General features: G+C 41.0%; 9 protein-coding genes across 19 annotated transcripts in view; 5 read left to right on the top strand and 4 right to left on the bottom strand.

Moving 5' to 3' along the window:
• Window positions 1–2,309, bottom strand: part of tfec (transcription factor EC) — a 49,753-nt gene extending 47,444 nt beyond the window's left edge. For both annotated transcript variants that reach the window (XM_061029751.1, XM_061029752.1), the window contains exon 1: window positions 2,185–2,309. The gene's annotated coding sequence lies outside the window, so the exon portion shown is untranslated. The remainder of the gene's footprint in view (window positions 1–2,184) is intronic.
• A 5,875-nt stretch (window positions 2,310–8,184) lies between these two features.
• On the top strand, window positions 8,185–12,685 carry LOC132956357 (aldo-keto reductase family 1 member B1-like). Its single transcript, XM_061029759.1, has 10 exons — window positions 8,185–8,345; window positions 9,108–9,275; window positions 9,370–9,486; window positions 9,654–9,731; window positions 9,877–9,999; window positions 10,748–10,854; window positions 11,294–11,375; window positions 11,568–11,651; window positions 11,779–11,861; window positions 11,946–12,685. The coding sequence occupies exons 1-10, from the start codon at window positions 8,280–8,282 to the stop codon at window positions 11,986–11,988; spliced, it is 951 nt and encodes a 316-aa protein (XP_060885742.1). The 5' UTR covers window positions 8,185–8,279; the 3' UTR covers window positions 11,989–12,685.
• A 928-nt stretch (window positions 12,686–13,613) lies between these two features.
• LOC132956610 (aldo-keto reductase family 1 member B1-like) lies at window positions 13,614–18,925 on the bottom strand. Its single transcript, XM_061030153.1, has 10 exons — window positions 18,765–18,925; window positions 18,274–18,441; window positions 16,489–16,605; window positions 16,164–16,241; window positions 15,304–15,426; window positions 15,112–15,218; window positions 14,571–14,652; window positions 14,226–14,309; window positions 13,895–13,977; window positions 13,614–13,761 (listed from the first exon to the last, which is right to left on the bottom strand). Exons 1-10 carry the CDS (start codon window positions 18,828–18,830, stop codon window positions 13,719–13,721), a joined length of 951 nt encoding a protein of 316 aa, XP_060886136.1. The 5' UTR covers window positions 18,831–18,925; the 3' UTR covers window positions 13,614–13,718.
• A 1,713-nt stretch (window positions 18,926–20,638) lies between these two features.
• On the bottom strand, window positions 20,639–22,474 carry LOC132956359 (dnaJ homolog subfamily B member 9-like). Its single transcript, XM_061029762.1, has 2 exons — window positions 22,211–22,474; window positions 20,639–21,979 (listed from the first exon to the last, which is right to left on the bottom strand). The coding sequence occupies exons 1-2, from the start codon at window positions 22,425–22,427 to the stop codon at window positions 21,486–21,488; spliced, it is 711 nt and encodes a 236-aa protein (XP_060885745.1). The 5' UTR covers window positions 22,428–22,474; the 3' UTR covers window positions 20,639–21,485.
• Window positions 22,475–23,133: 659 nt separating this feature from the next.
• LOC132956356 (THAP domain-containing protein 5-like) lies at window positions 23,134–25,447 on the top strand. Its single transcript, XM_061029757.1, has 3 exons — window positions 23,134–23,452; window positions 23,767–23,953; window positions 24,553–25,447. Exons 1-3 carry the CDS (start codon window positions 23,367–23,369, stop codon window positions 25,309–25,311), a joined length of 1,032 nt encoding a protein of 343 aa, XP_060885740.1. The 5' UTR covers window positions 23,134–23,366; the 3' UTR covers window positions 25,312–25,447.
• Window positions 25,448–27,748: 2,301 nt separating this feature from the next.
• avpr2l (arginine vasopressin receptor 2, like) lies at window positions 27,749–29,336 on the bottom strand. The gene is made up of 2 exons (XM_061030424.1): window positions 28,517–29,336; window positions 27,749–28,394 (listed from the first exon to the last, which is right to left on the bottom strand). Exons 1-2 carry the CDS (start codon window positions 29,334–29,336, stop codon window positions 28,315–28,317), a joined length of 900 nt encoding a protein of 299 aa, XP_060886407.1. The 3' UTR covers window positions 27,749–28,314.
• Window positions 29,337–33,497: 4,161 nt separating this feature from the next.
• Window positions 33,498–41,283, top strand: pnpla8 (patatin-like phospholipase domain containing 8). Its single transcript, XM_061029750.1, has 9 exons — window positions 33,498–34,502; window positions 34,644–34,793; window positions 34,876–35,027; window positions 35,983–36,077; window positions 36,166–36,337; window positions 36,456–36,513; window positions 36,712–36,906; window positions 39,718–39,913; window positions 40,031–41,283. Exons 1-9 carry the CDS (start codon window positions 33,549–33,551, stop codon window positions 40,303–40,305), a joined length of 2,247 nt encoding a protein of 748 aa, XP_060885733.1. The 5' UTR covers window positions 33,498–33,548; the 3' UTR covers window positions 40,306–41,283.
• Window positions 41,284–47,557: 6,274 nt separating this feature from the next.
• On the top strand, window positions 47,558–104,589 carry nrcama (neuronal cell adhesion molecule a). Of its 10 annotated transcripts, XM_061029423.1 has the most exons (33): window positions 47,559–47,759; window positions 72,816–72,866; window positions 86,308–86,488; window positions 87,038–87,055; window positions 87,457–87,562; window positions 88,048–88,241; window positions 88,471–88,593; window positions 88,843–89,013; window positions 89,480–89,536; window positions 90,335–90,446; window positions 90,568–90,752; window positions 90,896–91,027; window positions 91,266–91,409; window positions 91,547–91,658; window positions 91,779–91,945; window positions 92,080–92,227; window positions 92,333–92,457; window positions 93,316–93,345; window positions 94,052–94,153; window positions 94,354–94,551; window positions 94,637–94,707; window positions 94,816–95,041; window positions 95,426–95,541; window positions 96,309–96,519; window positions 96,956–97,078; window positions 97,205–97,381; window positions 97,547–97,579; window positions 98,157–98,222; window positions 98,745–98,867; window positions 98,971–99,126; window positions 99,589–99,720; window positions 99,811–99,889; window positions 101,859–104,589. In XM_061029423.1, exons 3-33 carry the CDS (start codon window positions 86,395–86,397, stop codon window positions 102,091–102,093), a joined length of 3,966 nt encoding a protein of 1,321 aa, XP_060885406.1. In that variant the 5' UTR covers window positions 47,559–47,759; window positions 72,816–72,866; window positions 86,308–86,394; the 3' UTR covers window positions 102,094–104,589. The 10 variants fall into 10 exon arrangements, with proteins under 10 accessions (XP_060885412.1, XP_060885416.1, XP_060885413.1 ...); XM_061029425.1 differs by lacking the exon at window positions 89,480–89,536; XM_061029424.1 differs by lacking the exon at window positions 93,316–93,345.
• A 5,314-nt stretch (window positions 104,590–109,903) lies between these two features.
• cntn1b (contactin 1b) lies at window positions 109,904–118,722 on the top strand. The gene is made up of 23 exons (XM_061030038.1): window positions 109,904–110,073; window positions 110,739–110,774; window positions 110,878–111,004; window positions 111,097–111,278; window positions 111,752–111,847; window positions 112,120–112,332; window positions 112,498–112,597; window positions 112,681–112,865; window positions 113,053–113,177; window positions 113,297–113,414; window positions 113,613–113,763; window positions 113,878–114,005; window positions 114,114–114,286; window positions 114,434–114,557; window positions 114,722–114,889; window positions 114,981–115,130; window positions 115,223–115,293; window positions 115,393–115,645; window positions 115,759–115,880; window positions 116,873–117,062; window positions 117,169–117,290; window positions 117,385–117,541; window positions 117,633–118,722. The coding sequence occupies exons 1-23, from the start codon at window positions 110,019–110,021 to the stop codon at window positions 117,713–117,715; spliced, it is 3,129 nt and encodes a 1,042-aa protein (XP_060886021.1). The 5' UTR covers window positions 109,904–110,018; the 3' UTR covers window positions 117,716–118,722.
• The last annotated feature ends 24,150 nt before the right edge of the window (window positions 118,723–142,872 follow it).

Here is a 142,872-nt window from a genome sequence, read left to right as displayed (position 1 = left end):
TAATGACTCACACAAGAGTGACTGCTCCCATTGCAAAACTCTCCGAGTACCCTGTGCAGAAGTCATACTGTCGGAGTGAAACACTGCACACACTTCCAGTCAAAGTTTGCAGCCCGTCCTCTGGCTTGTGCACACATCCCTGTGATTGCACACGCTTCACAGCTACACACCACCTACACAAATTGTTTCACCTGAACTCATCTTTGATCAAATATACAAAGCGCTGAATTCTATGCTTGATGTTTTTTTTTTTTAAAACTTTGAAGTTCTTTATCTTGAAATGAATCCTCTATCTGTAATTTTCATCATTTGTGACAGAGATTTTGTTCAAAAGGGAAGAAAAAAAACTTCTCCTCAGTCATGTTGATTGTGACTCATCGTCCCATGAGGCCTCTACACACATCCTGCCCTCTTGTATATCTGTCCTCACTGTTTTCCCCCTCATTAGACCTGAATCTGCACACACACACACACACACACACACACACACTGCTAGGAAAACAACATTGACCGTGACGCAAGATTCTATTGAGACGTTTTCTGGATGGGGGATTTCTTCATAAATTGTAAATAATATCAGGTGACTCAAAAGGAGGAAGTGTCCTATGAGGAACTTTAAAGATTTTCCCGCTGTGTCACTGTGATCTCTTAAAGCTGCTCACAGACAGAAGTGAAACTAGGGCAGCCTTTAAACAATGTTTTTTTTTTTTTTTACAAAGACAGCTTCATTAAGTCATAATGGTATTGTGTTTATTTTCATCAGAACAAATCTGTAAACACAGCTCACTGAAAACTACAAAATATCCTGTGGCCAAAAATAATGTAGCAAAATGTTGGAATTCCCAAAAAATGAGATCCTTCTGAATCTGTATGTTAAATTTGTTTTATTATTATTTAATCTTAAATATAACCAGGCACCGGTTATTATAATAAATTATCCCTGTCGTCTCTATATAAACTTTTTCCACATATTTAAGGTTTAATAAATCCTTTGTTGGAAAAATCAGCAGTATTGCCAACTGATGGAATCCTCTAAAAACTGCTTTTTTAATCACATCAGCTGTTTATCTCACATTTAGAGCTGACACAATTTTTTTGTATTCATTTTTAATTCATTTTTGATCTAAAGTTAATCAATGAATGGTTTAGTTTAGAACATGTAAACGTATAGGCAGAAATGCTCCTCTCTAATAGAAATATCAAATTGTTTCTTTTGTCTAACCAATAGAAAAAAAAAGTTATTTCTGTACTGTATAAAAGAAAAAAGACCAATAAAAGCAGCAAATACACACCTGTAGGGAGCCAGAGTCCATGGACGAAAAAGAACCTCAAATGATTCATGTTTCATCAGCTGGAAAATTAGCTTTCTATTTGCTAATTGATGAATCATCTAAATGTTGCAGCTTGATTTATTTTTTAACAGGGACACGTTCAATAAACATTGCTCCGTAAAATACAAAGTAGATGCCCTCTATACAGGTTTCTAGACGAGGCTAAGTTGCATCCCTCAGGATTCAAACAGAAGCATTAAAATAAAGAAAATACAGAAATAGATTTTCTCAACAGATACAGACATTATAAACTACAATACAAATAAGAGACTAAAATAAGAACAAACAGTAAAATAAGGATGATTAGAGGAAAGTGCTCACAGACTTGCTACAGTTTCAGTCGCTGTTTGTCGTAAAAACCTTGAATTCAGTCAGTTTTTACATGTGTGATGGTGATGTGTTCACACAGGTGTGTTCCTCGAACAGAGAAAGATGACTGACCACATGTAGATCTACGTTTTGATGTTCAGTGAAACCGATGTAGCCCTTGTTCTGATTTCAGTGTTCGCTTTCTTTACCTGCTGACAGATCGTTTGTGGAGCGAGGTTTTTTTTTTTTTTTACACATTTAAAATGTTAATTTTACTTCAAGTGAAATGATTTACATCTTTAAAATTATTTTAAAATGTTTTAAAATATCTTTGAACGAGAAATCTAAACATACACACACACACACACACACACACACACACACACACACACACACACACACACACACACGTATTTTAAATATCAGCCAAAGCAGCCTTCATAACACATTTGGCTCACATTACAGCACACACTTCATATTACATGTAAATATTATTTGCATTTCATTGAATTTTGCAAAGAATATATCTCTCATTCTCAGTTACCTTCAGCTGGAAGGATAAGGAGGACTGATCCTGTTGGTACAATGTTTGTCTGATGTTCTACTTCACCATCCACCTTGAATTAATCCAGATTGACTTGCTTGTTGGTCTTCCTCTTATTGTTGGCCAATCATCCCATGAAGCATGGACGAGTGAAATTGCCCCAGATTTAAACCAAGTCGTGTTTCCTCTTTTTGGTCACAGGGGAGCGGGGTGCAAAGGGAAGCTTTTACGTAAACCGTCCTTTAAAATCGGAGACCGACAAAATCACAGATTTTTTGGCAAGTCATTGTGTTACATCACCACAGATCCCCCGTGAATGAATCATATAGATTTAAACGCCCTCCAAAATAAAAGTGGCTTAAATAAAAGCTTATAGTGCTGTGTGGTATGAATCACTTGTTCTGAGGTTGAACTGGAAATTCTCAACACAATCATGGTACTTACCTGGTAAATTACAGCGGACACTTCAGCTGATAACACAGCACACACACTCTGATATTGTTGTCAAGGTCGGAGCTAAAAATAAAGGCTTGACTTTCAAGTTTAGACTGAATGCTGCTAATTTCAGATTCTTGAGACGGTTTGTCCATAACTGATCAGCACTAGTGGACTCGTAAGAAGAACAAAAACACACAAGTGTTTTTGGTCAGCTTTAAGAAACCGGCCTGAAAAGAGCTCCCATATTGCATTCACGGTCGCACTGTAATCTGCATAATGACAACGATGAACAAGCCATCAGAGAATAAGAAAAAGCCTCCAAATCCCCCTTCAGATGCATGTTGATTGTGTTTATTCATGGCAGTTAGGTTGATGAGGGTGCAATATGGAGGAGGCTGGATGGACACTTGTTACGCGTTACCGTTAAAATAGCAGACATCTCTCGAGGAAGAACAAACAGCGGCGGCAGGCTGAAATCAAGGCGTCTGTGAAAGCTCTCAGGAATGCAAATTCAAAAGCACTTCATTACTTGCTTTTTCCCTGCAATCTTGTGTCTGAGAGAGCGAACTAAGTGCTTAATCAAGCCAGAAACCAAAGCGTGTCTGAGGGGCCGGAGAGGAGACACCTTTACTGAGGCGAAGGCCGCTGTGTGCAGTGTTCACTGTATGTATGTGAGTGTATGTGGAAGATCATTATACTGTTGTGTTTTAGTTCCTTACCCGGTCAGAAAGATCTAGATAGCTAGATTATTAGAATGATTTGAAATTTTGATAATAGCACTACATCTGACCCCCGACCTTAACCATGATAAACATACGTTTGGACCATATTCTGAAATGTTCATTTAAATTAACTCATTGGGAAGGAACCAAAAAAATAGTCTCTTGCAATGCTATGGTCTAGCAATGTGGAGCACCAGTAGCCTAGTGGTTAGTGAGCATGCCCCATGAACGGAGGCCATAGTCCTCTAAGAGGGCGACCCAGGTTCAAATCCGACCTGTGGTTTGGAAGTATTATTCTAAAAGACTAATAAAAGCCTTGAGGCGATGATGTCACCAGGTGAAAAGGGAAGGGAGTTGATAATAAGAACTTGGACGTCTGTCCCTAATTTCAATGCACTCCCTCCAATCGCTGTTAAAAATGTTAAACCAAAAACGCAAATGTGAACGTCATGGTGTTGCTAGATGGAGGAGTAAGTAAGGTCAAGAGGATTCACCCTCAGGGGAACTTCAGACAAGAACAATGGTGCATTTTGTACAAAACATGTGACAGAACAAAGGAACGGAACCAGAAAAACATGCTTTAAAAGCGCCTCACAGACTTTATGACGCTTTGTGATGGGCTACTGTGCGCCGCAACACGTGCTGAAAACGAACAAACTTGCAGTATCTCGGTCTGTCTCTCATCCATACCTCATGCGTCCAGCATTCATTTCCAGCCGACACATCATACTCTGAGAAAAATGGAATACTCCCTTTGTGCACAAATCTCATCCCGGGCCACAACGATATAAATGAAATATCCTAAAATGAATGTTTACTTGCAAAACAATAGAAAAAAAAACTTTTACATGATTGAAATTGTGATCGTTGTAGCAAAACACACATGTAGCAATAAGCTACATGTGTGTTTTGGATGTCTGGGGTCTAAAGAGTTTTGAAAGTCTAAGTGGGGTCACAAGCAAACAAAGGTTGGGAACCAATGATTTAAGAAGCTCTCTGTGATTTTGAGACACTTCTGTCTGTCACATGCAGTTCAACTGAAACAGACAAACAAAAAAGCAGATACTAGTAATAAGAATTTACACGCATCATATTTACCGCCTTCCTCATTTAAAAGGCGTAGCTGAAAGAAGAAAGAAACACAAATACTAGATGCTGTAAGACGTGAATGTCATCCGAAAATGTTCCGACATTAAGGGAATCCAGAGAGCAACAACTCCAAACATGCTGAGCTCCATCGGCTCAGTGTGGCACTTCTTTCATACATTCCGTTACATTAACCGGATAAATCGCCTTAACTATTCTGGGAGAGGCAGCAGCTTCTCCCGACCACTTAACAGAGGCCTTAACACGTTTTTTTATCGCTGTGTGACCGCCCACTCAAAAAGACACCAACGCTGAAGTCCTAATGTTGCCTTTAGTTTGATGCATTTAAAGTCAGAGCGCGGCGTTGCTGTGCGTTCTTGTAATTGCGACGCTTTTCCACACACACAATATGCCGTCACATTTCATTAAATGATTTAATGCCTTCGGAACATAAGACTCATTTTCACACATACAGCCAATGGCCACAGTAAATGGACTTGAGCTTATAGTCTAGTCTTCTGACTACTCACACCGCATGTCACACCTACCCATTCTCACCCTGATGGCAGAGGTTGCTACATAGTGAGACCATCAGAAGTAACTAATCCCATTCATACACATTCATACGCCGCTGACGAAGCAACTAAGGGTCAAGTGTCTTGCCTAAGGACACATCGGACAAGTTGCTGCAGGACATGGGGATCGAACCCTCGACCTTCCGGTTGAGAGACGACCAACTCTACCAACTGAGCCAAAAACTGTCCAATGAATCCCACAAATTTGTGGAAGTCTGTCTGCCGTTTGTTACTGCAATTTTTGAACATGGGCAAGGTTGTTCATTAAGAAGAAATAAGAAAATTATAATTTAATTCATTCTTTTTGTCCCCATCTTTTTGCTTGAATTAGAATCATGATGACTCATGAATCACAAACCTCTAGGTGTGTGAAATGTTACCATATATCCTAAAAAAAACATGGCCTGCCCTCTCAGCACACGAGGTAACATTTTAAAACAGCAACTTTGTTCGGCCAACAAATGGACAAGCCAGAGAAAATGATTTGAGGGGTTGGAACCAGTCCGTTTGACGTCATATTTGCTTCAAGAAATTATTCAAACAATTTGCTCCTTGTCAAAGTTGCTGTACATTTAATTTGATAGTGATTTGCTTGTCATGTAATCGACAAGTTGTGTCAGCTAGACTGTCCACCTAATCCAGACTTTAATGGGATTATTGTCAATTTCAAAGCATTATTCTCCACGCTGTCTGCAGGCCTCGAATCAGCCACAATAATCTCCAGTGTATCCAGTGACATGTATGCGCACTTGGCAAATGGCCGTGATCGACTCATGACGTGTGGAGATTTCTCTCCCTGATCTTGTTGTTGTGCGATAGCGGGAATGAGCGGAATGCGAGTGTGTGAGTGAACTCGGCAGGAGCTGACACTCGACATTAGATTTATGGGTGGAGATTATGACCCAGGGCGCCCCGGCAGAAACAGAGAAGAAGGTGGAAAAGCAAAGCCAAGTCCAAGGGAAGAGAGAGAGAGAGAGAGAGAGAGAGAGAGAGAGGTGGAGGGGTGTGTTTGATCTCCCCAGGACAGGTCAGGTGTTACAGGTAGAGTGTCTGATCTGATGTGGAGGACATGAAAGAGTCCACCAGCTGCACAGAGCCGTCGCTATTGCTTCACATAATATAAAATAATTCATTGTATGGTCAGTATAGCCATATTAGCCATATTTGTACTGTCGGCTCGGCAATCCTTTGTTGAAAACTGTTGTTTTCTTTGTCTCTCCTTCCATCACACTTTCGCTGTTTGATTGACTGTTCTCCAATAAGTCTGGTTCTGCTCCAGGTTTCGACCTGTTAAAAGGAAGTTTTCACTTGCAACTGTTGCCAAGTGCTTTCTCATAGGTGGATTAATTTCCCACTATTTCAGCAGGCATTGGTTGTACAAAGGGAAACAAAAAAACGGTCCGTATTAAAAGTGGACAAATGCAAACTGTGATTTAACACCGGGACCCATTGGCAGTCATCCGATCATGATTTAGCCTAAATGAATGTCCATGAACAGTTGTCGTCCCTCAGCTCGTTGCTCTTCAGACTGTAAACAATACAGAAAACTAAAAAAGGAAATCAAAGCTACACGATGAGCCCCAGAAACGTCGGGCCGTCGTTCCCTGAGACCACAACACCTTCCCATGATAGCAGAGAGGACAGTGGTAAAAGTTCTCTGTCTTCCCGTCCAACAAGTGTCTGAAGAAATCTTTGCTCTTTAAATTCTTTGAGAAGCACTCTCTCTAGATCTACACTCTTTGTCTGAAAGTTTCCTTGAGAGGCCCTTTGGTTTGACTCGTGGCCTCGTTTGTATCTTCAAATGCTGTTTTTTTTTTTCTCTCTCTCTCTCTTCTCTTATTCTAATCGTTGCACTCCAAGCGGGGAAATGTATCTATCTGCCCGCAGATGCCGAATAACAGCCTCTGAAATGAAAACTTTCCCCCCTCTTTTAGACCACATTGTATGTACCTGTGTCTTCGTCTGGTTTACCTGTGGTTCTTTGATCATGACAGCATGCGACGGTGTTTGATTCCTGGGCTACTTTGACAGATTTTCAGGCTGGCAAAGGCCCCTTCAGTGTCTGAAGTTAGATCAGAGGAGACAGGGGCCTGAAAAGCAGACGTCCAGCTGGGAGAAGATCAGAAGAGACACAAACTTTAGCGAGAGCCATTGTGAGGTACACAGTGGCTGCCAGCTCCCATAACTTTTTTTTCCCTTTGTGTGTTTTTTTTTTTTTTTTTTTTTTTTTACATCGCTTCTATTCTCTGTCTCTTATCTGCTGCTCAGAGTGTTGAATGGCTCAGTTAAAGGTCTGTGAGGTTTTATCTGATTCTGACAAAGAAAAAGACACCTTGTATTTGTTCCCCCCCTTTCAGCTTTCTCTTGGGGTTTAAAGCTAGTCTGTGTGTGTGTGTGTGTGTGTCTGTGTGTGTGTGTGTGTGTGTGTGTGTGTGTGTGTGTGTGTGTGTGTGTGTGTGCACATTCAGGATGGTGCATACTGCCATGAGGTAGTAGTAGTAGTAGTAGTAATAAAAATAATAGAGGGTAATTAAAAAGAACATTATTTCATACAATATATGACACATGCTGGACAATTAATATACCCAAGGCTTGTTTTAAGACCATATATTATCCGGATTTATTTAAATTCAAGATTGGATTTGTGCCTTAAGTTAAATGAAAAGCACTGATCAATCATTTTGGTCACTGTTATTATTACTGGACATATTAGCTAATGTATGGAAGATTATTTTTTACTCCGGAGCCTCAGATGAGTGATTGGCAGAGAAGGGTCCGCGTGCTTGGTAAGTGTGGTGATGCTGCCCTCTAGTGGCGAAAAGGCAACACAATTTTTCTTTATGTTGTAAAATGTAAACGGCATGTCATGTCATGGTCCATCCAGTTCTACCTAAAGTTAGGCACAATTAGATGCACTAACTATTATTTAACTTAAGTACGACTTTGAATGCAGGAGTTGAATAAATCATATACTTTGACAATGCAGTTAAACGTCATTCAGAATCTGACTTTGATATTGTTAATATCCACAAATAGAAGTGTGTGCCTAGGACTGTTGCAGCCTGAAACTGTGTCGATGAGTTTGGAAAGAATAGACGCTGCCAAATAAAACCAGATTGACGGGAGTGTGTGTGTGTGTGTGTGTGTGTGTGTGTGTGTGTGGCCTCAGTAGACTCAGATGAATTAATAGGCATCATTAATCGATCGACGATCCCAGCGCTCTCTTCACTGTGGCTCTGCTCTCTGCTCGACTCGACGTCTTTTGGGGAAAAAAATGGCAACAACAGTGAAGCTCAACACCGGTGCCCAATGTCCCATTGTGGGACTGGGGACATGGAAGGTGAGTTTATTGCCATTCCTTACGTCGTCCTATGCAGTTAATAGTTAACTTGTTAGGTAAGCTACAGTTTGCTGAGCGTGCCAGCAGAAAGCCTACGTAGACTGTTACGTAAACGAAACATGTGATAAGTTCACGATTTGAAGAACACTGTTATTTTCTGCGGAGTGTTATGAAAGGCCACAGTGTACATTAGTAAACTTCGACCAAGTAATTCGATTTTACATACACTAACTCGTGTAGTAATGCTAAAATATAATAATATATAATCTGAGATTGTGGTTTTAAGTTAATCCATGCTAAACGTGTCAGCCTGTACATGGAGTGTCTCGGTCTGTACACATACTATTGTAGTATGATGATCATTTTTGACTGGAAAAAACAACAACATTTGTTGTAATTATAGCGAGGTGAAGTGAAGTGAAGTTACCCATGTTATGTACGACACCTGGGATGGGCAACTTTGGTCACAGCAAGGAGCCACATTCATTTAGTTCTCACTGTCAGAGGGGCCAAATTGTAGTGTACAAAAACAATTACGGTCAATTATGTCTCAAATTTATCTTAACATACACCAGTTGTCAAATATTATTATGTACATATTTCAGATTTTCATGATTTCATGGCAGATTTCGTCGTGTTTTCTTCATGTTTCCAATTAATTGATGTGTCAAAATTGACCTGAGGGCCAAAGTTTAGGGTTGATGGGGGGGCCGCCGGTTGCCCACCCCTGTACTACACTAACCTACCACCACTGTGTGTCAGTCGACCGAAGGGAAGGTCACAGAGGCCGTGAAAGCCGCCATCTCAGCCGGCTACAGGCACATTGATGGAGCGTTCGTCTACCAGAACGAGACAGAGGTTGGAGAGGGGGTCCAAGCCATGGTCAAGGATGGCGTGGTCAAGAGGGAAGATCTTTTCATGGTTAGCAAGGTGAGTTGAGGGTAAAACATGCAAGCCCTTGTCATTATTTCTTGACATATTGGAGTTTGAACTGATTATCCCCCCCCCCTCCCTTCTGTCGTAGCTGTGGTGCACTTTTCATGGAAAATCCCTGGTGAGACAAGCCTGCGAGAAGACCCTAAGTGATCTTAAACTGGACTATCTAGACCTCTATCTAGTGCACTGGCCCATGGGATTCAAGGTGGGCACACCCTTTTCTTGTCTGCAGTGTGTCAAAGGTGCATACAGTTGAGATGGTATCTGTCTGTGTGTACGTGAGACGATGTGTATGATATTTTTATGATCACACAGTAGTCAGCCTCCACACTGTTATGTACTGTAATGTGTTTAAACTGTGTTATGTTGTAGGCTGGCAGTGAGCAGTTCCCTCTGGATAGCGCAGGAGAGACAATCAGTGATGAGACTTCCTTCCTGGAGACATGGGAGGTGAGTCAATGTGAACCAGCGGAGGCATTGTGACAGGAGAAGTTAAACTAAAATATGATGACCTGACTTTAATGGCATGGGGGTTAAGTTGTGGTGTTTTGTTTGTTGTCGTTTGTTTTGATTTTCTTTCTGTCTATTTTTTCAGGGAATGGAGGAGCTGGTGGATGCAGGTTTGGTCAAAGCTATCGGGGTGTCCAACTTCAACAAGGCACAGATTGAAACTATCCTCAACAAGCCAGGGCTCAAATACAAACCTGCCAACAACCAGGTACGCTCTAAGACTCTATTTAACAAAGAGAAGTTGCCTCACAGTCAGTCGATACTTCATACACATTCATACAACAAACAGATTTCCCGGATGACAATTGGAGCCAGCTGCTGTTTCAACATACATACATGATGCTGCTGCTGTGTATGTTGAAACGCAGCATTTTCAGCCGAGGCTACTGAGCAGCAGGAAAACAGAGCCACTTGCAGTTACTGAAGGGCAAGAGGCCTTAAAAGCATTATGTGTCTCCTCCCATCAGGTCCCAGAAATAAATGTCTTTATTAAATCAACATGGGCCACATGAGTTCCCCCCTCAGGCCAGACCAATAAGAGGAGGTGACCTTCTGTTTTTGCTGTTTGTCAGAACAATTGTTCCTCATCAGTGTCTGATTTAGTTGGGTCTACTCGATTACAGCAGCATTATCCTTTACTTCTTTGTCACCACACACACCAAACGCAGACAAAGGATCCTGATTTATTGAGGACGACTGAAAAATGTTCCTTAAAAATTATTATCTGCCTATTTTTTTATTTATTTTTGTCCGATCAAACAAAGAAAAACGTAAAATTTGCTGAAGTCGGCAATTTTTTTTTTTTTTTACATTAACGCAAGATACATATCAAATAAGTTATTTTAGTACAAACTTCAAAATCTGTATAGTTAAATGAGCGAAGTACAATCACCGTGTATTGTTCAACACATCCCTGGTTTCTGCATCTCAAGAGTGTTGTTTGCTCGTCCCGTCAGGTCGAGTGTCATCCATACCTGACCCAAGAGAAGCTGATCGACTTCTGCCACTCTCAGGGCATCTCGGTGACGGCTTACAGCCCCCTGGGCTCCCCTGACAGACCCTGGTCAGTTGATTTCACATAACATGGGAAAGGATGTTTTGTGTACTCTAAAGTGGGTCATATTTTGTTGAATGCTGATTCAGTGTTACCTAACATGATTATATATGTCTTCAACTTTTTGGGTTAGTTTCAACTTGTGACTGCTGTTCCTCTTTATCTATGTAGTGTGTCTGTGACTTGATATGATAGTCATTGAGTCATCACTTTTTCTGTTTGGTTCGGTTGTCATTTTTCAATGATGGTGTCTTCTGAGTCTGATTATTACAAATCGACACTTATAGATGTTGCCACAGCAACGCCCGATTGTGGTTAAGTTAGCTTTGTTGTTCCTCTCCTGAAGCATTCCTGTGATCGTGTTTACCTTTGACTGTCAGCAAACTAATGCAATATCAGTATGAGTGTCTTAATATAAATCCTACTGGATGGTGCAATTGAATTTCAGGGCTAAACCTGAAGACCCCTCACTGCTGGAAGATCCCAACATCAAAGCCATTGCTGAGACGCACAAGAAGACACCTGCTCAGGTAAAGCTCCCACACAGGCTGGGACCTTAATGTGTACATAAAAACATGGCCGTGTCTCTTTTTTTTTTCTCGTAATATAGTAGGCATCAAACAGTGGATGATTGGAATACCACTGGCTTACTGCTGACTGTTATTCCACTCTGTGTCATGACCTCTGGTGATGCTCACATGTTGTTCTCTTTTCTCTGCCAGGTCCTGATCCGCTTCCACGTCCAGAGAAACGTGATCGTGATCCCCAAGTCGGTCACACCTCACCGCATTCAGGAGAATTTCCAGGTAATGAGCTGAGAAATAGTTCGCATATTTTCAAGGATTTAGCCCTCAACCCTGCCTCACTCACGCACACTATTTTGCTCGTTCATGAAAACCTTTATTTTACTTCTCCTTTCTTAAATCAATGCAGGTGTTTGACTTTAAACTATCTGAGGAGGAAATGAAGACCATATTAGGATTTAACAGGAACTGGAGAGTCTGTCCCATGCAATGGTGAGTTAGTTTGTTGTTCAACCGATTTCTCAGATTGTTCGACAACTTTGTTCCTGAAATGTCCTTCTTTTCTTTCCACTGCAGGAGCACAAAGCACAAGGACTACCCGTTTAATGCTGAGTTCTGAAGTGGAGAAATGCAGATTTTCCACAGGATCACCATTCAGGAGTTCGCCTCTCCAACTTCTCTAAGAGTCGCTTTGCTCTTCTTTTGAGTGGTTTGCAAAAGAAGTGTAGCCTTGTGGCTGACTTTCAATGACCTGTTACTTGTTTAACTTACCAATACTTCCTCCAAACACACCAAAATGAGTTTTACATCAAATAAGAGACGCTCACTGATCCAATCTAAGGCCATTATGTATTATTAAGTGAGTAATCATTCAGGGTTGATTCTTAGCATACAATCACTCCATTTTTATATTTTATTTGAGGTTTGACTTGAAAACTGACAAAAGTACGTACAGTACATTCTGATGTATCCAAACTGAAGATTTCATCAGCGCTTGTTTTACATGCATTTGCCTTAAGATACATCATAAGAGCTCTTCTCATGTAGCTTTATGTTATTCCTACACTTTCACTTGGTAACCTGGTTTCCATTTGTCTCTTGACTGCAAAAACTGCAAAATAAAAAGCACTAAATCATCTCTGTTACAAAAACATGTTGCCTCGACAACGATGACTTAAAGCACTTCCCTGTGTTACTTGTGAGTCACATGTGACACTTTAAAATCATGTGTGTTTAGACTCTTACAAAATCCCTCCTTTCACTTCCTGGTTGGGCTGTTTTTCCAAACACTGAAATAAAGTCTTGTGGGGAAATTACATCTCTTTGCGTCTTTGTGCAAGCCTCCCAGAAATGTGTTAAAGTGAACAAAAACAAGTCGAGTTTTGAAGAAAATCTAATAAAGAACGAGCTGCAGCAGCGTTCATATGGGCCAATGTGACATATGCACACACTTGAGTATAAAGGTCAAGTTTATTATTATTATTATTATACTGCGTTGTGTTTTAATTGTAATTAGGGGAATAAAGTTGAGCTTTTGAATATCCCTGTTAGGGTGTAAAAGGTAGGTTAAATGGTGAGATCAAACAGTTACTGTATATTGTAGAGCACTTTGCAATACTGTATTTAACTACATGGTTACCATAAGGGCTGGCTATTTTCAAGAATTTTGCAATTCGATTTTGATAACTTAGGTCATGATTCAATCTCAAGGCTGCACGGTGGTGCAGTGGTTAGCGCTGTTGCCGCACAGTGAGAAAGTTCCTGGTTCAAATCCCTGTCGGACAGCAGTCTCTCTGTGTGGAAGTTGTGTGTTCTCTCCTGGTGCTCCGGCTCCCTCCCACAATCCAAAGACATGCACGTTAGGTAAATTGGTGACTCTGAAATTGCTCGTAGGTGTGAATGTGAGTGTGGCTGGTTGTCTGTCTCTGTATGTCAGCCCTGTGATTGACTGGTGAACAGTTCAGGTTGTTGTCCGCCTCTCACCCAATGACAGCTGGAATTGCCTTCATTACAACGGAAATAATTGATTTCAGGATTTTCTGAATCGATATTGAAATGGGGAAAAATATATTGCAATGCAGTGAAGAATGTTTTTTTTTCCTCAGCCCTAGTTATCATAGATTGTGTTGATAACTGAGGCAGTTCAATGTGCTTTATAATAACATTTTATTTGTATAGCACTTTTCAATACAGGTTAAAAAAAAAAAAAAGTGCTTCACAGTGTGCAATCATTTATTGAAAACATACAGAAATGCATCCTGTTTGCTGAGTTAGACAGTACCATTACCATTATCTGAAAATGTTACAGTACAAGCTTAGTGTCATTGATGCAGCATGTTGTCTGATGAGTTAGTATTCTGTATTCAGGGGGTAGTCTTTGTGTTCTGAAGCCCTGTTAGAAACAGAAGAGGAGACAATCATTACTTAAGTTTAGATCTTAAAGGAAACAGCTTCAGTAATGCTGCCTGTACGAAGTGTAAAGTTGTCCCCCCCCCCACCCCCCCTTTGTCTTCCTGTGTACTCACGTCTCAATTCTGAATCCTCTCCAGTTCCTGTTCAAGCTCAACATGCTGTTCATGTCGTCTTCGCTCAGCTCAAAGTCAAACAGCTGAAAGGAAGAGAACAGCAAGTGAGAGCTTAAGGAACACCACACAATCTGCCTTGAGGGCTCTGGACAGAAACCCAACTAATCAGATTCTTACAAAGGATAACTGATGTAGCAATGGAAACATAAAGCATGTAGTCAGAACTCCTTGATATAAAACAGACTCAAGCTTGTAAGAGCTTAGCCATCCCTTGAAAATGTGTTCTACACATCAAAACCAATCAGGTTGTTCAGCTTAATGATTACTATACCTGTATGTTTTCCTTGATTCGATGGGGCGTCACTGACTTAGCAATGACGATCACGTTCCTCTGAATGTGAAACCTGATGAGAACCTGAAAACAAATCTTGAGTTCAAACTAAGCATTAAGGCATTCTTTCAAATAGTTTTACTTTTCCTTTTCCGACTTTTCAAGTTCTAAGAGTGGATAACTCTGAACTGACTACTATTTTAAAGGTTCTTGCGAGTGTGCGACTACCTGGACTAGCAATCAAATTCCCTAACGGCCTTTCCCCGAGTAGCTTTATGCCTTATTTTTCAAAGATGAAGGATAAGGCAAAGATAAACATTAGGTCAATGTCATTTTCTCTCTTACCTGTGCTGGGGACTTGTTGTATTTCTTGGCGATGGCCTTGATCTCAGGTTCCTCCAGCAGGATGGGATCATCAGAGGAAGCCCTTTTTTGTATAAGCACAATAGAATGATGACATAGAATCACTGAACCACATTCAAGGGAACCCCCCCCCCCCCACCCTGCAGGACCTGGTAACACCCCGTTAAAAGACTGTGCTGCCCAGCTCGCACCTGTCCTCACAGACATCTTCATCATCTCTCTCAAGCAAAGCTGTCGCAGCAACTGTCAACTATATCCTTTCTGAACAACTATTGTCCAGTGGATCTGACATCTGTCATCCTAAAATGCTTTAAGAGATGATTCAGGGATCCTGTCAAAACCAGCCTCCTACCCTCTCTGGACCCTTGTAAGGTGACATAGTGTGCAAACCGATCCACAGACGATGCCATCTCACTGGCCCTACACACTATTCTGTCTCACCTGGATAAAAGGCACAGCTAGGCCTGGATATTGTTCATTGATTTGAGTTTGGACTTTTTTTTTAAATGGCCTCGCCCCTTACCAGGGTCTGTCAGGTGAGCCCAGCGGGCTGTATGCTGTCACTGAGATGCCTTTTGAGTGACAGTAGTTGATCAGCTTGTCTTGAGTCAGGTATGGATGGCATTCAACCTGAAGGGGAAAACAATCAAAATGCTTTAGCTTTTATTCTCCTCTTTCTACATTAGTTTGTCGTGATGACAATCTTGTTGTATACCTGGTTGGTGGCGGGCTTGTACTTGAGACCTGGCTTATTGAGTATGGCTTCAATCTGGTCTTTGTTGAAGTTGGAGACGCCGATGGCCTTAACTAATCCAGCATCTACCAACTTTTCCATAGCCTTTGAAACACATTATCACTGTTAGTGATTCATACTGTTTACATACAAATGATATGTTCCTACTGCGTTCAATAAAAAATCCAGGCAACTCGCTTTGCTTTGTAGATTATAAGTGCACTCTTTATTTTCCTTCCTGATAACGCGTTCATTTTCATAAACATACTTTGTATTGGCAGATATAAAGTATCTATATTTATTTATTTTATATTTCCCTCTGATACTAATGCTACATAAAAATATACACATTATCATTTCAACAGCTGAACAATTCCAACCCTGTATTAACATGTTGTGGTTGCTATAATTGTGGCATTGCCTGGCTCAGAACACTGAAGGAATCCAAACCTAGAAGCAATGTAAGCAGATAAAAAAGAAGCTAAGCAAACGTTAGCTGCAGCTCGGCTAGCAGCCCCTCCTGAAATGCTGTCAGCCAAAAAGTTTTGTGGAAATCCTGGTTTTTTTTTTTTTTTTTTTTACAAGAACCCCTATTTTTATTTTGTTATTTTGTCTTTAACCAAAAATGTAAAAGGTAAAGCTCTAAGAAGTGAGTTAGAAAAACTGTTTTGTAGACTTTTTGTTAGCCTTGGCCGCATGAAGTTCTCTGATAGCACTTCACCGTGGTTGTTTCCTAATGTGAAAGGTAAATGTACTATCGTGCTCTGGATACACAATGCTTTTGAGGCTGTACAGGATCGATCTTGAAAATTGATATTGGTATCAGAACAACTTTAAATTACCTCCCAAGTGTCCAAGAAGTCGCTGTCATCAGAAATGACCTTGTTGTTCTCGTCCAATGGGAAAAGTTCCTCCCCTGGCTGAAATGGCAAAGATAAAAAGAATCATTAGCGTATCATATGTGTAACAGTAAAAACACTTTTGCTGATTAAATGACACCGCTTAAAGGCCATGCTTGTTACTGTTGCATAAATCTCTAATGTCAAGTTGTGTGTGGCAGTTTGCTAAAGGTTGAGCCTGACCACAGTTCTTGATGCTGTTGGTTAATAAATAACAGGCAGGATGTTTTTTTTTTTTAAAGCCAGGACAGAACAGTGATATCCAAACCTTCATTCCTATCGGGGAATGCATGAGGTACAGGTCCAAGTAGTCCAGTTTCAGGTCACTGAGCGTCTTCTCACAGGCTCCCTTCACCAGAGAGGGAATATGGAAGGTGCACCACAACTATGTGAAAGAAACAGGGACATGTGTGATACATTGAACGTGTCTATTATTTATCTGGGTCCAATCCTGGGAATACTAGTATTCTGAGTTGGAATCTGTAGCAGTAGTATGTCAAACGATACATTCTCACCTAGATCAACTTAGCCATGTATGTGCTTGTTGAATGGAAAAAGTAGTAGTATGCTGTTGGGTTGGGAATCTTTGGGTGTCTTACGATTGAAATCGGTTTTAATTCTTGGGGTCACGATTCGAATCAGAATCTACTTTCTGTTCAAAACAATTCTGGATTCATGGACCCATCTATTTTTGAATTAGTACATACTTCATGATCTACTCCAGTCATCTGTGAGACTTGCTGGATTTCTTGCTGCTTCATTTGACATTCTACTGAGTTAAAGAGCTACCACTTAGCAGGGAGTGAAGATAAGAATCTCTATTTTCACATAAAATACTGTTTTTTTCCCACCTCTAATGTCTTTGTAAAAGGACACTTTACTTCCAGGCATGTGCGATGAATTCACTCTGTCATCTTCCTGATCAGCTGACAAAAAGACGTTAAAAATGTAAAGCTGTCCCAGAGCACATTTCTGTCTTGTAGAAACTAATTTCTGTTGTTTTAAACTGAGTTATTCAGCCTTGGTTCTGTCACTTTTAGTTTTAAGGTTGGTCCTAGGAATAGTAAGTAATGACCAACCAGAGGATCTCAGGTGTCATGGAGGCTCGTAGGGGGGTCAGGAGTTCAGCAATATAATCTGGAGCCGACCCACAAGCTTTAAAAGTGATCACAAGAGTTTTTAAAATCAATTCTAAAACAGACTGGGAGAAAAGGGAAGTGATTTTAAAACCGGTGTGATGTGTGCTGTATTGTTGGACCTGGTTAAGAATCTGGATGTGGCATTTTGGATCAGCTGGAGTTTGTTCTTGTGTAAAACCAGAGTACAGTGAATTTCAGAAATCTAACTGGGATTAAATAAATGCAGGAATTCCTGTTTCCAAATTACTAACAGATCAAAATGACCGGATTTTTGTGAGTTTTCTTCGTAGTAGTAATCTTCCATGGAGCCCACTGTCTCCCCTGCTAAACCGTAGGATCTCATCGATATATGTTGATGTTTAGGCTGGGAGGAAGGTGCACATTGCTCTCGCTCATATATCAATGTTAATGTCAAAATATGCTTGAATAAATTTGGATAAACCTATTGATGAATTAAACTTTTTTTTTAGTTTAAAGTTAAAGAGAAGAGAAAGTTTTTACGTTTATGTATGCTGGCAGTATGAGTCAGTATTTTCCTTTGTTCAATCATGCTTGCGTCTCATTCGCTCCGTGGGAGGTGAGATTGATGTAACCTGAAGTCAATGTGGCACTGATTACAGAGCTCCTCTCTGATTGGCCCATGAGGACAGGTAACAGGGTTTTATAAAAGGTGGTTGATTTGCCTCACTACAGAGGAGAAGGCTGTGAGAAGAGTTGGGTTTTTCCTCTGTGTCGGCTAACGTCTCCTGGTTTTTTTTTTTTTGTCTTCAGAGGACGTTTGATAATGGCTTGAAGGATTTATTTGTCGTTAAGTTATTGTTATTTTGAGTGTGCGTGTGTGGCCGGCCTGCACTCAGAGGTGTATCAGTATGGAAGCATCTCTGATCGCCTGTGAGCTTTGCTGTGAACTGTACCTTGCTGACGATGAACAGATCCTCCCGTTTTACAACTCCTTGGTCAATCATGGCAGAAAGTCCAGCTGCAACCTCTCCTTCATTCTGGTAAATGTAAGCACCATCAAAGTGCCGGTAACCTTCACTTATTGCCACCTGAACAGCCTCTGAGACCTTTCCTGGCCCAGCCTATGAAGAGAGAGGGACACAAACATAAGGACGTTGCAGATACAAATAAGCATCAACATCAACGAATAGTATCATTCTTCGAAAACTACTACAAAAATGTTGCTTTTCAGTCAAATGAGAAGCTTTACAAGGGTAATGTTTACGCTTCTGATGTGTACAAATATTTTAGTTACTCTATTTTGCAGGTCCGGAAACCTCATAACATGAAAAACTTGTAACTTCTAATGATATTAGTTACAAAAAAAATGGGAACCACATGTTTGTAAAAACATACCAACAGAAAATGTCAATACTTTCATCAAGAAGGAAATGTTCAGCCTTACCCTCCATGTTCCCAGACCCACAATGGGCATCTTGTCTCCATTATTGAGAGTAACTGTAGGGATCATGTTGGGTCTTGTGTTGCAGTTCTTGCAGGATCAACAAGCGGTTGTAAGAGCGGACAGACTGAGGTAGAGGTGGCCGCCTCTCATTTGAAGTGAGTGAGGGAGGGAGGTGGGGTTGCTGCAGGGGCAGAGAGCAAATGTGCCTGGGTTTGATTAGTCATGTCTGACTCTCACAAAACATTACTCTGTTGACAGACACAAGAGGCTGCTGAGGAGGCATGACTCAGCAAAAACATTGTGACTGAATCGAATGCCAAATGTGACGCCCAATAGCGTGAAATCTTCGCATAGGGTTTGTAAAAAAAAAAAAAACAGTTGAAGTTCCTGACGCAAGATTGACTTAAGATAATGTGCTGTAGCTACAGCCTAACAACCATTTGCAGAAAATGTTTTGGTCAAGGGCCTTTTAAATATGTATTTTATATAAGTTTTGATGAAAATCTTGTGATTGGCATGCAAAGAAACAGGTTTGCATCCGCAGACCTGAGTGTGCGGGTGAAGGATCTCAGACAGGTTGGGGGGAGCCAGGTTGTGAAGGGCTTTGTATTGTAGGATGAGGAGTTTAAAGTTGATACGCTGGGGGATGGGGAGCCAGTGGAGGTTATGAAGGACGGGGGTGATGTGGTGTCTGGTGCAGGAGTGTGTGAGGAGGCGAGCAGCAGAGTTCTGTGTTGAAGTTTCTTCAGTGAATTTGATGGTGGTCCGTAGAGGAGACTGTTGCAGTAGTCTAGTCTGGAGGTGATGAATGCGTGGGTGAGGGTCTCGGCAGCTGAAAATGAGAGTAGTGATTGTGTGAACCTTTCCCTCGGATAACTAATTTATCAGGATATCCCCTCAAGTTGAGAAGAAAATACTTTTAGGACAAAAGTGGGAATCACTTAATCATTGTCTTATCTTGTGTAGAACAAGATTGATTAGGCCTGTCGTCCTCGTGTATTTATATCACTGCACCATTTCACCATGTACAGTGATGGGCTAATTGCAGATTAACTTAAATGCTCGTGGGTTCACATCCTCGAGACAAAAATAAGTTGTAGCTGTTTACAAGTTGGCTATATTTTTTTAAGAGCAGTTGAGACGAATATTAGACATTTATAAAACAGTTACCTCTCTAGTTACTTTTCTATTCCAACGTGTAGAAGTCAACCACTCAACATGTTCAGTGTTTCAGATTGTGAAGCTGAGAGGAAAAAAAAAAAAAGTAGGGTGTTATCAGATCACATTTATTCTATAGATTAATCTGAAGACAGTATGAAGCACGTAGCTTCCTAATAACTTTCTCTTTTTTACTATTTAGAAGAAGCAGATGACTTTCTGGCACAACCTCACCAACTACCAAGGAGCATGAAGGGTGACAGAACAGGTCAAAAAGCTCCAGCAAAACTAGCCTTTTTTTTTTTTTTTTTTTACTGTTTTTAAATATAAGATATAACAGTTCTCTCGTTGAGATATAACACATTTTTAATGTTTTTACCGGACAATGACTTCAGTTACTGCCCTTTTCATCACCACCTCTATACATAAATCCGATGCTCAACCCTGCCCTGCCTCTCTAGCTTGTGAAAAGGGCGCCCTCTACTGGAATAACAGTGGGCTGTATTGTAAAGGTGAGAACATTTGCGAACATGAGGGTCAGATACTTCTCAGAAACATATGCTGTGATTCACCCGAACAAAAGCTTAACACCATCTTTTAAAAAAAAAAAAAAAAAGGAGCATTTAAGGGTTCAAAGTAGTCTTTTTTTTTTTTTTTGATTGTACGTTGCAGCGTTTTTTGGCATACTGTCCAGGTAAGACAGAAAAGTAGAAATGTGCGCTTCATAGTTTTTATTCATTTTCAAAACATTTTTTCAATCAGTCAACATTCAGGCCACTAAGGGCGCGCACACACACACACACACACACACACACACACACAATACAAAGTGCAGATATTAGACAATGACATAAATACAACACTGTCTATGAAAGAAGGCAACATGAAGAGCACAGGTGCTGAATATTGCACTTTAAAATCAGTTCAGGAAACTTCTGCTTTGGCTGGCAGTTCACACATGTTCTTCGTTTTGCCGTCAAAACAAAACTTAGCCAGCCTTTGTCATGAGAAAGATGTCAATGCGTCCAACTGCAGGAAGAGACTTTAAATGAGGTAACAGTTGATAATTGCCAACTTGCACAACTTTTTGCTAATCTTTAAGCTTATTTCTAAAACAAGAGGGAGAATATGCAGTTACAGAGTAAACTATGCCAAGCAAAAGGGAATGGTTGATCCTGTAGAGAGCACGAGTATGGCCTAACTACAGAATGAATGTTTCACATCTGTGGTGTGTTTAATAAATCATATTGCCTTGTCTGATATCGTAAGGCCATACCTGAGTCTTATAGATTGTACCAATTTAAAAAATGAACCTGGAAAACGACATGACAAAGAGGTATATAATATATTGTGCTATTAGCAATGATGCGTGTGTTATTGCTTGGAAGCGGCCATTAAACAGGCCCGCTTGGACATTTGTTCTGAGAGGAGATTACATAAACAATACAACAAAAGCCACGCAAAACAATTCTCTATTCCACCGAGTGATAAATTAGCATTCAATTCCAAAACCACGACTTAAAACCCAGCAGTGTCCCGAGAGCATCGCGTTTTCTGTCCGCCTCAGGAGCAGTCGGTGAAGGTGGTCACCATGTTTCCCCTGCGCTGAGTCACTGTCCTGCAGTGCTGCTTCCCCGTGCTCTGAAATCTACTCTCGGCGCGCGAACTGTGCGCGTTAAAGGTGAACATCTTCTCCAGGTCCTCGAACATGTCGTCAAATACTCCACCGCCAAATGCCCCCTGCTGGAACTGCCTCTTGTGTTTGTTCATGGCCTCTTCATGGGCCTGGAAGGGGCTGTCGAAGTGTTTCTTTTGGTGGGCTTGGTTTGGGGATTGGGAGTGAAAGTGGTGTTGGTGGTGTCTATGTTGGTGACCAAAATGGTCAAAGTCTTTGAAGATGTCGTCGAAGTTGAAGGTCTGGTAGTGCTGTTTGAAGTTGTAGTCGCTGCCGCCGCTGCCTGCTCCTCCTCCTCCTCCGCGGCCCTCCCCTGGTGACGGGCCGTGGCCGAACTGGTCGTACTCTCGCCTCCTCTTATCATCTGATAACGTCTCATAAGCTGGTGGAGAAAGACACATTACATCACTGTGTGCTGGTTGCTATGGTGCGAGCACTCAGACGCCTTGAGAAATGTGCTGATATAGTGACTAATAATTGCAAAACATGTAGATGTTTAAATTTGTGTCATGCTGAAAATAACCCAGGGTTTGTTTGAAATACCACAGACTAGTCTGTAGGTATGTCTATGGTTACAAGAGCATTACCTAACATCATGCAATGACTCACTCACCTTCTGCTATTTCCCTAAACTTTGCCTCTGCGTCTGGGTCCTTGTTTCTGTCAGGGTGGTACTTCAGAGCCAGCTTATGGAAGGCCTTCTTCACCTGGCGCTCTGTGGCGTCTCTCGGCACTCCCAGCAGCTCGTAGTAGTCCCTCTTGGCGAGGATGAACTCGGAGATCAGCAGGATGTTAACCGCAAGCAGCAACATGGACTGAGCCGTGGCCATACTGTTGGTTTTCACACCTCTGAGTGCTGTGAAGAGAGCAAGGTTGACAGCTCAGTTTACGACGTTTCACACACGTCTGAAACTCAGGAAGTATTTTAAATTCAAGATTCAGGTCTTCTCTTAAGAAAGAACAACTAGAATGAAAGGTTAAACGATACTAACTAGCTTGTTTCTACACAGAAGAAAGAAAATGACAACTCACTGTTTTGGTCTTACAAGGGAGTCACTTACATTAGCTTAACCTTTTAAAGCTGGTAAAGAAACCTCGGTATTTGCTCTCGGTTGCAGATAATCACTCAAGACAAATATAGTTAATTCGTATAAGAAAGTTGCCATTACCTGGAGATGGGTGGACAAACAGCCTGAGGATACTTCTATCAGCCGCCAACAGTTCCAGCTGACGCGAAGCGAAAGCTAGCAGTTGTTGATGAGCTGCATTCCTGAGCTGTAACACCACGACTCGCAATCCTATTGGTCCGCTTCGCAACACAGTGACGCAGTTCGTCCTGATTGGTCGTAACACTGCGCACGTGGAGACATTTGGCGAGTCCGAAGATGATACAAGCTGAGCGAGATGAAAACCTCTTGTACGTCCGTTATCGTACTCGTGTCCTTAAAAATGTTATAAATCATGAAAATCCATTTTTTTTTTGCCTTTCCCACATTACTATTGGGAAATTGTGACATAGATATCACACGAATACTGTCAGAACACATGTACGTAATCTCCTTCGTGTAATTTCCTTCACAGTTTTGTAAATCACTTAATAGTCAAAATGGTACGTGAACGATCTTGATAAGTATTGAGGTTGAACGTCATCTCGGCCATGATATTACAACCCGGAAGTGACAATTTACGAGCTGGGGCTGTGTTTTGAAAAATGTTAGCCTCAAACTTGTGTCTTTAAAATCGATTTCATGTGATTTTTATCTTCAACTATGCCCCGATACTGCGCTGTGAAATTATGCAGAAACCGAGGCGGAGCTGCATCTAAACAAGAAGACAAGAGGATAAGCTTCTATCCGTATGTTTTCTTTTTTTTTCTCCTTGTGCTGTATCTGAATATGCTTAGTTTAACTGCATGTGCTATTTTGTAGTTTTCCTTGGTATCTTGTGTTAAAGAAAGCAGTAGTTAAAAGGGTAGGAAGAAATCCCACATTAGGGCATGTCAGTTTTTAAGATGCATGTCATGGGGAGGCTGAAAGACAGTTTATAAGAGGGTGGAGTAGTGATAATAACTTTATAAATAATGCAACTCACAAGTGACAGTGATACTCCACAATTGTGATCTAGATCTGTCTCAATTTCAGTTACATTTCCATCTTTTAAAATCCAAAGGTTTCCCTTGCAAGACAAGCCCAGGCTTCAGAAATGGGTCCACAACATGAAGAGGGAGGAATGGACCCCGAGTCGACATCAGTACCTTTGCAGCGAGCATTTCACAGAGGACTGCTTCGACATTAGATGGGGCATCCGCTACCTGAAGAACACGGCCATCCCGACAACATTTCCCTCCACTGAGGATGTAAGTATCCGTCTTATTTAATCTCTCTACTCCCCTTACAGTTCCAACATCATGTACAGCTGGGGGGGGGGGGGGGGATAATCAAAATAATAATCAAATACACATTAAGGCAGGGGTTCCCAAACTTTTCAGCTTGCGACCCCCGTTATGACGGTGATAGATACTTGGGACCCCACATTTGACGCACTAGGTCAAAACACTGGCATTAAAACAGCAAACAATAACCCAAACACCATCATATTATTTTTGTAATTTATTGTAAGAAACTACTTTTTTTTTACCTACTGTATTTTCAAATGAATGGGTGAAATATCCAATTTTAAACCATTTTCCATTTTTATATGTTTTTGAAAGGAATCTCACGACCCCCCTAACAGTGTTCCGCGACCCCCACTTTGGGAACCACTGCATTAAGGCACATTATCAGGGATTCTGATAACAGACGGAGCTGACACAGTATGATATAAAAACAGATTACAGTGTGATAGTCTTAATCAAGTAACAAACAAATCCAACAACTCGTCTTTATGTTGTGTTATCTTAACGTTTTCTGCAAATCCGAATTTAATAAATACGTTTTTTTTCTTCTTGTATCTAAGGAAGAGGAGAAGAGATGCATCACTTTTAAAAGAAGCCCCACACCGAAACCCAGGACTTTAGACATCGAGGCAACAGGTTTTGACTCTCCTGTCAGCAAGAGGCCGCTCATTTTAAGCAGAACTTCCAAAAAGGTCCGGCCGAGTACGACAAACAACCTTCTTGGCAAACACACAGAGTCAATAAATGAACGTCCTCCGGTACCAGACACCGGTACATCGTGTACTTCAAATCTCTCGGAGGTACAGGCCGCTGTTTGTCTGATTCCAAATGATGGTGGAAATTCAACAGTGTCTTGCCTGGCAGTGTCCCTTTGCAACGAGTCCCATTTTGAACATCAGACTGACTCAACCGTGACTGTGTTGTGCTGTGAGACATTAGGCCCTCTCCCAAACGGAGAGGCAAACATGGACACCGCCGCCCTCCAAGCAGCGCTGGGTCAAACTTTTAGTTTTGTTCCTGTGGAAATGGTCAAAGAAGAACCGGCTGAGTGCCTTTCAGAAGAGAGGGGACCCGTCGAGGGGGAGCACGTCTCCCTATACGAGCACGCGTACTGCAGACCGGACACGGACAAAGATCAGCTCTGGAGTAGAATCATGAGTTTGAACGCAAAGATTTTAGAGCTGGATCGCAGGGAGGCGAGCACCGTGGACAAAATCCGAGCTCTGGAGACGGAGATCGCGCTCCTGAAGAAAGATGGCGCAGTTTTTAAAGAGAGGCAGAACGTTTTGGAAGATTACATATCATCTGTGTTGATCTGAATCTAAAAATAGTTGCAAAATGAGAACTTTAAAAGAGATTTTGTATTTGAATTGTGGAGTCGATTGAGTCACTCGGTCGTTGATGTTGTACAGGAAACTAAACATTGTGTCTTATTAAACTCTAAATGGTACTGCATTATGATTTGTCCGTACCAGAATTTATACCATGGTTGGCACTGTAGGACTGTTGTGGTGTTGGACACGTCGGAAAAACGAGTTTCTGAGTTGTAAAATGCAAATGAACATGCATCATGCAATGCTCAAGTCGGAACAACAACTCGGAAAAGAATGAGGTGCCCGACTTCTCGCCTTGACGTCAGAATCCTCATCAGAGGGTATCAGATCATTTCATATGTCACATTTGATAATTAATTAATATATTGATGATTGTATCCATTTGTTTTTCATTATTTCTGCCCTAATCTACATTGGATGAGCATCAAAGCTCATTTTAATGACACACGTTGCTGATAAAGAGAAGCAGCAAGAGTGCTTTGCTGCCTGTCATCGTGGACTGCATGAGTCATGGCCGTAGTCTTGCTTGTTTTTCATACTGCACTTGTACTTTTCAGTGACACCACAGGGTCTCTTACCCCCTGAACACCCTGCTGTGAAAGTGCTGCCCCTACTCCAGATGGATCTTTTTCAACTAATATCTTAATACAACTGGTATAATTATTTTCTTCTGAGGTTTTTAATTAAGAGTCGAGCAATTTTAGAGCCTGACAATCCTATAGCATATTACCTTGTTACCTAGGGGAAATATGGAATAAACCTTAGGGCAATAAAGGGGTGTTCTCTCCAGGAAGGACTGACATGCTGTAGATATCATTCCTACCAAATACATCAACATAGAATAACACTCATCATTCTGATTTAGGACCACATGACGTCCTCTCCACCATGGAGACAGTTTGGAGATCAACACTAACAGCAGGGGTACATGTGTTAGTGCACACCAAATCAATGCCACTGATCAAAACACCATTCACACACGTCTGCATCCTGGAATCGCTGAAGCAATCACGTCCATGTGAGCAGAGGCTTGTGCGCTTGATTGAAAGCACCAGCATGACTTCAAAATGTTCTGCTTTGTAGAAAATTCTGCGATGGGTTTATTTTGAAGTGCTCTGTGGAAATGTTTCTCTGATATGTGTTCTCCTCCAAAGGCTATATGTCGGTGAGTCTTCTTCAGCTCTGCTGACTGTTTTAAATCAGCAGAGCTGTTGTCTGACAACAGCATGAACATGAACCAGCAGCAGGATTTATCTCCCACTTCTCTACCCTTGGGCCCTGAATTAGTGATCATAGTATTTTGGCTAAATGAGAGACCTAATCCTATTTGAAGCAGCCTTTCCAGAATGAAATGTGCCATAGGCTGTCTCTGCACTGTAGCAGGCCTGGTCACACAATTCCTATTTGATTGTTGCCTTGTTAAGATATTGTATTTTTAACCCACAGATTTGCTAAAATGGGAATGTGTCATCAACAAAATTAACTTTCAAACCAGCATGTCAATGCTCAGGAAGAGAGAAACACCTGCTGAGCTTTACATTAAGCACTGCATGATGTCACTGTGTTACATAAAGACACTAATAAGGCTCAGAGGCTGTATACATTTATGGTGTTGGCATAAGGGGCTTCCTGCTTTCAGTGGCAAACCTGACTTCTAATTTGACATCTTTTAGTTTTCGTGTGTGTGTGTGTGTGTGTGTGTGTGTGTGTGTGTGTGTGTGTGTGTGTGTGTGTGTGTGTGTGTGTGTGTGTGTGTGTGTGTGTGTGTGTGTGTGTGTGTGTGTGTGTGTGTGTGTGTGTGTGTGTGTGTGTGTGTGTGTGTGTGTGGGGTGGGGGGGGGGGGGGGGTGGGGGGGGGGGGGGGGGGGGGCAGGAGTGACATATTCTTTTTTAAAAGTAATTACAGATTGAATGCACATGTGGAAAGATTGTGAAGTGCAATTTCAGGTGAGTCCAGGTTGTTGCTTAACATGGTCGCAAGGTTACGAAATGACACTTTTCCCTGGGAGAAAAAGACCTCATTGAGGCTCTGTAGTATTAGAAAGGTTTATTAGAATTGATTCTTGAAATGAGTATTGAATTGGGATTGTATGATTTAATCGTGGCAAATAAAACATACCCAGAGTGGATTAGAGGACTAATACACTGTGAGACCTTGTGGGAGAAGAGAAGGAATTATACTCGTTGCAGTTTTGGAATGTGTAAAAATAACTGAAACAACAGTCAGGGAAATGTTATTGAGTTATAAAAAAATCGAAATAATCTATGATAGAAGTTCATTTAGAAAGCATTATGGAAAAAGAACATGAATTGCAGGTATTTTTAATCAGTGGAGTGACATTTTGCAACAGGTTCATTACATGTATGCATAACAAATTGCAGGTAAATTAAGAGGCTGACACCTGTTCTGTAAATAGCAGCATTTATTTAGGAAACATTTAAGAAACATTTATCATACAGGTAAAGCAAAGTAATATAATCCAAATCAGTTAAAGCAAACAAAACTCTTGTATTCAATATACATTAGAGCAGAAATTCACATTCATCAAGTTAAATGTGTACTTGATTGAAAATAGGCCATTATAGAAAAAGTCTGCCACAGTATTGAATGAAGGAGAGTATTGTTCCATGTAGAATAGTTAGGGAAAAAGGGACTTCTGCTGGTATTTCTCAGTTAATAGATATTTGTCTGAAAACGGAAACATAGGCATTAAACCCACAAAATACTCTAAAAACAAATTTTGTTAAATACAGAAGTGTTGACAATAGATAGTTATCATAGAGGATACAATAAATCACATTTTTACAAATGTACAATATTATAAAGGAGCTTTTCCATCGCACTCTGTGCTTTGATTCATACTGAACCCATCGTTTGGTTTGGTTACTGGATGCCAAATATCCTTTTCTTTTCCAGGATTGTATCTTGAGTTGCATATTGATGTGACACATCTGCAGTAGGTTCGGTTGATATGCTCCGCCATATGGTTCAGCTGTAGTAGAGATAAATCCAAGGGTTGGTGCAGCTGTTGAGACCTGCTAGCAGCATAATGATGGCAAACACAGGGCCTGCGGGGGAGAGAGAGAGAGACACACACACACACAGAGAATTTTGTAAATTACATGTTCTCCAATATATGACACAACACAAGCAGATTAAACATCGAAGGCATCTGTCATTTTGGACAGACCTTGGGTAGGCGCACTCGATGGGCTCCAGGCAGACCACAACTGGACAACAAAAAACGGGCTCCAACAAACTGTGTATGCCAGTATAATCACAAAGGTCATTTTCACAGTCTTCAGCATGGCACTGGACACCCCCTTCGTGCCAGCGCGCCCTGCCTGCAGCGCCTTCCTCTTCATGTTGAAGTAAATGGTGGTGCAGATCCCCACTTGGCAGTGGAGCAGAATGACAGCAGGCAGGGCGAACACGGACAGTGTGATCCAGCTGATGTAGATTCGGCTCCCCCACGGTTCGATAAATGTCGCCCAGCAGTCGAACTGGTTCTCCTCCACCTCCCGGAGAGAGAAGATGAAGAGCTGAGGAGAGCTAAAGGCGAGGGAGATGAGCCACGCTGCGCCTATGGACAAATATCTCCTAAATGGGCTCTTTAAGAATGAAACCATCGGCTTACACACCGCGTGGTACCTGTCTATGGTCATGGCTACTATCATGTACGTGGAGGCGAACATCCCAACCACCTGTAGGTACTTTACGGACCGGCACAGAAAGTCTGTGCCGCGGAACCTGTGCGTAATTTCAATCAAAAACTGCGGTAACACTTGGAAAAACGCCACCACCAGATCCGCCAAGCACAGGTGTAACAGAAACAACTGCGTCCTCGTGTTTCTTTTTCTCTTCCTCCAAAGTGTTGTCAAGAAGAAAACATTCCCACATGTTGCGAGCACAAAAACCAAACCTAGAATCCCGGCTCTGATGAGCGCAAACCGTTCATACACTTCATCTCCATGTGTTGCTTTGTCAGGGCTGTTTCTGCTAGAACCCATTGAAGCAACGATACTCTGTGTCTCCTGTATATTTTTAGCGATTCAAATATTCAATTTCCATCCATATTCTAGGAGCAGTGTTGCAGCGTTGGCGCATGGACGTGTCTCTGCATTCTGCTCCTGTGCGCGCGTGTTGCAAGTGACTCGTGTGTTCGAGGAGGTGTGTCAGTGTATGCATACTGTCAGTGTACTCTGTGATGACTGACTTTCTAAGTCAGACCTCAAGTAAATACAAATAAACATATAGCCTAGAATTAGACTGGAAATTACAAAAAGTACCAACACATATAAGTATGTAATACGGAAATCCATAAACTCAAACTACATACCCAATAGTATTATTGAGAAGAAAGTATTAATACAGGTCTGTCTCTTGTTTTCAATCGAGAGAATTATAAACTTGTGCTGTGTTTCAGTTCATGTTCAAACATTTCCTGCTGTATGCTTGCTCTCTCCCTGAAAGCTCTGTCTGAACCAAGGTGTTCCTCATGGATCTGTTCTTGGCCCCAACAACCTGCTTGCACAATTTCTATGCTACATCTCTTCATTTAAGGGTTTACAATGTAGTTCAGCTGAGTTCAGAAGTACTACTCAAATGAAAAAAAAAAAAAATGACAAAGTAGCACTCGATTGTAAGTGCACCATGCGGTGTTGCCATTAAAGATCTGACATTGAAATTGCAGAGGCAGAGAAAGCAGTTCCAGTAACTGAACTTTTGGAAACAAATGATTTCACATGAACAGAACTAGAAGATACCACTCTTCATAGGACAGGGGTTTGATAGTTGAACCTTGATGTCTTGTTCTTGTTAAAATAAATGTTGTTATACTTATCAACCCTAAATCCCAGTTGATATTTCCGACCTCAGATCTCGTCTTTACAATATGAATCATCATTTCACACAGCAGTTATACAGTTTGAATATATTGAAAACTATGTGTCAAAACACTTTTACAAAGTCAATTTAACATAACAATACCACAATTTTGTATTATGGACCCATTTAAGATCTTTTCAGAACGCTCTGAGTTACTTTTTAAATTGTATGCTTGTTAGAACAGCTGTTTTTCAGACAGTCAAATATGGTTTTAAATCATATGTAAGGATGTTTTTATATGATGTGAAATATGCCACTGCATGAGAGTTGAATTAGGTTGAGAACACTAATGTTTCTGCACTCTCTGAAGAGGTCAAATCCCCATCAGGTCTCATATTAAAAGCACAACTTTACAGCAGAATAAAAGTGTTTACCACTCAAAACAAAAGATAGTTTTAATTCTCTTTAGATTATTTTTTAACCATGACAACCAGAGTTGTTTCCATTTTTTATATAACTGACCTGTTTAAATATGTTTAGGAGAAAAGTTTTGCATAACTGAGGACATGTCACTTTAAATGACAGATGGGAGCTGCTAGCTGACTCCCAGAAGTCATATTAGCGAATTCAGTCACCAACCTGTGACTAATTAAATACAGTATTTGGTCAAGTCAGTGCAATTCTACTACTTACACTACAAAGGAAAGCTCCACTGTGTCAAAGTGCAATTATAGTCCCTTTATCACACATTTTTAAATAATGCTTTACAATGCAGCATAATAGAGATGCTTTTCACAGAACATGTAAAGACAAGTGACTAACAGTACAGTACAATCCCCCCAACAAAGAGAGGATATATAGAGGTTACACCAACTCACCCATAAACTAAACATAATATATAATCCCTAGGTGGAGTGGGCATAGAGAGAAAAGATGATGCCTGATGTAAGCGGCAAGTGAACTGAAGCGTTTGTCTTTAGACAGTTTTTGAAAACAATGGCAAAAGATGGAATGGTTCATGCTTTCTACCTTTTTGTTCCAATGTGCATTTCCATTATATACGTAAATATAAAATTACACTATGCAAATCCCTTTGGAAATGATTACACCCTACTGTGATAATGTTTGAAAAAAAAGTCAGACCTCTTCAGAGATCCAGTTTAAGAATGTGAAGCTATCGAGTTTCTTTTCAAAGGAAGTGTTTTTTTCAAATGGATTTCTCAACACAGTTAGGGTTTTCATTTCTCACAAAGTAAATGGGGTCATTTTCTACAGGAGACTCCACATGTGTTAAGCTTTGCCAGGGCAGCCCCCTGCCTGCCTAGATCGGCTCCGTGTGAAACGTATTAATATCGTGTCTAGCAGACCATCCATCGACACATACAGCAAAACAACCTGTGGCTCTCCAAGCACTGACATGTCATGAAAATCAGACCCAAGCTACAGTAGGTAGTGTTTCATCTTGGCTTTTATCGACTCCATTAACTCCCAATATGTTTCCCTTCAAAAGGGCAATTGTGAGTTGACATGCTTCAAACCACTAGACAATTGTCTTCTCCTACTTTGAAGTCTGACTCTGTTGAATAATTGGTTACTTCACTTCAAGGACCTGTAGACGTGGTGAACTCAGGCACATCACTACTAGCCTACAGTAATAATCTTGAAAAGGTGACATTTAATTGAACCTGCTTGAGATGTCAAAGATTCAATTAAATGTCACCTTTTCAAGATACAAATGGCTGTAGGGATAGTTTAAAAATTGCCTGATTTATAATGTCATTTGTGTTACCACTGAATTCCTTTCGCTCTGAAAAGTGGATTTACCTAAATATTGCTCTCCATGGTGCTGAAATACTAAACATATTACTGTAGACGTGGTGAACTCAGGCACATCACTACTAGCCTACAATAATAATAATGTTGAAATCCAGCAAACCACACATTATTAGTGCATTAAACCCTTTATTGAATCCTTCATATTGAGGTAGTGTGGATTATTGATCTGTGTTCGCCTCCTCAAATGCTAAATGTGTGTTAATGAAATGTATGTTGTTGACATCTGGTGGTCAATATTGATCATTGCACTGCAGTCTGTAAATCACTCCGCTGTCGTGACTACGTCACTTCCTCTTTTCTTCCTGTTTATTGTCTCTAACGCGCCCAGCAGCTATACATTTATTGCACCAGCAGCAGCAGCAGCAGCAGCACAGTGAATGAAACATATGGCAGCAAATTCAACGTTTTTATAACATGGTAAGAATTAGATATATGTGTTGATAATGCGAATGTTTTTTATCTGAGACAAACTGGCAATACAGTGCTGCTGACGGAAATCTACTTTGGAGCTAACTTGGCTAATGCGTCGTTTTTAAGTCCATCCAGAGGAGTTTAATGCTTATATAAGTGTTTTAAAAGAAGGGTCAGAGTGAAATATTCTCTTTCCGTGTGATGTGTTTTGAGGGGGGGGGTTGAACTGGTTCAAAGGTCCATGGCTCTTCGGAGCAAAGTCTTGCTCTCAATAACATCCGCCAGCCACTTCTCTCTGAACCGGCTCCTCCCCGGTGTGTGTACGAGCCGGGTTGACTCCACAGTGAACAGCACCTCCACGGGAAGAGTCCGTGGCTTGACTTTAGAAGTGCCCACGACAAAGTAGACGCCAGCTGTCCCCTGAATGGGTTTCCGCGGGCTGGGTGTGCTGAAGCGGGCCCGGTAGTGGTAGAAGGTGTCGTGGTCCTCCTCCGTGGACTGGAGGAAATCCAGACTGTAGATCCAACAGGGCTGCAACCCCCAGCTTCGGATGCACCTGCTAATCAGACTCTTACCCGCTTCTGCGGTGAAGTCTTTGCTCGCCGTCCAGTTTACATTCCCGAGGTCACTGTGTGGAGAGCTACCCACCTGCTCTTTCGTGTCACTGCGGTGTTTCTCCTTCAGATGTTCGACAAGTTGAGCAGACTCTGCTGAGATCTTCAGGTCGACCTCCATCACGTCTTTTTGCTGTCGAGGAACAGCAAACAGTGCAATGTGGGAGTCGCAGGCTGTGAACGCTGTTGCCAGCATTCGTTTTTGTTTGGGATATGGTTTCCATGCCAACCAGAATTGATAGGGTGTCACATGGGGCCCTCTGTTGGATCACTTTCAAATGCAGTGTAGTGTGATTACTCTTATAAGAATGCCATTTGCTTTGTGTGTCTTGAGCTAATTTTCATTTCATCCTTTTTTATTCCAGGAGCAAAATTCCAACACTCCCAATTTCACCCCAAAATGGAATTTCTTCTAAAACAATTGTAGCTGATGGCAAGTAGTCCACAAGAATGCTACTTTATTTTAAGCCTCATTCATTTCCCTGAAGAGCTTTCAAAATTCTCAACTGCGCTTTCAAGTGAGCGAGCAGACGCATGTCGCGTATCAGGACCACCCTCGACAGCGTCACCAAGGCAGTCGGAAGCGCCGACCTCATGTCCAAGTTCTCCCGCCTCAAGCCCGGCAGCACCGCAGTCGACAGCGCTCAGTCGGAAAAGGCCCTTGCCAAAGCTGAGAGCGTGGCCTCCAACAACACGGCCGCGGCCCCACCGTCCGCAACCGCCATGGAAGAAGAAGAGGAAAGGGAGAGAGTTACAGCAGAGGAAGAGCACGTTGCGGAAAACCCTTTTGTCGTCACGATGAAGTCGCCATCTAGTCTAGCTTCAGCGGCGACCGCGTCTGCAACAAGCGCTTCCTCTACTGTGGCAAAACAAACTATGCAGCTGTTTCACCCGGCAGCTCTGTCCACCAACATGGATGAGACCTACAGAACTCTGGCTCTGCATATCAATAACTACTTTGGCACGAGTTCACCAGTTGAAGAAGAAGAAGAAGAAGAAGACAACAGGCCACCAATACATCAGGACAGAGGAGCTGATGATCCAGAGTCTGAGTCCATTCTTAGCTGCATTCCTAAAAAGACTGGGGACCACATTCCTATTTTGTCTCCAGTGGCAGAGGCCAAAAGTATTGACGCACCCGCCACATCTCCTCCTCCTTCAGAAAAGCAAAGTTCTCCAACGGACACCTCTGCGTCTGAAAGTGCACCGCAGTCCATCCCCATCCCCGCACCCGCTGCCTCCCCTAAAAAAGGCTTCAGCCATTATCTCTCCTACCCTCGCCCCAGTGTTCAGGCGTTTGTCGGCAGCTACATCACGCCCCTGGTCCCCAAATTCCGAAGTGAATCCAAAAGCGCGGCGGCTGAAAAAGAAAAGTCGTTGGCAGTGACTGAGGAGGAGTCCGCCACGGAAAAGGAAAGAAACAAGACGGACATTGAAGAGGAGGAAGCGAAAAAAGCAAAGCAACAGCTCTTGAGTCAAAGAGAGAAGGTAAGGTGGTTGGGGGGGAACTCTAATGAATTGCTCTTAGTGCTTTAGAAAGTAAAAAATTACAAGTTTCAAATAAGATAAAACAAAGAAAAAACATTACAAAGGAAAGCCAGTTGTGATAGATATGTTTTTCTCTTGCAGATAATAGCCAGGGTGAGTGTAGACAACAGGACGAGAGCTCTGGTGAAAGGCCTGCAGAGAGTCACCGAAGTCAAACTCCTCATCAGTCGAGTGGAGGAGCTCAGCTGTCACCTTACGGAGTTCCCTGAGACACGAGGTGTCGCAATCAAGGTTTGTGTGTTTCAACTGCGGTGCCATGTCATTTAAGATGCGCTGTCAAAGGTGCATTCTCACAGTAAAGTGTGTGTTTTAGGAGAGTGTGTTGCCCTCCCTGCTGCGTTTGCGCCAAGCCAAAGACCTCCCTCTCCAGTCAGCGGTGAGAGAGGCGCTGGCCCTGGTTGGCTACAATGAGCCAGTGAAAGGCCGAGGGATTCGGGTACTCGCTATTGATGGAGGCGGAACAAGGTAATGTGATTAATGGGAAACAAACGTAGAAGTATCTGTGGCATCTAACGACTGTTAAACAATAATATGTTCATTATAAATAGATAGAGACTTTATTTATCTCGAGGAAAACACAAAGCATCCAGTAGCAGCTTACAAACAGTATGTGTATTAACCCGAATGAAGATTTAAAGAAACCCCTAAATTGATCAAAATGAAACCTGTACAATTTAAAAAATGAGACATATACAGAGAAAATTTACACAACCAGTGCTGCTATAAGAATATAACCTATGTACAATTTAAAAACACTGGCAAAATTAGACCTGTACATGACAGAGTAGATTGCATGTGATAGCAGCGTCTGAAAAGAGGTAGTGCAATTCTTTAAAAGAGTCGGTGCGATTTGGCTGTTATGCTATTTATGCATTAAAGTGTCAAACTAGAGGCTGTCTCTTTAAGTGCTAAAAATGCTCTAGTCCCCCTGCCATTACTGAGGTGTTGTACAAATGTATGGCCAGCGGGACGAAAGAGGTCTTAAGTCTGTCTGTGGAGCAGGATTGTGACAGCAGTCTGCCTCTGAACACGGGGGGGGGGGTGTTGTCCAGGATGGAGAGCACCTTGTCCAGAGTCCTTCTCTCTGCCAACGTCACCAGAGGGTCCAGCTCGGTGCCCACCACAGAGCCAATATATTTATACATTTCAGATTCAACCTCTATTAATGTTGTCCCTCATGAGCAAAAGGAAATAGTACCAGCTACAGAATTTAAAATGCACCAACAGTAAATCGAGAGGAAAAAAAGAACTGCCTTGTTTGAATAAGGATTGAACTGATTGAAATGACGGCCACATATGTAGCAGCTATTACTCCAGATCCAGTGTAAAAGAACACCACAGCATGTTAGTAGCAGTAGATCAAATAAAATGGCTACAGTTTTGACAGTTTAGGTTTACAAGCTCTGTCACTTTGTAACAGGGGACTACTGGCCCTGCAAACGCTGCAAAAACTGCAGAACATGACGGGCAAACCAGTCCACCAGCTGTTCGACTACATCTGTGGAGTCAGCACAGGTAAGATGTCACCACATCGCGCGTGTCGTTTATCTGACGTCTAAATGTATGTAAACTCCTGATACTACAGATGCCATCTCTGCTTCAGGTGCCATTTTGGCCTTCATGCTGGGAATCTATCAGATCCCCTTAGAGGAGTGTCAGGAGATGTACAGGAAGCTGGGTGCAGACGTCTTCAAACAAAATGTCATCGTTGGAACCGTTAAAATGGGCTGGAGTCACGCCTTTTATGACAGTGAAATATGGGAAAACATCCTCAAGTAAGCCAGCAGGAATCTGTCATGCTTGGCGTCTTTCAAATCCGTCCCAGCCGTCTTTCATGGTTCAGATCTTTTCCTAATTTTCCGTGATTTATTTAATTATGTTTCGTTCCTTTAGGGAAAGGATGGGTGAGGGGATTATGATTGAGAGTGCCAGGGACCCAAACTGTCCTAAAGTAAGTCACATATCAACTCTACACTGTTAGGATCAACGCTTGTACCATTTTCTGCTTTCATAAATTAGATTTTAGACAAGATGTACATTTCCCTGGATATTTAACAGGATAAATACAGCAATGAACACTTTACAGAATGGTACAAACCAGCTTGTTGAGGCCCTCTTAAAATACATCTGCTCCCTTTTTGTCCACTAGGTGTCAGCAGTGAGTGCCATTGTGAACAGGGGTTTACCGCTGAAGGGCTACGTGTTTAGGAACTACAGACTCATGCCAGGAGTGAGATCCCACTACCTTGGAGACTGCAAACACAAAATGTGGCAGGCTATCAGGGCCTCGTCTGCCGCCCCGGGATACTTCCAGGAATTTGTGCTGGGAAAAGATCTCCATCAGGTACGACACTGAAATGAGACAAGTGGACGATGTCTCAGCTCAGCAAGTTCGATTAAGGCCAGCCTAGGTATCTTAAAATGAAAAAAGAGACACAAAATATAGACGAATAAAAACTGATGCTGCCCACAGTGAGCCCTCCTGAACTGGCAGGGGATCTGCGCCTTGCTCAAGGGCACCTCTGCAACCTTCCCGCTCCCTACAGACTTAGCTCAGCGAGCGCTCCTGGCCTGGGGGAAGAGAGAGAAAGTGAAGGGAATGAGAACGAAGGGTTGTGTGAGAGAGAGAGAGAGAGTCCTTGGACACCGTCTGCTCCTTCATTAACATCAAAGGCCTCGTCCTCTTTTGACCTAAGCTCGCCATCCTGCAGAAAAATGAAAAGCTTCTGATTTGATTCCCTATGAAAGCAGATGTCTAACAGCGCTCCTGTGTGCCTGACAGGCTTTTTCAGGTGTAGCAGTGTGTGATTTTGTGGTTTTTCTATGTAATGGCCTTCCCAACCCTCCTTTGCAATCTCACACTTAAAAATGACAAAGTATGGATCTTAGTTTCTCTTCATTTGAGTCACAAAGGCTGCTAGAAAGGAGGAGAACGGACGCATTCTGTCCAGGATAAAGGCTGTGAAAGCATCTGATTGGACTGTTATTAGTTTAATTTAGTTTTGAACCATTGATGTGGCCAAACGTGGCCTTTAATGTGTGTTTTTATGCAGTTTGATTATTAGGTCAGATATCTTTAGATGGTCTTTGTGGGCAGCAATCACATTCAAGGCTCGCTTTAATTTTCATAACCTACTTAAGCAAATTAACCTTGTCCCTTTTTCTAACAAGTGCTTCCCTCTGCTCCTAATGTAAGAGTCCCTGTACAGTGTTTTAGTCACTAACAAAAAGCTAATCTCTGCTCCCACGCTGCATGTTTACTGACCTAAGCCTTTTTTTCGCAGAGACTTTTAGTATTAAAATGAATGGCTGATTAGCTCTTAGCTAAATAAGCGGTAAAAAAAAAAAAAAAAGTCTGGACTGAGAAATACAAAAAGCACTTTTCTGCGACCTCTGCCCCTGAAAAAACATTTCTAATGCATTAAAAAAAACAGATAACACCTCATAGCCTGTAACTAGCATGCTAAATAGCTAGTTGATGATATCGCCCTCCAGCTTCATCTTTAATGAGATGGAGGTAAGAGGTGACACACGGAGCCATGAGTGTGTTTTAGGTCCATTCATTTCAGTGGATTTGTTTTGAGTTGTTTCTCATGGACTCTGGGACGACAGCGGGGACGGAAAGATGGGAGAGCGAATGAGTTGTGCACGTTGTTCCCCTACATTCCTCACGTCGTTTCATCGACAGTTTGAGCTGCCATCGCCACCCACCTCTCTCACTCATGCTCTACTTTTCAGCACTAGCAGCGGTATTTCTCAGGAGAATACTGCGGTTGCAGGGCATCAGAAAATACATATATACGCATAAACACAGGGAGGAAAGAATCGCTCTCAGACCCGATGTAGAGGTAGAAGTGAGATATTTCTCCTTGTAGAGTTTGTTCTTTATATGAGCAAGCAATCACATCAAACCGTGTGAGTGAGAAGATTGCAATTTAGCAGCATTTTGTTTGTGTTTTGATTGCATGAAGGCTGGGTGTCATGAAGGCTGGGTGTCATGAAGGCTGGGTGTCATGAAGGCTGGGTTATCCCTCAGGGTGAGAGGTCGAGGGTCAGAGCTGAGGAGCAGCCGGGTAATTAACCTGCTATCTGTAGCGTGCAAACTGTGTCCTAATGTTTGAAGAGTTTACACCAGAGGGTAAACAGCTTTATGATCACGCTTACGGGGGTTTCAGGAAGAAGTTCAGTAATGATATGAGAGCAGTGGAGTGGACATATTTACCCCCACTCTCCAACGCTCCAACGCATGGAAATGACCTTTACCCCTGCTCTGCTGGGGTAGGATCAGACCTCCAGCGCGTCACGCTCTCCCACACTATTAATCCAAGACAAAAGGCACTACAGCGGCTGGATGGGGTCCAGAACTGGACGTGTTGGGGGAAAGCCTGAGAGAGAGAGGGAGAGAGAGGGAGAGAGAGGGAGGGAGAGAGAGGGAGAGAGAGAGAGAGAGAGAGAGAGATCAGCTCTAAAATCAGCCTAGTCATCCATTCAGCTTGATTGTTCTCGTTCAGTTATTGCTGGCATTATTCACATCAGCATCTCCTCTAATGCTCACAGCCAAATGATCTAGTCAAAGGAGGCAGAACAAGCAAAACATTTGCATCCGACTTCAGTCGAGATGAAATGCAAAATGCTCTCAAATGAGCTGAATTTAAAAATAATGCAGCATTAGCACTGTTTACATCGCTCAAGTACAGACACGATGACTTAAAAATAACTTAGAAGAGCTGCTATGAAGACAGCTTTTTTTGTTCTTGTTGACTTCTAAGTAAGCAGGGCTCTTTGCCAGCACAGCACATCTCCAGCCAGGGAGCTTCATTTCCTCTGGACTGCAGCTACGCTCTTGGACGGCTTTGTTGTTCACATCACCTCGTTCGACCCCTGCAGAATGTCACAATAAATATATTAAACCCTGAGGCATGTTGATACATTCCAAGTGTCCCTTCTTGTGCATTAACCTTGGTTTGTAAGTTGATTAGATAAATGAAATGCTAAAGGTGACTTTACAGCGTAGGGTAAGATGTAAAGAAGCCTCTGACACATGAACATGCTCATGGTAGACATTTCAAATTTGATTAAGCTCTGACCTAGATTTCATTAAAGAATACATGATTGTCTAGTCTTCACTTCCATTGTCATTCGTCCTCTACTTCAGGATGGAGGACTCTTAATAAACAACCCCACAGCGTTGGCCATCCATGAGTGTAAGTGTCTGTGGCCCAACACCCCGCTGCAGTGTGTGTTGTCTCTGGGCACTGGGCGGTACGAGACGGCCGGCAAGAACGGCACCACTTACACCAGTCTCAAGGCCAAGCTCACCAACGTCATCAGCAGCGCCACAGACACAGAAGGTAAGACAACAGACATATCTGTATCACTATTTTAAAACCACAGATTTGAGATGAATTGTTGCAGCTTCCTACAACTAGCTCTTCAGAGGCTCCACCCCCTTTCTGTCCTCCTTTCAGAGGTGCACACCATGCTAGACGCCCTGCTGCCCCCGGACACCTACTTCCGCTTCAACCCCTACATGTCCGAGGACATCCCGTTGAACGAGAACCGCCCGGAGAAGCTGAACTTCCTCAAGAGCGAGGGCGAGCGCTACCTCGAGCGCAACGAGGCCAAGCTGAGGAAGGCGGCCAGCGTGCTCGGGCAGCAGAAGAGCACCATCCAGAGGGTGGCAGAGTGGGCCAAGCTCAAGGCCGACATGTACGAGGGGCTGCCCTTCGTATCCAAGCTGTAGGTGATGCAGTGGCAGCACATGAGTGACCACAAGGGAAGTGGTTTTTTTTTTAAGGTAAGAAGACATGGAGTGAAAAATCTGATGGGTTAAGTGCTGAAAGGGGATTAAACTGGACACTTGTTTTAAGAATCTCGTGAGGTAACTTTGAAAGAAATTCTTTGTTCTCACAGTTTCATTATCATCTACCGAAAACTGAAAAGACTTAAAAAGATTTAGTTGTGTTTAAAAAAAGATGTTTATATAAAGTAAGTAAGAGGGTCAATGAATGACGGAGACAGAATGATTTACTTTGAGAAGAATTCAGAAGGTTTGAACAGAGTTTGATTAACAGAAAGACAAAGTATGTTGTCATAAATATATGTATTTTAAGCTGGTTATGGAACGCACAAGAAGAAGTGTAGCACTGATGCATGACTTTACAAAAAAAAAAGATATAGAAGAAAAACTAGAAGTAGAAGCGACGCTGCTGTTCCTTTACATTTCACTAACTTGAATCCATGACGATTGCACAGGAAGAGGAGAAACTGCCTGATTTTTAACACTGTACAGAAGACTGACCTCATGCACTTTGTAAAGCAGGACTCTTAAACAAGGAAATGTAAATAATATTTGAAGTAATTTATTGGAGTGTTGGAGATTAATTGAAGAACATGATGAAATCAGTATTTCACTGACATATACTGACATGAACTGTGCAACCACACTGACATCTCTTTTCATACTCAATATGAAAGTATCAGGATGTGCTGCTTGTTGTCCATGTGGTGAAAAGCATGTGTTTTTTTTTTTATTGTGCCCATGATATGAAGCTTACAAAGCTTTTGCCTTTAACTTTGCTCAAGCCTGAACTCCTCAGCCTGGATACTCTTTTTCATTTTGAGAATCCCCGTTGTCCTTATTCCTCCCACTCTGTTGCTTCATGGATTGCAAACGAAAGGAAATTTCATGAAACAATAAAATCTTGTTTTTTTAAACATTGATAGAAACTCTCTTTTTCTTTAGACCTCTGTCTGATTCTGCTCTAAGAGAAAGAATATGTTAGGACTGAATGTCATACTTACCCCACACACACACACACACACACACACACACACAAAGACACACACACAATAGATATGTCACAAAGGAATGCAAAGTGTCTCCCTGTGATGAATTGCTTTTTTGATTCCAGTTGCACACGTTGATTTTTCTGCTTTATTGTTTTGATCCCATTGAAAGATCCACTGAAATTCCTCTGTGTCATTCCTCCCAGTCACTCTGATGTTTCCCCAATCAACACAAACAAAGCGCCGCAAGCAGGCCGAACCCCACAAAGCTCCTCGAGGATGACACATGTCAGAAAGTTAGGGAATCATATGCCAAGAAATTCACTTCACTTGCTCCTGGTTTCAAACTGTCAGCGGTGTAGCAGACTTGACTGATAGATTGATGTCCCTTTTCTTTTTTGTTCTTTTTTTAAATGCCAGCTTGAGCTTCACCCAGAGACAAGTTCTTCTTTAGGCAGAGTTCTCTGGGCCTTCCTCCAGAAGGGTCTGCAGGGAAATTGATGATTTGAATCTCCTACCATGACTGAGAACGGAACAAGAAGAGAGTAGATAGTCCTGACAAGTTAAGGAGCTTCAATCAGCACTGAAAAACATTCAACTGTTTTCATTGAGACATTAACACTCAAAATATGCAGCAGAAGAAGAAGGAGAGAAAAGAAATGAAGGCAAACAATAGAATGTAGAAAATGAATATTTAATATTTATTCTAAATAGCCCTGCTCTTGTGAAGCAAATGCACATGCGAGTGATCCTCAGCGTGCACCAACACATACATGTTTTATATTTAGTGTTTTGACTATTGCCTACCTTTGAGACCATTATTCCCTCAAACATTTCAAGTTCTAACTTTTTTAGATTTAATAAATTACACCACTCAACAGAACTTCTAAAAAATATATCTAAAACAAAACAAAAATCCAATTCCAGGGAGTGCCGGATAGCGTAGTGGTTATGTCGCTCACCCCATGTACAGAGGCCTTGCTGCAGCGGCTGTGGGTTTGAATCCGACCTCGGCCCTATGCTGCATGTCATCCCCCCCCATCTGTCATACGTACATGCTGTTTGTTTGGAGCACTTTGGAAATAAAAATCAATTATGAACTAAGATTGGATCTTTGCATCTGAAACATTTTTAGCAGTATCATTTCAAACAATGCCACTTTCATTGTTTGTCCTTCTTACACAGCTGGCATTGACTTTCAGAGAAATCCGTCGAGATTTATACTGCAGCATTACCTCACACACCTCTCCTGATCTGAAACAAACTTTGAAAACAGAGGCTTATTTGTTGCTGTAAACTAAATTCCTCTTGTCAAACCCAGCAGCATTAATATTATTTAAAGCTCGTGTTGGGCCGTGTGCAGCAGACTGAGCGTCTCCGACAGACACAGTGGAGGCAGACAAATGAGGTGAACATGAGATTAACGCTCTCTGGCGATGATCATCCTCTTGCCAATTTCCTTTTTGCATGAGAGGCCAAAGTGCCAAGGTAAAGTGAAGTCTACCCGGCTGTGTTTACATGGAGAAGTGTGAAATTTATATATAGCTCATACCACTGCACTATGACTGGCTTGCTGTGGCAGGAGCTTGTCTTCCTCCTCTTCCTCCTCCTCCTCTTGCAGAATCGGATCGTCTGGTCTTATGGTGTTCCCTAGCAACTGGTATAGTTCCCTCCTCGTTTACAATCATCTCAATGTATGTGTGCCCACGTCTGCCTAAAATTTCCCTGATCTAGCTTGAATGTGTTATACAATTGACCTCTTTTATGATTTTGCTGCTGCAGGTAGGTAAATAAAAAAACAAAAAGGAGTTATTTGGCCCTTTTTAAGTTTACTTTTTGTTTGGAACGCTTCATTAATTGGCACATGCTGTTTATTAGTTCAGCGCCTCCTTAGTTTGTTTCGTCTCCTTTTGCAAACAACAGTGCGGCATGTTTGGAGAAGTTGGTACAAGTTGTGTCAAACTGTTTGGCCCCAGCTCTGCTTTGTTTTTGAACGCACCGCAACACCGCAACCTCACCCAATAGGGCTGTAATTGCAAGTTCAGAAAAGGCAGTTGAGCGTGTGATCGTAATCTATGAATCTACAGAGGCTTCAGTGATGTAAATAACACAACAAACAACATCCCTGAGGACTGTTTGGAGTGTGTGTGTGTGTGAAGCCTAAACAGGAATAGAAATGAGGTAGAAGAAGGGATGTATCCAATATGTCACTGCAGAGGAATAAATATTAGACATGGAAATGATCCGATCTAATATCGCTATCGGGTCCGATATTGACATAATTTATGTATCGGATATCGACAGTGCCGATCCACTTAACTGATCAAGAAAGATGGTTGGGCGGTCCGCTTTGAAGATATTCAGATTGAACTGCAATCAAAAGTAGACCACTCTACCACTCTCAAACTTCAGTTTAAAAGATTTCATTTGAAAACCTGACAGTTGTTGCTGCTTCCTGTTCGTATGTGAAGCCCGCGCAATGCAATGTCGGGTTTACTACAGCTTTGTGTAGCCTCGCACATAATACCAACGACAACAACATCATTAGTTCTGATCATAAAAATATCAGAATCAGTATCGGTACACATATATCGGATTCGGATCGCAAACTGAAAAAAAAAAAAAAGTGGATCGTGCATCTCTAAAAAAATATCAGCAGAAGCACTAAGGAGGATGAATTGTTATGAAACTACTTCTGTATATCTCCTCTAAGATGGGTCATGTCACTATGGGTGACAAATGGAAGATCCTAACAGTGTGAGGGAAAACCCCAGCTGTTTCACATCATTGACATAGCTTTTTAAATCAAGCTGCTACGTAAACAATAACAGTACCTGTTAGCTGTCAAAGGGACATTGTCCTGCTATATTATATCCTGGCCTGTGTAAACCTGTTTTAAAGTACACAATGAGTAGCTTTGAAGTAGATCCTAAGTTGTACAATGACACTTAACATGCAAAAATAATTTCAGGTGAATGAAATGAGCTGTGGTTCAGCAGAAATATAAACAATTGTGTTTTAAAGCTCCTGGGAGTATTTCACAATCTGCAGCGGTATGTCTATAAAAAATAAAAAAAAACACATCTGCCCATCGTCATGTCTCCTCCAAGAGAAACCGTTTACACAGTGCTGTGGTTCTCCGCAGATCCCTGCCAGTCGGTTAGTGTGGCGACACACCTGCGCACACAAAAACACAAGCGCTCACTCACACACACGAACACACACATCCTATTTGTCCAACAGCTCTGCATGAATGTCAAACAACACTGTCTGTGCCCACCACTTTAACGTCTGCACGGTGTGTGAACCCAGTCTCTAAGGTCAACAGAGAAGAGATCATCTTGCTGTTTTTCTAAGTTACACCCATGGGCAGTAATGATGCATTTAAAAGCAATGAGCCGAAGCATGTCTTAACTCTGCACTGCACATACATGCACGGACGGGACACATTTCTATCTCATGTTAGATCATGTTTGTGTGAGAAGAGCCAAACTGCTTAAACTGCGCTTTGTTTTTGTCCCAGACTTACCTCAGGACAAGTCGCCACTACCAGACACGACATGACTCACTTGTGATTGCCCCTTGGCCTTTAATGAGTGTTACATGCATTTATCATGTGACAAAACTGTACATGTATACCCCCCCCCCCCCCCCCAACTATATTTTACTAATGACTATAACATGCCTTAAGGTGAGCAGGGCATGAATAAGCCGTTGACCATAATCACACAGCAGCCCTCATGCTCAGGGTGGGAGACACAGTGGTGCTAATGTTTATTAAGTGTGTGTAGAACAATTTAGAATCTTATTTCACTTAAACAATACCAAAGAGAAGGAGCAGATTTGTGGCTAATGTGAGACAGAATTGTTTGTAAGCTTGGACTACCTCCTAGTTTAAATGTAAGCTGTGAAGTGTAGGAATGCTAGCGTTAGCTGCTCTCTAAAAATAGCTAACAGCTAACCAAACATGTTATCTTGTCATATATGGCTGGACGTCCCTCCAGATTTACACGATCAATTTTCTTCTCAGTTTCCATTTCCTTGAGGGTAGAATGATAATGATTAAAGCTACTTTGTTGTGACTTTAAAACCAGAACATACAGCTTAACATTATTGAAGCATTTTAGCTTCTTCTAGAGCATGACACCAGAGACTTGTCTGCCCTGTACAAGGTCAACCTACTGTTTACATTCTTTACTGTGATACTCAAACTGATGCAAAGATTCATCACCGCTCACTTTTAAACAAGGAGAGGGAGGGAGAAACAGTTTGGACTTGGTCTTGATAGATGCTGTGCACATTGGAATGAAGCGGTGTTCAATGGGGGAGTCATGTTCCCACACTGCTGTTATGTGACCTCCACAGTTTCAAATAGGAGGTGCTGGTTGGACGGCCTGTAATGATAATGTGAAGTGCGGTGAGTCGTTTGACACCAAGCCATGTCTGTATGCATTAAGCACCTGTTCTCGAGTGATGCCAGAGCAACACCTGTGTCTCCTGTTACTGTGGAAAATGTAGAACCCTGATGTATTTTGGGGTTTTTCAGCCATCCCACTGTGCATAGAAGTAAAAGTTGCACATTCAAAACTTAAGCTAAGTGCTTAAAACAAGGTGCTAATCTGAAAACATGTTCATTTTTTTTGTAAAAGCGTAATACTTAGTACTTGTGGGGACAATTGGAGTCATTTACTATACTACATAACTGAAATATGTATTTAGCGTCAAACGAGATTGTGATATCCTGCTCATAACATAACCAAATGTATCATCTACAGTTCAGGTAAGCAGTCTATGATCTTTGGATCTTAACATTGCAATCAGGAAAAATAAATAAAACATAGGAGCAGACATCATCTTTTCTGTCTCGTCAATTTTGTTTCAGAATATGTTTGTCAACATAAAATATTTTTTTTATTGCAGAAAGGAAAATGTCTTCCACAAGCCGATTTCTGTCAGTGGTTTCACTTGATAATGATCAAGACCCCATGTTGGATTGTTCCGAGCTTCATTCTTCAATTGAAAGGTGTAGCCTACATATCACCTCACATTCAGCAAAAAAACACCCAGACTTTGTTCTAGTTTGATCTGAACACTGCGGTTGCCAGCCTGCGTCCTAAACAACTTAAAGACACCGAGGTCTCTCCAGAAAAGTTCATTGAAAAAGCAGCCTGACACACTTTTGTTATTTTGTGCTCTGCATGATGCTTCTACATTTGAGCCAGATACTCCAATTTAGATAACAGTTCATAAAGATAGAGGAGTCAATGTTAAATTAGTTTATTCAGAACAATTTAGAATCTTGCAATGCAATTCTAAATATAAGAAGTAAAATGAACCTGGAAGATATGGAAATCATATTCTTATTATACTCATGCAATACGTGAAATAAATATACATCGAAAACAGGACTACGGGTAAAAGTGTTGTAAACAAGCAGCATTTGACAGTTATAATATTATTCTGAAGGGTTGTGTTCCTGTCTGCAGGTCTGTCTCCTGCCGCTCATTAAAACGGGGTCGCTGCTGTTGCTATTTTCTCTTTTCTTTCTTTCTTTCTTTTTCTGCACCAGATTGGCAACAATCGACAGATAGTAGGAACATGCAGAGGTCTCACTCTGATGTTTTATTCATGTACCAGAAATATAATCGCTTGGATATTTGAGTCCTCTCATTTTTCTCAAATGTTTCTTGGACAATAATACATTATTCAGTGAATGACCGACAATCCTCTCTATCTAAAAAAAACAGCCAACTGTTTACCGATGCACATGCAGTAACGTAATTTGGACCAATAGCTATTTTTTGGAGGATTGCTATTTGCTTATAAATATACAGTAAGTTTTTTATTTATTTATTTAGTTACTTAATACATGTAAGTGTATAGAAAGTATAAAGAACATCCCTGCATTGTGTTAACATAGAGCAAGACTCAACATTTACAGAATAGGCCTTATTGACATAAGCTATCTGTTTCCACATAGGCTAGTAGCCTATGTAATGTTGCTGAACTGTAACGTGACTATAAATTCATAATATTTTGACACCAAAGAGCCCTCTAAATAGGCCAACACGTGTATGAATAGTAAGGAAAGACCCATGTGAAGTTTCGCTCTAAGAAGGCCGTCCTGGTTTTTCGTCGACGAGTGTGTCATCTCTCACTTGCATAGACGATCTTTGTCGCTGCTGGTTTTGACAGCGGCGGGGGAGCTGGTGAGGAGAGCGGAGGATCCGTGTGGACCACAGCTTGCTGCTGCAGCGGCTGAGTGAGGGACAGACGCACTGGCCGGGCACAGTCCCCTTCTCTCTCTCACACACACACACATACACACACACATACCTCATCCTTTTCTACAGCATCAGCACACACTGAGTGGCGGGGGAGGAATCGCGAGCCGGTTTGCAGCAAACAGTGAGTTTTTGGAGCCTGCTTTTCTATATTTCTTATGATGATGATGGTGATTGCTTTGTGTTTTCTTGTCGTTGCTTTCAGTATCACAATGACAATAATGGTGCAGTGGATGTGTAAGGTCGGTCTATTTTTATCCGCCACAGCATCCCGGTGATGTTGCTTGAATAGGGCGACCAGGTGCAAGTAATCCAGCAAATATGGAGGCGCCTGACGCTGATTGTCGTGTTTTTTTTAAAAAAAAATCCGGATTCTGCAGAGCATCAAAGGAAAGACCATTGCACCCACTGCACTGTCTGCACGCGCTGCATCTAGAGCTGCAACCATCGAAGCAACATAAGGGAGGGAAAAAAAATGTGCCGATCGGCTGTTGTGTTGAATGAAGCGTTGGTTTGTGCGTATTGTTGCTGCCGGCCGGTGCGGACAGCAGGCCCCGCAGCGCAGAGCGGATTATTTGATGTCTGCAAGAGATGCTGCCAGATGTAGCTCAGCTCCTGGAGCTGTCAAGACAGGTCTGCTTACTTCAAGGCAGCAAAACCCAAGGCCCTGTTTTAGGATGTAACATATGAGTATGAATCATAGCAGGTGTCTACTGATGAGTGAGGTGACCGGGGTTGGTCTTAAAAAAAAAAAAAAAATCATTGATTCTTCCATGAAATAAATGAAAGGATTCCATGAAGGATTTTGGCGTTTCCCCCTTCATGATGCTGTCCTGCACACGAGTCTTTGTTTTTCACATGAGGGAAAGATATCTTTGTTTTTCCTGATTCGAAAGGAGTGGCTTCTTTCAAAAATGTGTGCTTTAATTGCTTACTTAACTCAAACCAAATTCAAATAAACGAATTCATCTGGACTCCTATGAATTGATTTGTAATGATACATTTATAACGGAAATAAGAAAAAAAAAAAAAAAAAAGCATGCATGCTGACATGTATGTAAATTAGAGTAAACAGAGCAGCATGGTGTTTGCTAGTTTAGTTGAGTTTGTTTCAGCACAACACAGCTGTTGGGCCAGAGTTAACTATAGAGCTAAAGTGTGGTCCCTGTGAAGGAATATAGGCTATCATTAAAAAAAATACATTCCATTTAAAAAGTGAAATAGATACATCACAAACAGGGTCTCACATAAATATGACATCATGCTGTAGTGGAATAAGGGCTGTCTTTGTGTTTGTTTGTGTGTGGAAATATAAACTGTACAGGTGTTAGTTAAATGTGCTCACTCACTGGTTTGATAGGTGACATGTAACAGATGCTTGGTTATATTGATTTCAGTAAACAGCATGTGACCAATAGGTTTGACAGAATAGGAAGAATCACAGTGATGGTAAGAACCCCCTGCATGATCATAGAAGGGAAAGTGTGTTATTATGCAGATGCATGTGTTAATATATGCGGTAACGTCTTCTGTATTTAGCTTGAACACTATTTTATTCATTAGGATGTGTTGAAGGAGTGTCCCAGCGCTTTGTGCAAATAATTCTCTTAACCTATATCGTGAAGTCCTCCTGTCCTCATTTCTCGATAATGTTGAAGAATTATGCAGGATTTGTAGTTCTGCTGTGTCGGTGCAAACGTGGAGTTGTGCTACAACGCTGGTATCAGACTGGTAACCTACATTTAGAACGTTCCAGTCAGCATTTCGTACTGTGTTCTCGTTTACAAGAACAAGCGTGGATGCATCAATGTCTCCCTTTTTTTTTTGTTGGTCAATCTAGAAAAACAAACCTTTCACCTTTTGATTGAGGCTCTCTGCAGTTCTGACCTTCTTTCATTCTAATAGCTGAGGAAACCATGAGAATAAGAACAAGGCTTGCAGGGGCGCTGGTGGCGCAGTGGTTAGTGCGCGCGCCCCACGTACGGAGGCTGTGGTCCTCCAAGCGGGCGGCCCAGGCTCGAATCCGACCCTTCCCGCATGTCATTCCCCACTCTCTCTCTCTCTCGCCCTGATTTCGGACTCCTTCCACTGTCCTATCTCTCCAATAAAGTCAAAAAAAAAATTAAATAAAATAAGATTTGAAGTGGTAACCACATGTTTCCAATAAAAACTAAAAGTAAGATTAACCCATTGTGTACATTTCCAATTAGAGCCGTGCAACAATAGAAGTGATTCCCTGATTACAACACGTCACTGCAGGAAAAGCACAGGTGTAATGAATCACAGTAATTATTGGGTTATTCCATTAAGCAACATGAATAGAGCTGAGTCATCGTTAGTGATATTAGTAACACCTGTGATCTACTACAAGTCAAAATACCTCCAGTGAATGCGTCTTTTCATTCATAGTGGCTATTATTAAATATATGTATTTGTCCTTATACATCACATAGTGCCGTTTCCCGGTATGGCAGGTGTGTGTTGGCACCACCAATGCTGCGGGCAAGCGAGGCCCCGGCTTGAGACGCGTCCCCTGACTGTCAGCGTCGCAGCCAGCACGGAGCCATTACTCACTCCAGATGCAGTGTCATCGTCACTCTACCGCTTCTCGCCCGTTTCTCCACGGCCCATTAGACATGAGTCAGGTGATGGAGCTCATACTACAGGGAGAGAGAGGGAGGGGGGAGGAGGGGGGAGGGGGGGGGGGGGAGCTTAAGGTGCATTCTCATTCTGCTCAACTGCCACCTTAAGTGATGACACAATTTACAGAGCAGGGAGATGCATAACGTTGCTTTTCAGGCTGTTTGAGGATCAGAGGTGAACTTGTTTCAGCCATGCGAGATTGCAAACCGTAGCATGTGACAATTTAGTAACTTTAAGCTGCTTATCCTATCTCTATATATGACATCTTGTTTGAGGAGTTGATTCTCTTCCTAAAACATGCAGATACATTACCATACTGTTGCATCAGTCTTTAAAACGTTTAAAAGGCAGCATTGATATCAGTCAAATATTATACTTGGTTATAAATGACTGAGCTCTTGGCAGTTTTGGGCCATGTTTTTAAGATGCATGTTCAATGGTTTATGCAGTTTCCTGACAAATTCTGTCACCATTTTGGCCTGAAAACATCTTCAGGTACTGTCTCAGTGTCTGTCTTTGTTCATTGAAAGTGGGTTGGTTTGTAAAAGAGTGGAAACGGTTTGTCGGGTCCTTCAGAGAACTTCTTTTGTCCAACAAACAGTAGAAAATCTAATTAAATCCACTTCACAATCGGAGAAAGAAACTGTGCAAATTTTCTCATCTAGGAAGCTGAAACTAAGGACAATTGTTCTGCCTGTTTAATTTCATGACAAATCAGTGAACTGTTTCATCACAGTGTCTTGTTCTCGATACATTTTACAATCTTGGAAATGTCAGAAATACTGAAAAATACCAGGTCATGTTTGTAAGATTTACACTTTGTCCCTTAGTCCATGCCATCCTTGAAATACGAGGCTAAGCTGTCGGTCATTTTCCGGATGCACAATTGTCTTCCTGCCTTGTGTTTTTGTTACAATGAATGCTTTTCTGCAGTCATGGCTTTGATTGTTAGTCCCTGTGCTGCTGCAGGCGTCGCCACAACACGGAAACATTGCATCTTTTTAATTTTTTTTATTCATCCCCAGAGGTTGTTAAGCTCATTACCAACATAAGAAACCAACATTGAAGTATGCAGGTGCACATGTTAATGAAGTCGTAATAGGAACTTCATGGGGTTTTTTCTTCTGCTGGGTTATATCTATGAGAGCTGCAGCCAATTAGCATCATGGATTCTTCTTGTGTATGCTTTGGGTTAATAACATGAGCTCCCTGTGGTGATGATTGGGGCATACGCTCCCCCCCCCCCCCCCCAGCTGTACCCCTACACCCTCAGCCTACAGCTGGACATGTTTGGGTGGCTGTTTCATTAAGGGATCGGGACACTTTAAATTAGATGGCTAAAGATTGATGAATTGGAAAATAAGGGGCAGATTAAAGCCGGGCCTGGAGAGCGACACTCTGCTGCGGGGGAGATTCCTGAGAGAGCAGATGCTGTTCTTCTCCATGCCATCCATACAAAGCAGATGGTTTTTTTGTTGTCGTTTTTTTTTCCCCCCTTTCCTATTTTGGAAGATGATGTTATGTCTGGGAGATGGGAGAGACTCAGTTCTGCACACAATGAAGAGCTAAGTGTAAGCCAGGCATGATTCTTGCATGAGAGTTAAATGTCAGGTTTGATGTGAGGTTCTGGATTCCTGAGGATAAACAGCCCTGGATTCTGACAATTTTATAGACACAATGAACAGATGCAGGCAATTAATGTCATACAAATGGATAATGAAATCAAATTAATTTGCAGTAATACATGGAAAACTATCGTACCACGTCAGTACAACAGTAAAAACAGTTTCCAGTCATTAGTTTTACTTGTTTAGGCTCACTTATTTTGATGATTTGATCAGGAGAGGAGATAAGAGAAGGCAAAGTAGGGAAGGAAGGGGGTAACAAATAAGGGAGAGGATGGAGAAATTGAAGGGAGGAAAAAAAAGAGTAGAGACATTGAAAATGTAGGACAGAAAAGTAAAGGGAGGAAAGGTAAAGAAGACAGTGGAAAAAAAGTAAAGGAAATAAAATGAGTGAGGGGTTAGGGGAAGATTGAAGAAGAGGAAAGGAGAGCAAATAAAAAAGGAATGTTGAGGAGGGACATAGGACACAGGAAGAAAGGTAATAGAAGGTGAGAATGATGAAAGGAAAGAGGGATAGGAGTAGACAAAGGATAGAAAAGAAAATGAGAGAGGAGGAAGGGGAAATCTTTAAAGAGAAAGACAAGGAAAGGTAGGAAGGAGGAAGAGGATAAAGTTAAAGAAAAAGGAAAAGCAACAGAGAAACCCAAAAGTCAAATGTACTGTAAGGAGGAAAAGAAGAGTGAGGAGTAGGGACAGAAGAAGAGATTAGGGAGGGAAGAAGAGGTGAGGAAACAAAGGAAAGGGGAGAAGGTCTGGAGGAGAGAGTAAATAAAGGAGGACTTAACAGAGAGAACAGTGAGCAGTGGAATAACGATAGAAGAGATAAACGAGAGCTGCAGTGTAGCGGAGAAGAGTAGAAGAAGAATGGAGATCGTGCTGCTCCAATCACCAGCTGTGCCGGGCCACATCTGAAGTAGAGCAAGAAACTGGATATTAATAATAGTGGACGTAGCATGCTGTTCCTGTTCTGCAGACACACACATGTGCCGACACACTCATGCTAACAGACTTTTATGTACACGCAAACGTGATATACGAGCTTAAAAGGTCAATCATTCAGCTTCTTCTTCACCTCGTCGTGTCCTATCATGCCGCTCGCTGGCGTCAAACACGATGTCATCAGTTCGGTCTGAGTCTGCTTGTGGGCCGCAGATGAGTTGTTTGTGTGGATCAGGTGGGCGACAGATGGGGCGAGTGGGTGAGAGCTAGAGAAGATGCCAGACTGGTAGTAGCTTTTACTTTGCCGAGCTTAAAAAAAAAAAGAAATATCAGCAGATTTTGTCTGAACAGGCTGATTTAATTTTACATACTGAGCCATATGCAGGCAGAGATGATTTGTTTTCGCTCTGTGGTTTTATTTTAGCGACCATGACTGTGATTGTTAAGGGTGTTAAATCCATGAAAACACAGAACTCTTGTTGAGTTTTTGAAGCGGATATTTGCAGATGATGTGCTGTTGGAGCCTTGCTACGATACAGAGACGATCAAGAGCTGATTGTAATCCAGATTTGACAAGACGTAGGTGGTTTTGGCTCTTTGTTCGGAAAAACTATCAACCCCAGACTAGAATCAAAGGCATGTGGTCTTATAGAGTACAGCATTGAGGGAAACAAAGCAGCAGCATGCTCAAATCCCATTGGTGGCTGGCTTAATTCATTGTACAGTATAAGGCTTAAAAATATCAACCCCCAACCAAGCAATCTTTGTCACAGCTGTAAAATGATTAGTGAGGATTTGGGTCAAAGAAAGCCATTAAAAGCGCTGCTCTTATCACACCAAACATCCAATTGGTTCTAGCGACCAGCATCACATGACTGGTTTGAACCAACCAGCCGTAACACTTATCTTAAAAGATGGGCATAATTGAATCGGGCTTCTTTTCTCATAGGTAAAAATCGTCCCCCCCCCCCCCCCCCCCCCCCCCAGCTAAGCGGTTACTTTGATGGGAAATACATCTTAGAGCCTTCACACATGGTTCGTAGTGTGTGTAATTATGTATTGCTTTATTCAGTTGGCCTGAAGCTGAAATGTCCCGACACCAACACAGGATCCGAATGCTTCCTGTCGCCATACTGGTGTCATTTTAGATTCCATGTCCTATACCTTGTATAGACAGTAAATTGTCTTTTGGCAAAGGTTGTCACTGGTATTGATAAATGTCTATGCACTGTGTAGCAAAAGTTGTGCTTGGGGGGCAAATGGAGGTTTGGAGGTCTTGTAGTGTATTTGGGGTTCATGTTTACTGTGCTGTTTGATGTTGGCCGAATGACATTACGGAACAGTTGGTTGATTTCCAGTTAATGTGTCTGAATAATTCCATGTGGGATGGGTTGTGTAAATGCCCAGACACGGGCTCATTTAAGGGAACTCCTACTAGTAGGAGGCAACTCAAGCAGTAGCTATTCAGATGACCCATTTCATTTGGCATCTGCTAATCGTAAATATACTGTATGTTAGGTTGCGGGAAACCGCGGCTTCTAGTCTAATGGAGCCTGCATGTGTCCTCAGTCCTATTCATCTGACCCTTGAGAGATGGTCTTTCTGAAGGCCAGGCCGCCCTCAGTAAGAGCCCTCTTATTTCACTAAAAGAACGCCTTTGTCGAAAAGATGAACTGCCCAGCGAGCAGATGAGGAAGATGGAAAACAGAAGCAGATCTCAGTGTGGAAAAGTCATCCATCATTTTAAGATGGGACTGTTAACTGATAAACCAATTAAAGGCAGACAGATCCTCATGTTTATGGGCCTTGAAGAGAGTGAGTGTCATACAGTATCTGTCCTGTGAAAGTGCTTTGTTTATTACAACTTTTATTCCTACTCTATGAACTACATGACCACGTTGGGAACTGTAGTGTAAATGTAAAGCCCCATTTCACACAGATTTAAATAAAGGCTGACAGATCCAGGAATCATGTTGAACCCATTTTATTGGACATAAGGCATGACCCGATACAGTCCCGGCTATGAGTACTATGACTTATCGTAAGAGGAAGTCATATCATGTTTGTTCTTGCTCAGCATCATTTGATGCTTTTGGATGCTGGCCCATAAATGTCAATGGCGTTTCACATCAGTGATGAAGCCCCACCCTGCCACTCTGTCCTCTCTGTCTCTTTCACCTCTAAACCTGCTGAGCTGGCTCTTTTTTGGGCTGCTACATCCTCTGCATTGTCCTATCAGAGCCAGGCTGCTTTAGTCACCTTCCCTTTTTGCTCCCTGATGTAATGCCTTCATGGCTGCTGGCTTAGCACTTTAGCTTATTACATTTATGAGATATGACCGAAATACACTTCAGTTGGAGACGGACATGTCGAGGGAGGTGTGAACTTAAGACAAATAAAGCTCATTATATAATAGTTTTCATAATTCTTCTCAAGTTATTTCCTCTAAGTTATAGTTATTCAGATCGGCTTTGCAGGAAACAGAGTTCCAATGATCCTCTCCCTGAAACTCTGCGGCTGGCGGTGATCAAACGAAAGGACAGATTGTGATCAGGACATTTTCTACCAAATTAGCTTCTACCTCTGCGCTTCTGAAGTCTGCTCTGTCAGGAACAGATAACCCTGATGTCCCCACTCAGATCGCTACCACACACACAGTGGTGATACTCGCAGAGCTAGATTGAAATCAGACCCACTATCTGCAAAAGAGGAGAGCAGACAGGTAGGGCAACTAGAATATGTAATATCTAACATTTGCAGTAGGATATAACCTTCAAAATAGATCTTCAAAAGAGGTGAATACATTCTGCGAGGGCTGCAAGGTGGTGTAGTGGTTAGAGCTGTAACCTCACAGCAAGAAGGTTCCTTCCTGGTTATTCCTGGTTTGAATCCCTGTCGGACATGGTCTTTCTGTGGAGTTTGCCCCCGTGCATGCATGGGTTCCCTCCCCCAGACCAAAGACTGATTGTTTGGTTAATCGGTGACTCTAAAATAGGTGTGCATGTGAGTGTGCCTGGTTGTTTGTCTCAGTATGTTTGCCCTGTGGTTGACTATATTGACCTTGCCTTTGCCCCAATGGCAGCTAGGATCGGCTCCAGCTTCCTAAACAGGATAAGTGGTGGCCTACAGATGGATAGATATTCTGCGTGATCATGGGAAACATTACCACAACTAGCTAGTTACCTATTTCCTGCCACCATGCAAGCAGGAAATTTAAGGCACCCCTTTGTAATGCAAAATGAACAGCCTAGCTTAGAAGAATATACTGAATCTGTCTGTTTATGCACATCTTCCTGTGCTAGTACACAGATAATGAACAGTTTTAATGACTTGGCCTTTATCCATACTAGTTGTGTCGATACAGCCACGTGCTAACTAATGAATGCCTGTGAAGTCTGTTGTCCCTAGCTGTTTGTGTAAGGGCATAGCAAGGTTGGAAATTGTCTTTAGTAGAGACTTGTTTTAACACATATCTTTCTTGATGTATCATATTAAGAAAATCTCATGCCAAGAAAATTGCCTTAACCCTACAATAATTCATTAATTTGGCCACTTTGGTACAAGGGCAACATGCTATGAAAACAATCAGACATATTAGCATCTGATGAAGTTGAAGTGACTAACAGCTTAGCAAAAAGTGGCTTATGTCCAGCAGATATGTAGCAGCATTTGATCGGAGTCCCGTTCCTGGAAACCTGCAAAAAATTCTATCCAATATTCAGTCTTAACCCTTTGCTCTGTTTTGGTTCAGCTACAGATAAATTGGTGTCGTTATATAGCAGCTAAATGCTCCATGCTAGCAGCTAAGTGTGTTTGGCATGTTGTGCTGGGCTTGTAGTGTAAAATGTATTATGCTCAATAGTTTTTTTATTTTGCTTAGTATTCCTGCCTGATAAAAAAAAAGACACTGAATAGAGTGAATGGAACTGAGGTTGGTGAAGGAATCAACTCAGTGCAGAGTCAGGTGTGTTTATTGTTGATTGGCTTTGATTAAGAGCAAGTGTGGGGAGCTTATATGTTCTGCTGTGCTTTGTGCTGACTCATTGTCTTCCCTTTGGAGGTAGCGAGAGGATCGTCCAGTGTTTTCTCTTAGTGTGTCGCCCGTGTCAATCTGCATGAACACCAACAAAAACTTTTTGTGTGTTCGCTCACTCTTGCAAGTCTCAGAGTGTATCTTGTGATGCTGGGGAGTTTGTTTCTACACCAGCATTTTGTGTTCTCTTTTAGGCCTCCCAGGCAGCCATTGTGTTTTTGTTAGGGTTTTTGTAAAATCCAGTTTCATGTCTGCTATGATTAAGTCATTATTAGTTTAGGATGCTCAATACTATTTTTGTTTCCCCTCTTCCATGTAATTGCTTGGGATTTTCTTGTGGTTATCCCACTTGGATAACTTTGAGACACCCCCAGGTCCGCACATGCATCCCACTTCAACCTTTCTTAATATGCAGGGGCGTAGTAGAGTTTTTTTTGTCTCGACCCCCAGCTCCCGCAATTACATTGCGGTGTGTTACTGGGCAAGACACTTAACCCGCAGTTGCACATTTTCCATAGCAGCCTCTGCCATCAGTGTGTGTTTGAGGTGTGACCTGCGGTTTAAAAGCACTTTGAGTACTCAGAAGACTAGAAAAGCGCTATACAAGCTCAAGTCCATTTACAATTTACATGCATTTAGCTTAATATGTTGACGGCTCCTGCTGCCTTGGTCAATGATTCTGACTCTGCTCTGTTTGTCATCAAGGTTTCATGTAATCGTTCATATTGTTTCTTAATCTATGCTAATAAAAGGTTCAATGGAGTAGTTTTCAAAACACAAATAATATGTTTTTTCTCTCTCTATCTGATACAATTCTAAACCTATATATATATATATATATCGATGACTTTTAATCAGTTCTTCAAGTGTACAAGTGTATTGGTTTTTTGGGTGGAAAAGCAAAGGACACATTTTTTTCCATAGAAATAACAAAAGCAAATATTCAATTTCACATGCACATTCTTTAAATTGTAATAACTTTCATGCAAAGAAGGACAGGCTGTACATGGCTCTGCACTGTTTGCACCCCCTCCCCCTCCCCCCTCCCTATGTCTTTCCCACATTTTCCCACCATATGCACTTTGCTGGTATTGACCCTCAACCCACTCTGTCTCTCCTCCACTCGCTGCTCTGATCCATGACTCACAAAGCTCATTTAACCTTTGCCAGTGAAATGCAACCAGCTCATCCGTTCCACCCACTACATGATGCAGTCCATGACTTGCATCTTAAAACCTAAAATAAGATGCTCTGCTAGAACATGCAATGTACAGAGTGAAGAAGAAGAAGAAGAAGAAGAAGAGAAAACTGGGGTATTGGTGTGATATGTATCAGTGTCTGTTCAAGAGTAAAAGGAAACCTCTTCACTTTAAGCCACTCATCCATTACAGCTTTGTGATATATTATTACCTGCAAGAAATCTAAGCTACAAAAGGCCCATTAATAGCTGGAAGAGCAGCTACTTTTCTAAAATAGGTATCACATACTTTTCCCACGATGGTTTTCTCCGTTTACACTCGCACACACAAGGTAACCCCAGATATCAGGTGTCCAGGGAGTGTCCTGTAACTGTTGGATCACATGGACTGTTAGCTGTTTCTTCAGTAGGGATACAGTTTACTCTGTTTATCAGTCTGTAAACACATTAGTACTTGACTTTTACAGCCTCTCGCACCTTTTATGATATATTAATAGTGTTAAAAATAGAAACACTTTGATGCCGGCCTAATGCATTTTATGTCTCCCAAACTATGAATTATTTCATATCCATACATTATTCTTTACACTCAACTCCTCAGAGGTCCATGTAGTGCATCTGCCTTACATTTGAATATATAGAGTACAATACATCAATGATCTTTTCTTTGTGTTAAAGAGGCTGGCTATAATTTTAAACTTTCCAGATGTTGTAGCAGTGACCAGCCTGCTCTCAAAAACATGTATGATAAAATTTGTATCTATGAACATCTTTTCCAAGAGTCACAGCTTGCATCAGCATAGGTCCATAATTTCCAATAATTTTTTGGGTTTCAAGTTCACAAATAAGATTTATTCATGGTTTTCTTTGGTGTTAATTAGAGTTTTGGGGCTGTGAGTCAGAAAGAAAGCATGATCAATGTGTCAGCTTTAGCTTTAATGTTGCTTTAAAAAAAAAAAAAAAAACTACTACTCTTCTTTCATAATGCAGTTCTCCTGCTTTGCGCATGCTGCAAGATATTTTGGAATTTTCATCTTGCCTCATGACGATATTTTGCAATACTGGGAAATGGATTAAACGGATTTAATCAGGTAGCATTTACTACGAAGCCAACTACTTTACACAATGCTATTTTCCTGAATTAACACCTGCGAACATCTGAAAGTGTCTGAAAAACAATCACTTTGGGCTTACTGATTGTTTGGGCTGGGTCCCTCTAGCAATGAGAGAGGGGTAGTATTTGAATAATTGATAGCCTCTCAAATATAAATGCAAAAAAACATGTCTCTTATCTCCTTGCTTAGAAGTGCTGCCACTGCTTTGGTATATCAAAGCCTGGCCAAAAAATACTATACTGCACGATGAATTATTGAATGCTTCGCCCCGTCTTGTCACTTGCACTCAAGATCTTCTGTGGAGCAGGGTTGAATTGGGGATGATTTGGGATGGGCTGTGCTCGTTTTTGTCTGAGAAATTGGGTTGGCATATGGTCTCAAAATCAGGATGATGGTTGGTCTGTGGTTATATTTCTTTAAAGTGAAATTCCTTTTCCGCTTTCCCCCTTTCTCAATGGAATTCTGAACGATCATTGGCTTTTCTCGCCCTATTCAAACTATCAAGCAGCCACATTAACACACACTGATTTTTGCTGTGGGTCAGGTATCACAAATCCATAAGCGCCAGGACGTGAGCTTGTGTTGACACCCTTTTTATTGATCCCAGGATTAAGCTAGGGGGACCCTGAGGGCATCAAAAGGAAGCCCCCCTGTTTTTAGCCAGCTATGTGATCCTTCACAAGCTTATTAACGAAGGCTGGACGGAATCGAGCGGGTTAACTCCGTTTATCTTGTTTAGTTAAAATCCCAGCAGTCAGATGGGCATTTTGTCAGACAGAACCTCCTTAAAGAAAAGGGGGATTCAGTTCCAATTATAGCCAAATTATTTTCAAGAGACACAGAGCTACTATCCAACTCAATACATCCTTTCTTTTTGGCTAAATCTGGCTCCTCCTTGAATTTGTTTTTTGGCTAAGAGAGAAGAGAGATTTGTATGAACTGAAAACAACTTGTGCCAATTGTGACAGAGAGGAATTCGCTTAACCTGGATGCAAAAGGAAATAGAGGTAAACATTTCTCAAACAAGACAGATGCTCTAATAGACTAGTTAGTATAAAAGAAGACACAAATCACAGATGGAGTTGAGGACTGTCCCAATGTAAACCCAGAGCTGCTTTGCTGCGGGGTACACTCATTAGCTCAGACAGCATCTGTTTTTAGAGTACCAAAGTGCTGAGTGGAGCCTTTGTATAGAGAAAGCTACAGCCTCTCTTATAAAGCTGGCTCTTTGCTGTGTGGCCCGCCACGAGCTCGGCACCAACAGCCCACAAGGCTGCAGAGCCCCGTGGGCCGCACTGAATAGCGTTAACTAGTGTGTGTTTGTGTGCAGTGAAGAGGTTGAGTGATTGCAGACTGTAAGGGTCGGCTATCTTTGGTAGCATGGCGTAGCTTAACATGCATATGCAGACACACAGTGTTATTCATCTTGGATCAGATATTTCAATTACTTTGAAAAGATCCACCACCAAGCAAGCGCTTATTTAGGCTCGAACTGCACTCTTACAGTTGACGATATTTTCGTTAAGTTGCAGAAGAAACACATGCCAATATAGACAGTTTGTTATATGCAGGTCGCATTGTCAATCTAGGGAGGTTTTGGTGACTATTTTTTTGTATTGGTCGTCATAAATTAGTTTTAACTCTGAAGCCACACTTGTTATGCATTTCCAGGCCTGGCTAGCAATTATGTAAAAAGCTAGAGAGATAAACCTGACGGTATCCTGATGGTAATATACACTCTTGCCATTTACTGCAATAGAATTCTTTGCTTATTTTAGCTAAATGCTACGCTATGTACACCAGCTAGTTGCTAGCTAGGTCCGTACATTTTTTGGTATGCAGTAACAAAATAATACTGATGTGCTAACATTGAACAAAACTGTTAATTTGGGGCCTATAAAAGCAAATATCTTTGAGCCACAAGATTCTAATTGGCACCATAGAGCGGAGGGAAACTGTGAAGTCGGTTGATAACGCATCAGGGATTCATCTTTTTACCTTGAAACACTATCCATGTTGAATGGTGGTGTTTGACTCCTTTAAGCATCTTTTACAAGCTCTAGTTCAAGTCACTTATACTCTGTGATTTAACTGATTTAAGAGATGAACCAGTAGGTAAGGTAGTGCCTGGTCTAGGGAATGAAGGACGAGGTGTTTATTAAAGTAATTTGAGGACTGGTCAGTGATGGGCAGGTGTGAAAGAAAAAGCACTCAAAATATTGATTTTTGTCTGTTCCAAAAGCCATCTAAGGGTATCAGAGGATTGGATAGATTTAGTAAGTCCTCCTCAGGGCTCAGATTTGTGTCAGATAATGAGGTTATTGGAACACGCACACAGAGTCTTTGTCTATCTACGGTGTCACAAATGTATCAAATTAATTAGCATACGAAGAGACATTTTTATCCATAGGGTTTTAATAGTAAGGTTATTATATTAGCCTTTAGACTCTCTGAGCCGTTTAGACTGGCATGGCCCATTCCGTGGTTTGTTTTGTTCCCTGCATTTGACTGCAGGTTGATGTTGTGTCATTGTGAATTTGGATTATGAAAATCAGGGCAAAGGTGGGGAAGCAAATAAGGCTCTGGGTTCCATGTATGTATGTGTGTGTACCAGTGAATCCATGGGAAGGAATTGCAATATATGGATGCACGTGTCCAATTCACGCTTCTGTGATTCTTCCACAACAAGGAAGCAACGACATCCATGCCTTACTGAACCGTGACAGCATCCAAATAAGTCCAACAACGCTGCTTCATTCTGCTGCAGAGGTGTGGTCGTGAATCACGGCGGTCATGTAATTCAAAGAGGGGCCTCAGGAAGATTTGCACGTGGCTTCTGTTGCTTTATGTGTCTTCTTTTGTTAGCCCGCAATAGGTAGCCGTGTTAGAAAGGTTGAAAGCTACAGAAGTGAAAGCCAAGCGATGGGCTATTGTGTGTTGATGACCTTAAGTGCCATATACAAATAAAAAAAAGCAAAGCAGCGATCACGCGAGCCCTGGCTTCTGCTTAATGCTGCCGTTTTGATAGTGCTCTGTTTTGTCTGCCTTTTAGCCCCGGGTCCTTTTTTTTCAGAAGCGAACTGTTAACGTCAAGTCACACTAGTATGGTGAAGTGTATGTTTTTAGAGCTCTCACGTTCAACCTTGTGTCAACGCTGTTTGTGGCACAGATCATCACTTCTAATTCCAGTTACGCACATGCTACTTCCTAACATTTCTTTGTTCTCCATTGTAGCCTGATGATGCCAAAACTGTTCACATCTTTTTGTTGAATACTTCTTGGAGGAAGTTAAGTTGCCTGCATAATCTTCATCATCATCATCAACATTTATTGCATTCATGAAAGTAACTTGTAATACATTTATATAGACCTTAATTTAATATAGGTTTGATTCTCTGCCTGTTTTTTTTCCACATTTGCCATCAAGCTGTTGGACATACATTTAAAACATTCCTGCATCAAGGCAGCATTGTTTTCCAAATAGTCTTAACCAAGTGCAAGAAGTTGCTTGAACATAACTTTACTAATGTAAAATCATGCTTATTTGAGGTGGATAATGTAAATAATCCATTTCTTTTAGTATGTTGTGGACTTGAGTGTCACTGTGGATCTTCTGTGGGAGGAAGTGTTGTAAAAGAATGACACAGCTGTGTTTTACCTCCATCCTGACCAAAGTAGTTTACCTTCAGTTATTATTGTTGACTTTCACACATGTAAGAGGCCTTTTGAAAGCTCCTGTGGACAATATGGTACCCTTTATGTTTTTGCTGATTTTTATCTTTTATTTTTTTTACATAATTAATCCTGAGGGGAAATTCTGGTTTACACTCTGTTATTGCTTCTCACTCACTTAGGCCAGAATCACACACATGCACAAACAGGACCTGTGAACATGCATTAATGGAGATGTTAGAGTGAGGCTGCTAAACACTGCTACGCAGGGGGAGCGCACCAGAGCTGTTGAGGGTTCGTGCCTTGCTCAAGGGCATCTTGACAGTACTCAGGAGGTTACCTGGCATCTCTCCAGCCAACCTACCAACTTCCAGACTTTGGACTTGAACCAGTGACCCTCTGGTTTTCCAGCCCAAGTCCCTACAGACTGAGTTACTGCCACGTTTGAAGTGTTTTCTGACTAAAAATCTCATCATGCCCTCGTCTTCACAGTGAAACGTATCACTTGCTGTAAATCTTAGCCGTGTAAATGTCAAAGGCTGGTTTGGTGTGCTGTTAATCAACTCTAGTGACGCCAACCCGGGGGGCAGTGTTAACAGGTATTAAATATAACGTTATGGAAATCATCAATCTTCTTGCTGAAGGTCTGGCTTGCTTTTGTGGATCAAAGACACATCACTATTGATTTCTATCTGTTTCATAACCAGCTACAAACTCCTCAAAGGAGCTTAAATACTCAAGATACTTAAAAAGAAAAAGTAAATCACATATTTGAACTCCATGACCGTTTGAACTTTCATCATTGAGATAAAACCGTTTTCATAATCTTCTTATAAGACTCGTCAATGCTTTGAATAAAAGTACGGTCTTACTGGTCTATTTAACTTCCTTCTTATATTGGTTTAGGAATAGGGATCAAAAAGCTAAACCAGAGTTACTTCCTGCAGGACCCAGGGACCCATGAAAACCATTACCCATCAAATATTTCCTGACACAGACGCTGCAACATGTTTCTTCCACAGATCACAACAAAGAATAGATGGATATTTTGAGTTTCGTACAGTAATACTAACTGCTGTAAATCAGCTATGTGACATTTTTAAATCAGGGCCAACATTAGCATGCTAACAAGCTAAAATGCTAGCATCCTAAAATGTTTGAATCAGCATGGCTGATGGGAATGTCAGTGCTTGAAGCATGTCAGGAACACATCATAAACTATATGTATTGGAAGGATAATATGGAAGGAAGTGGGAAAAAAGGAAAAAAGGAATATCATGATCTTTTGACAGAAACCTGACTTTGCAATAAATTACAAACAGACTTAGAGGCCCAAGGTACAATCAACCCTGAGGCCAGAGTCCAATAGTTGTCTGGTAATCCATTCATGTTGAGTACAGATTTTGTGTGGAAAACATTGCAGAAAATAGAAAGTGGTGTAATTTCATCCTCGGTCATGTTTGATGCCATCTCCGTCTAAATCTTGAACTGTAACTGACGTCACATAAAAATATCATGTATGACAGTCTTTCACCAGGACATAGCCTGATCCACATCCACATTTACATGCGAACAGACGCCCCTGAGCGAGGCATAAGCCAGATGAAAAAAAAAAAACTGTCCTCTTAGTGTTTTTCCTTGATGTTTTCTAAAAATAACTCTCAGTAGCGTCATCTCCTGCCGTCGCTCATCTCTACTTTTGATCTTCCCTCAGAGTGTCTCTGTAGTCGTGATTGCTGCAGGATATACCGACTCCACAGCTGTAAGGGGCTTTGTTCATGTTGTGCAAGACGAGCAGAGAAGTGAGAAGTGTGTGTGTGTCATCTTTTTCAGTTTGATAAAGCTACAATATGGCACTACTTTCTGTTCGGTTGCTTGTTGAAACAATTAAAAAAAAAAAAAAAAAAAAAGGAAATACCCCATTAAAAAGAGTCCCACTAGATGAAAAGCATAATGTAGCAAGTGTGATATGTGTTAGCTTTTGTGGTGTGTTTTAGCAGCTTTTGTGTTAGCTTGTAGCTTCTTCATCACAGCTTTAGGACAATTTTTTTTACAGAGGAGTCCTAAATTAATGAGATCACAGAGAAATCCCTCTCCAGTGCTGTTACTAATATTAGGAGGCCTCAATCCTTTCGTTCTTCTTTTTCTCCTCTTTGTGTTAGGTGGAAGTTATGCAGTCAATATTAGACGTCTCCCTGGCATCCTATAGGTCTATACCCTCCACTGTTTGCCCTCCCTTGTCAACAGCCCCCCCTTTTGTTCTTCCCGCTCTCATTTCCACGTTTCCATTTCTCATTTCCACTCTGCGTCTGTCTCCATCTTTGTCTTTCCCTCGTCTCCCCCTTTTGTGTGCTTCCTCTGGGTGCTGGCTGCAGGGGCATTTTTCTCAACGTTTCTGACCTGTCATGTCAACGATGGCCAAGCTTTGTCCTGGGGGGGGGTTATTCTGCTTGACTCTCTCCATGGTAACAGGAGTTACAGTCTCAGCTCTTGGTGGATCTAGTTTCCTTGGCAATATTGCCCAACATCAGGCTTAAAAAAAAAGAAGAAAAACTAAATTATTATCGGGTGCTGTTTAGATATTTTGAGAGCTTCATATCTTCTGTACAAATCTCCTCCTTCTCCTTTTAATAATCTACTTGCTGTTGAAAATGTAAAGTGTTAGAGCCCTAAGTAGCATGCATCTTTACATTTTATCTGCTCAGTTTTCCTTTGATGAGAGTCATTTTCGGTTGTTTTGGAGATCTTTGGAGATGCTTTTCATTACATTCATTTTCACATCCTCACGTCCTCTCTCCTCAATGGACCTGGACATTGTTCTCCCACAGCCATTATAAAGGATCTTCCAATTGCTTCAATGAAACCGAGATGAGACGAGGATGGAGGAGAGAGGAGGCTTCTGGAGGAGCACAGAGCGAGGACATGTCCGCCGCATGATTGGTGTGCAGAAATTGAACCTATCAGGCCACACCTGAGTAATTAAGAGTTCTGCAGCAGGCCGTGCTCACTCCTTATGTTTGCTGCAGCACGCTGAGCTGCATGACAGGGTGCAGACGACTCGTTGGGTTGACTGTATCAGGTGCACTGTTTGACTCGAAACCACCTAATTGCTAGGTTCATCACTAAAGGTGGAAGGTCATCAGTACCTGACAACGTAGTGAAGATTTCTAATTTGGCAAATTCCTCTCCTCCCTCCTTGTCTCTCTTCCTTGCGTATCTCTTTCAATTCCTCGTTGGGAGGTGCTGAGAAATGAGGAAACATTTGTGAATAGACCCCTTGAATTATTTATCTCGTATATAGCCCCAGAATTAAAAAAGCAGTAAATAATAGAAATAGACCTAATTCTCCATAAGTGTAGCAAATAGCAATAAGGCATGTCATTGACTGGCCTATGGCCTTCTTAGTATAAGACAATTCTCAAAGACAATAACCAGAAACTACTCATTGTCATTGTCTCAAATGTATGGATGCTTGTCTGTTTAGGGCTTCTATAATAAAAGCTCTTTTTATCTTCATGATGTAAATCACTACAGCAGAATACAACCTCGGGGCAGTGGCAAAACGGCATTTAAAATAGCAGACAATCTTTAAGCTGGTCAGAACTTGAGAATGTTACACAACCGTCGCAGTAGGTTTAAGGATTACACTTTTCATTTGAAGTGTCCCACCAGGCCAGTGAGCCGCTGTTGTGTAAGATTGGTATGTTGGATTTTTATCTCCTGCATAGTAAGCCCAAACACAATGCGTCTTTGCATGGGGCTTCTTGATAAAGGCCGAGAAGTCTTTCTTAAATCCATGTTTCTGAGTGCTTCTTTGTACTAAATGAGGTTTTCAAATCCCTGCAGTATAGCCTCAGACTCCTGCATTAACATAGAAATCTAACTCTCAGGCAGGCGTCTCGCTCGCTGTGACTGACTTAATGGAGCCGAGCGTCATATGGCGAGTTTTTTCATCTGCATCAATGTTGGCCAAAACTGCCCGTCGAATCAACTCCCCCCCCCCCCCCCCCCCAGTCTGTTTCGTCTTCTGTTGCTCTGGACCTCCCACTCTCATCGACTCATCCCTGTCGCTCTCATGTTTCCTTCCCTCTCTCTCTCCTCACTCTCGCTTTCATACACTCCCCCAGTCTGCTGGGGCCGCACAATGGGTCTGATGATTGGATCCAATCCCCAGAGAGAGCTGATACCTGGACAATTCAACAATACACTCCCTCTCCGTCAGCTGCCGAAAGCTTAACAGAGGAATGCGACTTCCTACTGTTTCTTCATCTGGATTTATCGCCCTTGCTCTTACCGTCTCTGCGTGCATGTGTGACATTCATGAGGACTTCATCGTCTGCACTGTGTGGAGTCGAGAGGTAACAGTTGCAGTGGGAGAACTGTCCCTTTCACCTCTGCAGAGAGGAGAAAAAAAAACTTCCAGGAGGCTGTAAATCTCTTTGATTAAACCAAGCTCCCTCTGACTGCTCTTTCTGTGCAGGACTGGACTGTGTGTGTGTGTGTGTGTGTGTGTGTGTGTGTTACCTGTCATCTGAAGGATGCACACAGCCTGTTCAAATGAGAAAACCTTCAAATAGCCATGGTAACCAGTCTCCCATCTCAGTGTCTGTGTCCAACACCCATAACATAGGAATGTATGGGCTGGAACTCTTCAGTGGAGACTTCAAGAGAAGCTGTAAAGGTCATTCAGACACGAGCGTGTGGGATTTTTCTCTCCAGCAATGCCTCATAGCATAATGATATATTTTTCCTGTTTTTAACTTTCCATTGCTACTGGTGTTGATACCATGATCTGTTTTTAACAAACAGAGGAGGCTGAAAACGAACCTTTATATAAAAGTGCAAAAGGCCCCTGAAGAAAAATCTGATCTTCACATATTTTGGTCATTATTTTCAAAAGCTGTTTCCACCAAAAGAACCCAGGACTAAAAGGTTCCTCCCATTGTTGATCAGTTATCCATCACCCCCCCACGGTCAGGTCAGCAACTGTGGGAAGTGAAGTAATTGTAAAGTCGGCTATTTGACAGTCATCACACCTCTTCACTCTACAACTAACTTCACCACAATTCTAAACATGCTGCTTAATTCAACTGTACCGGTGTGCACCGCTTTCTGTCTGTTCCACTCTCCGTTAATGCTTGTGTTTTGATCAACCCAGACAGGAAGTCAGACTGCGGGCAGAATGCGGCAAACGTGGTTGCAATGACACCTGCGTGTTTGAGCAACGTTTGAGATGCGCTGTAGAAATGTTTAAGTAATGTTGAGCAAGTTATGCATGGACTTGCAAACAAAAAGAGAAGTTAATTGTTGATATTTTAATGTATATCATCTACTTTGTATCATATAAAACACATGCTTACTGTGTCTGTATTTAATTTAATTTAAAGTATCAGCTGGTGGTTGGTTGTGACAACATTCTGTAGCTCATCATTGGCCCCTTTCTCTCGTAATATCATAAATAACCTTTTTTTTTTTTTTTATCAAATCTGAAAATCGATCCATCTGTTACTCAAAACCCTGAGATGATCTGAATCATGAGTTTTGTGATCCATTTGCATCCTTTTTGTTTCCAGCAAGTCTAAAGACCGGTAAAGACTAAGGTGAGACATCACGCTGACGTGTGAAAGATTATTTTAAATGCTACGACTATTGAACCAATCAAAAATGTTGATGACTGCACGTCCCACCCCAAAGTCCCTTTTTTTTTTTTTTTAGAGAAGTACTACACCCCCTTTAAGAGAACATTTGGGACTTTATTTCAACCTTGTTCTCTAAAGTGTATTCTCAAAGAGTACGTCCTTAAGTCACTGGGGGAAATCACTAAAGTTGAATCAGAGCTTTTTTACTTATTCACAGGAGGAAATGCAATAATAATCTAAGTCAATGTTTTTGTGATTGGATTTTGGAACATTGTATCTACAGTATTTGACACAAAAACATGGTGCACTTAACGCAATAGGGCGACAATCTAAATGAGGTCGTTTGTCATTTTCTGTGACAAAAGGTGCATGTAAGCAGATGTGCATGGACAGAGAACACACACAGGCAGAGCAATAAATAACCCTCAGGCCTCCACTGGAATCACACACAGATGGTATGTCTGATAACAGGAGGAAGAGCCTTCAGGCTGCAGACAAACAGTCGTCGCTGCCCAGGTGCTTCTCTGCCGAGTCAGTCGGGATACACGTCTCACAATCATCATGTATTTTGCATTGCTGCTTTTTTTTCCCCCTCCTCATCTTGAATCTGAAAAGGACACATGTACATGCCTTCATCCTCTTTCCTGTGTTGGTGTGCTGCCGACATTGAAAGACACAAGTGTTGCTTTTGTGTTTTCTGCTGTTTGCGATGGACAGCTCCAGGGCAACTCGCTGTGTGGAAATGAAACGTGTTCCGAAGAGTGAAAAAACAGTCTGTCTGTTTTCTTGGCAGCCTGAGCACTGAGCTGTAAGCAATACAGATTATATGCTACACTGTTTATTTCAAGTTCCATTTTATTACATGACTGCAACTGTACTGGTGACATATGGACCACATGGCTTTTTCAAAGCAACTTCCCTGAAAGACAGCTAAGAAATTTAAAAAGCTGGGTATGCACTGATTTAATGCTTAGAATCTAATTTGAAAGGAAGTTAAATATTGAGATGAGATAATGTAGTTTTAGTGTACCAAATGATACACCGTAGCTGCCTCTCTTTAATATTCAGGTCTGATTTTTTATAAATAACATTTTCAGTTTAAATTAAGCAATTCAAAGTCACATTTCTGTCTTAATATTCATTTCCCCTCACATTTAAAGTTATCTCTGCTTGCAGGCATTTGATGATGTGAGTTATTAACCCTTTAATAGGGAGGAGCCTTAGGGGTTGTTTTAATTCACCAGGTTGTGTGTCAATATTGTGTAGGAAACAGATGAAGGCAGAAAGAGGCGTTCAGGGCCATGGAGTAATAATGGTGTCTATGTGTTTTTTTTTGCGGCAGCTGCTACTGTGGCTGATTGCTAAGGTCCCTCAGTCTAGGGGGGGATTACAGCGCACACACACACAGACACACAAGTGCACCCACCTTTCTATTCATGCCTGGGGTCAGTTATTCTATCACAGGCTGAAGCCCCCCCCCCCCCCCCCCCCCCCCAATACCGCAAACACATCAAATCATTCATTGACATGCAGCGTATTGGTTCCCAGTGGATCCATAAAGTCAGTCAGCTAATTGAAAGAGCAGATAGTAAATCAGAGTGGAACTGCACCAGGCAGTTTGGACACTTGGCTTTAGTGATCAGGCAGGAATTGGACCAAAGGACAGTCTTAGAAACGTTGGCCTTAACTCCAGGGATTGTTTTAGTATTCAGAGAGCTTACATTTCACATTCACAGTGTTGTCAAAGAGATATTTTAGTTCCCTTCTAAAGATTTGGACATTTCAGATCTATTTTTGCTCCATGATTTCTTCTGAAGACTCAGACCGATTAAAAAACAATTGCTCTATAGAGCATGCTTTTAAGGTGTCTTCTTGTCTTGTTTTGGTTAGAAAATACTGCAAGATGATTTATAGGAATCTATAGGCTTTAATAATACATTTGTATTATAATGCATGGTTTGGCTAGCTGGTAAATGTATCTTCTTTGCATTTAACTTAAGGAATATGCTGTGTTTCATAATATTTTACATGTTGCAATGAGTGTGTTTAGTGCACATCTTGTTGTGATTATTGTTCCTGCAATTTTTCAAACATGTTACTTGCAAGCTATTAAGGGAGTAACATCAAAGCGTTGTATTCCAGGCCCCTTTCATACCCTTATTTTAAATGACAGATAATATTTGGAAGAGAAAATGTTGCTTGAATTTATGTCACCATCAGCGAAAAACAGAGACCAAAGTGATGACTTGAAATAGGCTTATCCTCACAATAGTTAGCGATGTAGCCTTATTGATTTAATCAAAGTATATAGTTGTACATTTTGAAAAAATATACTTTTTTGCTTTCTTGCCAATAGTTTGATAGTAGAATAAATACTATTGGCATGTCTTTGTCAAAGATAAAGCTACACCCAGTAGCTAGCTCCTGCGCCTTGCTTTGATTAGAAAATAGTAAACAGTTAGCTTACCTCTGTCTAAAAGAAACTCAATTGTCATACTAGCGTCTTTGTAGCTCATTCATTAGCCTATAAAAAACTCTCAGTGAAAATAACACCATTTTTTGTTTTGACATTTCCCCTGGAGTGTAGACAACACCATTAGCTTGCTAGCAACTAGCATGGCTCTTTGAAGTTACAGCTGCGGGCCAAGAAATAATTAAGCACATAATCACCCAAAAAGCTCATTTGCATTTTATTTATTTATTTGCAGTTTCATAGATGAACATGAGATAAGTGGTATACGATATGCCCGATTTTATGTTCATGGGCTTTGTGTAAAACTAAGCTGGCTGTTTCTCCCCTTTTTAATTAAGGGCTTTATTTAAGGCTAAGCTAACAAAGTTATTTTTGTAATTTAAAGAGTGAATTTGAATTGTCTTTGTAAAAAAGCAACTCAGCATATTTTACAAAAAACTACAATGAACTATTGCTTATAAAGAGAAAACATCTCTGTTTTTTGTTGTCTGTTTTTATCTCTATGTTAACGGATGGAGCTCGGGGTTAGCTCTGCTAGCTTCTCTTCTGCCAACACCTAGCCCTTCCTTCTCTGTCTCTGTACATCTCTCTACCCCCCTCACATGCACTCTGATGATGAAGCGCTTTTAGATTTGCCTGTTAATAATGCATGCTTCTGATTCCCACTCGCCCTTCATTTTTTTCATGCTTTCTCTCTCACTCTCAAAACACTCTTTTTCCCATCAACCTCGCTTTGCCTCTCCCGCTCTGGGTTTTCTCATGTCCTTGAGCGTTGCTGTCACTATTTATTAACATCAGCTCTCTCATTTTATCCCAGTTTAGTGTACAGTTCTGCTTATTTCAGTTGCTGAATAATAAATTAAATATTCAAATTTCCAGATTCCATCTTTCAAATAATACTCCTTCAGCTGAACTAACTTCGATTCAGATCAATTTTCACATGCTTAAATGAGATATTAAATAATATTCTCACCTCTTTCTTTCTTCATCCGTCTGTTTCCATGGTAACGAATCACAGCTTGGGGTTGGGTCTGTTTGCTGGCAGTCCTCCCATCCCTTTTTCTTTCTACCTCTCTCTGAACTGCCTGTGATGACATGGATGAGATACTGCTGCCACAAAGACTCCTTCCTCATCTTTTTACATCATCCGTCAAGTTCAAACAGCTCGACCTCGGCTTATTAATGTATACTCACATAATCCACTGTCTCTCTCCTCTGAGCTAACTACAATTTGAATGGCTCCATGTCTAAATGCACTCACGTTCTTTGTCTGTCGCATTTGTTTTGCTAATGTGAGATGAATGGAGGGTCTCTCTGGAGATTATGATAATGCATTCATGGTCACGTTTGGGAAGCCTATTTGCACGAGGTGGGGGGGCATCTAAGTGTGTACATGTACGGCCGGGTAAACCTTCATTTGTGTCCCCTGCTGGAGGTGAAAGTAATAAAAACGACTGGAGACATTTTGGTTATTGATTGAAGGCCTGGTGTTCAGCGAGACAGTAATTTACTGGGAATTCCCCTGGGAGCCTTGAGGATGTGTTCATGTATTCACGCCGCGCAGCGTGTGACAGGGGCGTTTATTGATGAATGAATTGAAGTCTGCTTGCTTTGTCTCGATTATATTTTCTTCACTGGTTTCATTCATCAGAGGTACTCTTTTTAAAATAAGAAACCCATTTTTTATTTCAACAACACAGAACTTCTGGAGGGTCTGGTTCACCTTTAATTTCTTCTCTCATGTTCCATTTTACCTCATTGGTCATGTGTGGAAGTTGATTGGAGTTTGCCTGAATTTAAGCTGTGCAGGACTAACATCTAATCTCCTTTCTTTTTGTTGCAGGTCTGAACCACTTCCCAAAGACAAACAGTGGCTTGGATTAAATCCTCACAGGTAAGTCAAAAACCGCAAATTAATTCATCTTCTTTCTTCACTATCGTATCCATAATTTGGCTGTTGTTCAACCTGGTGTGCACCAATCAGGTTAAATCACAACAACTAACTGTATTTATGATTTGCATTAATTTCCTGCTTGCTCCTATATGCTACACTCATAGCATTCTTTTAAGACCCCCACGTCACACTGTTCTAGCTTTTGATCAAAATGTTGCTGATGGTATGTCTGGCCTTGTGCATTTGATGTTCAGTGATATGGGCTATTTTGCTGTGTGCTGTCTCACTCTTGTTGTTGTTGCACCATTATGCATTTATGCTGGTGATTTGCGTGGGCATCACATAGTTGGGGCTGTAACTGACAGCAGAACATCATTGTGTTTGGAGATGCAGTGCCGGATTAAAAATTGTCGAGTGTTGAGGCACGTCTCACAACTGGCAGTGACTGATGATACCCTCTGCAGTTTGTACACTCACTAAGTCATTCTTGGAGGTATTTGTTGTTGAAGTTGGTTTTGTTGCTATGTGGATGGTAAAAAGTACAATAAGACTGATGCAGAAGCTAACTCATTGGAGAAGTATGAGAATGCAAGCGAGTCAGTGAGCAGAAATCCCTGCATGAGCTGCAGTGTGCTGTTGATATGCATGTTTTGGAGTGCAATGAAATATAAGCATGCTCAAGCATTTGCCTCAAAAACATGAAAAATGACAATATGTCAACACCAAGAGAGGTGACAGGAGAGTATGGAAGCCCAGCATGTGTTAAAGATGAGGCCAACGATAAGAGCCACATGTCCAGGCACCACCTGCTGCTGCACTCATGTGCATAAAACTGAGAGGTTCATACTGCACAGATGCTTTTTATAACACACTGAATAAACCATGCAGGAAAGTCTGCAGATATGCTCTTCCAATTTCAAGAAAATATATACTGCAATTTTCTAGTTATTTTTAAATTCTGAATGAGTTTATGTTCTCAAATGTCACAGGAAGGTGCATAAAACAGATTCAAACAGAGTAGACCGCTCGATATACAGACAATTATAACTTCAGGGAGAGGTTTCCATGGCAGTTCGGGAAGATTCATATTTCTGTCATTATTGGGCAGAAGCAAAAGAAAAAGTCAACGTTAAATGGATGCATCCTTTGTGGAGTATTACACCTCTCGTTCTACTATATGGACCTTTGCATTACAAGTAGGTTGTTTCTTTTTTACCCGGGTGTCTCTCACACATGTCAACCTGGTTCATTATTCCAATCGTTACCAGGAGGAAGTAATACACTGAGATATAACATACAAAGACAGGAAGGAAGTATTCTAATAAGTTAGAATTGAAATACTTAAAAAAAAAAAAGGTTTTTGTGGGCAAATTGTCACTTGCCCAAGAAACACAACACATTGGTGTGAACAAAACTGATTTAAAAAATGATGACAGACAGCAGGCCAGTGGTGCACAGCATGATGAATGCACTTTGTTAAAAAAATGACCTATAAAACACATATGTCAGATGGGAGCAATGTCTTAATAATCAGAGCAGGCGCTGCAGCTGAGTATTACATAACACACCGCTACAATGTTTCTTATATCTCATTGCAATCTGTGCTACCTGAATAGCCCCCCTGAGAGCACTCAACTATATAACACCGATCCATAATTTCAACAGTGAGTCATTATCCCAGCGGTTCATTTGACTGGAAAAGATATCGTGGAAAAGTGATTTGAATTCAGGTATTGTAGGTTTTAATGATGGATCTCCTCCTCTGCCAGACTTTGCCCTCCCACCGTTTCCTCTCTCCTCCTCAATCTCTCTACAAATGAGTAATCCTAATGGAACAGATGGATGGAGGAGGGAAAAAAAAGGGGGCATGGCAGCTTGTTGCACTGCCACAACACCGTCAATCAGTCCCATCCCCCACTCTCACCTCCTGCCCTGTCCTTTTACATCATTCTACTGTCATTATTTCAACCAAACATAGCTCATTTTGACACTACACAAGAAAATATACCTTATTGTGTAACTCAAATAATATCATCCTGATGTTTATGAAAGGTGGAATGAACCTAGCCCAATAAAGGTCTCAATGATAGATAAGCGCTATGGAAACAATTTGTACGAACCCTAACCATAAAGACATAACTGTCTTTCCCTGAAGGACACACAAACCAAACACGCTCATACAAATCCCTCAGGGACAGCCACTGTAACTCATGTCAGAGAGTCACGTACCAAGGCCACGTGCATCTATCAGCTCATCAATACCTTTTACCTAGCAATAGCATCCAGGAATACCAATGAGACCTGGCTCGTTCACAGGCTGGATTTATGTGGTCTGTGACCAATGGTACCATTTGTTCGAATGAGACTAAATATTGATTTTAGGTCTTTTCATCCAACGTACATGCTTCTTCTGTAAAACTCACTTTTAAGTTGACTAGGATATTTCTGCTTTATTTAAACACCCTTAATGTAGACTTTTTCATTGGTCATTCTGGATTTTTTTTTCTTCTTTGGTAGTAATGGGAGCAGCCAACTGATAATGATACACTACAAAGGAAGGAAGGAAGGGAGAAAAGAAAGACATCCAGACTGATTGGTGGAAAGTACCTGAGGAATGGGACACACGCTGATTGAATGACTTGTGTGTTAGATATAGGACTTTTGTTTTTTGCTGAAGTCAGAGTTATTCACTCTATTTTTCTACAGCAGATGTATGCAGTTGAACCCCGAAAAAAATGCGTCATTAAACAAAAAAGGCCTTACACCCACACCAGTTTTCACTTCCCACAAGAAGGAATGTATTGCTGTTGGTGAGTCATTTTCTGGACAACAGATTTACTTGTCTCATGTCATGATATATATTTGGTTATGTTGTAAATATCTCTGTATCTTCTTATACACAGAAATGTCTACAGAGACACACATAAACAACCACCAACAAACACACCGAAACTCAAAACTCATCTGCTAGCATCCGCGAAAGATGGCCAACTTTTTGGGGCTCCTCGTGTAAACAGCGGATAGCAGTAAGGCAACTCTGGCTATGACTTGTTGTCAATACACTGCATTGTTTACAGTCCGATTAGCTACCTGAGAGGAAAGAATGGAGTTGGTGTTGAGAAACACTGTCCAAGAGCAGATTGCTGAATTGCCTTTCGATGACTGTTAATGGGTTGGTTGGATTGTGTTCCGTCTCTTTTGCTGTCTGAACAGACAATTTGCTTTCATACAGCAGCCCATGCAGCTAAAGCAAGAGTGGAGTATAATGCAAGTACAATATCATAATACAAATTACCAATACCAAAATCTTGTCCCAAAACATTTTTATGCACAATTTGTAAGAGAGTAACACACATAAACAGCATGGCCCTCTGCTCTAGCTGAGCCCACGGCTTTGATAAGATGACCTGAGACAGGCGAGACATGTGCCTGCACCCACATGCATGTTGGCACATGTGCCAACACTCAAGTCACATGGGCACATGTCCAAAGCCCAACCAGGCTGCCTGCAGCCAACAAACTGGTCTATACGCCTGGCAAAAATGTGTGCAATTGCCCACACATCACACTGCTATAATTGGATGTCAGATGAATGGAGTTTTAATGGCAGCTACCAGTTCTAGCTCTTTATGTGTAACACATGGGCAAGTCCAGTGCTTTATTTAGAGCAATTATTGTTTTTATGGTTATACCAGTTAAACCCCTTGGTTTAACTAGACCTGTGTGTGAATGTGTAAGTGTGGCCCGTGGTGTGAAACGTGTTTTGAGTGGTGAGACTAGAGAAGCGCTATACAAGCTCAAGTCCGTTTACCATTTAAACCTCAATTTACATTTTTTAGAAGTGGCTGAGGCCTCTATAGATTTTTTTTGTTGGGACTTGGGGGGTTGCCTCCATATAGATAAGACAGTGGGTAGGAACATGCGGGAAAGGAGCCGCAGGTCTGACTTGAACCCGGACCTCCCACTTAGAGGACCAAAGCCTCTATACATGAGGTACGACCTTACCACTAGGCCATGAGTACCTTCCTAAAGGCCTATTTTACGTACATCTGATCTTGTTTTACAGAACAAATTTGAATCCCTTTGCTTTGTGGAAAACCTTTTTTTGTTCCATTTTGTCAAAGCAGTTGAAAATGTCTTTTCTCTGGCAGTGGGTGTGACACCTTTTACCTTCTGAGCAGGATCACCTGACCTTAGCCTGAAGCAAAGCTGTTAAGATTCAGTTCATGGAAAGGCAGGGCTGCTCATATTCTCTGAATGGGAAAGAGAAAAGTGCATTAAGAAATTACATTAAGATACTCTTTTTTTGTCTTGGTTATGTCTCTTCATATCACGCTTAGGAAATTGGGAAATTACTGCAGCAGTATAAATTTTTTTAGGTTTGTCACGTGAGGAGGGGTCAGGAGACCTTCACTTTCACTACTTCCCTTTGTTGTATCTGTACACTTTATCTTTCCAGTCTTAAAATGTCAATAAAACGATGTCAGTCTGAAGAGACAAAGACCTCCTTCATGGTTTGCCAAGTGGAGACATTTTAAGCCAGAGCATGATTCAAATGTTTCTTTTTTTGTACATCACCTTGCATAAGAATGTGGCTAAATGTCAAGTTGGCCTAATGTAGATCTAATGGTTAGGAATAAAACCTTAAACAATTTGCATTTTTGTTTTGACATCATACATCCCAACATTCAATATACTACGCGCATGTTTCAAGTATTCAATATCATATATCACTGTATGCAGATGACACTATCTTTTTCCTGTATATGTTTTGTTTAACACAGCAAAACTGGTAATTAATCTATTTTTAATTACATATTGCACTTTTTCAGTGTATGTGCACATTTCCTTTTCCATTTTTACTGTACACTCTGTAATGAAGCAGAAAACTAATGGTTCAACTGTCGCCACATCTTTTATTGCCTGAGGTTTTCCCTACAAAACCCAATGCAGTTTCAGCGTTATCCCAGTGGTAAACAACATTAAGGACAATAGCCCCCGTGGGGTGGGTTGTAGAGGTGTGGATTGTTGGGGGGCAGGGGTGGATATGGACTGGCACATGCTGACCATCAGCACTTCACAAAGCCTCAGAGAAAAGCAGGCGCTGGGGGATTCTGCGGATGGTGCTAGAAAAACTGACCCCAAAAAAGGGAAGCCTCTCCTATACGTGGTTGTGTGTTTGTGTATTTGTATGTGTGTTTGGGTGTCTGTGTGTACGTGTGTATGTGTAACCACGTGCAAGAAAAAGGCCGAGATTGTTTGTTCTGATAATGTGGCTGGCTGTGTGTGATCCGGTTTGGGGGGATGTTGGAGACAAAGAGGCTGCTAGTTCTGTCCTTTCACTACAAAGAAGTGGTGTTAGTGTAGCCAAAGCTCCTCTTACAATAACTTCCAATGTTGTGGACAGCTTCTGATGAAGTCAGCAGTCAAACCACGAGGCTCTTTAATGAAGCAATTGTAAGTTTGGATCCTGAGAGGGAAACCTGGCTGAAGTGCTCTTGAGCAACAGTTCAACTCCTTATTGTTTATATGAATAATTAGGTCATCTTTTAGGTTAAGTGCCTCTAATTTTTGTTCAGTTCCAAAATTGTGCACTTTATGCATGACTTAAACTGATGCATAGACTTACTTTGTACATGCTTTATTGGAAGAAAAACCTTACAATACGAGTAAAGAAGGAAAACTCCATCCTCTCTCTCTCTCTCTCTCTGGTAGCAGGTATTATGAAAATCAATGTGTTTTTCCCCAGTCCTTTATAAAGTATCATTTCATTTCAAGGTGAAGAAAGTGTAACACTATCCATCTTTTGTCTGCAGCATAACTGTGCTTAAGTAAATAATACTTAACTCAGTATAAAGATATGAAACATGAATGAATAGCAGCCCATGCGGGGTTTAGCGAGGCAGTGCTACCCCCTTGTTTTCCTTTAGGATCAAATAGTCCAGTCAAGGCTTTGCCCCCAAAGAAGTAGGGCTCTTTTCTCACTTTACAGAATAGGCTTTGTTCACATCAAGGAGGGAGAGTAAAGGAGATATCAGAGGAACAAGAGACGTAGCAGTCGGCCAGTAAAGTTTTCACACTGACGGATACTGAGACAAGGACTTTGAGCAGGTTGGAGTCTTCTGCAGGTTGGAGTCTTCTGCCCGGGTGTCAGCCTTCACTTCATGTGTTTACACTGAGGACTTAAATGTTGACATTTCTTTCTGTCTGCCCTGGTGTCCCATAAATCTTTGTCTGGTACCCACTGGTATAGATTTACATTTTGCATTCCATCTCCAAATGCTGGCTGTGGCTTTTTTGTACCTTGGCCTTTTTTTTTGGTTTCAACCACTGCTATTGTTTCAGAATTGTTTTTTTGTCATAAGAATGTCCTTTAAGAAGTTCAGTTAGGCAGTCTCTCAAATGTGAGTGGGCAGTCACAGTGGCTACACATTTTGGCTTTAGTTCCTCTCCTTGTGTTTGTGGGATGACTGAGCTCCTTATTCCACTGATCTAGTTACTGGAAAAACTCAGATTAAGTCAGAATGCAGCTGCAGTTCCTTGTAAGTGGTTAATTTGGTATTCTGCTTTTCCTGTACGTCTAGGAGTGAAATCTCCAAGGAAACTAAATTACTGTCAGACTGAATTTTAATGTGTTTATGTACAAATAGTGATGCATCTGTGTACTAAGCTACAGATGAGCGAGCTTCCACTCCAGTCCAATCTGCCTTAAAGCAGTCCGACTCAGGGATATTTTCTTAGAAAAATGTGTCACTGTGATCTGATGTGACTGCAGATGACTGCGTTTCCATCCCTCCCTGTAATACTCTTCCTGCCTCACTCCCTCATTTGTCTAGTCAGGCTGTCATGCCTCACTGTCTCTCACTGTGACTGAAGGCTGTGGAGTGACCAACTTAGCACGCCGCTGCAGGGTTTGCAAACCGAGAGCCAGAAGGACTGTTGGATTTGTGTCAGCAGGCTTCACATCATTCTTTGTTGTTGAGGATTGTTGGCTCTGCTTATATCATGCAAAGTCCTTTCCAATCACTGACAATAACCTTCACTCTGCTGAAGTTTTCTAAGGACTGCTTTCTCTCAGGGTGATTTCACTGAGTGGGATTTATGGTTCAAAGTCACTGAGTTAAACACAAGTGGCTGAATCGACACTGGAAGACTGAAACTCAAGGAAAAAAACGTATAAACAGAGAATTGTCATCAATTGCTCAACTGCTTAAAAAATCATTGTTTGAAGGTCCTGTGAGGTGCACTGTCTTAGTTTTGGTGACCCCTGTGGACAAAGCAGGACCTCCTGTCTCTTTACTTTAGTGATTTTGATGGCAAATCTCTCTTTTAACAGTCAAACTTAAAATGTCAACAAAAGGCTGTTTCAACAGAAACAGCTCTTTCTCTGACTCCTACAGCAGCAGTTCCAGGTATTTAAAAGGACAGGTCTAGAAATGATCGATCTTTTTGATTATGGTCTTGTTTGCTTTTGTAGTGCATGTAGAAGCATGAGTATTAGATTCAGTTCTTTTTAGACTCCATGAAAAAACTCCTCACAGGAGCTTTAAAGTAAAAATGAACATCTGAGAATGACATGAAAAGATTGACACAACTGTCATATCTGTAGCATAATCATGCTTCTGTTTCCAGGAGCAGGTTGGTGTAGCTCATCATAAAGACTTTCAATATGGAAACAGTCTGAAAGGAGAGTATATCTATCTTCTGAATTAACTCTTGACTAAACTTAGTACAAGTTTTTACCAGAATGTCAACTGTTTCCATTAAAACTGTGGCTCAGTTGGTAGAGTTGGTTATCCCTCAACTGAAAAAGTTGCGGGTTCGATCCCCAGCTCCTGCAAAAACATGTCCGTTGTGTCCTTGGGCAAGACACTTAACCCCCAAACTATTTACCATTAAGCTTTAAAGATGAAGCAGCTTTCATTTCATCCTATTAAGGATGTGTGGACATAATCTGTACCAAAAAGAGTACCAATAAAAATGAAATTCAAAAGGTGTTCTATTTAAGCATTGGTTTCTCTTTACAAACACACCACATCCACCACCACACACATATCATGATATACACCAAGTGTGACTTAAAACCACAGGTATGAAGTGCACACTTCACACTAGGCAAAAGGCTTCAGAGAAAATAGATCAAGGGTAATGAAGGTTACATTTGGTTTGCTGCAGTATTTAAGGCCTTATGTAGGGATGTTTAATATGAACTCATCTGTTGATGATTATGTGAAGAATCATTACAAACACGTAAAAGGTGGCTGGTGATAGGCATCCTTATGGAGAATGTGTGATGATAGAAACATTTGCAGTGACTTTGAAGGCAGAGATGTTGGATGTCGGCCAGTAACATCCGTTAAAATGTCCTCCTTACTGTAAGATACTGTAAATACTCAGTGTGTATATAATACTGAAGCCTAAACAAGTCATTTCAGTCTGACAGCCAGACTACTCTGCTCATCTGCTTTAATTAACAACGGATGACAAAACACAAAACGACAGAGTGAAATAGATGGAGGAAGAGAGGAAGTGGAAGAGAGATAGAGAAAGACATGAGGAAGCAGAGTTGGCCTCATTGACCTCTGGGCTTTGACCTCTGAGTCAGAGAACAGAGAGAAGAGGAGGATGAGGGATGACCTGCCCACCAGCTGAAGACGCTCATCGTCGTGACGCTCATCCTCCTCCGAGTCCTCTTCACCATCATCTTTTTTTGTTTGTGCCCTCGGAGAGAATTTGTAATGTGGATATTTTACCCGCTAAGTTCACTGTTTGACTGCATGTGTGTGTAATGGTGTTTTTTAGAGCCTTTTTTGGAGGATAGCGCCTCTAGAGAAATGTCTTTCACTTCACAGCACAGTACAGCCTTGTGGTGTAGCCTTTAACTGTGAAATAAAAAATCACTCAAATTTCTTCTATAAAAAATAATTTGACTAGGCTTCAAACAAGTTATGAAAGTATGTTTGTCTGCTCCCTTTAGAACGGTTGAGTTCAGTTTCATGGTCTATAATCATGCAAATAAATCCAACAGTTTCCTTCCTGAATGAGCATTTTGCCACTTAACACTCGCTGGCATTCACGATGTTGAAATATGGAGATGTTAACATTTGCAGCTAATGTTATTTATGTGTGTCTGCTTTCTGATGTGCCCGTGTTTCCGGAGTCATCGCTGTTGTATCCTGATTTATTTTTCACCCCCAGGCAGTAAATCTCTCTCTCTCTGCCTCTCTGGAGATGTGACCCTGGTCAAACATAAAAGAGAGACATAGCCTAGGCCTGCCAACCAAGAGCACATGAATACATGGAGATTTATTAATTTGGGGGATTCTTTAGAAATAATTATGTTTGGTATCTTGAAAACATTATCTTATTTGCTTGATTTTTCAGTAAGACGATTGGTACTAATGCATATACCGAATTAATTAGCCCACATTTAAAAGAAGTTAATTAAAAACACAAGTAGGCTAGTTTTTGTCGTAGCTGTGGATTTGCCTCCGCTGATTATCTTGGCAAGTATCATAACTGGGGTTAAATTTTACTGTCACCAAGCTGCCATTTTTTTTTTACAGTTTTAATGATTAGCCTATCTTTGTTGTTGAAGCCATAGGTGTGCTAAACTCTGTTTCCTTAGCATAGCGAACAGTAGCCTAGCTTACTTAAAGGAAAACAGAACATATAGGCTACTGTATGTCAGTCCAATACCCTATTAAAAAATAATATCAAAACTAATGGCAGACAGCCTTACTTTTACTGTGTAAAGAAATATCCTGTCCATGCTAGTGAACCTTAAATGCTAATACTCCCTTGTTTCCTTAGCATAACAAACAGGGTTCTAGCTTACGAGTCGCATCACAGAGCATAGATGTACAAATTATACCCCAATGGAAAAAGAGTTACGTCAAACACCTTTCTTTTCTAGTAGGCTACAAAATAAACTATCATGTCAGTGAAGCCAGGAGATCTTCTTTTTCAATTAGCATAGCTAGCATAATAAGTCTAGCTTATGAACAGCTTATTGCAGGACAAAGATGTGTTGTACAATTTAATGCCCCAAACTTACTAAAACTTAAGGCCTAATAATATTAAAAAAAACATTTTCCAGGGGTGCCGGTAGCCTAGTGGTTATGTTGCGCGCCCCATGAAAAGAGGCTATAGTCCTCGTCGCAGAGGTCATAAATAAATCCTAAATTAAATCCATCCTCAGACCTTTGCTGCATGTCATTCCCCACTCTCTCCTCTCAACAATTCATGTCTCTTCTCAGCTGTCCTATCAAATAAAGGCAAACATGGTCCAAAAATATCTTTAAAAGAAACAAAAACCTTTTCCATCATGTTTTGCTGGTCATATGAATTTTGAATAAAAATGAAGCAGCACCCTTACATCATTTTTAGTGTCAGCATATTTGTCAGACACACCAGTTCTCCAATGGCCTTTGGTCTAGTAAGTGTAAGTGTTTTCTTTAAAATAACTGAAATGGGCACACTTTGTTCTAAACTTAAATTATCTAAGGATTCTAATAAAAGTGTTTGTTTGCATATCTTCAAATATGTTCATTAGAAAATCTTTAAAAAGAGTGTCTGCTGATACCCTTTTTTCTATTATTAATTATTTTAACATTTGTATCAGCCTCATAAAGCGTCTTTTAACATAAGAGAACCATGGAGTAATATATGTAATAAATGCAGCTGCAGCACATCATTTTTCACACATCAGCTGTCACATTCTTCCCTCTGGCTTTAGAATTTCTCTTCCCCTTTGCTCAAACATGAATGTAATCCTCATTGTCATCCAGCCTGCTCATCAAGCTCCATCATCTATGTCCCCTCTTTCCTTATCACTCATTACCTTTTAGACAAAAGGCCCACTTATGAGCAGCCTATGGCCTCCTCTGTCTCTTACACACCAGAGAGAAAATGGCCTGGAGGTCCAGCTTGGTTAAATATGGCCACTGTCACTGTGGGGGGAGGTCTTTTTTATGCTGCAGCGGCATGGAGCATTATTGTTATTAATCTGTATATGGGTTATTACATCTGCATGATATCACATTGCCTTATTTCACAATGAGATTAGAAGATTTAGCATGCATGGCTTGTACTTAATGCACTTTGTTGTGTTGCTCTCTTCCGCTCTCTCTCTCTCCCTCTGCTGTTTCCCCTCTCCATTAACTAGCGAGAGTTTTATCCAATAGGACGTGTCGGCGTAATTAGCTGTGTCCTGGGGTTGAATTAGCTCACACTCTGCCTAGCTCAGCTGGATAGAATCTGACACACTGCTTTCTGTGTGTGAGTGTGTGTGTGTCATTACAGTACTCTCCTCTAAGTTATGAGATATGCTTTCTCTTCGGTTGAGTACAGAAGTAACAGGCCTGAATCTAATAGCGAGCTAGTTTCATCTTTAGATAGATATCTCTGAAGACTTTAGAATGGTTCTTCTGTGTGCAAGCTCACCCTGTGTCTACATGTGTTTGTTCGCCAACAGTATACACACAAGGACACATATGAGTCATGAATAATCAAGGTATAAGATCCATTTACCTCACAGCAGCACACCGATTCAAATCGGATTCCATCTCAGCCTGCTGGAAGGAGTCACTGTCACCCCTTGGCTGCTTTTCATCCAATGGGAAAACCTGTGCATTTCCACAGATCAGGCACAGAACTCAATAACCAAAATAAGACTCACATTGCCCAAATTTAGACTGAAGAATATTCTGGGGCCAAAACAACGAACGAGATAGAGATAAAGCATTTCCAAACATACTTTTCCAACAACAACAGCAACATTCTGAAGGTTTGCTGACAGAAATGCAGTGCAAATAAGTAATCCATCCACTTAAAAGTGAACATTTTTACAACACAAATAAGTCAAGAGTTGTATATTGTAAAATTGAAAACGACCTCCTGCTGTCCATCTCCAAAAAAGACGTATTGCCTTTCTTCTGTGTTGGTGGATTGATGAAACGAAGTGTAACATAAAAGGTAGATTGTATAGACTGATTGAGTCTCCATGTTTGAAGTCTCAAGTCTCTGGAGGTGTTCACCCTTTCAAACACACTTATAATTAGAGCAACTCATCAGCTAATCATTTACACACTCATTCACCATATAGTGTCGTCAGGAGTAATTGCTTCAGTGTCCTGCACAAGAATTCAACTTGTAAACTGCAGGAGCCAAGGCTTGAACCTGCAATCTACAACTCTACCTCTAACAAAAGAATGGAGCTGCAGTCTTGCACACTTAAAGTTTGAGTGTTTAGAGAAGTTACCGCATTGATGTTGCTCGATTAGATTAGCTGAATTGTTTGTTTCCAAGACAGGAAACCATCATACCATAATGCACCAGTATTATGCTGTGGTGATACCACTTTGTTCATAGATAGGCTCAAACACGAGAAAGGACCCCATATGGGAAAAAAAAAAAAAAAAAGGTTTCCGACTCCTCATGGTGCAGTTAAAAGCCCATTAATGGCAACATGTTTATCTGCATTTGTGTTTATCAATATGTGGTTCAGAGCAGTATGCGCTCGTGGGATTTGCACTCATGTGTAACTCTATCCGTATGACACACTATGCTAGCACTAATGTGGTGCGTCTGCGCATGCACGTGCCAATCTTCTGCGCAGCTTTATTGGTTATCATTCCGGCTGAGTTCACTCACATGCCATATGTTTAGAGGCCAACACGTGGTAGACTGGGCATAATACAGCCACACTATGGACACAGCCAGATCCAAATAACACCAAGAATCCCACTTGAATCTGTTAGCGATGCTTTCCTCAATGCTTATATTTAGCTCTTTGATGGAATCTTGAACTCCAGAATGGTAAATTACTTATTACAGCAAACAGGAATGAAGAGTGCAAGAGGCTTTAGTTGTTTCACTTACAAGGACTGGCGTCACTTTTTCCTCCTGCTAAAGACCATAAAGTGGCAGAGTTACAGGCCATTCAGCGGACAAGCCACTTATGATCCTCTTATACACACCCAAGTTTGGATTTTAAGCTGTGAAAATGTCAGTGGACAAAGTAAACTTTCCATTAAGGCTGAAACTTTATAGTCTGTATCTACATTTTCCATTTTTATGGACAAATGTTTTCCACATGCAGGGCCTGACCGATATGGGATTTTTGGGGCCAATACCATTTTTTTGGCTAATATCTTTCTTGGATCCATGTTGGGTCGGAGAGATAGATGTACACATTTATTGTGTTGATCCCTTTAAATGTGATATAATCAGCCCATACCGATAGTCACTAGATATGCAAATATCGGCTGATATTGTCGGCCTGCCGATTCATCGGTCGGGCTCTACGATTTTGTGTGTGTGTTCAGGTGCAACTGAGCTTAAACTTTTATAATCAGTTCTCCTAAATATGTTGCTAAACTTGCATGGAACCATTAAACCTAACCTAATGTTGTTATTTATTTGTTCTACCTCTTTGTAGATCCAGACGTCGTCACTCCATTCACAACCCCTGATCGAAGCAGAACAACAACAACAACAAAAAAGGTCTATTGTGACTCACCTAACCATGGACAGGCACAGAAAGTGGGTGCAAAGCTTCGGAGCTGTGCTAATGGTGCTCTTGTGTCACATGACCTCAGCGCTGGAGGTGCCACTGGATCGTAAGTATTGTCTTTATCAATATCAGAATTACTGTTATTACTTAAAAAGTAACTTTTCAACCAACTATGCAGCTTGCATCAACACTTGATTTTCTAAACTGTCTGGGAAGTTAAATTAAACTCCTTTATGTTATCACCATTAAGAACATCACAGTCCCTTTGGAGCACTTATGGGGGTTTTAGAGCTGCATTTTGAGCAGCAGTTTACTGGTTCTCTTGTGTTTCAGCTTTGCACGCATCAGCATGGAATAAAGTCTGCAGTTTCAGCTATGAAATGCAATTAAACTCCCTAAGAATTCTACCTACTGTATCTATCTTTAACACATCCTGCGTAAAATGATTCTTCAACTACTCCTTGTGCATCGATTGCCCCCTGCCTAATGTAACAGAAGGTGTTGAAATTCTCTCTAAAGAAGGCTGGCTCAATACGGTGCATGAAAGTACTTGAATGTTCAACTTTTTCACCCTTTACTCCTTGCAAAAAAAAAAACTAACACCTTTCCTCACTATCCTATCACTGTGGTACGGCGTGTTACGGTGGACATAAAGCTAAAGTTCTGGAAGGATGTAAGTTGCCACAAACGCTGCTGTGACTTTTGGTGTTGCAGGAATTTTTGCTTTTGCTTTTTTTTTTTTTTTTTTTAAAAGAAGAAAAGTTTGTGTGAATTCTAGTGATGTTAGAGTTGCATGCAGTTATGTCAACAGTGTTTGTGTGTGGAGTGACTTGCTTGCTTTGGCGTGACGCTCTGTATATGTCGGCTCACAAGACGTCAGGTAGGTTGTCGTCAGATAAGATGAGTTGTGGCTTCGTTTGCAGCTCCACACGGTGTGAAACTACGTTGTCGAGTCTGAATGTACGCTTGCTGCATGCTGCTTGCGAATCCTATCTTCCGTCACTTCAAGTGTGCAATGTTTTCTTATCATTGTGTGTGTGTGTCTTAACTACGCTTGTGTTCATGTATCCTCAGTGCCCCAACCCCCCACTATCACGCTACAGTCCCCGAAGGATTACATCTTTGATCCGCGGGAGAACATTGTGATCCACTGTGAGGCAAAGGGGAAGCCTCATCCCAGGTGAGAAGATCACTCCTCCCATCACGTCGACGCTACAGACAAACTCTCTCCTCGATTATTTTAATGGTTACATTTCTGCTTAACATATCTAAGCAACAAAAACTCTTGGAAGTGAGAAATTGTCCGAATCAGCAGCTTCCTTCCAGTTGTACAGTCCTCTGTGTGAAATTATAGATCTGATTCTGAGCGCAACTTAACCCAAGCAGTATGGAAAATCTCTACAGCAACTGTTGCCATGGAGACCATTTGGCAAACACACCTGACAGAGTGAATTAGACACAGTTTGGATTTGCCACATGGCACTGAATCGAATGAGTTAACCAAATCCCTTCAATGAAATCACTCATTCCTATAAGTCTGCATGCAGAAGCCACAATGCATCCTGATTGGAACACTCTTTACTGCGTCATCACCTCTCTTTTACACTACCTCATGGCTTCCAGCATAGAATAATATACACAGATATCTATTGTTGTTGTACCCAGCTTCTCATGGACAAGGAACGGGAGCCACTTTGATGTAGAGAAAGACTCCAAAGTCCTGTTAAAGCCCGGATCAGGAACTCTGGTCATCGACATCAGTGGGGAAAAGGCCGAGGCTTACGAGGGAACATACCAGTGCACGGCACACAACGAGCACGGCACCGCTGTGTCCAACAACATCGTCATCAGACAGTCAAGTAAGATTTGTGATTATATATATTTTTTTTAATTTGAGCTCTAATTTAATTATCTTTTACGCCTCAAAAAGCACAGAGGAGTTAAGAATAATGTGCTATTTTCATTTTCATTTCTCAACCAAAACAAACGTCTCTTTTAGAAATTATGAATGGATGTACTGTCATGCTATTATCAAACTACACTACAGGAAGCCTGCAGTACCTTTTGTTTGATGTTTGTGACTCGCAGGGTCCCCCTTGTGGTCGAAGGAGAGGAATGAGGCCATCGTGGTGCAGATGGGGGTTTCCCTGGTGCTGCAGTGCCGACCCCCTGCAGGGCTGCCCCCACCCGTCATCTTCTGGATGGATAACAGTGAGTCACTGCACACACGGTTCAAGGACATTCGATTTTATTTATGAGCAACTGTAAACATTTAGAGTCATTGTAGACTCAGGTGACCCTTTTATCTGAAACTATGAAGTATTTGTTGAAAGAACCGATGGATAAAAAGGTGTAGTAAACCCCAAAAAACCTTATACTGGCCCTTTAAATGTTTATTTGCTGTGTAAATTAAATATGGTCATTTGTTGTTCTTCTTTTTTTTCCCTCTCCGTCCTTTAGTTTTCCAGAGGTTACCGCTGGATAAACGAGTGTCCCAGGCTCTGAACGGAGACTTGTACTTCTCCAACGTTCTCCCAGAAGACAGCAGGCCCGACTACATCTGCTACGCCCGCTTCCCTCACACACAAACCATCCAGCAGAAACAGCCAATCTCAGTCACCGTGCTGAACAGTAAGTCCTTCAACTGACAATCCTCACAGATGTCAATATATTTTCTTAAAATGTGCTTAAACGCAGCTCTCTTTTCTACTACTGTTTTTGTGCGACAATTTTTGCGCACCAATTTTGAAAACGTTTTTAACCATTGTAGGAAACTATGTTAGATATTTGCAGTCACTTTTTTGCATGTGGTGTTTTATCCACATGCAAACCTGTCTTAGCCTAACATGAATTTTCGTGCTTTTTACCCCTCTTTTCATGAGCCTCAAAGGCGTTCTAGCATGACTTGATTTACAGTAGTTCTATCCCGGTATAATACTGTATCTGTTCTGCTTAACCCTTATCTTGTGTTTTTTTTAAATGCATTTTCCCAACAGCCAATGCATTTGTTAAAAACACTTGACAAAGCCATTGTGTAGAAACATGTCCTGTTTTCTGTCCTAGTTTTGCATGCTTATCGTTTTCTGTTATATTACAGTGGAAACATTGAATGAGACTGTGGCTGCTTTGTACAATATCACTGATTTCTATAGTGGTGAGTGCTGCTGGTTTATATCCCACTCAGCCCCTTCAGTGTGAACCCAGTCCTGTTGTCACTCCCTCACCTAACCAAACCAAACCTGACACACACTCTCACTTTGTAACTGGCCTAAATCTCCTCCTCAGTGAATATATTAACAAAGTCCTCCCTTTGGTTTCTCTCATTTTTGTCCTCCGAGGGTTTACTTAATACAAATTCAGGTTCTACGGTTGGAAAATCAAACATGTGATTCATTGTGTTGATTGAATAAAAATAACATAATTACTTGGTTTTTAAAAAAGCCTCTGGTCTAAGCATGCATAACATTTAATCTCAGCTAACTTCAGAATCATACAGACTACACATACTCATTTAGACGGACCTAATGATCCGCTCAGTGATTATCCAAGATGGCTACTTAAGAACTCTCATACAACACACGAGTATTCTAAAATGGCATTGCTCTTTTTCTACCGTTTGAACCATTTTTTAAATGTAGATCTTTTCAATAAGTAACTCCTAAAGGATATGTGCTGGGCTTGGGGGTTGCGTTTTACCAAGATCCCACTCACCTTCCATGGCTGTTTTTTTCCACTCCCTGAAAGAGATTTTGCCCCGTGTATAATTGATCGTTAATTAACATTTAGAAACATTGCATTGTGTTGGGTCATCACTCACTCCTTTATAGTCGCTTTTAGTCCCAATTTGATGGGTCACTTAGAGAGTATGTTTGTCACTCTGTGGCAAGAGGAGCCTTCAAATCAAATCTTGTAGTTTGGTATTGATTTGGTTTGTGTATCTGCATGTGTTCAGACAGCCCAGAGGGGGAGCGTCGCCCTGGTTTCATGATGCCTCTGGGTGCCACCAGCACCAAGATGGTTCTGAGAGGGGAGACTTTGGAGCTGGAGTGCATCGCTGATGGCTTGTGAGTAGGCACAAGAAAAATGATGCTTCATGGAGAAACTCAGGGAATTCATAAAACGTTTTTAACAAAAAGCGTAAGTAGCCCCAAAACAGACGTCCTGTTTTAAATGCTTCTGCGACAGGCCCACTCCAGAGATCTCCTGGCAGAAGGATGGAGGAGAGCTGCCGAGCAGCAGGATGTCCTTTCAGAACTTTCAGAAAACGCTCACGATCTCTGATGTGACTGAAGCTGATGGTGGCAACTACCGCTGTACTGCTGCGAACAACCTGGACACCGCGCACCACATCATCAAGGTCACCGTCAAAGGTACGTCATGATGTTGCAATGTTTCACCCAACAGGTACTTCTGAGGAGGGATACACAGGTGCAAATATTACTGCAACCCTCACTTCCATAGTGTCATGTAGCTAGAAGTTTATTCAGCCCTTCTCTCACCTTGTCTCCCACAGCGGCTCCTTTCTGGGTCAGCGCCCCCAGGAACCTGATCCTCGCCCCGAATGAGACTGGGATCCTGACCTGTCGAGTCAACGGAGAACCCAAACCCAAGATCACCTGGTTTGTCAATGGAGTCTCCATTGAGAGTAAGTTTGATGAGAACAGGCTTTCAATTTTCAAAGTAATTATGGCGTGTACCATTTGACACCTGTGTGTGACGGTGAGTGGAGGGGGGTTGGAGGTGTTTCGCTGGAAGAGAGCAGAGGCTTCAGAATGGCAGAGGTGTTGCTGGTGCTCAAGGGCGACATCTACTGGATCAAAAAATGTTGCACATTCTGCCTTTAAGGACGTCTCTTCTAATTTTGATGTCTTGTTTTGGAATAGACGCACCAGAGGACCACACCCGGAAGGTGGACGATGACACCGTCATTCTCAGTAACGTACAGTCGGGATCCAGTGCCGTCTACCAGTGCAATGCATCCAATGAGTTTGGTTACCTGATGGCCAACGCTTTTGTCAACGTTCTTGGTGAGATACAATGGCGACCCTTAGTCTGTTTATTTGGAAATGTAACCCGGATGTGATTGGAAATGTTGACTGTACGGTGGGGTGTGTGAGGGGCGAGATAGAGAGAGAGAATGCTGATGTTGTGCTTCTCCCTGCAGCTGAGCCACCAAGGGTGCTCACGCCACCCAACAGAGTGTACCAGGTCATCTCAAACAACCCTGCGTTACTTCACTGTGCCTCCTTCGGCTCACCAATCCCAATCATCACCTGGTAAGATTCACATTTCCAGTGTTTTCCGTAAAATGCATGTGGTCATGTTGACTTGAAAAATGTGAGGAGACACTTCCCCACCAAAACTGAAATGGTAAACCCATGATCTCTGCTGTGCAGGTTCAAAGACAGTCAGACCAGCATTAAAAATGGCGATCCTTATGTGATCCACGAGAATGGCACTCTTGAGATCCATGTAGCCCAGCCCTTAAACAGCGGGAAGTACACTTGCATCGCCAGCAACAACCTGGGCAGAAAGGAGAACCACGTGTACCTGGAGGTCAAAGGTAACTAATCAACCAGTCACAGCTCAACTCTGTCTAAAAAGAATGATACCTCAGAGGTTTTATCTGTGCATCGCAACGCCAAGCTGCATTATTATATCAATATATATATATATACACTTTTTTTCTATTAAAAGAGCCTACCCGTATCCTGAAGCAGCCAGAGTACAAGGTGGTGCAGAGAGGAATGAGCGCTGCATTCGAGTGTAAAGTCAAGCACGACCCATCCCTCAATCCCATCATGACCTGGCTCAAAGACAACGGAGAGCTGCCCGATGACGAGAGGTACAGAGAACCTTAACTCTTCTTTACACCACAAACAATATCTTTTTCTAATTTGGTGATCTGGAGGAAAGTAAAACATGTGACGTCCCCCTGTGATGCTGTCAGGTTTGTCGTGGACACAGACAGTCTGACCATCAAAGAGGTGAAGGATGGGGATGAGGGTACCTACACCTGCATCATGAACACCACCCTGGACAAGGACTCAGCCAGCGCCATGCTGACTGTCGTCGGTAGGTACCGAGCCTAATGCGCGTTCGGGGGTCTTTCACACTCAGCAGGTTCCCAGAGGTCGAGGATTGTTAGAGTTCAGGTTTTTTAAATTCTGGATTTATGTAGTTTTGAAGAAAACTGAAATTATACTGAGACAAAGGAAATGATATCACTTTGTTGATATATTGTTAACTGTTTAGACGCATCAAAGTCTAAAATGAACAAATGAATCTGCCTACTGTACAACAAATGTCAATGAGACAACCTGCAGTATCACATGGTATCAGTTTACTCTGATTTAGCCTGCCCAGTACACAATGCAGGAAAAAGTGATCTAAAATGTTATTCTTTTGTTCCTATGTGACTCAGAAAACTGTGAACAGCACAAGTCACATGAGTTCTGATGTTTTTCAAATTTGGGCCACTTTCATATATGGATCCAAATCAGATACAGTACAGGTTGGATCTTTGGCAATCTGACCTCAGTCTGAACAGGAAGTACACAGAGTTTTATACAGGTTGATTTCATTGCCTTAACCTGCTTTGGAGCAGGTCAGGTGTTCAGCATTAGTTTCCATGGTTATCAACCCCGGCAAGAAGTGAACCACCTTCATCTTACTGAAGAAACAGAGTTAACTCTGCACTTACCTTTATAACTGAAACTGAGGCACTTTGGTCTTCTGCTGGAGGTCATGGTAGATAATCCATTCTGCCTGTTATGAAATAATCTCTTACAAAAAAATCTGATTTGAACATTTAGTCTTGCAATATGAACACAGCTGTCGTGTCAGAGTACCGGTGTATTTCCTGCTTTTCTGCTGTTTCCAACATATTTCAATAACATCTAACCTCTTCTACTTTACTCCTTGCTGTCTCAGAGGCTACTCCTACTCCAGCTATTGTCTACGGTAATCTATGTCCATAGATTAGAACTATATACCTTTCATCAGTTCCCTTTGTGAAACCTGTAGCCTCCCATTTCACCTCCATGTTCAGTTTCATCAGTGTTATTTCTCTCTTCACTTATCATTTAACCATTTCATAGACTTTTTCCCCCTATATAAGCATGTTGAAATATATAGTTTTATTTCATTGTGAAATCCTTTACATTTTTAGACGTATACAACCTCAGCACACGCCACACAGGTGTTTTCACTTGGCCTGCTCGTTAGCTGTTTGTGAGCATGTGCAGACTGTGACTGATTGCAGAGAGCTAATCAGGCTGAGTGGAAACACCTGTGTGGGTGTGCCTGGCCTTTGAATATTTGAATGCACCAAATAGTCATTTTAATCTCTTAATAAGACAATAAAAGGAAGGTCTTGAAATAAAAAAAGAATATAAACCACCTCATGTGTATTATGGAATAAAGATAAACTGTCATACAGCAGTGAGGAATGGACACATATACATTTTAAATCAGTTCAGTTTATTTCATGGGATCTGTTATATGACAAAAAAAAAATCCATTGCTACAAAGTGAGTTATCTTACATTTTACATACTGTAGAACTCTGTTCTGATTTTAATCAAAACAGTAGCAAGGGATGGGTGTTATCAATGCCGGGAGAGGATTCTAATTTTTCTCTGGTGCTGGGCTCCTTGTTGTGTTTGCAGAGAAACCTGACCCTCCAACCGACCTGGAACTGACAGACCAGACAGAGAGGAGCGTCCAGCTCACCTGGATCCCAGGAGATGAACACAACAGTCCCACAGAGAGTACGAAATACCTCACTGTTCTTTTGCATGGCAACCGATTCATCAAACTTCTTAATTTAACTTGAAATTAGAACACTGCTACTGACACAGATATATCAAACTTTGCTGAGTTCCTCTTTTAGGTGAAAGTCAGTGTAGTCACTTTTTTTTTGGACTGTTTCTTTAAGGAACTTTTCTTAAATACTCCATTTCTTTCTCAGAGTTTCTGATCCAATACGAGGATCTTCTCCACCAGCCAGGAGTTTGGGTTAACCTCACAGAGGTTGACGGCTCAGGCACCACGGCACGCTTAAACCTCTCTCCGTACGTCTACTACTCCTTCAGAGTCCTGGCTACCAACCGTGTCGGGTACAGCGAGCCCAGCCAGCCCTCAAGCCAATACAGGACCAACCCTGCAGGTGATAAAACAACGTCATCCCCTTCAGGAAAGAAACACTGCAACACGTTACAGAGTAAATACTGATATTGTTTTGTTTATATTAGCTCCTGATGAAAATCCATCAAACATCCAGGGAGTAGGAACAGAACCTGGGAACTTAGTCATCTCCTGGACGGTAAGAAATACCTGTTGTTCAATTGAAGATCACTCTGTGTTAATGGCTGAGCATCTTTTTGGAATATATTTAATAAAAATCTGAATCTACAAATGTGTGTCTGTACAGCCACTGACAGGATTTCAGTCTAATGGGCCCAGTCTGGAGTACAAAGTGCTGTGGAGACAGAGAGACGTGGAGGATGAATGGTCCTCAAAGAACGTAGCAAACGTTTCCCAGTTTGTCGTGACTGGAACTCCAACCTATGTGCCGTACGAAGTCAAGGTTCAAGCTGTTAATGATTACGGCAGCGGCCCTGAACCTAACGCTGTGGTTGGATACTCTGGAGAAGACTGTGAGTGAAGTGATTATTATCTACTTTTAAAGGTTTTTTTTTGTTTTTGTTTAGATTTTATTTGGGGGGAAAAATAGATTTAGTAGAAGTCACACCAAATAAATGAACTTAACCATTTATTCAGTAGCAAATCAAAGCTGGTCTGCATAGGTGTTGTGATTCAAGTGATTTTCAGTGGCGTCACCAGAACTCTCATCACTAAAATCATAGAGACATGTCTTGAGGATGTGATGGAAAATCATTGAATTGATTTGATAATCGATTCAGCTTCTTTTTCTTTTTTTCACTTCCAAACAAACTACACAGATAAAATGATGTTTTTAATTTCTGCTGGGTCTTGAAACTAAATCTCAGCTGCTTCTCTGTCTCGTCTCTTTTCCGCAGTGCCTTTGTCAGCTCCTGATAGCGTGCAGGTCATGGTGCACAACAGCACTCTGGCAGAGGTTCACTGGGAGCCTGTACTTTCCCCGTCAGTCAGAGGAAAACTACAGGGGTACAAGGTAAAGTTTTCGTTCATGCTGGTTGTAGCATTACTGGTTGTAAGTCTTCATGAAATAATGGGATTAAAGTGTGGCTGTTCAGCACTGGTGGTGAGTAAATAAGAATTATTGTCGAAGAATTGCTCAGGGGGCAGAAATCTTTGCAAAAATAAAGTGTTGGATTTATTATCCAAAAACGCACAAAAGAGCAAAAAAACAACATTCCTGGGGAAATAACTCAAAAAGCAGCTCGACTAAATAAGCTGAAACACAGCCTCGCAGCAAGCCGCCACAAACAACAATGGCTGAGTCTACTTGTATTCTGCAGAAGCTCAGTCTGCAGGGACTTGGGTTGGGAAGTGGGGGGGTCGCCGGTTCAAGTCCCAATGTGGACCATTATATGTCTGTCGGCTGGAGAGGTGCCAGGGCACTTGCCGAGAACTACCGAGGTGCCCTTGAGCAAAGTATCAAACCCGTTCCCTGCTGCACGGTGGTGTAGTGGTTAGTGCTGTTGCCTCACAGACAGGAGGTTGCTTGTTCATATCCCCTAACCCCCCCCCCCCGCGACCCTGAATGGGGAAAAAGCGGTAAAAGATGGATGTGCTTGATTTGGTTTGAGACATAAAGTCATGAACACAAAGCTCTTTTAAACACACAACCTGGAAGTTGTCTCTTTAAGACCGGTTCAGTATTTCAGGCTCTCTAAACAATGTGTTTTTACAATAAGCCTATTTACATATGTTACATGTGTACAGTATCCTTAACACTTCCTGATGTGTTTTTTCCAGGTTTACTACCATCGCGAGCGCGGTTTGCACGAGACAGAAGGGGACACCGAGCAGAAAGAGGAGCAGGTTTTGACGTTCAGCGGGAATCGTAGCGAGGGGCGTCTGCCCGGCCTCCAGCCTTACAGCGTCTACAACCTCTCCATCCGGGTCCTCAACAGCAAAGGAGAGGGGCCTCCAAGTCCCGGCAAGACATTTGAGACACCTGAGGGAGGTGTGTACGGCTGGTGTTGGCTGCTTATTGTTTTTCTGCAGGCATGGAGCAACAGGTTTACTCTACAAACAACCTGGAATCACAACAATGGCTCCACCCCAATCTCTGTCCTAAAGCCTAAGCACTGAATGCTTACCGACTTTGTAATGATGTCGGGCATGCAGTGTGTGAGTGCCTGAGTCGGGCTTGAGGTGGTATAAAAAATAAAGAAAAGGACAACCTTCACTGACATCATGTGTTGCCTGCATTAGTGTGTTTTTATAGTATATTGAACTTGATGATTGCACTTAATGATTGGACCTTGGAACACCCCCAAGCACTTGAGTGAGTGTGGCATAGGAGATTTTGATTGGGCAAGTGTCTACAGTCGTATAGCTCAGTGTTCAAAAATGATTCTCTACAACATTGTCATTGTTTTTTCTTTTTTTTTTTGCAGTTCCAGGACCTCCTTCTTTCTTTAACGTCTTAAACCCCAGTCTGGACTCGCTCACTCTGGAATGGGGCCCACCACTGACCAACAATGGCCGCCTTGCTGGATACACACTGAAATACCAACCAGGTAGACTTCTCATCTGCCTCACAAAGCTTAACGTGTTCCGTACAGTACTCATTTCCTGTTGCCACGACTACGACGCCTCATCCATCCTTAATTTCTCTACCGCCCACCCCGTCTCTCTCTGTGCAGTCAACAACACCAATGAACTTGGCCCAATCAAGGTCATGACGCTCCTCTCCAACGAGACCACCATCACTCTGGCCAACCTGAACTCCAGCATGCTCTACAAGTTTTACCTGAGTGCAAAGACAATCAAGGGCTCGGGCCCGTTCATCACAGAGGAGGCCTTCACTGTCATGGACACAGGTGAGTTATTTAGTTGAACCAGTATCTTCATTTGGCCACAAAAAAAGGAACTCAAGTGTCAGATTCTGTTCTATGAATCCTATGAGCGATTAGGTCCAACAGCTTTCCATTCCTTATATCTCTCTTCTATTTCTTTCCCTGTTTTTTCCCCTTCTCTCTCTGAAGCTCATACTCAGCCCACTGTAGTGGCAGGCAAAGGTAACCCGAGTTGCCACTGGAAGCAGCTGCATGTCCTTCATATAATCAGATTAGAGCTTAGAGTAGACGTTTCTATTATTCACCCCTGCATGTAACTAAGGTAGCATGTCTAAAAACAAAAAGTAGGATTCAGGAAAACAGACTTCCATGGCATCTGCAAGCCAAGTTCTTGTATCCTCTTCATACAGAATAGGTTCCACTGAGTGCAATCAAAGTGAAATATCAGATGTGTAACGTTGTGCTTGCAGATATAGCGTCTTGTATTTACACTAATTTCCCTATTTCTAATGAGCCGCTTTTTCATTAGAAGCTTCTCGCATGATGCCTGTGACTTTGTCCGATCCAGTCTAACACATTGTATATACCTGCTGATGCTTTGGTATAAAAGGATGTCTTGTTGATAATTACGTAATATTGGATTTAAATAATATGCATGCTGCCCGGCTCAGCATGTCGGTATTAATTAAAAAAGAAATCACTGGCTCTGCTGTTTTTTTTTTTTTTTTTTTTTTAAATCTGTATGTTGTCTCCTGTAGCCAGTTTGTGTGTTGTCTCACTCTTTTCCGTGTCCTTTCAGGCCTCACAGAGCCCCCTCACCCAACCTCCCCCATCACTCAGTCTCCGCATCCCCCTCTTCACAAGGGTACAAGCACTCCCTGTGTCCCCCCCCCCCCCCCTTCCTACCTCCCCCCCCTTATAATCTACAGAATATGTCCTGCTGAAAATGGTCAATCTCAAGTCTTTAAAATTATACATTAATTGGAAGAAAAATCAATGTTGGTATGAAAAAGGAACAACATCAGCACTTGAAGCACTTAAACATATTTTCCACGATGGCTGCAGTTGGATTTGTTACTATAAGTGAGGCTCTAGAAGTCCTCACTGAGATGAAGCAGCGACATGATCGATATTTGGCAAGATGAGAAGTTAATGTGAAGCCCTGATTACATCTTAAATGTAAAACTATAAATGATCAAGTGCACAAAGCTGTAGTTGCATTATCATGAATTCTGGCATATTGCTGATGTTTTTCTGCTCAAACCTTTACTTAGTCTCCCTCAATGATTTTTTCACTGTAGTGAAATAGTTGAGAAATTCAGTTGCCTATATAAAATTGCTATATTCTGAAAGTCCTTGCTTTTCTTTCTCTCCTGTGTGCTCAAAGCGCCCCCTGTTGGCCCTGCGTTCGGCCCAGTTAACACGTCCGTATCGGAGGAGGGTGCGGTGATCAGTTGGGATTACTTTGGACACCATAAGAATGTTTATGTGGAATATAGTGTAGAAAACAGTAAGGTCTTCTCTCTGTGTTTGCAGTAATCATCTAAATGCTAAAAAAACAAAAACATTATGCCTGCATTTAACCCCCTCTCCATCGGCTACACTGCTTCCAGGTAAAGAGGACTGGAAAAAGGAGTTGGTAAACGGTTCACACTGGCATATGATAAAAGGATTAAAGCCAGGGACGTCTTATAAAGTGCGCGTGGTCGCTAGAGACCCGGCTGACCCGGCGGTCCACAGCACAAACGAGGTGCTGGTCACTGTGCCAGGTGAGGCGGCATGCCTCGCGGATAGATCGTCTTTCTGTTTAATTTCTCTAGTTTCCTCCATCCCCTGTCTGTTATCATTAGACATACAAAAAAAAAAACCTTCATGTATGAATGTACAGTAGTTAGCTGGTTTAGCGTACAAGCATGTCGCCAGCAGCTGATCATGCATGTCGATAAAATCACGTCAGTGTCGATTAAATCATTAATAAGTCATGTGGATTGAATCATTAAAAAGAGGTCCATTGTTTAACTGTGTTGATTTGATGTACTTTTGTTTTGTTAACAGTGTCTGAACAATCATTGCATATTAACCCTTTTTACAGCCTCATTTCATTTTAGTGTCTCCGCATGACGATTTCAACATTTAAGCATCAGCAGTGATTTGACGACTCATCATTTTTCTCAATCTTTTTGCACCTCCCCTCTTTGTGTGTGTGTGTGTGTGTGTGTGTGTGTGTCCAGCTGGACCCAGCAGGCAGGTCGACATTGCCACCCAGGGATGGTTTATTGGACTCATGTGTGCCATCGCCCTCCTCATATTGGTCCTTCTCATTGTGTGCTTCATAAAGAGGAACAAAGGCGGCAAATATCCAGGTACCTCATGAATCAGCGGTGTATACTGTATTTCAAGAATAATGACATGCATTTAAGGAGAAGAAACAAAATGAATTGTGTCATCTTCAGTGAAAGAGAAAGAAGACGCTCACCAAGACCCGGAGATCCAGCCCATGAAAGAGGACGACGGGACGTTTGGAGAGTACAGGTGAGACCTGCTCACTAGCTGGAAAGGGGTTAGCACTGTAGCGCACATTGTTTACTCGCCGTGTGTCCTGACTTGACTGTTTGTATGTAGAACATTTGACCAGGCTGCAGAGACACTCTCCCCACCAGACTCCGTTACCAAACACTACATAGAGGCAAGGCAAAAGAAGCACGTCCCTAATGTGTTCTATCTTTAGAATGACCAACTCACATGAGCACTTCCAACGTGCAAAATTAGCTAAACATGCTACATTGTAACAAGTAATACCATCTCTGGCTAACGTAGCTGTATGCTAGTTATTTCATCACATTTCCTACATTTTTCCTGAAGTAGAAATGTTTATGACTTAAGTATTCTAAGGATTCTTAGAGGCCTACGAGTTTCCTTATTGAGTGGTAGCTTTGAATAAATGAGTGAAACTTTGTATTTCTGACTAAATGTTGCCGTCATTGTGCTTCAAATCTTCCATATGCATGCTTTGTTTTCTGTCTGTGTTTTTTAAAATGGAAAAAAAAAAAAAGACCCATTGTAGCGTGTGAATTGCTTTTCATGTGTGCTTCCATTCTTATCTTTGTTTTGCTCGTTTAGGTCTATAGAGAGGTAAGACGAGACGTGGTTGGAAAAAAATAAAAAAAACAGCATGCAAGCAAGGAAAGAGTGCAACCTGATCTGGTTTAACGACATCATCATACTCATTCGGCATAGACGACAATCACAGCATCAAACGCTAAAAATGTTGACATCAAATCGTAAATGCTTGTACATCCCTATCATCCCTCATATTGATTTTGACTCATTCAACTGCATTGGGCTTGGAAAGAGAGTTGGGACACATCCTATCCTAGTTGTAGAGCTTGCAAACTGTTGATCTGAACAGGTAGTTCTTCTAGACTAAACATACGCACTGATCAAATCGATTTGGTTGAATCTTTTTTTCCGGGGGAAAGAGACTGCTAATGGGGGTGCATTTTTGACTAATGCATGTTAACTACAGCATACGGGATGATTCAAATGCAGGGAGTGTGTATGAAGGTAAAGTCCTGCAAGAGACTGAACAGCACGCTTTTGAAGAATCATTTTTGCAGAGGTCATTAACCCTTAATCTGAAAAACACTACTAACACAATGAAGTTCTGAAGATGTAGCTGGGCTGCTCCACTGTGCAACAACCCTTAAAAGATATACTGTTTATGATGTCCTGTTCTTACCGTGATTTTCTGAGCAAACCTGTGTACGCTCATATTTCAACATTGAGTCACTGCATGTGGTACCAGGGACGTCAGAGCACCTTGTTGAAAACCTGAGGCCAAAAAAAGAAAAGACACTACTGTCGTTACGAGACCGTATTTCCTCAAATAAACACTGTAGCCTTTCTACAAATCAGGGCCGTGTTAGAGGCAGACCTCTAGTTCTACTTTGCTCTGTTTGAAGAGTAGAATTGGTCATCTTGTATTACAAGGCCTCACTTTTATCAGCTTTTGTTTCTCCTGGTAAAGTCACTGCATGCCACATTTGGTACCTTTCTCATAAAAAAAAATTCCCTCAAAGGATTCTGTTGTGAAAACAGTTGCATGTCTTGTCAAAAAGTCTTTGCACAGTTCCTAAACAGCACTGTAATGTAGATACTGCCATCTTGTGGCACCTTGAGGTACTACAGTTTGGCAGGACATTGGCCCTTAACATTATGTTATTGTTGGATTTATTAAATTAAAGCAGATGAATTCATTTTAGTAACTTAAAATGTGAGAGTATATCCACAGTTTATTTTAAACCCTAGCATGATTTGGCACTATGGTGGCTGTTGTTAGAGATGAGCTTTTATTCGACTACCTGCTTTTATTTGAGGAAGTTACGCTACATGGCTTTTGTGCAGTGGACTACCCATGTGAAATGCTAACTGATCACTGCAGAACATGTTTTATTAATTATTCTTACTAAACTTCCCCCAAACCTTTTTCTACCCTTCGCAGTGACACAGAGGACCACAAGCCGCTGAAGGGCAGCAGGACACCGTCCAACGGGACGGTGCGCCGCGATGAGAGCGACGACAGCCTGGTGGATTATGGGGAGGGCGGGGATGGACAGTTCAACGAGGACGGCTCCTTCATCGGCCAATACAGCGGCAAGAAAGAAAAAGACACGCACGAAGGCAACGAGAGTTCGGAAGCCCCGTCGCCCGTCAACGCCATGAACTCTTTTGTCTAACGTAGCGGCGGAAGGGCGGCTACGCTGCGACGGTTGCTACAGCCACGCCTTGTCACCCTGGCAAATGTGACCATGGGGACCGCCTCTGTGGTGGCAGTTGCGAGGGTGACGGTGGATGTGGACACCTACTTCTAACCACGGTGGCTGTCACACCCTCATCTTCAGCCCCTCCCCCCCCCCCCCCCCACTCCCCCTCCCCCCCTGTCACACTGTGATCTCTGATCGACACACACTCAGCACGGCAAAGACCGACAACACATCCCCCATGACCATAACAAGAAGGTGTGAAACGAGGGACGTGAGGACTCTTGAGAAGGAGAGAGGAAGCAATACAGAAAAGCTGAAGGAATGTACCAGAAAGAGTTTTACTAGAAGTGGGGCCAAGTGTGTGTGTGTGTGTGTGTGTGTGTGTTAGTGCCATATGATCTTCTTTGCAAACATACTCAAACGTGTATCCAAATAAACATTTGATCAAATGACAGTACATGACCGGCAGGCAGGCGAATATGCATCGAATCACACTCATCTGCATGAAGAAAAATCATGATTGTGTTATGCATTTTACCATCCTTGTGTAAGTTGTTGCAGAGGTGAGATGATAGTTGAGATTGTATATGATGCACGCCTAATAGCGTCTGGATATGCCTCTTTTTGTTTGCTGTTTTTTTTTTTTTTCTCCCCCCCCCCCCCAGTCAAAGTGTTCGATGGCATTCGATGTATCGAGAAAAATGGCGGCAAGTGTCGTTGTGGACACAGCTGTGAAAATTTGTGACGCAAAGTAGAAGCTAGCGTTTGTCTTTTTGGGACAGATGAACTGTTTGTACATATGTAATAGAATAAGAAGAGATCTATATTTCGAGGTCGGGGATGTCCATTTGTAGTCTTTGGAATCCTGGCCAGAAACACTTTGAACTCAGCGACGGGTCACTCCTTATAACACCAGCCAGCCAGAACTCTCACAGAAAATCCAATTGGCCTGTTTATTTGTCCTTTACACAGATCCTAAACGTCTTCTTCCGAGCACTTAAGGAACACGAGTTGGAGGTGTGACTGTTTCACCCCCAAAATTTTGAGCCGCTGTGGAAGCCTTTTTTTTTCTCCGCTAGTTTGTCACGGTATAGTCAGAGTTCACCTCTACCTGGATGTTGTCTCAAATAGCATTTCCACTTCTCTGCTCTCTATTCTGTCAGAAAAGAGAGAGAGAAAAACTGTTCTATAAGTTGACGATCGGAGAACCTCTCAGCACGGTTTCTAGTGCCTTTGTAGAGAACAGTGACTCAGATGCATACAGGTACATCCCTCTTCATAGACAGACCTTTGCTCAGTGCAGATCAGATATACCATGAATACTGTACACACACGAGGAACAACCTCTCCATCTTAGGCTTCAATAAATCTAACGGCTTTGCAAGTATTCAAAGTGAAATAAGTTTTAAAGGGATGTTCAAGAAAATAAGACATTTTCTTGTAAGCTACATGCTTGAGTTTTAGCAAAACATCGATGTGGTCTAATCGGCTTCAGTTAGCCTCCTTCAGTCTTTAAATAGCTTGCAAAAAGGCACCTAACTATTTAAAAAAACGGGCTTTAAAAAACGACCTTTTCACAGTTAAACTTTGGCGTTACATGTGAGGAGTGATTTTCAGCTGTGGATTGTTATGGCCTGGTTGACAATCATACACTCATAGTACAGGCATACAAACAGAACACGTTTCACCATCACGCTTAAGACTTCAAGACATAAATGTGTAGGAAACCTGAGGTGAGATCTCTTCATTTCAAACCCATTCATGTTGAGGAGGAGCCAAACTACTGCCAACCTGCTCCCAGGTAACTGCCAACAGGAAACACAGACTATTATCAGGGCGGGACTTACTGTTACCAGTAGCACTTAGAAAATGAAAGGGGGGGGGGGTCATAAATCAGCGCAATGATACTGAATGTGGAAATAAGTGTTATCTGTTAATGTGAATGAAAAAATAGCTTGTTTCACTGCAAATGGTAAACACACTGGTGACTTTGGTTTATGCATTTATTCTGTCTGTGTATGTTGTCAGGGCAGCACTCGGTGAGTTTTCTATTACTGTAAATGATTGAAGCTTGTGTGTGAATGTTTGGGTGCATGTGTGTGTGCGTGTGCGTGCGTGTGTGTGTGTGCAGCACATGCATGCTACCGTCTTACAGCGTGCGTGGTGAATACTTTGCTTTCAATATCCATGGATAACAGTCCGATGTGTGTCCAGTAGTCCACTCCTGCTCCCAACAGGAGATACAAGACTTTTAATTTTTTTTTTTTTTTTTTTTCTGAAAACATTTCCACGTCTTACTTTTATCATAACTTGCATCAAGTTTTTAGGTTTCGCGATGCGTCAGCTTTCCACGTGTAGATATTTTTGTTGTATTTTGTAAATAACGGCTTGAATTGAGCGTAGACGTGTGGAGGTCAGAGGTGAGATATCAAGCTTGATTAACCCTGCTGCATTATGGGTAGGAGGGTTGCGTGAGATGAGACTATTTACAGTTTTCACACTTTAATTTGCTGTGAAATTTTCTCTTTTTTTTTTTTTTTTTTTTTTGAACTTGTCAGGTGAATTTGCTAGCTCAAATGTTTCGCCTATCAGGTATCAAAGGAGATTACTGAACCTGTGACTGAGCTCTTGTGACACCTGCATTGTTTCTGTCTCTGACAGTTTACGCACCTTTTCTGTATTTTTTTACAAAGAGGCGCACACCTTTAAACAGGATGTATCATTTCACACATCATGTGTCTAGTCAACGACTAAATCTGGTGTTTGAATGCAGCATGCCAGAGAACACAAGTCGTAAACTAGACATGAGATGAAACAGACACATCCTTGTTAAAAGTGTGCGTTACAAAAAAAAAGCTAAACTGTCATTTGGAGCATACAGAAGGATGGCCGGCCCGGACAGTTCAAACAGACTGGCACATTGGAGTGTGAATACCCTGAAAACAATGTTCTAGTGACTGGTGGACATACAGTAGGCTATACAGTATATGATATGATATAATATAACATTCTGGTTAATGTTGAAGCTATGAGAAGCATGAACGGCTGTCAAAATGGTTTACTCTACGATATAATATTGCAAAATATTTTGTATTTTAAATGAAGTTTAAAAAAATGAAATAAATGTTGGTTTCAGGATTTCAAATCATATTGTTATTTTTTCTTTGAGATCATGCATGTTTATGTGCAGCATGCACAAGTATTTGTATGTAGCGCCCTCTAGTGTTTTTTTTTTTAATCGGTGATTTTACCCAAAGAGATAAAGCTTTCAAAAAAGTTAATCCTTGAAAGATTAACGCTCATCTGCGGTGTGCGCATGCGCTGTGCGTCTATGCTGTAAAATACTGGACAACTGGTCAAGAAATATGAGAGCACATCGCTTAAATACGAGAAGAAGAAAAAGAAAACAACCACATGCAACAATGATGAGGAAAAAGATGACAGTAGTAAATAAATCAAAGTCCTTACTAAAGTAAGAGTGAGTGCAAGCCGGATTATAATCACATTTAACCGTCCCTTTTTCCTCCAATAAGAACATCAAAGCATGCTTTCACTGAATCACAGTGATGTCTGGAAGTTGTCATTAATAATGGATTGGTCTGAAGGTCCTTTGTGATGCACAGCACATGGTGAGGAGTAAAATGCAGACTTCAGTTTTCTGTACAGTTTTCACACTAACGCACTGATCATGTTTAAATCTAAACATTTAGCCTATGTTTTTTTTTTCCTAAATAGTGTGTCGTATCGAATGTAATAACTTATTGTAATTAATGCACCTGCTGGTATCACAGATGTATTCAATCGATCTAATAATATTCTTAAAAGGATTGATTGTGTGCACGTTTTTAAAAAGAAAAAACAACAACAGCAGCTTAATTCATTTCAAAGAAAAATGTATATCTCTTGTCTGGGATGCGCAGAAGCATGATGCCCGCATCCCTCCCATCCTCCCCTCTCTCGTGGAACCAATCGCAGCGCATCTCCGCTGCCCTCCGGAGGTGTCACTCCGCCGCTCTCCTCCAATAGAAAAGTTGCTCTGAACGGGACGCTCCGGCGGGTGGGCTTTGGGACGATGCGGTTCGGGTCCAGGTGTGCCATGCGGACGGTGAACTGAAATTTGCCATTCTGCCTCGAAGGTAAGAACGACACCACATTAAGAAGTGTGCTCGGGCTCTCGCCGGCTCCTCTGTCTAGACTTAGTGAGGATGAACTGTGTGTGTTTTGCAGCGCTGTATAGATCTGAAATGGACCGGCACAGGAGTACCGCAATGCAGAGCAGTGAATTTACCGGTGCCGCTCAGTCGTCATTGGGGTGAAGTGATGTAAGAAGCTACGCAGTTTCTATTTGAAGCCGGTAATTTTGGGGATGACTGCGACAAAGTGTGTATTGTTTGATTAGAGGAGGGTTTCGCACTTTTAGTCACGCAGAGGACATGCAAAGATAAGAAAGTGTCTCTGCAGAGGATGAGACAAGGTGAGACAGTCTGATACTGTATGCGTCAAGGACACAGGAAGCTGCTGGTGCACCATGGCATCTATTTGTTTGATAGAAAAACTGTCCTTCATGGGCAAGAGGGCAACTCCCTAATGCTCCAAACACTGCTAAAAAGACTGTACACTGTGCTGTGATGCCATCAAATCTGCAGCTATTGATCAATAAGTTGAATGTATTTGGCTTGAAAGTAAGTGAAATGCTGCATACTGTATTAGGACACGAATCCACATGTATCCTGTGAATGACAATGACTGTCCTCTCACTTGTCCCCTAGACTGTAAAAATGCAAATGTCCAAACTGTCATGGCTGCAGAATGGTCAGAGGGAAAGGGATTATTCCGCCACTCAAATCCTAAACATGTGGCCACTGTTGTTTCCTGCCTATAGTTTGACGTATTAGAACCCAAAAATAGAAAATTTAATCAGAAGCAGTCCACTTCAATGTAGCAACCACTAACTGAGAAGAAGAAGAACTGAGAGCAACTGGGCTATCCTCCCGTTGAATTCACACACACGACTTTGGATGCGATTTTTCTGCAGCCGTAACAAACCTCATGAAACAGGGAATCACTAAGACACTGGGATTAATACACATGCTGACCTCGATTCCTCTGGTCTATCCGAAGAGGATCTGTGATGAGATTATAGTGAGGGGAAGCACATTCTGATGAATTACAATTATTGCTCAAACAGATTGCTGCAACTGTAAACTATAAAGCCAGAGCTGTATATATATAAAGGTGTCACAGAAGCTTTTATATTGCTTTGTGATCATTAGCCTGAATTAAATTACACTTTGATGCAAATACCATCAATGCAATCCTCCCAATGAGTACAGTGCGCAGACACACACACATGTGTAGGTGCAGGATATGAAGCACACTGCGAGTATACTGATAATAGTGTTGAGTCATCAGGAGTGCACATGAGGAGTGAGTGCTGCAGTCTCTGCGTGTGGATGAGCTGAGTGCCTCTGCTCTCCCTCTCTTCTCCACATTTCTTGAAGGTTGAGACGAGGCTCAGGGGAGGTGGCTGTGGGGCAGCTAATCCTTGCGACATTTTCTTTGTACTTTTTCTCTCTTTTTCACACTTCCATAATGACTCAGCGAAGGACTGTGTGGCTGCTCGCTACTGTAGGATGTTGTCATTTGTTTTTGGCTTTCTTGATGGCCACAATATTTATTCAAACAGCATGCCATCGGTGGTTTTTATTCTCTAGATGTATACTCAATAGTGAACTAAAACAGCTTTCTAATAAAGCTTTCCCTAACCCATCTGTAATAAACACATATATATGAATTTCCAACATTTTGACATGTTGAGGGGTTTTTCTACTTTCTGTGTTTTCTTTCTGTTTTCCCTTGATTTACCATCCCTGATCCCATCCTTGTGACCTTTGACACTATGGGAGGATTATTATCAGAGTCTGAGCTTTAAGCTGACTGTGTTGTTGAAATGTCTGCGATGCATTTTAGAGTAGAGGCATGTTGCGCTTCTGTTGTGTTTCCTCTTTGAATAGTTTTCATATATTCAGACAGTCTTCATATATTTAATATGTATCATTTTCTGCAGGTTGTCAGACTTTACTAGCCGGTTCTTGAATTGGATGCATTTTGCTTCAACAACTGAAGTGAGTTGTGGAAGAGACACCATGTTCAGGGTGTAGAATAAATATGTAATGTGACTGAGGCTGATCTCCAGTGGTTCAAAAAGGAAATACCATAGTCTTCAAAAATGTGCCATGACAAGTCAAAGGTTAATGAAAGTATCCAGGTATCATCAGGAAAAACATACTTGTGTATTAAAAGTAAAAGTTTGATACAGTTTTTTTCACTTCAGAATACATGTATGGGCATTTTGATATTGTAGTTTGTAGATGTACAGCTAAATGTAGATTTGTATCCTACTGGGTAGGTTAGCAGTACAGTTATGTATCACATCATATTGGCATACCATGTATCTTGTGTCAAAAGTAACAAGTGTCAAATAGTATAAGAGATGTAGAGATGTAGTATATAAAGTATATAACAAATATACTTAAGTGCAGTATTTCAGAAGAAGTACTCAATATTAAGCCAATTACAGAATATAAAGACATGGAAATTCAGTTTGGGTTACAGAAAATCTCCAATTTAAACCTAACATGTAAATGAGACCATGTAAATGTGAACAGGCATTCCTTCAGAACACATTCTGTTGGCTGTCTCCCTTTTTACTATCTAAATCTATTATGATATGATCTGGCCTGATGATACCCAACCTCCTTGATAACATCAGTATCTGCTACTGATTCAGCCTGATTTATCTGTATATCGTTCTTTTACACTGTTGCAATGGGACACGCCTATTTAACGGATGCATACAGATGCTTCCCTTGTTTGATGTGTCTAAAAAAGTTTTCGACTGGAAGAATTACACATCATAAGGAGATCTCACCTCTGCTAGTTCTTCTCTCACTCTTAATATTTCTCCTTGAATGTCTTGTTGATGGTGAGAGTTAAAACGCTGCAGTTGCTCACAGCAGTGCTGCTATTTCATCCTACAGACATGACGTGATGTGTCAGCATGTGTGACAGCACAGTAGGAGCTGTCGAGGTACCGAAGTGCTACCTGGTGTTTTGTTTCTACACAGGCAGACTGTTCTAGTGCGTGTCTCCTGCTGGTGCATGTCCTTGTGGATGTGCATGCACTCCGCATAACTATTTGCAGTGTTCTGCTGAGTCACTCACATCCTGAATCATTTATATACACTGAAGGGCTCCTGTTAGTCCTGCACTCACTATTTCTGGTGTAGAAAGTCAGGCACAGTCATCAATTTGATATTATATCTTAAGGGTCAAATCTGGGTGTTTTTATTATACAATGACTGTTCCTACCATTAGAGAATATCATCCATCCATCCATCCATCGTTATCGATACGGAATTCCCCGTTCGGGGTCGCATGGGCTTGAGCTGATCTCAGCTGTCATTGGGAGAGACACAGGGTACACCCTGGACTGGTCGCCAGTCAATCACAGGGCTGACATATAGATACAGACAACCAGCCACACACACATTCAGACCTACTGGCATTTTTGGGTGACCACAGAGACTGTGGGAGCAAGCCGTAGTACCCAGATAAAACCCACACATGCACAGGGGGAACATGCAAACTCCAAACAGAGAGGCTCCAGTCCGACAAGGATTCGAACCAGGTGTCTTCTCTCTGTGAGACAACAGATAACCACATAGCTGTGCAGCCTTAAAGAATATCATATCATACAAAATAAAAAATACACTCTATTGCTGACAGTCTCAAATCTTGTCCTCCTCAGCCCTTTCCAGTTCATGTCCAGTCCATCAACTTCTTGTGTGTCGCTTGGTCCATGCTCATAATTCCAAGGTTGCAGAAAGTCCCTTGCCATGGCTTCAGCTGCTTTACTGCTACTGGCCCTCTCCTCCTCCATCTCCCTCACAGGTAAGAGCCACAGTGATGCCGAGAAAATGAACTATTCACACCCTAAAACATAAAAAAGAATGCATAAATACTGTGCTTTTATAATATGATCTTATTTAAGTATAAACCCTGCACATTATTGATCAACTTAACTATATTTGCTATCAGGAGGAACAGCATTACCATGACTATTCTGATTTCATAAAACTTTATATATTGGATGGTTAGGTGTAAACCTCTGAACATTATTGACTGAAATCACATTTGTTGTGCTTTAATCATGTAATAATCAAACAAGATCAATTGCGGTGTTCCTCAGGGTTCAATTTTGGGTCCTATGCTTTTTACTCGTACATGTAGTCCCTTGTTATGTCATCAGGAGGCACAGCATACATTTCTGTTGCTGATGACACACAGCTTTATGTTGCAGTTTCTAATGATAACTCAGGCACAATAGACTGCCTTTTTTGCATCTTAGATGTAGATATGGGTGTTTAAGTATTTTCTTCAGCTTAATCAGAAAAAAGGTAATTTTTGTAGGCTATAAGTTCCAGATACAAAATTGCAAAAACAAACATCTATAACCCTTGTCAACAAGTGAAAAATCAAGTTGTTTTATTAAGACATTGGTTTAGAAAATAATGTTGTGTGAGATTGATCCATCCATTGATGTTTTTGTTCTGCAGCGGCGGTCTTATTTGGTGAGCCTAGAATTTATGGAGGTAAGTTGAGTTTCTCAGAATAGTCGCTATATCTTTAAATTAAACATTTCAGGTTTGATTTTTAAACCAGTACATAAGCTCATCACTGTATCAAATTTGTCAGAGGACGCTACTGGATACGGCCCCATCTTTGAGGAGGAGCCTGTGGATGTGGTCTACACTGAGGACTCACCCGATGGGAGAATCTCCATGAACTGCAGGGCACGCGCAAACCCACCAGCATCATACAGGTTAGACTTATTAAAGGAGACCCTTTCTCCAATACAGTTATATAATTCACATTCTATTCTTCTTATACATGATTGTATTGTACCGCTTTAAGATGGCGCCGTGATAACTGGGAAATCAAGCTGATGGAGCAGCCGGACGAGCACTACAGCCTGGTGGGGGGGAACCTCGTCATCACCAACCCAAGACAGAAAAAACACAGCGGGACTTACGTGTGCGTTGCCAAGAACATCTACGGCACTGTCATCAGCAAAGAGGCCAGGGTCAAGTTTGGATGTGAGTGTCTGACCCCTATTGGTGCAGCTCGTAGTAGTATGTCTTGAATGTTTGATGTGTCCATTAGCCAGATTTAAATGTTTGTACATTTACCCTCCCTAATACTTGCAAGGATATTCAATCTCTTAGTTGGAGGTTTTTTTTTATCAAAGAAGCTAAATCTGCCTTTGTGTCCCTCAAAAGTCTCTTCTTGTAACACTTAAAACCATGGTTAAAACAACCATTTATTTTTTTCACTGTCTCAAAAAACAATCTACAAAGGAAGAGTGAACACCCTCTCTGTTGACTATTGAAAAGGGTCCCAAATGAGAAAAACTGTTTAATTTCCCTGTGGCTTCAATGATTGTAATCTTGAAATAAATAATAAACTGAAACACTGATTGTTTATGCGCTATAATAATCAAAGAGAAAATACCTTTTTCAGAAGATTTCATCTTTTATAATTCCTTCTTTTTTTTTCATCTGTGACATAGTTGTGGAGGAGTTTCCTCAAGAGGAAAGAGACCCTGTTTCTGTGAAAGAAGGACAAGGGGCTGTTCTACTATGTGTCCCTCCAAAAGCCTGGCCACGTACGTATGGGTCTCTCTTTTCAACAGGAGAATAGGTCATCTTGTGGGGGTGCTAGACAATCTAGCTGTTATACCGACGCCCCCATGTACAGAGGCTGAAGTCCTCAAAGTGGGCGACCAAGGTTCCACTCCCTCCGACCCTCTGCACTTCACCGCATATCATTCCCAACTCTCTCACCCCACTCTATCCTCTGTCTTCTCTTCCATATTACCTAAATAAAAAAGTTAATCGTGTGAAAAAAATCGACATCCTCCTATTCTCCCGTTTACAGAGGAGGTGACCTACCGCTGGATCTTCAATGAGTTCCCAGTGTTCCTGCCCACAGATCGTCGTCGGTTTGTCTCCCAGAGGACCGGGAATCTGTACATCTCCAAAGTGGAGGCTCAGGATGCAGGAAACTACTCCTGCTTTGTTTCCAGTCCAATTACTGGGAAGAGCGTCTTCTCAAAGTTCATCCCACTTATCCCCTTATCTCCGGAGGATGGTTAGTAGAGGAACACGTACCACAGCATAGATATATACCTCTGGGATATGCTGTAGAACATAATTCTGAAAGTAAACCATTAAAGAAGAATACCTGCTCAATTTTTGAGTGTTTTTTTTTTTTAATGTCGGCATTGAGAATTTTTGTTACTTTCTGTGGTCTCAGGAGAGGAGAGAAAGTACCCAGCAGACATCAGGGTGAAATTTCCAGATACTACTGCCATGCTGGCCTCTAATATCACATTGGAGTGCTTTGCTTTGGGAAAGTAAGTTTTAATTTTGTTTCAACATTTGCTCAATGTGATGGGGGAAAAAACAACTTAACTTTGTGTGCATGTGTCTTTTTTAGCCCAATCCCTTACATTGTTTGGAGGAAAGTGGACCACACCGACCTCCCTCCAAATCACGAGATCAGCCAGTCAGGAGCCGTGCTTCATCTATACAATGTTCAGTATGAAGACGTGGGCGGATACGAGTGTGAGGCCATCAACACTAAAGGAAAGGACTGGCACAAGGCCTGGCTGTATGTGGAGTGTAAGTGGACTCACTGGAGTGCACATTTTCAACATGAGATTGTAGAGTGTACTTCTTCATGCAAAGCTAACACTCTGTCAGTCTGTTGTCTTTCTTTTTTTAATCTCTTCTGGGAATCTTTTTTTTGTCCTTTCATTTAAATATTGTGTTAAATATCATCTTCTTAATGCCCGTTTTTATTTTTCAGCTGCTCCAGAATGGGCGGAAACAATCAACAACACTCAGATCGACATCGGCTCGGAGCACACCATGCGCTGCGTGGCATCAGGGAAGCCATTCCCTTTTATCCGCTGGTACAAAGATGGATATATGGTAAAGAAAAATCCTCCATCTTCTCATTCAAAAAATTCATAGTTTGTAGAATATACTAAGATCTTCTGTTCAGATCTTCCTTCATTTGAATGCTTTTTGTGTTTATGTGTGTGTTTCAGTATGGGAAAGGGGAACTGAAATTTTCCAGTCTAACTTTCGACGACTCAGGAATGTACCAGTGTGTCGCTGAGAACTACTGGGGCATCAAATATGCCAACGCTGAGCTGCGGGTCATTGGTGGGTCCTTTTGAATAAACCGTTAACTCAATGATTTAATGAATATTTTGGACCACCCCGGAGGTCTGAGTTGTGACCAAACTGGGTCCAAACACCTTTTAACTTCATAGTTTCAATCTTTCAGGAAAATGCTAAGAAACATAGGACAACAATGACTTAAGTTTCATTCAAACTTCTGCATATTTCTTTTTCACTTAGCCTGTCCCCCTACATTCGAATTCAACCCGGTGAAGAAGCAGCTTCTTGGAGCTAAAGATGGCCGTGTGGTGATCGAGTGTAAACCCCGAGCTGCTCCCAGACCGCGATACACCTGGACGAAGGGCAAAGAGCTCCTCTTTAACAATTCACGGTTTGTCCAACTTCAAATACACTCTCAGTGTATTGTATTATTGAAATACACTCTCTTATTCAGTCCAATCAATCCACTTTCAAGCAACTTTAACTGGACTGTTTCCATTTTTAGTATTTCCATCATGTTTGATGGAAATCTGGAGATCCTCAATGCAACTAATAATGATGAAGGCGTGTACACCTGTTTTGCTGAGAATGACAGAGGGAAGGCAAACAGTTCAGGCTATCTCACCATCACAGGTCAGCAAATATGTGCACATTTTTTTGTGAGAGTACATATGTCAAATCAGGATTTGCATTTTTGCAGGTTTTTCATTTGACTCTTGATCATTGTCTTTTTCCCCACAGAGGCCACTAGTCTCACAGAACCCCCTGAGGACACTGAAGTACAGGTTGGTGATGAGGTCATTATAAATTGTGCTGCTTCGTACGACCCCATGCTGGACATCACTTTCATCTGGTCCATCGACTTCAGAGTCATCGACTTCAACGCTGAGTGGCAACACTATGAACGTGTCATGGTACGTCCATAGTTCATCTGAGCCTCATTTTACCGGCTTCAGAGAATCTCACAATTGGTCTTCAGTTCTGTCCCTGCCCTCAACTTCTTTCTTTTTCTTTTTTTTTGTCTCACTTCCTGTCCTTGTCTTCGCTTCCCTGTGACTTAGGATGAAGATGGGAGGGGTGACCTGAGAATAAAAAATGTGCAGATTTGGCATGAAGGTCGATACACCTGCACGGCTCAGACAGTGGTGGACAGTGACACAGCGTACGCTGATCTCAAGGTTGTAGGTCAGTCTCTTTATGCTTGTACCGCAAATTATCACATTAGCCAAGATCTTTTAATAAGCAATTATTTGATGGGCTTCTCATTTTAATCAAATGTGGAAAAGAAGTATGAGCAGACTTGACCATCGACACTATCTTCTCTTTTTGGGCTTTTCCCCCCGACTCAGGTGTTCCTGGGCCTCCTGGAATTATCCGTGTGGACGAGATTGGAGACACATGGGTGAAGCTGTTATGGACCAAAGGAGCAGATCACAACAGCCCCATTCTCTCCTACACCATCCAGACCAGACACTTCTGGGCCCTGAATGAGGACGACTGGAAGGACGCCAGCACCTGTGAGTACTATTCACTGCCAGTGGGAGGGTGAACCCCCCTCTGAATCCCCCCAAAAAAGTTTAAATGAAAGGATATGTTTGGTTTCCTAAGCTCCTACCTTCCTTGACGGTAATACTGAGAAGGCAGAAGTGACTGACCTGTACCCCTGGATGGAATATCAATTCAGGATCATCGCCACCAATGAGTACGGCTCGGGTGAGGCTAGTATCCCCTCCCTCAAGATCAAAACCTGGGATGCTGGTAAGAAGAGATGACTTTTATTGGACACACTTTTTAGTTAGGACATGAAATGAAAGGGGGAAAGCACTTAAATTACTTTTTGTTCTTCGCAGCTCCAGTGGTTTCTCCCACTGATGTAGCCGGCTTTGGAGGTAGAAATGGCGAAATTGTCATCACATGGACTGTAAGTAACCCCTCAGTCGATGAATCTTACTGGATCTTATACCAAAATTTCTTGGAAACTTATAAGTGGTTTTTACTTTCTTTTAACCCTGGCTTTTAGCCTGTAGAGCCGTGGTTTTTCTCCGGCAAAAAGTTTGGCTACATTGTGGCATTCAAGCCTCATGATGCTTACGACTGGTGGTACGAGACCATTTCAGACCCCGAGTCGAGGCGTCATGTCCACAGAGACTCCTACTTCATCCCAACCGAAGAGGATTTCCAGGTGCGAGAGTTTCAGGTGAAGATCAAGTCGTTTAATGTGAAAGGAGACGGACCGTACAGCCTCACCAAGGTCATCTACTACCCAAGAGATGGTGAGGATTTCATTTGTTGGTTGGGTTCTGAAATTCTCTTGAAAAATAAAAGGTGTGACTCTACACCTTAAGCAGTTTATCTGACTTTTTTTTGCTTTATCTGTCATCTCCAGTACCCACAGAGTCTCCCACAGACGTATATGCCAGACCGGTGTCCTCTACTGAAGCTCTGGTCTGGTGGTTGCCAGTGGTCGACACTGGTACAGGTCTGCAACAGTACATTGAGGGATACCAGGTACAGAGTTTTTACTGGGCAAGTCCCACACAACTGATGGATGTTTACTTTATCAAAAACTGTGGAAATGTTACTGTTTTCAGTATTTGAGTTCATATCATGAATACTTTTTTATGTTTAAAATGAATGAGCTGAATATGGATTAAAACAATGGCTAACTTATGACAGAGCTATCTGGCTAGCTATCTAGTTATCTATCTATCTAGCTATCTAGCTACCTATCCAAGTAGGTGCAAATGTAAGCTAAATATGCTTCCAACAAATTGTAAACATAGCAGTTTTCTATTAATTTTATTTTCTGGAAGCAGTTATGAAACTGAAAAAAGTATATAGTTATATTTGAAATGATAGTAGTTACAAATCAGAAACAAAAGGGGCAAAAGTTTAGGCAAACAAGCTAGCTAGCTAATGTGTCATTTGTAAACGTGCTCAGGGCGAACAAAGTACAACAAGTTTAGAATTAAAATGGGACTACAGACGTAAATTAGCTTAGCCTAGAGCTAACTTTGGTAAAGCTAATAGGCTGTACACTGTCCCTGTCTAAATAAACAAATAAATAACAGTTAGCAATTTTAGCAACACATTAGCCGTTAACTTCTGGTATAGCTACCAATGCTTATGACTGAATCCGGGAAAAATGCACTTCAATCACAAAAGATAAGCTACAGGTTATCATCCAACACAAATACTTGGGAAGTACAGTAGATGAAAGTGAATAGTGTGTGGCTCGTTCCCAGAAGAAGCAAAGGTCAGCTAGCTGATTCTTATTTAAACCAATTATGGTGACAACATAGACAGTGAGATTAATAATTATGGGCAATGACCTGAAACAAGATTTTATCTGTGAAAATGTTGACCATGTATTTGGACTCTCTATTTTGGTTGGCTGGCACTGTGGGGAAAATACTATAACTTTGCTTTCTATTTTTGTCAATAAAAAAAAAAAACAGACATGTGATTTATTTTTAAAAAATCTTTTCTTGGAAAATCAGGTCAAATACTGGAGAAAGTACGACGATCCAGAGCCAGGAGCACACCGCATATTTGTCCCAGCTGCAGTCAATCAGACGAGGCTGGAGAACATGCTGCCAGACTCTCACTACCTCATCGAGGTCCGTGCCTTTAACGGAGCTGGCCTCGGACCGCCAGGGGAACACTGTGAGATGTTCACAAAGAGACCACGTAAGAACAGTCACTCAACATTTCATGTCAATTATCTTATTACACTGATCTACAGATACAGATTGGTTCTTAATAAAAATGAATGAATGCTTTTTTTTGTTCACAGCACCACCAGACCCTCCCAGGATGTGGAAATATGTTACCTGGACAGGACAATGGATGTATGTGTGGTGGGATCATATCTCCTATGACTGGTTTGGCAATATCTCCTTCCCATTGTATTACAAGGTGGGTGTGAAAACTTTGGAACTTTTTATTTAGCCTAATAATGTTTTTTTTGTTATTATGATGAAGACTAAATTGGAAATTTTATGATTTACAGGTCCTGTTCAGAAAGACCGGCTACATCTACGGGAAGGTTTACATCACTGGCTGGCACTTCATGGACTTCCCCATGCCTCAGTTTGGAGATTATGAGCTGATGGTACGCGGCCGTTATGAAGGAGGAGACGGCCCAGTCAGGAAAATTAGGATTATGGGTAAACCTTAATATTTCTTGTTGATTTGGCAGTTCAAGATTTTTTGCCTTCTCGGTTTTATACATGTCTTACATTGTTCTTCCTTCCTCAGGTAAAGCATCTATGACCACGCCCACACTGAGCCTGGTATCTTTGTTGCTACTGGCGCTTTGCATTGTGGGATTGGAAATTTGAGCCTGCTGCAAGTTACATGTATATATAAAAGACTCTGGGAACTAGATATGTGGACCTGAAAGGAAATCCATTCTCCACCCTTAAACACTCCTCACGCTGAAAGCAATGGGTATAGATCATATATTACATGTTTTATTGAAATGCCACACAGAAAGCTGTTTCTCACTAGAAATGTATCAGGTGTTCGCCCCTGTCAATTTGTATGGATTTACTTCCCAACAAACAAGCCAACAGTACAGCAGATCTGCAGGATGCATGGAGTAAAATGTGGGACTACTGCATCTAGGCATATTTTTCTAGAAAGTTTTTTGAATTAACCTAAAAAGAAGATCCTAAAAATCTCATTCTCTTTCATTAAAGCTAACAAAGAAAGATTTTTGTTTTTCCTTCATATGATAGGGTACTGACTTCTACAAATAAGCTAGCCATACACTGTCCAGATGGTAATGAAGCTTTAAGGAAAGGCCTTTTGAAGTTGATGTCTATCATCACTATTGCAATATGTCCAATTTAAATGTCCCTTAAACTCCTTGAATTTCTCAGATGGTCAAGCTGCAAATGAATAACAAACATTGCATTTGTTCTATAATGAGCAGTAAAGGATGAGTGAACATTGAATGCCACTTTTCAAATCTTCACAGGATTTCACATTCTTAGCAGCCTAGTCTCTACTATCATAAAGACACTGTCATTTAGCTCAATACTATCCACTTATTGTTATACTTCTTTTTTTCAAATGCATTTCCCTGATTTCCCATGGTGCTGTCTGACAGGAACAGAAGATGCTCGCTGAGTTTTAATTTAATTTTTTGTGTGTAGAGCAACTGAAACATGATTTCTAGCTGCACCAATGAAGCCCAACTCACTTAATGACAAATTGTGATTTTTGCAAGTGACCATTCATGATTTGAAAGAACCATTAAAACAGGGTTTAAGAAATTGCTGTATATCACATATTTATGCGGATTTCCTTTATGAAAAACCATTAAACAGAGTACAACAATCTATACTGGCTGATGTTTTAGTGTCTCTTATCTCTGAAAAGAAAAACACAGTTACAAATAAAACCATTTGAATCTCATACTTAATAACAAACATGACACTGATATTTCTTGAAATATTTAACCCAGGATTCAACTGCTACTTTTGTAAAATATATACATGTTCAAGCTCATGAAGCACTGTTTGCCAGTGCATAATTCCAGATAGCTTTGGTTTTAAACTCTTTGCAGCAGACCCTCTCACTCTGGTCGGAGTATGAACTCTTGGCTTAAGGGTACAGGTATAGAGAAGAGGCATTACACCCTTTATATCACACAGTATTCAGCTGTTAAGTAAACTCTGACTATACAGTATGAACTTTGCACTCTGCACTTTATTTAACTTGCTACTTAAATCCCTCATTTAATCATTTGGTGCTTTAATGTGTTTTATGTGCTGTCCTGGTTATGTTTGTTTGTATTGCGTTTTTTTCCTCTAACGCAGAGTAGATTCCCCTAGGGGCAATAAAGGTTTCATTCATAAATTTGTTTAATTTAAATGTTAAAGCATAAAAAAATTACATTTACCATATACTGTAATTCTGTGACTTTTTTTTAGCCCTTTCAGATCAGGCAAACTGTGATGAATGATTTCAACCAGCAGATGGCAGTAATCCCATGTGTCATTTACCAACGTTTCAAGTATCTTACCGTCCAATATCATACATTATTTATTGAATGACACTTTTATAAAATCAAACTCTCACATACATGTATCATATTATCTAAAGTTTCATATATATATATATATATATATATATCTATTGTTACCTGGGTTACATTTTAAGTGATGCAAAAATGATGCTGACTAGAAATATAAGTATAATAATATATATTCCACATGTTTGGTGTGCCTTGCACTTTCAGAGCTACGATTCTCCCAGTTACAATGAGGTTCATTTGAATTAATTACAAACTGGTATCTCTTAAGGTTTCTCTCCTATAGGTTATTCCCTGTACAGTGATTTTTTTTTATTATATATCTTGTGCTTTTTGTTTGTTCGTGCCTGCTGCAATCTCTGTGTGGGTGGCTTTTATCTCTCCTGTTTCCACCTCCATTATCAGCATTTTACCGCCTTCACCCCCCCCCCCCCCCCCCCTCCCAACAAATTACGCAGACACAGAAACTCCCATGTGAGGCTGAAATCAATGCTGCCATCATTTACAAACAATCACAGCAGAGACACAAAGGTGAGCCTCGCATGGCAGGGGACTGAGTCTCCCTTCAGAGGAGGATATTGAAGAGTCTGTTGTTGTCATATATGTGGTTCCTTCTGCTTTTATTTCTTACTTGCAGGGCCTGGCTCCTGTGAGGACGGTGGAGCAACAGCAGCAGCATACTTTTGAGATGTCTCTGTGGCATAGACAGCGCATGCTTAATGCAGCTGTTCGATAGGAGGAAAAAGTGTGTGAATTTCTTATCATCTCGGGCTACAAGGTTGTGTGTTTGTTTCCCTCTGTGAGACTCCACAAATCCCCTTTGACAACAACAGTTTGAGTTTCTACAGAGCAAAACAAAAGTTATCTGTGGCAGTGGTTTGCTAAATTTGAGAGGCTTGTGTCCATACAAAATGTCGGGTGCTGCTTAAATTTTACTTCATAAATGTGTTTGTATCAGGACTGACTGACATTGTGTTAAGATATGTGCAGGAAGCACTGCACACCTTTGCAAATAAGAGAGGTGTTTCGGTCAAGCCGCCTGATTAAAGATGCATATGCAAACTGAACTGTGGCTTCGGCTTTGCTTTCTAAATAAATGCATCAGCATGGACGGGTACCTCGGGCCCGTGTGGAATTCATCTGAACAACTGATTTTATGAATGTTAGTAAAACAGGGACTCACACAGCACGCAGAGTAGATATGTTGACGCCTTAGCGCCCCAAGTTTAACATATGCACATGACCTGTTTTGGTGATCTTTGTTTAAGAGACTATTCAGTCATAGTTTTTAAAGGCTAGCTTAAAGTAAAATATAAAGATATCCCTTCAAAATACTCTATTTATTTATTACAACCCATTTTCCAAGCAAGAAGTGGTTCTGTGTAAAATGTAAATAAAACCAGAATGTGGTTGTGAAACATTTAAACCCCTGATTTGACTTTAAGTGCACAAAGACGACATCAAATCTTGACACCAGCATTTAATTGTGTTTTGAAGAAGATTCTATTTTGAATTTGATGCCAGAAACATCTTTCAAAAGAATTGGGACAGGGCCCAAAAAGACTTGAAAAGTTGTAAAATGCTTAAGCAAAGCACCTGGTAGAACAGCTCGCAGTTAATGAAGTTAATTGGCTACAGGTTGGTAGAATGATTGGGTACAAACGCAACATCCCAGAGAGTCTTCCTGAAGTAAAGATGGGGAGGGGTTCACACTCAATAAGTAAGACTGAGCTGGTTAATGGTGCAACATTGTTTTGTCTTTGTGTTGTTTTCCATTTATTATGGGGTTCAATAGTTTTGCGAATCATCACATTTATAATTACAATTTACACAGTGTCCCGATTTAAAAAAAACCACAGTATTATATTTGGAAAATCAATCTACCAGATAGCAGGCATGTCAACCCCAAGATCATAAACTCACCATAATTCAGTGCAAAGCAACTGATTATTTACGTATTCCCTTTGCTGCTTCCCATTTGATCAGAAGACGCTCCCCGGCTGTCAGGTAGGACCTGTGATGGTTGCAGCACATAAATAGAAGTAATAATGCAGCTGAGGCCCTTAGTGCTCACTCTGTGTGGTTGCCTACCTCTCACATGAGCTCATTGCATTTTTATCAAACCCTCTCAGCCCTTTTAACCCCATTTCCTCTGAATCCCTGAATTATAGCCATTCTGCTTGTGTTTCTGCACTACAGCACACTGTAAATTTCAGACAGGAAACACATTCTGTATAATGCAGCAGCAAAACAGGGGGATACAATGAATACCAATCAGTAAGCAGGTATGAGAAAGCTCAAAGTGAAGCAAAGAGCTAATCCAGGACATATGCAAAGCAGCCTGCATTAGCCTTTGCGCTGACCCATAAATCAAATACATTTGGCAGGGCCCCCCTGGCTTGCTAGCTAGTTAGCGTGGACTAGATTAGCCTTCCTGCTGGTCCCGCAGAGAGGAGCAGCATCACATGGCTGCTGGGGTTCAGGGAGAGCGAGAGCCACACTAAATCTACCAGACCAATTTGGCGTGGCAAGCAGGCTTGTGTTAGCAGCGCGGCTAACCTGGTTAGCAGCCTGTTGGAGGCCCCTCCTGCTGTTTGATTGGCAGAAATGGGTTCCAGTGTCAGATCATGGAGTAATTGCCTCTTCCAGGGGTAGTTTATGACCGTGTTTACCCCGTGAAGAATAGCCCTGTTCTCATATCCCTCTTTCTGTTGGGGGTACTCTGTCAGACTGAGGGTTGATGTAGGCGCACTCTCACTATTAGCGAACAAAAAGAATGTGCACCTTGAGGGTGGGGGGAAACAATTGGAGCTGTATTGTGTGGCATTGAGGGGGGATTGATTGCTGTGCATTGTATACCCTCACAGAAAAGGCTTTTCCTGTCCATTGGCTAAAATGGGAGACTTCATTATTGAAATATTCCCTAGGCATCCAGTATCCCATAGTGCTAGCTAAATTCTGAAAACAACAACAGACAGGTTGCTCTATTGTGTGGCTTGGTTTTGTGTAGCTCTTCAGCCCCTTGCCAGATTTGTGCACCGGGACCCCCTAGTCTCCTTTGGCAAATCTCTTTAAAATCCTCCCTCTCTTCCTCTCTTCTCTCTTGTATTGGCAGACCGGATGCTCTGTATTGCTGATGCCAGAAAAAACTGTTTCCAATCCTCTTGGAGTCCAATTAAAGATTAACAGCAGAACATCCACAGAGCCAGTCACCCTTTTATAGCTGTAAATACCTTCACCAGCTTGTGCTTGGGAGATGTTCATTCTGTGTTGTAGCTGAAAATGGGGAATGGGCAGTCCTCGCTGTTAACAGCTGTCATTGTGTGACATCTGTAGCAGCAACAAGTAAATAGAACAAGGATGTGTTAAACTGTTTGGATAATTTTATTTCACAAAATCATTGGTGTGAAACAGAAAACTGATATTTGTTTATCTCAACAAGGAAGGATGCTACTACAAATAATTCTAACCATACCAAAGGAGAGTTTTCAGTAGAGGTAATGTCAGGTGATTGGTCAGCCCATAATGTGGTCCATGGATTGGCGTAAAATGTTATTCAGCCATTCATGGTCCCATTTTTATAATTCCTAGTGGCCTTAGTCATCAAACTTCCAAGTGTGTTGACACTTGGAAATGTGGGGGGAAAATAAAATAAAACTTGATCAAGGTATTCATATTTCTAGAGGATGAATCCTAGAGCCTCCATCTTGTAAAAAATGTATCCATCAAATCTTTCAACACAGATTGAAGGGATTGACACAAAACGTTGTAATGGCAGTCATGGTTCCCTGGTAATGGATCCCAATGACTTTGTTGAACTTCCAACCTTCGTCCAGCCCCACAATGAAATCCAAATTCCAATTCTTCCAATTTATGATGGAATACCTGAAGAGAAGCTTCACTTTTCCGTTTACTCCGAACTTTACAGATGTGCTAAATCTTTCCAAAGAGGTCAAACATTGATACAATTATACTTACTATGCATCGTGATGTTGACCATTATTATTATTATTATTATTAAATATGTTGTCCATCTAGCTTTAGCATTTAGCTGTGCCTAAGTTGTCCAACTGTATAATGCTTAACAAACACAGAAATGGTGATGTTATTGAACTGCTAAGTCATTTTGCAAAGTCTAATTGCCATGAAATTAGAAAGATTTACAGTGTAATGTTCAATGAATTTATAAATGTATCTGTCTTTCTGTTTTGGGCTCTCTCTCTCTCTCACACACACTTAAGACTCATCAGTTGGTTAGTGAGCTGTGATTATAAACCTCAACTACCCAGTCCTTTGCTTTTTTTTTTCTTTTGTTACAGAGCAGTTTGTTGGTTTGGGGCATTCTTTTATTTTTTTGAATCGGCCAGCAAACCTGTGTTTCCTTCAGATTCAGGTTTTGTCATCTTTAAACTTGAATAAAAATCAATGTGAAGTGTGAAAAAAAAAGAGTCAGTTCCACCTGTCTTTGACACCTTTTCTCTCTTATGACGGCTGGTTAGGACGTTGATAATTGTCTTTTGTTCAGCAAGGAAGGTCTCAATTGGAAACCTACAGACCATGAATGACTTAACAATCATTCTTGTCCATTAATTTCATTAAATTAATCCTTATTGATTAAAAAGGAGGAAGCAATACAAGGTTTTCTGTGCTTCTAATGAATGAAAATCATTCATCAGTATCTGCAATATTAAAGTAGGTCATGTAGAGAACAATTAAAAGATGTCTCTTGTATTGTTTGATTTTGTTATGAAACATTTGCCGAAAACTATATTACATTTTCTACACTATAACAACATTTGTTTTGAACAAACAGCTCTGCTCAAAATCGGCTGTTTTGTCAGGTGAAGACGGGAGCGAAATGGCTGTAGACATCAGTCTGGCGTGCTCTCAGCTGTCACACAGGACGCTGTGCAAAGAAGGATGGATGTCAGCCTTATGAACGAGAAATGTGATACCTGTGCAGTCAGGATGCATGGAAGCAGAGAGAGAGAGAGAGAGAGAGAGAGAGTGACAGGCAGGAAACAAGCCAGCAGAAATAAAAAGTGAACCTATAGAGAGGAGGAGAGGAGAGAGGACTTTAAAAGACACCAGAAAATGATACGGCATCACCCAGTCCTCCTGAGGCAAAAATCACCTCCATTCCACCTGCATTTTTCTGTCGTTCTCCATCTATAGGGAAGATTTCTGCTACAGGGAGATGGATATGAAAGGAAGTTAGAGTTGAGACACAGCTCTATAACATGAAAGCACTATTGCTGAGCTTCTCCCAACAAAAACTATCCGGCTTAAATTCCCCCTTGTTATGCTGAAAGACGTCAGTCAGGGAGCCAGAATGACTTCTAACGTCTTTAAAAAATGGTCTTCATCATCTGTGTCTGAAGAAATAGACCCGATGTTGTGTCTGCATATTCAGTACTTCAACTGACTTTTAAAGGCGATTCTTTTGGGGGAGTTTACATTTTTTATACTCACAGCCACACAGACTCTCACATCATTTTAGACAATGCCAGAAATCCTCACTTTATACTCAGTTTCAGCCACGGGGACACTGTAGGCTGTATTGTAGTGTGGACATAAAGAGTCATTAGTGATGCTGCTTTGTCGAGCAAGGTGACAGAGCCAGTCTGTTGTGTGTTTGCTTGTGTTACCATTTGTACACAGCAGACTTGGTCTGTTTTAACAAGAAATTTTACCCTCTGCCAGTCATAACATTTTATATCCACACAAAAGTAAATATGTCATCCCCTAAAAATGATTATAAATTATTAGTTCCCAGTGTGGTATGTCACATTGTTAGCTCTAACAAAGGATCCCCTCATGTGTCCGAGTGTGTGATATTAAAATAGTTATGTTGTTATTTTGAGAAGCGCAGAATTTAGATGTTGTGGTGGGGGGAAATAGTGTGACCAAGAACATAAAGACTGAACGTGTTTTCACCTTAATTGAGACTGATGCATTTTTAATGACGGGTACTTGCTCAAAGCCAGAGAGGAATCAAATTATGCTAACTAAGTGAAAAATGCTAATGGTACTAGCGCTATAGGTCTCTGCTGAAAGAGGAACTTTGTAGTTTTTCATGTCCTTACCACCCCCTCGGTAAAATCTTTAACCTGCATCTGTTTTATGCCTGAACGACTGAAATAATTGTTTTTAATTTTGAGGCTGTTAGGGAAGTCATAAAACACACATTTTCTTGTTTTTAAGATATTGGTTTGGTATGCTTGTTCTGGGGCATAAAAGCATTGAGTAAATACAGACTGTTCATGGCTTCTCCATCCGTAATAACATTCACAATCAGCAAACAAAACATCTGTTTTCTGCCACAGTTCAGCTGTCTTTATCTCGCAGCTTCAGCTCTGACTTCTCGCCCCTGAGGTGGCATTTAAACTCTGTTGACACTTGGTTAAAAAAAAAATCTGGCAGATATCAAAGCAGAGACGTTTCAGGGACGCAGGGACCACTTGTCAAATACACACGGAAAACTGAAAGATGGACAAGCAAACACGAGCACACAAATTTGTTTGCACATATGTGGATGCAGGAAAAATGTGCAATACAGACACAGGCGACACATAAATAGACACGCACAAATAGGGACTGATTTCCTGTGCGGCCATCTGTCAGTTGTGGAAGCCTCAGGAGAGTTACAGCATGCCGCAGACTGTGCCACAGTTGGGTGGTAAAATGAACAGCATAGCAGATGTTTGGGTTCCTGTTTAGCGAGTCCGTACACCGACCTCCAAGAGAATGAGTGCCAGTTTCAATCCTGTCATGTAATAATGTCACTTATTTAATGAACCAACCCAAAGGAAATGGTTGGAGACACATCTGTGTTCTGTTTATGCTTGTCACTGTGAAGGATGAGCTGCAAAACACTCAGCGAAGTTGTGTTAGGATCGACAGAGAAGTCAGCAGGGGTGTCCGCTATATGACAAAATGTTATTTCTTAACTCACAAACACTATGGCGCTGTGTACCAATCTGGAAAATGTCTTGTAGATTCGTTAAACACATCAGAGTTGTTTTCCTTTCATAAATACCATACAGCTAACTATTTGATATGTTTAGAGGTTTTTCACCCAGCAGTAGTTGTAAAAAGTCCAACTTAACCCAAATGAGCCCTTAATAGAACTCCTTGAAGCGTTTCGTTAGATATTTTTTGGCCACTTGGGGGCACTGCAACATGAAATAAACTCACCACTGTCATAATAGCTCCTTTAAATGTTTGCGCTAACAGTAGTTTATATCTCCAACACATTGATATTGACTTGGAGTTTGTTTTTTCTTGTGGTCACCTGAAAAAATTCCAATAATTAAAAAATCCCATCCCCCTTTGATTCCCTACTATCAGCCTCTCTACTTCCTGGATGGGCGGAGCCTCTGAGTCATTAAAGGCAGCAACCTCACCTGTGGCAAACCATGTGAGAACAAAGGAGCTCACAGGCTACATGTGAATGCCTCATCACACCAGTGAGACCCTGACAATAAAACCATTGCACTGACTTTTCTTGCTTTTGCTCATCTACTTAATCTGTACTAATCCCTGAACTCGACTTTCATCATATAAACAGGATTCAAATATTCTTTGGGTTCTTTTTTGAGCACTACTCTTTTGATCTGTACCAACCCTGAGGGGAATGTTTGGCTTCTTAACAGCTAAGATTTCACAGCACACATTTCCGAGTTAGCTGCTAATGTTGCAACTCTGTCACGTGTAAAGGGGAAAGTGTTGTCCATTGGTTTATGTGTGCTCCATGCTGTGAACAATTATGTGCTGCACCTGGAAACAAGGTTGATGGGATTGGTGGAATTAAAAAAAAACAAAGCTGTGTGATGTTAAGCCGAAACAAGGAGCTGAAAGATACTAAAACATTCTGTAGAGCAACATGTAATACTTTATACAGATATTTATATCCAGTGATGTAAAATTAACAACTGAAGCTTTTTTAATCTAAATCATTTCTAGGGCTGTCAAATTAAATGCATTTTTTAAAATCATGATTTATCGTTTCATTTTAGTCGCATGTATGAAATTCCTTTATTTCACACAAAATTATTTTATTTGTTTTAAATGTTTGTACTGTCTTAAGCTGAGAGCACTTTACTTGCTGTTTGAATTCAATCCTGCTTTCATTTTGAATTAAATTAAGGACCTTCTTGTAGATCAGAGGTTACGACATTAACTTAACAACTGAAAATGGAACTCGTTACAGATCAAAAACTAAATGAAAACCTCAAATGAACGGTAAAAAAGTGAAATGTTTGTCATAAGATATACTGTTGCACCTGTCTTTTTTCATCACTGCGACTAGAGGGAGACACTATCCTCGGTGCGCCAAAATGGACAAAATAGCATGTGATTTAATGCGATTAAATAAAATGAATGCATCAATAGCAGACGTTAATCACCCTTAAGTAGTTTACGCTGACAGCCCGATTAATATCTAACAAATAAATAATAAAATATAAACGATACTGACGTGTCTGTTTCACTGGTTGCCCAAAAGCACAACAACCTGAATTTACCTCTGAGTTCACAAAGACGTCAATTTCTCAGCACACATCCCTGTCAAGAATGATGTAGAGAGGAAAGATTTTGACAGGTCTCACATTCATGCACACCACATGACATCACCTCCACATTGTTAACAACCCCTCTTGGACAATAGGAACCATTGCCTATCAATTCCCAGTAGACATGATTTCCACATCCTCGCATTAGTCATTGACTGATGACACAGTGAAGCCCCTCTTTCCATTGTTACCGAACATTACCCAAATGAGCTGAGTCTCTGAGCTCGCTCCCTGCTGATGTCACCGAAGCTTTTCTGTGAGAAACAGATTAGCCTCTTAATATCCTCTGTTTGAAGGAGTAAGCCTTTTCTTTGAGGAGCCATATACAGTTCTACTTCTTAATCGTTCTGTTTGGATAAAAGCTCAAATTAGTCCAAGAGAGGCATCTCGTCTTTTCTTGATGTTGAATTTAGCTGTCACCCTGATCCTGCCTTAAGAAGTGCGTGAGCAAGTGGGGATTTAACGTCTTAAGGGAAAGGGTACTTAACAAGGACACAGTTTGAAGAAAATATTTACAAGAAGAATGTGTGCTAAAATAGTTGCATGCTGTACAAAGGTACACACTTTTTAGTGCTTCAGACCTTTGAGTCTGGTCTGTGATTGGGTTCACAAAACCATGTTTTCTTTGTCTCGCTCCTTATTGTCCTTCTCCTTCATATGCGGTCCAACAGGAGCAAAGACAACCCCCTGAAAGCAGACAAACCATTAACCCCTTTAGAAGGTAAGGTCCCCCCCATCGATTCCAGACAACCTTTTGTCAGGTTTCATTTCTGAACCCATTTCTCACTCTCCTTAAAAAGTAGAGGGTGAGCTCTGCACTTCACCTGGCAAGGGCAACCGCACTTTTAAGTTTGGAGTTCTGAGCACTGAAACCAAATACAAAAAATAAATGAAGACAAACTAAACAAATGAAAGTTAACAAGTGGAGCTTGGAGAGGTTTCCTTTTCTTCAAAGGTTAGAGGAGTGACACTCCTGGATAGAGGGCTTGACCCCAGTGTGTGCGGGAACGTCAGGATGAGGTCAGAGGTCAGAGGTCAGGTGCTCGGTTGTAATAAGGTCAGACAGTGATACATTACTGTAGCTTTAATGCAAACATCTCTTCAGGAAGTGGTGGGAACCTAAAACAAATACGGAGGGGCTTCTGTTATCGTAAGAGATACAGGTCGGAGATAAGTCGACCAATCACGTGAACTTCAAGGTTTTTCTTGCTCACTTACCGTTCTGTTGTAATTCCTGGATATGATATAATATATTCATCCGTTTCCTTTAATTCTTGGTTTAAATTTGTATCTCAGTCCGTGCTCACTTCTCTAAGTGATATTTTATTTGTTTCTCCTGTTTGTCTCGCTGCTTTCCATCTCTCCAGGGGTACAGCCCATGTCTCTGAAGTTGCATCCTTGCATCCCACTCTTGCGTCTTCTCCTCGCATCTTCATCCCTCCCATCAGAGATGCACGGACAAACACAAGCAAACGAAGCAGAGGAGGGAAGAAAGGAGGAACCACATCTTAAAGAGACACAAGACAAGTCCTTTCTTATCCTAAGGTAAGGAGATAAATAAGTGAAGATCACGAGGACACAACTGAAAGTAACTCGTTATCAAGGGATCACAGAGCAAAATAAAACATATAGATATATGTCTCCTTAGGAGTGATACACTCGATTATATACTGATTTTATGAAAGTTGCACTCAATATTTCATTTTTAATTTTCATTTCAATCAATTCGATATAAAAATCCCAGCTCATCACTTACTGACTCAAGGACTCCTTAGATACTGACTGTTTTCCATCTGTTTGAAGGTCTGTTTAGTGTCTGTGTGTTTTCTTTTATCAAATTTTCCTTTTGTGAAGTTTCATTGAAGTCGGATCCCCTGCAGCATCCAAGCACTGTATCCAATAAGAAAGGTGTGCCTGAAAGTAGCAAGACTTCTGTGAAGTCCTCAAATTTCCCAAAGCGTGCTGCTGTGTGTTTACCTTCCACCTTAAAGAAGGGCGGGGGTTTCTTCACCTGTGTGCATGACATCGAGCAGAGTCTGTTCTCCATCTCTCCACCAGATGCCCTCACACTTTCCCTCTTTTTTTCCCCAACGACACACCTGTTCCTACTTCTAATCAGCCCTGCATTTCACTCAGCTTCCCCGGCAACATGCTCACCTGTGTGCATCATATTTTCTGTGTTTGCTTCACATTTTTTGTTTCTTTGAACTACTTACCTGTCTGAACCCTGTATTAATATGACATTTTTAGAAAACAGCAGTCTGCTTTTGGGTCAAATCCAACTTTAATGGTTAGACTTTAGTCTTGAATTCAAGAATAAAATGTAATATGGTCTTTTTTTAAATGTATTCTTGCTTTGAAAATGAAAAATATAAAGTGTAAAAAAACAGACAAACATGGGTTCATTCAGCATTGACATTTGACACTGCTGCAAAAACAGTTCTAAGAACTTAATTATTTATCTAGATCCTCATAAGCTCACATTTTCATCTTAAAATGAGCTGCTAGCAGAAGTCTTCTGAGATATTGGGGTTTTATGATGTAATAGCCAACATTTTCCTTCATCTCAGCTACATTGAGCCATTGCAATTCATTCACATTTCTTCAAATAGAAGTCAATATTTACATTAGCTCAGAGCTAATGAAGGTTTTTGTCGTGCACTCATGCAAACACGTTTCATTTGAAAGTTGTGGTCCACACTAAAGTCATTCTCTCATCCTGCTAAAGACACCTTTGTGTTGTGAAAATGATGACGATAGAAACCAGCAGAGCGTGAAGATTATTTAATGTCCTTTAACCACTGGAATGACCCCAATCACATCTCAGTGTGAAGAATAACTAACAATGAGTAATCATGGTTGTTAGTGAGTCGTTACAGAGGGAAAGACCTGGATGCTGATTCATCTCCCATCAATAGATTAAAGGTTAAAAGCCATTGTTAAAATATTGACGAATGCACAGAGCCTTTATTTATCCCCAGATTTCAGTTTATAGCAAACACAATGTGACACACTTCACAGACTGCTTTATCCCGCTGCGTATGGCCCAGCACATTGTCACACATCATTTGGAGATTTTTTTTTTGTTTTCGGGTAATGGAGTAATCTGCCAAATTCTGCGTGTGGAGCTTGTCATTGGAAATCTGACATGGCACGTAGCTGATGGATCACAGTTGGCTGCTGAAAGGTACAAAGCTGTTGCAGTGAGTGTGGAGATTTGTTTGGAACAGCTCTTCATTAGAGGAAGCATCTGGAACAACCAGCCTGGAACAAAGACAACATCAGGACGATATGACAATAATAATAAAAAAACAAAACACGTTACTTACTTACAAGACAGGATCTAGTCAGATTAGTGTTTGGGCTGTCATCATGTGCACTCATGTTGAATAAAACCATTTAATACGTCTCAATAATACAAGTGAATGCACTGCAATCTTTAAAACAAACTCTGTAATTAAAGCAGTTCATGAAACCTCAAACTGTTAAAGGATGTCAAGCAGCAACTTCGGCGTCCCATTAATTAGAGGAAGATAAAAAAAGCAACAATTAATAACTTTGTTTTTTCAGGTCATTTTAAAATGCCTCTGCACATCAACAATTAACTTGTCTGCTAAGGCGGGCTCATATTCAGAGCCCAACGAATGTTAGAATTTTAAGAATGATTCATATTCTGATATGAAAGAAAATAGATATTTTGAATGTGGAGTGTCCATTGGTTTTACTATTCAGGTGTACTCAGATTTGTCATTACTTAAACAGATATTTGCCAAGAAAAAGTAATTTAACAGTATGACAGGACTGTGCACATGTCTCTAGCTAATGATCTTATTTTTCATAGTAATTTTACATGGACATTAATTTGAAAAACGATTAACAAAACCTTTAACTTCTGGTTAATTCAGTTTCTGTTTACGCCATTTTCGTTACTTTAATTCACTTCCACTGACTCAAGTCAGCTGGACCGCTGACAAGCTTTACTTTAAAGAGCTAATTGAATATAAAGCCAGTCTCTGCCCCCGTCACTTTTATTGTGAAATGCTGCTTGACGTACATGAAGTAGTAGTACTTCAAGAGGAACAGAATGAAGACAGTGGTGATATATAAGGTTTTATTATTTGTAGATTTTCAATACCTATGTGTGTAATTTTGAGTTTTCTAAGTCATCATTGCTTCTTAAGAACTCCAGTCTATTGACATTGCAAAAAGCTGAGGTCTTTGTAGGTTTTTCATCAGAATTGTATGGTGGCTTGGAAGTGAAAAGCAAAATTACAAAGTGTGAAACACTTATACAAAATTTGAGACACATTTACATTTTGACATTTTATAAAATGAAATTACAAAACCAAAACACTTTTGCCAAGGACAAAACACATTTACATTTCATGAAACAAATGTACATGTTGTGAAACACTTTTACAAGCGCAGAGACAAATTGGCAGCAAACTTTTATCATTTCCCAAACAAATTTACAAACGGAAAGGAATGTACCAAATGCAGGAAGTGAACCGGAAGTTATTGAGTGAGGGGTCATTAATTTTGCTTTGCACTTCCCAGCCACCGTAGAATTGTATATGTTATCAAAGTTAGCATCTTTGTTTACGGATTAATGGTCAACATAAAACTTCTGATTATCTGTGCCCACCTCTGATTATAGATCATCAACCATTGCTGTTGATAGTGTGTTCATCTGGGATCATCTGCTTTATGTGTGGTAGATAATAATGATAGTATTGAATCTATGGAACCAATTTCCCAATGTCTTAATCCCCTCAATTGTATTTTCTGCAATATGTTCTGTAAAGAAAAAATATCATATCCAAAAACATTTAGCCTCTGCTGTAACTGATATCTGTGAAAGGATGATATCGGCCCAATAATATCGTGCAACAGATTTATCAGTCAGCTGAAGATCTGAATGATGCTTAAGTTGTGACAAATCAAAATAAGCCAATGTATACTGAGCACAGATAGGAACAGAAAACAGGCGTAAAAACTACAGAAGATGAAAATATTAAAACGGAAAACTGAGGAGGGAGAAACAGCAGAAGTCAATTTCTCAGAAATAATGCTTCGTTTAAGCAAAACTGCATCAAGTACATCAGCAGAAGATCAATGTGCAAAACACAGCCAAAAATTCACTCTGTAACGGCTGTCATTCTTGAAGCCCATGGCTCAACTTAAGATAGAGAGAGCTGTTCTGGGGAGATTATCTGCATATGCTGTGAATAATAAAACTGTGACCTGAGGACCCTGTGACTGATGAAAGTATCGGGCTCCAGAGTGACAACCCTTTCCTGAGCGAACCAGTTCCTCAGACAACAAGACGCGCAATTATCTCCACCACAGGCCAATCAGACACACTGCGCTGAAGCAAGAAGACCGCAATCAATCTCCAATAGTTGTAATGAGAAACATATTTTTCTCCGCCAGTGAAAAGATAATCAGCAGCTGAACAGAGAGGTCAACAGGTCCTCTCTGCTAGAATGAAGCGAAACAAATAATACAAATCTTCAGCAGCCGACACAGCTTCACAGCCGAATCCTCAAATAAGGTTATCTTTAAAGCTACAGATATGAAGTGATATATGCTGCAATATGTGAGAGCTCGTAGAATGTGATACGAGAGCTTGAGGAATAAAAAATCTCTCAACTTGTGTGTAAAAATGTTCACTTCTGTACAATATTTACATACACGGGAGCTGAATTCGAAGTCACAGAAGGAAACAATCGGGAGCTTGTAGAAGAAACGAGACCTTGTATTTTAAAATGTTCACTTAAACTTTTGAGCCAATATTTACTCCCATTTATTGTTTTTTACTTTGGTCCATTTTCCTATTCAACCACAACTTGGTGATTAGAACCTCTCAAATCTGTCACTTCAAGTACAGCTCCACAAATGTGCTATCCTCAGGGGAATCTGCCCTCCTTGAGTTTTATTTACACGTCTTAGCGTCCAGTCATGTGACTGGTGTGAAGGCTTGGATGGCGAAAAGAGCTAAGGAATTGGCAGCCACCACTGGACACACTGTAGAGCTGTGCTCGTAATAAAGCCCCCGCCATATTGAGCATTGCTATCGCACATAGCATTTTTTTTTCACAATGTGCAGGCCTAGCTTACATATTTCAAAATGTATCACTTCATATGCAGACCCTAAACGAAACTATCGATCAGCGAGAGAATGTACGCAGAAGTATCTCTGCTTATATTACCATCAGTTTTCCTATATGTGTAAAGTGTGCAAGGATTTTAAAATGTCAGATGATGTTTTGGAAAACAGTTCACCTTAATAAGTTTAAAAAAAACAACATTTTGTTGTTGGGCCTTTCTCCCATATTCTCCCAATATGAAGAAATAAATGAAGGTTAGGAAGTGCTCTCCAAATGTGTTGGCGGTAGTAATACATTTTCATATAATTAGCCAACCACATTCATAAATGGACTGAATTTTTTAACAAACTCTCACATTATGTTGTAAAAAGCACAGCTTTTAAGATTAACCTGAGGAAATAAAATGTAGAAAAAATTACTCAGGAGAACACATTAGAGCCACATTCTGTTAAAATATGCATTTTGGTTCACTCGTTCTTAGTTTCAGTGCCAGTCGAAGTACATGTGTGTGCTACATAATTAATACTTTGGGTCATTATATAGAGGGGATGTATAGCCATTATAATCAGATATCCTTACACTCGGCTAGTCTTTAATGAGATCCATTATTCTTTAAAATATACACACTTTACACCCAGAGTCTATAATATGAAGAATATATTTTTCAAAAATTTGGAAATAAAAAACATCTATGACACTACAGTTAAAAACAGCAGCTTATTAGCTTAGCTCAAAGATTGTCGGTACTAGGCTATACTTGAGGTAACAAATCAGCAAATAGCCTATGTTTGTTTAATCTACTAACCTAATAAACCTAAATATAGGAAACAATTATGCAGATTTTGAACACAATATACAAATTAAAAACTGTTACTTAGCTATCTTAAATTTAAGAAAGGAATTTGTTTAATCTGGACAGCACTAAGCTAGCTATTTGTTTAGCTCAAGCCAAACAGCCAACTGGCCCTTATAATTGCTCATACACATATTAGCTAGTAAACCATGTGTTACATGTTAAAGATTATCTTTATTATAAAGATAATAAAAAAGGAAACACTCATCACTTAACAGAACACCAAAAAATAGCTAAGGTTGGGTGCTAGGTTAGCTTGTTTCCAGTATTGGTGTTAATGTTTGCTGTTAGCTAGAAATAAGAGTGATAGCTCACTAAGCTAACTGTACAAGGAAGTGAAAAAGGGTATTTCAGTTAAAATATCAAACAGTTCAGTCAGCTTACTTAATAGCAATACACTCAATCAATACACTTTCCCCTCTCCTCAGAAACTGTAAAATACCAAGCCCTCTGAATCCTGCCGTGTTGTCTAATTGAAGCAAGCATCTCATGATTGCGCACAAATTGCTTTGTATTATTTAACATTTGTAATAATTACTCTAATTTGCAAACATTATATGATTTCTGTAGTGTGTCCCTGCTTGCTATGCATGTTTATGTCAGTGTGGGGTGTGTGGAAAATTAATGGAGCTGGTTTTTATTTTGTCATTGTTTGTGAGACGGAGGAGAAACCTATCTGAGATAATTGGAATCAGTGATTGAAATTTATGTTGCCACTTAAATTGCTTTCTACATTTTGTTATTTGGTCAGTTAGAGGAATAAATAGCCTAGATGCTCTAAGTTAGAAAGTGAAAAACAAATCCTTTAAAGTGAGGCAGAAAAACATGCTAAATAATACAACCAATCCATTCATTACACTCTTGTGTATTTATTAGGGGGAATAGCCAATAACTCATTTCTTGAATCCTGCTGTGCGCTCTTTGAAGCTTGTATGTGCTTATTTTAAATTAAGAGAGTAATTGTTCCACTATTTAAAACTGTTTTCATCACTTAATGTTCAATTTCACAGCTCTTTTCAAGGTAGTGATAACTTCAGAGAAGCTTTACTTTGTAATATTTGTAGTATTTGCCCTTACGTTTTGGTGAATATATCATGTAGACATTTTCTTACATCTGTGACCACAAATAAGTACAAAGCATGACCAACAAATACATGAGGGTCGCGGAGACGTTCTTCAGGGTGACCTCGTGTTCATCTGACCTCTTGACACCCAGTTTATGACCTGTGAAAGGATACAAAGGCCTGTGACCATACACATAAATCCATATTAGGCACTGTTAACGGGATAATTGGACCAGCCCCATTATTTCTTATTGAAGCTTGTTCGTCAGGCTACATTTCATATCTGACAGTTGCTACATGTGCTGGACAAATTGCTTTTGCATTGACAGGCTGTGTCAGCGGCAAATCTTAAAAGGCCATAAAAAAACTATTTTCTAAATAAAATTCTCATTATAAGCCACGGTGCATGTCGAACATTGTCCCACATTTTATTTACTTAAATAAGTGCATTTTAAGTTATTAGTTGTGAGAGGTTTCTGAAATTCTCTTTTGTTCGTCTCACAGGTTTGAAGAGGGCGGAGCTTAGTTTGTAAAAGGTGATGTCATGTACTTTCCTCACTAATCATGGTGGTGGTGATTGTGGGATTGTAGGGTATATGCTTCCAATGCTGTTGATAAAATTAGATAAAACCAAACTGAGACGCTTTTTAACAAAGGTTAGGTGTTAAATGCTCAAAGACTCATCATTTTGTTGTTGAGGTTTTATTTGCTTTGGTAGTTTTCTTTTCCTGTTTCCATTTAACTTAATCTTATTCTAGTCTTTTTTCTCTTCTTCAACATTGTTTTAAAATGGCTTCAGTTGTCATAATGTTTTTTTTTCCATTTTGATCTTGTTCTGTAAAGAGTACTTTGGGCTGCGTTGGTGTGTTAAAGGCGCTATGAAAATTGTAATTGTGTTAACCACACTTAAACTCTTATTGTTGTGTTTCTATTCATGAATATTTACCCTATAGTATATTGTGTAGATGTAAAACCAATATTGGTGGTTGAAACCTGGAAAACTTTAATGCAAAAAACAGGGTTGTTATAAAATTTGACAGGAACGCATGCACAAGTCAGCAAGATGCCCATTCATCCTGTCTTCTATAACACCAGGTTGTCTAGAAATCCAGGCAAGTACTGCTAGCCAAAAGCGCTTATTAAATGCTAAAGTTAAAGCTAAAGTTTTGTGCTGAAGGTTGTCATCTCATACAGCCTTGTTTTTTATTTGTGCACACAGTCTGGAGCAGGATAATTGTCATGCATTGAAAGCAGGGGAGCATGACAGGCCCAGATAGACACGGAGACACACCATATACTGTTCTAGATACTGACGGAGAAGCTGCCATTTGTCTCAACCAGAGCCAACCCCGTCCTCTGATCGATGTTTCTTTTCACCAGTTTCTCTCTCGCCCTGTACCCCTCACTTTGTCTTTCTCTGTCCATCTTTCTTTCTTAACATCTCTCTCTCTTTTATTCATTTTCATGCCCTTTCTTTTTTATGTCAGCTCTTCTCATATCGCTCTCCTCCTTTTCTCTGTGATTCATACCAATATACTTTTCCCTTTTATGGACACCAGAGACAAGGCAGCATTTATGGTGGCTATTGTGTCGACCATAGTGGTCAGTTAGGTTGTAAACGGCATCATATAACCTTCTAAATCAGGTTAAGCCGTGTGCTATAACACTGATCCTTTGTTCAAATAGTCATGTATGGAACCACTACACTGAACCAAAGGGATTATCCGTGCAGTGTATCAGTGAGGACATGACATGATTACCTTTTATGAATTGGGACCATTACATACACTTAGGTTATTGTATATTTGTTCTAAGAAATCCACATTTATAGTTACAATATTGGCATCTGATGTGCTGATTCAATGAAAATGAGTACAGTTAGTAAAGTGAATAGGTTTAGTGCCTTGCTCAGTAACATATGGCTTTAGATACACTGGAAAACAGGGTTTGTTTTTTCCGGCTGTTGGGCAACATTTTTAATGGATGGATACATGTACAGTTCTTAACTTCCCAGGCCAAAAAGTTGTCAAACATTTCATTGTTCAACAATCCAGACTGCAACATGTGATGCCCACAATGTATGATATGATTTTAAAAACCACAAGAGATGCTAAAAGGTCCGTAGAGCAGAGTTACTAATACAATTTCACAAAAAAACACTGGCCTTCATATTTAATCGATCCATCGTTGATATGAAAATATTGATTATAGCAGCTTTAATTCAGTTACAGTGCACTTTATTGGGCTTTATCCTTTTTTTAAAGATTAATTTTTGGCTTTTTTATGCCATTATTTGAGTGATAGGACAGTGGATAGAGTCAGAAATCAGGGAGAGAGAGAGAGAATGGGGAATAGCATGCAGGAAAGGAGCCACAGGTCAGATTTGAACGTAGGCCGCCAGCTTGGAGAAATATGGCATTCACAAATGGGCCGTGTGCACTAACCACTGTGCCACCAGCATCCCTATTGGGCTTGAACTTTTATCATATTTAAAGCTACAACCACCTTTATCAAGTTTTTCTCTCTTATTGTCTTATCTCTCTCCTACAGTATACTCGTCAATACAATAGGTTAAACATGTATCTGGAAATGTTTTAATACAACTTGAACTTCAATCACGAATAAGTGATGTATCCTGCAAAGTCAGGGTGGCAGGATTACATAACTACTTATATTCAATCAATCTGATCTGGTTACAGCTCTGATGCCCACGTCACAGAGAGTATAGAATAATTTTGAGAGGCAATGATACAGATGTTGTGTTATTTTGGAGATCATTGTATGGTGTTATATCTCACAGTTACAGCCTACCATCTTTATTAAGTGGTTTTTCAATTAAATCCGATCAATTTTTTTGTCTCTCCTCATATGTGTCTGTGCTCGACATGTTTTCTGAAAATGTTGGCAGCACAAAATGGATGGTAAGATGGATGGTTCGGCTACAGAATACTAAAAATGCCAGGAAAAATGGAAGGTACTGATGAAAGGAGTAATAGCATGGGGATGCCAAAGGGACCTGACCAGAGAAGTGCCCCGTTAAATGCACCTAATATTCTGCCATTAAGACCTATTAGCAAGCCATGCCTATGTTTGGCATGATTGGACGCTGAGACCTTTTATAGAGCTCTTCGTGTTTTTATCCCACATGCTCTAAAAGCTTTGAGTGGTCTTGGTTGCCACTGCAGCACTTGAAGACACTCATGGATGCCGCAAGCACAGACCGAGCTGAAATTATCATAAAAATCCAACCAAACATGGCCTCTCGGGTCAAGTAACAACAAAAATAAAAAAAAAGAAGATACTGTCATAATGCGGTGGGAGCAGGTGTATTGCTAATAATGTTCCTGCTTTGAACTTCTCAAAACTCTTTTTAATTGCCTGCTTCATATTGCACACGCTGGTATTGCTGTACTTTCTCTCCAATCTCTGTTAACAGCAAAATCAATATAAAGGCAATTTCTCCCTGCAGTAATAGGTGGTAATATCAGGAGTGAAAGGGGTCATATGAGTCAGAGCTAGTTCAATTATTCTTTCACACATACTCTGCCACAGCTGCAAAAAATGCCAATGTCAAATTCGTCGAGGACATACTTGTACCATTCTTGTACTACACTGAAATGTACAGAAACAAAATGGAGAAAATGAAGTTACTGCAACGCATCACTCCTGGTCTATCACAGTAGAGTTGTAGAAACATGGAAAAATACAATAATGAATCCAAGAAGATTGATGCCTGAGGGTAGGTTTGAGTCTGCAGAGACCTGTGAAAACACTCCAATGACAAAGAGCAAAATACCATTCTGGTAGCTTTACCCAAAGACCCCCATACTGTGAGGATAACCTCGTGGCTTAACGCAAACTTTTCGGTGACTTTTTGATGTATACAAAACTCCTGAAACCGATCACCTGGTGAGGTTGTTTCCACAAAGCAAAGTAGAGGACAAAAAAAGATCTGAAACAGCAATGAAAGGTTGTGTGATCCCTTTTGAACTCTTGACACTTGCCTGACCTTGTGGCATCATGGATCCACTAGGCAAGCTTTCCTCTCATGAGATTAAGCCTCTTAACCATTTTTGATCTTTTTGACCGTAGAGGACCCCCACTAGGACAGAGGGTGACCAGAAAACGCTCTTATGCGGCGTGCTGATGAATTGACCACATAAGGTCACTCACAAGAAAGTGCATCTTTGAAAACATCTACCATACACATCTTATGACACATAGTTACCTCCTGTTCTACATTAAGGGGCTTTTTAAAGTGTTTTTTCAGGTCAAACTTTAACTTGCAAACTGCTGAAGGTTTTTGGAATTAATTTGAACTCATGTAGCTAAATCAAGTTCGTAATGCTTTGTTTGCTTTTGTTTTTTACTACTGCCTCACTAGAGTGATGCTAGCTAACGTTAGCTTACTTTTAGTTGTTTGTCTAAATTCAAAGATCTACAGTTTTGATCTCCAAATACTCTTAACATTGATTCTTGGTTGTTTTTGTGTTTGTGTTCCCTGATCTGCTATCAGGGATCGGTAGTTGGCTCTATTTTCCATGATCAAAGAGATAAATAATCAAGCTAGCAAATGGCCCTACACTCAGACCGAAGACACATCCTATTGTGCTTGCATAAGAATTTTGAATATGAAAAAATACAGACATTCTTCAAATTGTAGTTTGAATTTCAAGTTACAATTGAGCGCTTTAGACCAGATTTTGATGTGACGAAATGAGTGTAACGGCATAGACAACATGCAGAGTTTTATGTGTTACCAATAAAAGTCAGTGAGCACAATACAACAGAAATGTCTTTTCAAACATATTTATGACACGTTCACCGCAAAACATAACCTCCTGCTAGGGAAACAAAGAGGTTTACAGTGCTTTTCAAAAGTTCTTGTCAATAGTGTGCCTTTGTTGTTTTCTGCAGTTTTCTCTCACTTCTGCAACCTTATCCATTTTGTCTGCCGTCAACACTGTCACGCTGTCCAAACATACTTGACATCACCTCTTTGTCATGTTCATGGTGAGAGGAGAACTCCCCGATCAGATCTGACAAAAAATGGTTTGCTTTTCTGTGGACACAGCAAGAAAGACAAGTAACGGTACATGCACATACTAGTGATAGATCGGTAGGCCGCTAACACACTTTCTAGTTTTAGACACACACACACACACACACACACACACACACACACAGAGAGACAGGTACACACATCATTATAGCCTGGCTCCACTATATGAGGCCATTTCAGTGACAGATCTTCGCTTAGCACTCCTCTGTCATCAGCTCTGTCATATTGCATGGTTGCTATGGCAACCGCGGAATGATGTCAACCCGAATGAGAGGTAAAAAAAACAAGGTCTTAGTGCCAGACATCCTACCGTTTCTAAATGAGATAGAATTGATTAGAACTTATGGGACAGACTGTATGTGCAAATTGGCTGTGCATTCTTGAATGTGTGACAATCATAGTTGACAGGCTGCTATCTTTAACAAGGTGTTAAAGTGTTGTAAACCGATTTGACAGAATTATGACTATGTACCAATATAAACATGCACTCTGACCTTCTGTGCCTTTTGCACATCCAGTGTGGCTGTAAAAAATAAGGCTTGATATTGGATCATAAACCACTGACAAGGCTGCTACTTGATTAGAAAAACAAGAGATATTGTAAAGGGAAAAGGGAGCCGTAAACGTGAGCGTGTAAATGTTCTTGTAGCTCTGTCCTTGTGCGGAGTCAAGGCCTGGTTACATGGGCATTTTAACCAATGGTGTTGCAATTATTTTTGAACTAGTTAAAGGTTGGATTTACTTCTGCTGAAATTAGACCCACAAATTTACACAAATTCAAAAAAGCCTTTCTTTTGTTGCATTATGTTATACCAATTACTTCCTGGACTACACTTTGGCTAACTTAGCAAGCTATGTCGTCTTAGCAACTAAGCCCAGCCAGCAAATTGGAAACTGATCAATAACTTAGCAAGTTTGTTAGCTTCGAAACATTTATTTTTATTTTTTTGTTTACCAGCTAATACATTTAGCCATAGAAGTAGGCTAGTCTATTCATCACTCAGCATATGATCCAAATAGTTAGCTATGACATATGGTTTACACAGTTTCTAATATAACCATGATTCAGATAAAAATCCCTCTTTTGTTAAACTAAGTCGAACTAATGTCTTGATCGACGACCTTTTTCTGTTCCTTACAGTTTTTAATTTAATGAAATTGGTTACGGCGGTAAACACTATGTAAAAGGGCTCAGACAGATAAGAGACATAATGCAACTGACAGCAGTATACTCATAACAAGCTGGCTGATGTTTTAATTGTTTGCTGTTTATAGCATCTTACTCAGCCAAACAGGTTTCACAATTTGATGCTTTCTGGTATTTTACAAAGCATCAAATACCAAAATATTTGGCTACATAAATTTGACTGCTACACCTTATTGTTTAACCTTTTTAGTAAAGAGAATCATTTTCACAAGCAGGTTTACGTAAAGCTTTTGCTTTTCGTTGTAATAATAGGATCAGACTTAAGTGGGTTGGTGAAGGTTTGGGCTCAGCCAGCAAATGCAGTCAACAGAAGATCCTTACTAAGCTACAAAATGTTGTGTTTGTGCATGTGTTGCCATTCCCAGTTCTTAAAAAAAGGGGGTCCTCCCTATTGCTCATTAGCATTGTAAAGGACTGAGGCCATCTGATCCTTGCATCCCTTTAACCTCTGGGGTCATATCAGAGCTGGTGTCTGAGCTTTGTCTTTGTAACCAAACCGTCTGTGTTCAGGCTGCTTTAAACCAAAGCTGCAGTCTATAATCTATGTAATGACCTACATGTCAATGTTAAACAGATGGTTGACAATGT

Source organism: Labrus mixtus, chromosome 22 (assembly GCF_963584025.1).
Source record: "Labrus mixtus chromosome 22, fLabMix1.1, whole genome shotgun sequence".
NCBI classification, from domain to species: domain Eukaryota; kingdom Metazoa; phylum Chordata; class Actinopteri; order Labriformes; family Labridae; genus Labrus; species Labrus mixtus.
The sequence above is the reverse complement of the archived record's forward strand: the minus strand, read 5'-3'. Positions and strand labels throughout refer to the sequence as shown.

Coding starts and splice junctions, on each gene's coding strand:
- LOC132956356 (XM_061029757.1), top strand. CDS start 23,367: ATGCCCCGATACTGCGCTGTGAAATTATGCAGAAACCGAGGCGGAGCT. Junction 23,453..23,766: donor AAGAGGATAAGCTTCTATCC/GTATGTTTTCTT, acceptor TAAAATCCAAAG/GTTTCCCTTGCAAGACAAGC. Junction 23,954..24,552: donor CATTTCCCTCCACTGAGGAT/GTAAGTATCCGT, acceptor CTTGTATCTAAG/GAAGAGGAGAAGAGATGCAT.
- LOC132956357 (XM_061029759.1), top strand. CDS start 8,280: ATGGCAACAACAGTGAAGCTCAACACCGGTGCCCAATGTCCCATTGTG. Junction 11,376..11,567: donor ACAAGAAGACACCTGCTCAG/GTAAAGCTCCCA, acceptor TTTCTCTGCCAG/GTCCTGATCCGCTTCCACGT. Junction 11,862..11,945: donor AGAGTCTGTCCCATGCAATG/GTGAGTTAGTTT, acceptor TTTCCACTGCAG/GAGCACAAAGCACAAGGACT.
- cntn1b (XM_061030038.1), top strand. CDS start 110,019: ATGGCTTCAGCTGCTTTACTGCTACTGGCCCTCTCCTCCTCCATCTCC. Junction 114,006..114,113: donor AGGCTATCTCACCATCACAG/GTCAGCAAATAT, acceptor TTTTCCCCACAG/AGGCCACTAGTCTCACAGAA. Junction 115,881..116,872: donor AGTACATTGAGGGATACCAG/GTACAGAGTTTT, acceptor TTGGAAAATCAG/GTCAAATACTGGAGAAAGTA.
- nrcama (XM_061029423.1), top strand. CDS start 86,395: ATGGACAGGCACAGAAAGTGGGTGCAAAGCTTCGGAGCTGTGCTAATG. Junction 96,520..96,955: donor ATTTGAGACACCTGAGGGAG/GTGTGTACGGCT, acceptor TTTTTTTTGCAG/TTCCAGGACCTCCTTCTTTC. Junction 97,580..98,156: donor CACTGTAGTGGCAGGCAAAG/GTAACCCGAGTT, acceptor GTGTCCTTTCAG/GCCTCACAGAGCCCCCTCAC.
- avpr2l (XM_061030424.1), bottom strand. CDS start 29,336: ATGGGTTCTAGCAGAAACAGCCCTGACAAAGCAACACATGGAGATGAA. Junction 28,395..28,516: donor ATCGAGTGCGCCTACCCAAG/GTCTGTCCAAAA, acceptor TCTCCCCCGCAG/GCCCTGTGTTTGCCATCATT.
- LOC132956610 (XM_061030153.1), bottom strand. CDS start 18,830: ATGATCCCTACAGTTACTCTCAATAATGGAGACAAGATGCCCATTGTG. Junction 18,442..18,764: donor TGGGTCTGGGAACATGGAGG/GTAAGGCTGAAC, acceptor CTCTCTTCATAG/GCTGGGCCAGGAAAGGTCTC. Junction 16,242..16,488: donor ATTCCCCGATAGGAATGAAG/GTTTGGATATCA, acceptor TTGCCATTTCAG/CCAGGGGAGGAACTTTTCCC.
- LOC132956359 (XM_061029762.1), bottom strand. CDS start 22,427: ATGGCCACGGCTCAGTCCATGTTGCTGCTTGCGGTTAACATCCTGCTG. Junction 21,980..22,210: donor GTTTAGGGAAATAGCAGAAG/GTGAGTGAGTCA, acceptor TTTCTCCACCAG/CTTATGAGACGTTATCAGAT.
- pnpla8 (XM_061029750.1), top strand. CDS start 33,549: ATGTCGCGTATCAGGACCACCCTCGACAGCGTCACCAAGGCAGTCGGA. Junction 36,514..36,711: donor GGGACCCAAACTGTCCTAAA/GTAAGTCACATA, acceptor TTTGTCCACTAG/GTGTCAGCAGTGAGTGCCAT. Junction 39,914..40,030: donor CAGCGCCACAGACACAGAAG/GTAAGACAACAG, acceptor TCCTCCTTTCAG/AGGTGCACACCATGCTAGAC.